The 121,896-nt window shown below is 41.6% G+C and overlaps 1 protein-coding gene and 1 non-coding gene across 2 annotated transcripts; one reads left to right on the forward strand and one right to left on the reverse strand.

The window, feature by feature from the left end:
• Positions 1–9,291: 9,291 nt before the first annotated feature.
• LOC139155031 (small nucleolar RNA SNORA76) lies at positions 9,292–9,406 on the reverse strand. The gene has a single exon (XR_011557018.1). It is a non-coding gene; the product is annotated as a small nucleolar RNA SNORA76 (small nucleolar RNA).
• Positions 9,407–18,128: 8,722 nt separating this feature from the next.
• SLC9A3 (solute carrier family 9 member A3) lies at positions 18,129–121,640 on the forward strand. The gene is made up of 16 exons (XM_070729514.1): positions 18,129–18,383; positions 58,729–59,031; positions 68,684–68,844; positions 71,244–71,322; positions 78,016–78,193; positions 79,322–79,542; positions 84,638–84,840; positions 86,726–86,815; positions 88,241–88,311; positions 98,791–98,920; positions 100,103–100,218; positions 104,497–104,626; positions 114,263–114,439; positions 115,734–115,791; positions 120,246–120,353; positions 120,878–121,640. The coding sequence occupies exons 1-16, from the start codon at positions 18,197–18,199 to the stop codon at positions 121,123–121,125; spliced, it is 2,460 nt and encodes an 819-aa protein (XP_070585615.1). The 5' UTR covers positions 18,129–18,196; the 3' UTR covers positions 121,126–121,640.
• The last annotated feature ends 256 nt before the right edge of the window (positions 121,641–121,896 follow it).

Raw genomic sequence — 121,896 nt, forward strand, 5'->3', positions numbered from 1 at the left:
GATTTCCCCTGTCTTCCCAGTCCTGAAATCGCCTTGCAAGGAAAGGAGGCAACGACGTCCCTGGCATTTCCCCGATTCTCCCAGAGATCTGTGTTTTGACGCGCCTTTTTTGTAAATAGGTACCACGTCAGCTCGTTTCCAATCGTCTGGTAGTAACTGAATTTAAACATGCCTGGGATAAACATATATCCATCCTAAGATAAAACACAGGAAATAGTATAAGGGCAGACTAGATGGACCATGAGGTCTTTTTCTGCCGTCAGTCTTCTATGTTTCTATGTTTCCTATGATCCAGGATTTTTGAAAGATGTGGTACAGAAGTTCAATGATGACATCAGCTAGCCCCTTTAGGACTCTGGGGTGCAGTCCCTCTGGTCCTGGTGATTTGTACTCATTGAGTTCCAATAGGTGGTCTCTTACTGTATTTTTATTAAAGTAGTGTTTTGTTCCTGGTTTGATTTCTGCAGCTGTAATACAAATTCATTGTTTTGTTGTGTCTTTGTGCGTGAAAGTGTTGCGAAAAAGTGTTGAGCAGTTCTGCTTTCTCTTTATTGTCAATTACTTCTGTGCCATCTCCTCTTTTTAGTGGACCGACTGCTTCCTTGATTTTTTTTATGCATTGGAAGAAGCTGTTTTTATTGTCTTGGACTTTTGTTGCTAGGCTTAGTTTGTACTGGGCTTTTGCTGACCTGATTTTTTATTTGCAGATTCTGGCTGTTTGTTGGTAATCTGCCTTGGTTATGTGCCCTTCTTTCCATTTTTTGTATCTGTCTTTTTTTTCATTCAGTTTGTTTGTTAGGTCTTTGTGTAGCCAAGCTGGTTTTGTTTTGGATTTTGTGTGTTTCTTTTTCATCGGGATATCATTGTTTTGGGCTTTTGTGATCTTGGTTTTTAAGATTTCCCAAGCTTCTTGCACAATTTTGCCTTTCAGGGCTATTGTCCAAGGAATCACTCTCAAGTTTTCTCTGAGTTTATTGAAGTCTGCTTTTTTAAAATCTGGGATTTTGGTGTTGTTGGTTCCAGTTGGTTGTGTTGCTATTATATTGAATTTGAGGATGTTGTGGTCACTTTCACCAGCATTCCATCTGTTTCGACCCCTACTATCACTTCTTCTCTGTTTGTGAGAATTAGGTTCAGTGTGGCTGGCCCTCTAGTTCCCTCCTGTACTTTTTGGACTATGAAGTTGTCTGCAAGGCATGTCAAAAATTTGTTTGATTTTTTGCTTGGTGCGGAATTATTTTTCCAATTTATGTCCGGATAATTAAAGTCTCCCATTATTACTGTGTTGTTTTTCTTGCATATGTGTGTCAGTTGAAAAGGCTGTCCATTGTTTTGGTTTGGTTTGGTGGTTTGTAGTACACACCAATTGTTGTGTTGCATAAGCTTTCTAGAGGGTTTTCTTCTTTTGTAGCTTGTATCTCAGTGACATTGTACAGTGCAACTCCACCGCCTTTTTTGTGTGATCTGTTTTTTAAAAAAAGTTTGTATCCTTTAATCTGTATATTCCAGTTGTGTGTATCATCCCACCAGGTTTTGGTGATTCCAACTATGTCGTATTTGCCTTCGTGGATTAGAATTTTTAGTTCACCCTGTTTGTTCCCTAGGCTTTGTGCATTGAGTTCTTTGTGCCTGTTTTTGGGACGGCCCTTAGTGTCTTCTGGTTGGGTGTGTCTCCCTTCCCTTCCTTTTTTAGTTCGTTGTTGACCTTGCTTGCTGAGGGGCCCTGATTGGTGTTAGGTTCTGGAATATGGTTGCCCACCCCCACACAGTGTTAGTTTAAAGCCCTTCTGACGAGTTGGGCTAGATGGTTTCCAAGGACATTCTTCCCAGTCTTAGTGAGGTTTAACCTGCCCCTAGCTAGAAGCCCATCCTAGAGAAAGTGTAGTCCATGATCAAAAAATCCAAAGTTTCTTTGGCAACACCAACCTTTTAGCCAGTGGTTCAACTGCAGAATTTTTCATTCTCTCATTGGGTGTCATTCCTCTTGTAGATAGTATGGATGAAAAAACTACTTGTGCACCCATGTCTTTGGCTTTGTTGCCCAGTTGGTCGTAGTCCCTCATTGTTGCTTTTACGTCTTTTCCTGTGTCATTTGTTCCCACATGGAATATTATTAGAGGGTAGTAGTCTGTGGATTTTATTATCTTGGTTATTTTTTCTGTTATGTTGGATATTTTGGCTCCAGGGAGGCAGCATACCTCCCTGGATTGATTGTACAGCCTGCAAATGGAAGGTTAAGTCCCCCTGTGAATTGAGTCCCCAATGACAAGCACTCTCCTTTTTTTCTTTTGGTTGGGAGTGTTTGAGGTTTTCTATTTTGTCATGGTGGTAGTTGGTGGTGTTGTTTTGTTGGGGGTTCTAGTTAGTGCTTCATCATCAGCTGACTGTTTGTTTTCTTCTATTGGGTGTCCATGGTAGTGGTTGCTTGTAGTTAATGGAATTGATTGTGGGTGAGTTGCTTTTGTTGTAGATTTTGTGTTTGTTTTATACTTTTTTCTATGGGCGACATGTGTCCAACTGTTTTTGTCTTCTGGGGGAGTGTTTTGTGTGAAGGTGGCATGGTCATTTCTGTATACTGGTTGTGGTTGTTCTTTTTGTGTGCTTTGAGGTTTATTGTTGTTGTTGTTAAGTTTAACGGTGTTCAGTTTCTGTTCTAGGTTTTCTATTTTTTCTTCCAGTAGAGAGATCAGTTTACATTTTGTCCATTTGAAGTTTTGGAGGTCAATGGGTAGAAGAGTGTACATTGAGAATGATTTGCAGATCACAATGACATCTGTTACTTGTTCTTCCATGTGTGCGGTTGGTCTGGTTCAAGTTGTGTGTGTGTGTATATGTGTGTGTTTTGTTTTTTTGTGTTTGTTGTTGTTTGTGTGTCAGTGAAAAAGAGTGTTGCAATATTCAATGTCCACTTGGTATTAGAGATTTCAAAGTCTCTTGGTGTTGGAATAATCAAATGTCCATGGGGAATTGCAGTAGTCAGAAGACTCTTTGGTGTTGGAGTATTCTAATGTCCCCTACGGGTTGCAGTGCTGAGAAAATCTCTTTGGTGTTGGGTGTTCAAGTGTAGTTGCAGTAATGAAAGTGTCCACTTGGAGTTTGCAAGAGTCCAGTTGGAGGTCTTGTGGGTTCTATGTTCCTTTGTTTCCCTTGGAGCCATGTGGTCTGGTTCACTTTAATGGCACGGTCCAGTGGGTTTCAGTGGGGTTTGGCAGAGTCTCTTGCTGAGGCCTGGAACAAGGCTGCAGCAAAGGCTCTTGACCGGATTGTGCCATTGCGACCTCTCCATGGCGCTAGACCCCGTAGAGCTCCATGGTTCAACGAGGAGCTCTGGGAGTTGAAACGCCAGAAGAGACGTCTAGAGAAGCGATGGAGGAAGAGTAAGTACGAATCCGATCGAACACTTGTAAGAGCTCATATTAAGACTTACAAAGTGGCGCTCAAGGTGGCAAGATGCGCGTATCATGCCGCCTTGATTGCATCAGCGGAATCCTGCCTGGCCACTCTCTTTAGGCTGACTCACTCCCTTCTTAACCAGGTGGGAGTTGGGGAGCCCTTACAGAGTAGTGCCGAGGATTTAAACACGTTTTTCGCTGATAAAATCACTCGGATCTGGGAGGACCTTGACTCCAATTGGATAACAGAGTCGACTGACAATGAGTCAGTCGAGGTGACTGGGGCCCATACTTGTCCATCTGTCTGGGAAGAGTTTGATCTTATGACACCTGATGAAGTGGACAAAGCCATTGGAGCTGTGAGTTCCGCCACCTGCTTATTGGATCTGTGTCCCTCCTGGCTGGTCTTGGCCAGTAGAGAGGTGACACGGAGCTGGGTCCAGGAGATTGTCAATGCTTCTTTGGGGAGGGAGTACTTTCCAGCTCCCTACAAGGAAGCACTTGTGCACCCCCTCCTCAAGAAGCCTTCCCTGGACCCAGCCATTCTTAACAACTATCAGCTAGTCTCCAACCTTCCCTTTATGAGGAAGGTTGTTGAGAAGGTGGTGGCGCTCCAGCTCCAGCGGTCCTTGGAAGAAGCCAATTATCTAGGCCCTCAGCAGTCAGGATTTAGGCCCAGCTAAGGCACAGAAACTGCTTTGGTCGTGTTGATGGATGATCTCTGGCAGGGCGGGACAGGGGTTTATCCTCTGTCCTGGTGCTTCTCAACCTCTCAGCAGCTTTCTATACCATTGATCATGGTATCCTTCTGCGTCGGCTGGAAGGGTTGGGAGTGAGAGGCACTGTTCTCCAGTGGTTCTCCTCCTACCTCTCCGGTCGGTCGCAGTCAATGTTAGTGGGGCGTCAGAGGTCGCCCTCTAGGTCTCTCCCTTGTGGGGTGCCTCAGGGGTCGGTCCTCTACCCCTGCTATTTAATATCTACATGAAACCGCTGGGCGAGATCATCCAAGAGCATGGGGTGAGGTATCATCAATATGTGGATGATACCCAGTTGTACATGCCCATCCCATGTCCAGTCAACGAAGCAGTGGATGTGATGTGCCGGTGCCTGGAGGCTGTTGGGGTCTGGATGGGTGTCAAAAGACTCAAACTCAACCCTGATAAGATGGAGTGGCTGTGGGTTTTGCCTCCCAGGGACAATTCCATCTGTCCATCCATCACCCTGGGGGGGGGGAATTACTGAACCCCTCAGAGAGGGTCCGCAACTTGGGCATCCTCCTTGATCCACAGCTCACATTAGAGAAGCATCTTTCGGCTGTGGTGAGGGGATCGTTTGCCCAGGTTCGCCTGGTGCACCAGTGCATCCTATTTGGACCAGGAGTCACTGCTCACAGTCACTCATGCTCTCATCACCTCAAGGCTCGACTACTGTAACGCTCTCTACATGGGGTACCTTTGAAAAATATTCGGAAACTTCAGATCGTGCAGAATGCAGCTGCGAGAGCAATCATTGGCTTCCCTAAGTATGCCCATGTTATACCAACACTCCGCAGTCTGCATTGGTTTCCGATCAGTTTCCAGTCACAATTCAAAGTGTTGGTTATGACCTATAAAGCCTTTCATGGCATCGGACCAGAATATCTCCGGGACCGCCTTTTGCCGCACGAATCCCAGCGACTGGTTAGGTCCCACAGAGTGGGCCTTCTCTGGGTCCCATCGATTAAACAATGTCATTTGGCGGGACCCAGGGGAAGAGCCTTCTCTTTGGCGGCCTGGACCCTCTGGAACCAGCTCCCTCCAGGGATCAGAATTGTTCCCACCCTCCTCGCGTTTCATAAGCTCCTTAAAACCCACCTTTGTTGTCAGGCATGGGGGAACTGAGATATTCCTTTCACCCCAGGCCTATACAATTTATGCATGGTATATTTGTGTGTATGTTTGATTTTTAATAAGGGTTTTTTATTTATTTTAATATTAGATTCATCATATGCTGTTTTATTATTGTATTGTTGTTAGCTGCCCCGAGTCTACAGAGAGGGGCGGCATACAAATCTAATAAATAAATAAATAAATAATAAATAAATAAAATCGGGACACTGAGGGGGTCACTGAGGGCTCTGGAGGCTCGGGGGAATCCTCCTGGCATCTGGCGCTCCAGGGCAGAGTCAGCTGGGTGTTGGAGTTTTGAGGAGGTTGTTGCGGGCTCTGAAGGCTCGGGGGAATCCTCCTGTCTGGCGCTCCGGGGCAGAGTCAGCTGGGCATCGAAACTTCGAGGAGGTCGTTAAGGGCTGCAGAGGCTCGGGCGAATCCTCATGGCGTCTGGAGCTCCTGGGCAGAGTCAGCTGGGCATCAGGGCTCCTAGGTGGTCACAGAGAGCTCTGGAGGCTCGGGGGAATCCTCCTGGTGTCAGCCACTCCCGGGCCGGATCAGCTGGGTGTTGCGGCTTGGGGATGTTTGCTGGAGGGCTCCAAAGGGTTGGGGGGGGGGAATCCGCCTTGCGTTGGGAGCTCCAGGGAGGAATCATCTGGGGATCGGGGGGTTTCCCTCTTCCCTAATTTTTCTCAGTCACTTGAATTCCTCCACTGTCTCTTGGACAGCTCCCTCCTTCCCTTCCCACCGTGATCATCTCTATTCTCTCCACTTGCCCACTGCCTCTCCCAATGCTTCAGAGAGTTTCAAAGTGTCCCTCGACTGGGGTTGGGGTATCTGTCCTTTTTCCTCTGCTTTCTCCTTAATTTTTTCCGGTTTACTCACGGCAGTTGGTTTCTTTATTCAGCATTGTCCCGTCAGCCTCTGCTGCTGGCGGCAAGTATAATGGTGGTTGCAGTCACCACATGGAATCTATTTGGCTCATTCTCGTTTCCAGCCGCAGCCATACTTTAATTTCCTCGTGGAGTTTATCTATTGTTTTATCTCAATTTGTCTTAGCTTTTCTGTTGCTTCTCCTACCTCTACCTTTGGGATTTTTTCACTTTTTCCCTATCTTGATCTCCCATGATGTGGTTAGGTGTCTGCCCCCATTGCCATCTTGGAAGTATTTGGATAGTTTGTCCATCATTGTTGAAGAGGACCTTGACATCTTTATGTCAAGACTTGTGCATGAATTGGATTAAAGTGAAGGAAAAGTGTGCATAGTCAGCATCACTCTCTCTTCCCAGATTCCATCTTGCACCAATAGCAGAACAAGAGTCAAGACAGGGCTGGGTGCAGTGGTTTTGTGTCTTGTGCTGTTAGCTTACCACATCAGGTTACAGGCCCGGCTACAGCATGGAAACTGCTTTGGTCGCGTTGATGGATGATCTCTGGTGGGCCGGGACAGGGGTTTATCCTCTGTCGTGGTGCTCCTTGACCTCTCAGCGGCTTTTAATACCATCAACCATGGTATCCATCTGTGCCGGCTGGAGGGGTTGGGAGTGGGAGGCACTGTTCTTCAGTGGTTCTCCTCCTACCTCTCCGGTCGGTCACAGTCGGTGTTAGTGGGGGGTCAGAGGTCGACCCCGAGGTCTCTCCCTTGTGGGGTGCCTCAGGGGTCGGTCCTCTCCTCCCTGCTATTTAATACATGAAACCACTGGATGAGATCATCCAAGGGCATGGGGTGAGGTATCATCAGTCAAATATGTTCTTCCCTATTTCATTTCCCATCAACATAGTTATTCAGAAAAATCATTATTCCATGTGGCAAGAAAGGTGGTAGTGTGATGTCTTTCTCTTTAGCAATGAAAGTAATTTGACTTGATTTACATAGGATTTTTACTGCAAGAACTTTGCATTTCATTAGTTCTTAAAACTTTGTTGCTATATTGTATTTTGGTACATATCTCTGGTCTCTTTTTTAAGTGATGGAGCAGTTTTCCTTTATTACCTATAAACTCTTTACTGTTGGGATTATAATCTATTTCTTCTATGGTTTCTTTGTTACAGAATATTTACTCTCTGTTCTTCAGAAGGAATGTCCTGCAATTTGCTCTGAATGTTCAGCCATAATAGAGGTTTGTATTTTATTAAAATGGTAACAACAATAAATTAAAGACTCCAAAAATTATGTCTATTGTATATTCTTTACAATGACCCCAAAAATAGATATGAAAGAAACATGGAAGCTGGATGACATGAATGTTAAAGCCTTCTTGGAAATGTTTGAAAAAAATATTTTCAATTTACAAGATCTAAATGAAAATTAGATAAAAGGTTTGTGAAATTAATAAGTATTAAATAAACATAAAGATGACACCCAGATATAGGTAACAGCAGCCAAATCAGACCTGCAGTTGGATGGGCTAACATCTAATTTGTTTTAACAGATTTGAAAGAGAAGGAGCTTTGATTGAGTATTGGAGGTTCATTTTATTAAAAATATGTAATCATAACAGATGACAGAATGGATGAATAACAAAATAACAGAGTTAGAAAGGACCTTGATTCATGTAACCAGAAGGTGAGATAGTACATGCGTAACCACTCTACACAAATGGCAGGTGCATGAGCCCATCCCTTCTACAAATGGAGCTGTGCCCCTGCGCACTTGGCATCCTGCAGGTGGAATTATGGCCCCTCCTCCTTCCTTCAAGCCAGTCCACAAAGCTGAAAATATTGGGGAACTCTGACCTACACAGAACTCCAAAGCTAATAGAAAGTTATATCACCTTAACAAGACGCTAATAGCAACATTCCCAGACTTCAAATCATGTTCTAGGTGCCTTGAGACAAAAAGAAGATCTAACAGGTAATTACCACTTTAAAGTAGGCCTTCAATAATCCTCAATATTTGTTTGTTTGTTTGTTTGTTTGTTTGTTTGTTTGTCGCCCCTCTCCGAAGACTCGGGGCGGCTAACAACAGTAAAGAAAACAATGTAACAAATCTAGTATTAAAAAATAATCTAAAAACCCCGATTTAAGAGACCAATCATACAAATAAGCATACCATGTATAAATTCTATAAGCCTAGGGGGGAGGGAAAAAATTTCAATTCCCCCATGCCTGATGACAGAGGTGGGTTTTAAGGAGCTTGCGATTGTCCCAATCTGAATAAGAAGAAAAAAATAGTTTTCAGCACATTTTTTTGTTTCCACTGTTATCTGCTGTGAGGACCAGCTCTTTTTAAAAATCAAACTGCATTAGGAACTCAATACCTTCCTCACTAAAATGCCAGAAGGAGCATGAATTTATGGTTTGTTGAAAATTAATTGCTCTCAGTTCCATGTTAGTAATTTGATCCTAACTAATCAATTTTACAGTGAATAAAATTAGCAAAGTACAGTAGTGAACCCTCGAGTTTCGCGTCCTCAAGCATCGCGAAAGGGCTATTTCGCGAGTTTTCAACCCGGAAGTAAACTCCACCATCTGCGCATGTGTGCCTTTTTTTCTATGGCCACGCATGCGTAGATGGTGGAGTTCCCCAGCTGGGAAGCTGGGCGGCTTCCCTGGGTCTTCCCCCTCTTGCCCCGTAAGACCCCAGCGGCGGCGCGAGCAACGGCGTGGGCGGGCGGGCGGCACGCGCGGGGACACCCCAGCTCCGCTGCCCAGCTGGGGAGCAGAGCTGGGGTTTCCCCAAGCGCGCGCGCGTTGCTGGGGCCGCTCCCCAGCTGGGGAGCGGATCTGGGGTTTCCCCAAGCGCGCGCGCGTTGCTGGGGCCGCTCCCCAGCTGGGGAGCGGAGCCGGGGTTTCCCCAAGCGCGCGCGCGTTGCTGGGGCCGCTCCCCAGCTGGGGAGCGGAGCCGGGGTTTCTCCAAGCGCGCGCGCGTTGCTGGGGCCGCTCCCCAGCTGGGGAGCGGAGCCAGGGTTTCTCCAAGCGCGCGCGCGTTGCTGGGGCCGCTCCCCAGCTGGGGAGCGGAGCCGGGGTTTCTCCAAGCGCGCGCGCGTTGCTGGGGCCGCTCCCCAGCTGGGGAGCGAAGCCGGGGTTTCTCCAAGCGCGCGCGCGTTGCTGGGGCCGCTCCCCAGCTGGGAAGCGGCCCCAGCAACGCGCGCGCGCTTGGGGAAACCCCAGATCCGCTCCCCAGCTGGGGAGCGGAGCTGGGGTTTCCCCAAGCGTGCGCGCGTTGCTGGGGCCGCTCCCCAGCTGGGGAGCGGATCTGGGGTTTCCCCAAGCGCGAGCAACGGGGTGGGCGGCTTCCCAGGCGCGAGCAACGGGGTGGGCGGGCGAAGGGCGGGCGGCGGTGGAAGTAAAAACACCATCTGCGCATGCGCAGATGGTGTTTTTACTTCCGCACCGCTACTTCGCGAAAAATCGATCATCGCTTGGGGTCCTGGAACGGAACCCTCGCGATGATCGAGGGTTCACTGTATATCAAAGTTATATGACCTTAACAAGATGCTAATAGCAACATTCTCAGACTTCAAATCATGTTCTAGGTGCCTTGAGACAAAAAACAGGTCTAACAGGTAACTACCACCCTAAGGTAGGCCTTCGATAATCTTCAATATAATTTGTCCCAGTATGAATAAGAAGAAAGAAATAGTTATCTGCATATTTTTTGTTTCCACTGTTAGTTGCTGTATTAAGTTGCATTAAGAACTCAACAGCTTCCTCACTGAAATGCCAGTAGTATAAATTTATTGTTTATTGGAAGTAAATTGCTCTTGGTTCCATGTTAGTCATTTGGACCCAACTAATACATTTTACAGTGAATAAAGTTATGAGTCTAAGGAGAGGGACGGCATAGAAATCTAATAAATAGATAGATGATAGATAGATAGATAGATAGATAGATAGATAGATAGATAGATAGATAGATAGATAGATAAGAATTGCTTCCTCCAGAAGCAGGTGGCTGGCTTCCAAATATTCTAAAAAATAATCTTTATTAAGTATATACTTTAAAAAGCACAACAAAAACAAGACATAACAAAGGTACATATAATTCTTAATATCACGATTATATGTTTCATATTGAAACAGGAAAAAAGAAGGGACAGGATTTTTTTTTTAATGTAGTGAAAAGTTGTAATAAAGAAGGAAAGAATTTATGCAAAGGAAAGAGGGAGAAGGAGAGAGTACCAGCTATTTAGCTGGCAATTCAGTAATATACGACCTCTGATTTAAATAAGTTGCCCTTCGTTTTTCTTTGCTCGTAGTGAGGTATTAATTAATTTTAATAAATATAAGTGCTTATCTAATGGGTATATACTTTTCTAATTGATTGATATTTTGGGGGTTTGTTCATAGTGTTTGTTGAGTGTCTACAGGTTATATAGATCAATGTCTTACGTACGTTATACAAAAATATTATTTTCATTTAATGATTTAGTTATCTGTACGTGTTGTTGTTGTTGAACAGTCTTCTTTTTAAATGATATTTAGATATCTTTTTTGGCTTAACCAATGGTACTATTTCTCCCAGGCCTTGTAGAAGTCTGACTCATCCCTGTTTTGCAGTTTCATTGTTAGTATTAATAGTATTATAAACGCTATGGAATCTTATTCAGGTAGTATAGAGGCCAGATTATCTTTCATGTTAATTTGTCAAGAATTGCTGCACAGCAGGTTTGTTAACATTACCCTCACAATACATACAGTAAACAAACCCCTAGGAAAAGAATATGGAAAGAGATAAGAGGTAGCCTTAGGTGCTATGCAGATGATTTTTTTAACAATAAAAAGAAAAAGAAGCTTGCTTCAGAAAATAAGAAATATCTGTCCTTTATATAATCTTCCATTCAAATTTCATCAACAATTAGAAAAGGATTCAAGGCTGATGGTCAATTTTGATTTCTCATGCTCTACTTCAGATAGCATTTACAATTTTATACTGGATAAGAAATATAAGAAATATATTCTCCATTTCTTAGCAATATATTTGCAAAGTATTTTTTACAATTATTTCTTTTTTCCCTTTTTAAAAATGTTATTCATGTGGTTTTCAGGAACAACTCATGCAAGAATCCATCCTATGCTCAAAATAATACCAATTGGCAATGCTCAGGGAATGGGAGATTGCAAAGAAAAATTGAATTGAGTATTTATCTATTTATTTCTTGTAGAATAAAATAGAATAGAATTTTATCGGCCAAGTGTGATTGGACACATAAGGAATTTGTCGTGGTGCATATGCTCTCAGGGTACATAAAAGAAAAGACCCATTTGTCAAGAATCATGAGATACAACACTTAATCATTGTCATAGGAGTCAAATAAGCAATGAAGAAACAATAAATATTAATAAAAATCTTAGGATACAAGCAACAAGTTACAGTCATAAGAGATGGGTGATAGGAATGTTGAGAAAAAACTAGTAGTAATAGTAGTGCAGACTTAGTAAATAGTTTGACAGTGTTGAGGGAATTATTTGTTTAGTAGAGTGATGGCGTTCGGGAAAAAATGTTCTTGTGTCTAGTTGTCTTGGTATGCAGTGCTTTGTAGCGATGCTTTGAGGGTAGGAGTTGAAACAGTTTATGTCCAGGATGCAAGGAGTACCGTAAGTAAATATTTTCACAGCCCTCTTTTTGACTCGCCTATATCCCGTCTTCATAAAATAGCTTAAATTGTATCATAGAAAATATTAAAATCAACTTTAATCACTTTTTTCTTTTTAAAATGATTTTTGCATAATGCTTTGAAGTTGGAATTGATGTTTAAATCATCAAATCCAAGCAACAATTCAGATTAAAGGATTCTCAAAAGATGGGTGCCTGACTTTGATTTAAAATATTCAGTGACCTCTTTCTGCAATTTATATCATTTTTTGTTTTTAATTGTTCAGTTGAAACCTGCCTTTTTGCAACTTAAGACTATAATTATAGGACAGCAAAGCATGTCTTCTTCTTGAATAACCTTACATAAGCTAGTTTATGATTAATACATTGAAATAGTGTGATATTCAATTTGTGCAAATTGTTCAGTGATATCAGGTTGCTTTTAAAGTAAATTGTGAGATTGATTCAAACGCAGTGAGGTTTTACCAAGTTATTGTTAGATGTTGCTACCTCAATATGCACTTGACTATGTTCACATGTTTATGTACTGCTGCCTGCCACTTTTGTGATGTTTAATTGTTTTAAGAAGTATTCTTAACAAAATAGAAAAAAGGAAGATGTATTCAAATAAAAAAGTACAGTACCAAGCAGGAAATATGAGAGGTCTGTTCTATTTCATGGATTTCATTCATTCCATGAATGAAAATATTACAGAGGAAAACAACTCACAAAGCTCTGGAAACTCTGAAAAAATATTATTATAAAAGCCCAGTCTAGTACAGTACCACTGAAAAAAGAAAAATAAGGAATTCAACAATAAAACAGCATTGTTGCACAAAGAACTTTCCAATAAACTGAAAACCAGAAGGATAAGCATTAAAAAAATGAAAGGAAGGTAGATAACTAAGGCTGAATAGTAACATATAATTCAAATATGCAAAGATTATCAGGAAAACTAAGGCTCAGAATGAACTAAGTGTTGCAACAAATGATGAAAATAATTTTAAAACCTTCCTTTTAACATATAAAATTTAAGAAAAAAGTAAAAGAAATAATTGGTCCACTATTGAGAGAAGATGACAAGGAAGTGACAGGTAGCATGGAAAAAGCAGAGCTGTTTAATTCTTTCTTTGTATGTGGCTTCACATAAAAAGAAAAACTAGCCCAACCTGCCAAAAACAGAACCATAAAAGACAGACTAGGAATTCAAATTAAAACAGGCAAGAAAATGTTATCCTTTCTGTCTACTCTAGATGAGTTCAAATCACCAGGACCTGAAGGATTACAGCTTCAAAGGACCTGGTCGATGTGTTCTCGGAACCATTAGATCATATCTTTCAAAGATCATGGACCATTGGGGAACTATCAGAGGACTGGAAAAGAGGTGATGTAGTTTCCACCTTCAAAAAAGGAGGGGGAAAAAGATCCGGGAAATTACAGACCAATCCACTTGATAGCAATATCTGGAAAGATCCTGGAAAAGATAATAAAGCAACAGATCTGTGAACTCCTAGAAGCAAGCAAAGTTAAGCAAAGAAGGCAACACAAGTTTGTCAAAAAGCAGATCATACTAGACAAATCTTATTTTATTCTTTGACAAGATTACTAAATCAGTGGATCAACAAAATGTTGTTGACATAGTATACGAAATGTAAGATCATTCAACAAAGCAGACCCCCACCTTCTTCTTGGTAAGCTAAAAAAATATGGGATACACACAGTGAAGGGCTACCAAAATTTTTACTACCACACTGTGGGTGTGGCTTATGTAGGATGCCCTGCATTTTCTTTCAACGTCTTTCAATGTAAATTGGGTGCTTTGGGGTGGAGCTCCATTTTTGTTACCCCCACTGTGTTTCCAACCCCCATCCGGGCAGCAGCCCAACCCTGGATACACAGCATTACCATCAGATGGTTTTGTAATTGCTTGACAAACAGCACTCAATGTGTAGTCCTTAATGGAACTACATCTACATGGAGGAAAGTAAGCCGTGGGGTACTACTAGATTCTGTCTTTAGCCCAATACTCTTCAATAGCTTCATAAATGATTTAGATGAAATAATAGAAGGGGAATCTAGATAACATAAAGCTGGCAATAATAGCCAAAATCACAGATAATGGGCTCAAGATCCAGAATGATCTCAACATACTTGAACCTTGGGCCCTATCTAATAAAATGAAATTTAGCACAGAAAAAACTAAGTTAAGAAAAAACTTAGGCAAGAAAAAACCCACTAGAAAAATATATGGAAAGAGATAAGAGGTAGCCTTAGGTCTTATGCAGATGACTTTTTTTAACAATAAAAAGAAAAAGAAGCCATCAAATCTAAGACCATCACTTTCCCCTATTTGGAGAGCGTTGCAGTTTAGTCTACCCATACAAATCTTTCACAATCCATACAAAATAAGTCTGTCTTTCTTACAGCAAGGAACACATACAGCAGGGGTGCCCAAACCCTGGGCCATAGTCCACTACTCGGTCTTGCCTTTCAGAATCAGACTGTGGAAGTGGTGGATGCATGCATACATGCAGATGTGTGTGTGTGTGTGTGTGTGTGTGCATGCACGTGCAAATGGCAGTTGCATGTGCCTGCCACTTACGGAAATGTAGCTGCCTATGCACACACACTTGCCCACTGCTCATGCGGAACCATCCCCTCTTCTCCCCTCCTCCTGCTAGACCAAAAAACTGAAAAGTTTGGGGAATTCTGACCTACAGAGAACTCCAAAGCTAATAGAAAGTTATCTGACCTTAACATGCTAATAGCAACATTCCCAAACTTCAAATCATTTTCTAGGTGCCTTGAGGCAATAAAACAGGTCTAACAGATTATCACTCTAAGTTAGGCCTTCAATAATATGGGTTTGAGCCAGTGTTCCCTCTAAATTTTTTTTTGGGGGGGGGGGCGGAAAAGTATAGTGTCTGAGCGGCAGTCCCTTTGGGACTGGGCGGCACAGAAATAATAAATAAGTAAATAAACAAACAAACAAACAAAAACCCACCCTGTTTTGCCTCAGAGAATTTCAAAATAAAATACTGTACTGTGTGTCTATAATAGTGAGCTCATAATAGGACAACTCTATCAATATCAAAATGCCACTTAAATAGTTGAGCTAGTTTCAAACTAGATTTTGATTTTCTTTCTCTCTTCCTTACTCCCATTCTTTTTCTTTCTCTTTTTCTTCCTCTCTTTTTTCTATCTGTTTCTCTCTCTTCCTCTCTCTCTCCTTCCCTCTCACTCTTTCTCTCTCGGCTTCTGGGCAGGTTTGGAAAACTCTGAGTTGATGATGATTTTTAAGTGAGCGATTGCTCACTGCTCAGCTTAGAGGGAACTATGGTTTGAGCTATAATTTTATAGTAGCTATGGACCATCTCACATTCTATACCTCTGGAAGGCAGATTAAAGTCCCCAGAGCATACATCTGGGGGAGCCCAGTACCAATCCAGCCATAAGTAGCTTTCAGTAAGGAAACTTACTAGGCAGCAGGGAAGCAGGTATAATAGCCACAACAATCCCAACTAATTTTTACAACCTGATATTACTATTAGGATCTTACCAGCAATTATCTGTAGGGCAATGCCTCTGAAAACTATCACAATGTGCTATGGGTGACTAGTCATCCCATAAATCTTGTCCTGTAAGCACAGCTGGTTCTACACTCAAATTCAACAGGGCATACAGTATTTCTGAATATCTGTCCTCTGTGCCCAGCACAGTAATAATACTGTATATACTAAATTGACCTCCCACAGACACACACCTACTATTAGATTTGGATGAAGGATCCCTTATTGCAGGCTAACTTACATTTTAGAGCATCAACCCCGAATGACTGGATACCTGGGAAGAACAGAAAGGAATGACATACAGGGCCTCCAAATATGTGTACTAAGTGAACTATCTTATTGTGCTGCCAAAGAACCAGCATTGTTGGTAACAAGATTTGAACAAGAGCAACTGGGAATGGCCCAAGATAAATCTAAGATGACTGTGGACCTATAAGGAAAGAAGAATCTTGAGAGGTGTGATTTATACTTGTTCTTCGCTAATGGATTGTTTTTGTTGACTGTTTTTGTGTTTCATTTTTTTGACTATTTCATAAAGTTGACTAATTTTGTGTTTCATCCCTTTTATTGGTCATTTATATTAAAAAGTACAATAGGGCTTTTTGTATTACATGAAGCTTTCATTATATGCTACCTGGTTCGTTATTTTTTTCAAAATCCTGCTTGTACTTTGCAATTAGCTTTTTATATTCAATTCATTCTTGTCATTTCTGGCAAATGTATTTATTATTTATTTATTTGATTTTATCTCACCTTTATTAGTCTATAAATAACTCAGGGCAGCAAACATACATAATACTCAGTGAAGGGCTGCACTTACCTTTCCCTACCAGATCAGTCCCGGAGGCTGGCAAGTGTGTGCACGTGAGCGGTGGTGAGCGTGCACACCCCTGTGTGAGATTTCAGCAAAAATTGCCAATTGTGTGAGAGTCCTTGCATGAGATTTTGGCAATTTTCGCTGATTTCTTTGCTTCCATTCATGCACAGAAGCAAAACCTGTGTGGGGGTGCATGGGGGGTGCACGGGGACACAGCAGGCATGAGCAGATGCACACGCATTACCATTTCCACTACCAGATCGGCAATCCCAGGCATATTGGGGGAAGCCCAATACGGATAATACTCCTTTCTCCTATTTTTCTTCACAGCAAAAACCATGTGAGAAGAAAAAGCCCCCCCCCAGCTGACTTTTATGCCATTCAATAATTAGAAATCACTATTTGATATGTCATGTGTTGATGCTATGATGATGCCGGTTTGATAACTCTGCCCTAAAGTAACCCTATAGCTTTCATGATGCAATGCTGAATATGAGGGAATGGACTGCTGTACCCCCATGACTTTGGAAGTTGCAGAAATGCATTTAAGTCAATGGTATGCCAGTACAGCAGTGCATTTGTCAAGAATCCTCCTACATCATGCCTAAACCATGGAGGATGGTAGTTGGTAATTTTTATGTGGGAGGTGCTCATTCCTGATCTATTTAGTATTGTAATGGTCCAACAATGAATGTTTTTAAATGGCCATTGATTCTATTGCTGCCAAAAGGAAACAGCCCAAATAGCCAGGATAAGCAATAGCCTCAAGCAGTAATAGGAATAAGGCAATTATTCCTTAAGATGATTTGCCACATACTGATTACATAGTGTGTGGGGGGAAGGGACTTTCAATGGAGAAAGAGGTTTGGCTTATTGAAGAGAATTCCTGTTTTGCATTCATGTTCTCAATAAATGGTTACAAGACCCTAGAGAAGGCTAGTTTTGAAAGAAGGGAATGTTAGATAAAGCTAAAACTTTATATTTACAGCTACAACTGAATGTTTAAAATTTTTTAACTTCAACTGCAAACAACCCTATTTTCCCCAATATTTGTTTTATGTTTAAACATTCATCTGATAATTTCATGAACTAATTGTATTCAGTTGCCTGGTTTACAGTAACTTCAAAGTATTTGTTACTATTTCAAGCCTGCAAGGCATTCATTATGTCCCAAAAATGTATCTATGAGTCTGTTTTCCCTCAAGCTTTTTCTCCCTTATCACCTAATAAATAAGTGGTTGTTTGAACTCCAACGCAAATCTGAATTGCTTCTGCAGGAGGTTATTAGTCTTGATAATGGGCTCAGGTAGGCTGTTTTTCCAGTTAGAAACATTGAGCTCTTTACAACTCCTACTTATAAAGAAAGGCATCTATGTTTAAGGGATCAAGTCCATTGGGTTTTTTTTATATCTACAGACCATTGGAATTGTTTTTCTCTGATAAAAGAAAAATTCTTGTATTGAACCAATGTTCTTTCTTGTTATGTCTTATGTTCTTTAAATCAGTGATTTTGTTGCTGCTCTAAATACTGGCTTTTTTCAAGTCAGATGGTTTGTAGTTGTGTTTCTCATAACAGACACAAAATACCAGAGAGAAGTTTAACTATTCAGATATCTGCAAGCTTTCTCACATTCACATTGCTGTAACTCCTTGAGGTTTGTCATTGATGTTCCACTTTTTCAAATGGAAAAATTCTAGTCAGAGTTGATCACAATAGATTTATCAAGAAACCTCTGCCCCAAGGCAATGGTAACCAAGGCGAATGTATAAAGGCAGCTGCAACTATGGTATGGCTGACCCCTGTTGGTTGTACACAGCTGTGCAAGCATATGTAATACTGTTGATATCTAATAGCAGCAGCAGCAGCAGCCTTTCACCCTTGGAAATTTATCTGATCCAGCCTCTCATCTAGTTTTCCATGTCTAGGGATTCACTTCAGCCAATGAAGTGAGCAAGCAATCTTTGCAGATATTCAGTAATTTGAAAACCTATTATTTAAAGACTTTGCCATCATGGGCGCAGTGCAAGTTTGGGGGGGTTTCTTGGTTTTTTTCCTTTTTCCTGTTGCAGCACAAATGGAAGACACCACTCCAAAAAATACAAATGAAGCTTACCAAATTGTCACTTTCAAATGGCATCATGTCCAGGATCCTTTTATTATTGCTGTCTGGATTCTTGTGGCCAGTCTGGCCAAAATTTGTAAGTATGAAATTCTTCATATAATCTTCTTTGTACACCCTTTTACCTACACAGATTAGTTTTTTATACTGGTTTTAGCTAATGCTTTATTTTTAATTACTTTAACTGTTTGTATTGAATTGGGTATTTTATCAGTTATTTATTTTAACTCAAAATATAGTTCTGCTTGTTGCTCAAATATTTATTTTAGGCATTAAACCTAGGATTGGTTTCAGATTATATTTTCCCACTATATTTATTCTCTGCTATTTTCTTCTATCTCTATACAAATGACATTCTTTTTCTGAACTATTACGGAGAAAAAGATTGATTAGCTGCATAATTTTCTTTGAACAGCATTAGGAACCATCTGATGGCATCTTCTATGCTTACAGCTTGTACTTTCCATGCTATACTGTACAGACCCTAGAAACAAAGATAACTATATTGAATAATCAATGCTTGGAATTATTAGGATTGTGAGATCAAATCATATCTTATCTAAATTGGAGAATATTGTGAAATGCAAATTTGTATTTTTCTATATATGGAATTATAGAAAATTGCAATTATTTAAAACCATTTTTTCTACTATATACAGCATCTGTTCTAGTACTGAAGGAGCTTAAAATTAAAGACTTACCTCAAAATAAAATTTGGAAAAGGATGATTTCTGATACTTTATTGAGGATCATTCCATTTTTTTAAAAAGGTGGAATTATGATAGATCATCTGATTTATAGGCATCACAACGTATGTAGAGGTGGAGGATATTTTTTGCTTACATTAATAATACAATTGAATTAGAAAGAAGAACAAAGTTCTAGCTTTTCAAGTCTACTTTGTGTATTAAAATTTAAGGAATGAAAAAGCACAAAAAGAGGGGGAAATCTAAGGATTCTGAGATTGCAGATTAATTTTAAATCTCAGTGTTTAATCCACTCTCTTTATTTCAGCTGAGTAAAACATTTATTATTGGTATCCTGAAAGATTTGGGAATCAGCAAACGGTTTCTTTTCCTTGATCAATCTTGTCTGTTGCTTTAATATATGGAAAAAAGGAAAGGCATGAAGCAGAAAAAAGCACAAGTATTTAAATATCTCTTTCCCCCTCTCCCTCTGCCTCTCCTTCTCCTTCCCTCCCTCCTTCCTTCCTTTCCTCAAAAGAATGGGTAGTGAGAATGGATAACAACATATCATGATCTAAGAATCATCACTAATCAGAATAGGTATTATTTAACTATGGCTACAGACAGCATTCTATGTCCAATAGACCAAATGCACCCTTAACTACATTTTTGTGGGCATTAAAACTTCTCACCATAGCAAAAAAGTAGCAAAAAACCCCCTTATCAGTATTTGTCAATTTGATTTCTTCTTTTGTTTGTGAACTTTCCCTGTCATGTATGTAGATGTATTATAGCCTAATAAAAAGGGGGAGAGAAAGAAAACATAGAGTATGGACTGTTACTTTTAAAAGGGCTTCCAGCCTCTAGACTCTACCCTTACCGAGCATAGTTTATTTTATTATACTCAACAAACAGATCATATGAATTTAAAATCACAAACTATCCCATATTTCAAGAAATAAAGAAAGTTATCGCATTAGTCATTAATCTTCTCTGATCCTGCAGAGCACTGTGCAATATTTGACTACCTTGATATATAAGAATCTGGATCATGCCATGACAGAAAGTCCATGAAAGCTATGTTTGAAATAAAAGGATTCCCAGATGCCTATAGTGTAAATATAATTGAATATAATTATTGCCGTATACATTTCTGATATGTGCGAAAAAAGTTATTTAGCAAATTTCAATGGGGTTTTTTTTAGCTATAAGGCAAGCAATTCTCCTATTTCCCCTATGGTTTGTTTTATGTTTAAACATCCATCTGACAATTTAAGTGTACCAATTTTATTCTATAATTTAGACTTACTGCAACTTTTTGCTTTTATTTTAACTTGCATTAAAACCCAAATATTTATCTATCAATTTGTTTCCTCTCAAGAATCTGAATTGATTATTCCAAAGAAGAAAGGAGCCAGGATTGGCAAACAATGTTCTGAGTTTGAAAATTGAATATTTGGAGAGGATAAAAATTGCTCTCTGTGGTTTGAGTTATAACACAACTTTTCTAGGAGGCCCTGGCAGCCAAGTACACATGAGCTAAATAAAGCTCTTAGGCTGGGCATTGTAGGGCATCTTGTGGGCATATATACCCCACAGAAATGCTTTTATCACAGAGCAGGTAAAATGCACTTCATAATCCCTACAAGTGAACCCCATTTCTTTAGATTGCAATAATATACCAGAATAATAATGCATATCATAGAATGTGCTCATCTGAAATACTACAAAAGGAAGCAAAGAGCATACCATAGATAGTTATGTCTACCATAAAATAGCTAAACAACGCTGTGTATCGATAAATCCATATAAGAGCCTATAGCACAACATTTAACTCAGTACTGTATTCTGGGAACTGATAAAAACTGGTTCTTTTGAACCAGGGGTGAGTTCTAATTACCTTTCCCACCAGTTTGCCTCACAACGGAAGTGCAGGTTTTGCCTAGTTTCTATATAGTGATATTTTAACTTGTAACCTGTCCTTGTTATTATCTTGCAATTTGACTATTAGCCCTTCCTATTTTTGTCCTGTCAAGGGGTTCTTTGTCAGAACAATGAAAAAAACCCAGAAATTACTCAGATATTACTATATAACAATAATACATTAAAAGAATATTCCCAGTTAATGATCTTTGCAAATGGAAAGAAAAGGAAACAGGAAAACTCATCTTAACTGCTGACATTTGAAAACAACCAAGTAGGAAATTGTCTTGTGCAAATCCAAGTAAAATCATAATTGAAGAGAAAATTTAATCTGTGAATGGAAAACTTTCAAATGACTTGTGATTGCATATAATATATGCCTTTAGTGACAGGTGCAAATTGGACAAATCTGTGCAACTCACAAGTAGGGCCAGAATTTCCTGAGGTTTTTATGGTTGATAAAAAAATATTTTGTTTTACAATATTAAAGTTATTTTATAGTACATATGATAATATGAGTTTCTCATTCCAGCCCTTTGTAATTTTTCTACAAAAAAGGCAAGAAAACCAAATCCCGGTTTTTTGCAACTGTGGTTAGAAAGGAGCTCAACAACTTCACAAAAAGGCAGAGACCCCCACAAGGCTCTAGTACCTACTTTAAGGAATCTCATGCTCAGTGCAATATGTAAAAAGCTATAAAACCAAGACAAATGCTTATTCAATTCCATTTAAATATTCTACTACAAGTGCCTATCAGTTCTTGAAGTGCTCATAAGCTATGTGTTAACCATTACCATTTTCCCTAATGTTTAACTAAAATCTGCTGCATTCAGTCCATGCATACCCCATTTTTGCAGCTTAAAGCTAACTGCAAATAGACAAGTCCATCACAACCAGACTGATACAGAATGGAAAAGCAAAGTTTATCTCAAGATGTTCAGCAAATGTATGGATAGAAAGAATACCCCCCCCCCCAAACCAATCCTTTACGATTCCAATGACAGAATCTCCAAAGTCACCAGATATGCTCAAGCTCGCTAATTTTTTTTCTATAAAGTTTCAATTATTTTGTCCATTATGATATATCACAATACGCCAATTCTCAGAACTCCATGGTTCTGGGAATGGGTATATTTTTAATAATGAGAGCATGATCAAAAACCAGGTTTTTGCTTCAGAAGATTTCATATGTCTAACATAGGTAAAGTGACTAGATTTTTGCATTGGTAAAGACACCATTGATTTGGGGGGGAGGGGGTGCTTGATTAAAATTTTGGTCAATATGGAGCAAAAAAATTCTCTTTATTTTTTTCTCTCTCTCTTCCTCTCTCCCTTATTCCTCTCTTTCTTTCTCTTTATCTCTTCATTCCTCTCTTTTCTCTCTCTTTCTCTCTCTCTTTCTCTCTCTTCCTTCTGCCTTCTCGCTTTCTTTCTTTCTTTCTCCCTCCTTTCCTACCTCTCGCTCTCTTTCTCTTTCTCTCTTCCTCTGTCCCTTTCTATTTCTCTCTCTCTCTCCCTCTCTATTTGAGGGCAGTTTAAACACTCCATCCTGTTCCAATGTTACCTCCCTTAGCTTTCTGATCGAGGGATTAAATGCCTAACAGACAGACCAGCCCCTGCAGATTCGGCTGCCCTACGTGGATCCCACTCCAGATGGGGTAAACTGGAACAACCACGGCTTCCACACGGCTGGTATCCTGGGCTGGTGTCGAAGGGTGAGAGTGTACAGGGTGAGCAGCCATTGGGCACATCCAGGAGCGGCGCCCATTTCCCGACGGGGCTGCTGTAGGTGTGGTCATGCTCGCTCACCACGCTGCCACCTCCCCTGTTGCAGCTCTCAGGGAGTGAGAAGGGTTCAGGCCTGAGGTGAGCCTACAGAGGCAGCAGGGCTGGGCAGCTATGGCAGGCATGGGGCAGCAGGGCAGGCAGCGAAGGGGCAGGCAGCAGTTGGCACTGGCCGGCTGGCTATGCTGGTATGGAGGTTAGGCAGCTGGGACACCCGCCACCGGGATCCTAAGCTCACCTGCTGCCTCCGAAGCCGAATAGTGAAAGTTCAGCACCTCCCTGGAAGTTGGCTCCAAACTTTGCCAGGCTTCGGGACTGGGGTGGGGGAATCTCTAACATTCCAAAATCGGGACATTTTTAAACCGCCACGGGACACAGTACAAATCATTGAAAAGTGGGACTGTCCCGCCAAAGTCAGGATGTCTGGTCACTTTAAACATAGGTTTAGTGGTGGGGGGGAGAAAAACACTAGGCTATTCAATATTCTACCACTGCTTTCTTTTTTTATCATATTTTTATTGTTTTTCTTTAAGACAAACAATACAGAGAACATTTAACATTTAAAGGAGCTACCATTGCTCCGCTAATCATAAAAGTCTAACTAATACAAAAAGAAGTGTAACTATGATCAGATCAGTACAGAAATACAGTAATACCCCGGTTATTGCGTCCCCGACCATTGCGAACAGGGTAATTTGCGATTTTTCAACCCGGAAGTCAAAACACCATCTGCGCATGTGTGCCCTTTTTTTTCTATGGGCACGCATGCGTAGATGGCGCCCGGCAGATCAGCTGCTGGGCGGCTTCCCTGGGTCTTCCCCCTCTTGCTGGCGGGAGGGCGAGCAGCGGGCATCAGCAAGGAGTTTCCCCACCGCCCACGCAAACTCCTCGCTGCCGCCCGCCCTTCGCCCGCCCACGCCGTTCATTCTCGCCGCTTTCGAGCTGAGTCCTGAAGCGAATTCGCTCCGGGACTCAGCTCGAAAGCGGCGACAGCCAGCGCGGAGAAGCCGTTCGCCGGCGCTGGCTGTCGGCGCTTTTGAGCTGAGTCCCGGAGCGAATTCGCTCCGGGACTCAGCTCGAAAGCGCCGACAGCCAGCGCGGAGAAGCCGTTCGCCGGCGCTGGCTGTCGGCGCTTTTGAGCTGAGTCCCGGAGCGAATTCGCTCCGGGACTCAGCTCCAAAGCGCCGACAGCCAGCGCGGCGCGGCTGTTTTAAAATGTCGCCGCCGGCATGGGGGGCTTGCCAGCACCCCCCGGACCCCCAACCTGGGTTTGTGGGGCTGCTAGGAAGCCCCCCATGCCGGCGGCGACATTTTAAAACAGCCGCGCCGCCCCCAATCTTCGGCTCCTCGCTAGCGCTGCGGGAGTAAAAACACCATCTGCACATGCGCAGATGGTGTTTTTACTTCCGCAGTGCTACTTCGCGAAAACCCGCTCATTGTGGGGGGTCCTGGAACGGAACCCTCGCAACGAGCGGGGGATCACTGTACAGTTTATAATGTTCTGCTTTCTTATAAATTCTACATCTATATTTCCATTATTATTATTATTATTATTATTATTATTATTATTATTATTATTATTATTATTATTATTATTATTATTATTTGGATATGTATGCCGCACCTCTCCGCAGACTCAGGGAGGCTAACAACAGAATAAAAACAGCATGTAAATCCAATACAAAACAGTTAAAAAAAAACCTTAATTCTAAAACTAAACATACATACAAACAATCATACCATGCATAAATTGTAAAGGCTTAGGGGGAAAGAATATCTCAATTCCCGCATGCCTGATGGCAGAGGTGGGTTTTTAGGAGCTTGCAAAAGGCGAGGAGGGTGGGGGCAATTCTAATCTCCGGGGGGAGTAGGTTCCAGAGGGTCGGGGCCACCACAGAGAAGGCTCTTCCCCTGGGCCCCGCCAAATGACATTGTTTTGTTGACGGGACCCGGAGAAGGCCCACTCTGTGGGACCTAACCGGTCGCTGGGATTCGCGCGGCAGAAGGCGGTCTCGTAGATACCCTGGTCCGGTGCCATGAAGGGCTTTATAGGTGATGACCAACACTTTGAATTGTGACCGGAAATTGACCAGCAACCAATGCAGACTGCGGAGTGTTGGTGTTACATGGGCCTTTCTGGGAAAGCCAATGATTGCTCTCGCAGCTGCATTCTGCACAAATTTATATTATAATTCATATAATTAAAATCAATTCTAATATCTATAGATTTTTGTCAATATATTACTAAAATATCATTTTAATAATGTAATTAAACTAATTAAAATCAATTAATTAAACTAATAAAAAACTTACACTTAAAATTTCTTTAAATACTACAATACTATATAATTATTCAATTTAAAATCTACTTCTTTATATCTATTTTAACAATATAATGAAATAATTAAAATCACTTATTCAATCTAAAAACCTTATCCTTTAAATTTCTTAACATACTACTATTGTATATTTAATTTAATAAGTTCAAATGTTTTAGAATTTATGTATTTATTTATTTATAAATACTTCTTCATCTTTTGGTATTTCCTTTTCTTTCCATTTTTGCGCAAATGTAATTCTTGCCGCTACTAAAATATGAATTATTAAATAATACTATATATTTCTTTTTTATATTTAGTATCACAAATGCGTAGTAGGAAGAATTCTGGAGTCTTTTTAATCTTCTTGTTCGTTATTTCCTTTAACCATTTTTCTACTTTATTCCAATAGATCTTAGCTTCAGGGCAAGTCCACCATGTATGAAAGTATGTACCAATTTCTTTTTTACATTTCCAACAAACAGGAGAAATATTAGGGAACATCTTTGAAATCCTATATGGTGGAAGATGCCATTTGTAAAACATCTTAATTTGATTTTCTTTAAAGGAAATTGATTTTGTTATTTTTCCAATTATATATTTATTTCTTTTTATTTATTTATTTTCCAAAATTTTTGCACCAACTGATCATATTATCTTTCAATATCCAGCCTATCGTTTTATAGTTTATTAAGTATTTATATAACTTTCCAATTAATTTCCCTTGATTTTGAATCAATAGTTTCCCAAGTATGTTATTTTCTTTAAAAAAAATAAAAGTTCTAATATCCTTTTGATATCTAGAATTGATCTGCACATAATGCCACCAATCTATATTGACACCTATCTCTTGTAGTTCTTATTTAGTTCTTAATTTTAATTGATTGTCCCATAAATCTCCATATTTCCATATCTTCCCATCTTTTAAAAGGTTTGGGTGTGAAATGGCCTCAATTGGTGAAATCCATTCTGGCATTACTAAGAAATGATTTTTCCTTATTTCATTCCAAACGTCTATCAATGCTTTTCTGATAATATTACTTTTAAAGTATGAGTGGGTTTTAAACTTTTCATACCATATAAAGGCGTGCCAGACTAACATTAAATCATGGCCTTCTAAGTTAAGTAATCTTTGATTTTCAAGAATTAACCATTCTTTTATCCATGTTAAAGCGGTGGCTTGATAATATAACTTCCAATTGGGGAGGCCAAGGCCTCCTCTTTCTTTATGATCTTCTAATGAATTTTGTTTTATTCTTGGTTTCTTACCTTGCCATATGAATTTTTTTGTAATACTATTTAATTCTTTAAAAAAAATTGGCCCAGGATTAATTGGAATGACTTGAAAAAGAAATAATACTTTAGGGAGGATATTCATTTTGATTGTGGAGATTCTTCCGACTAGGGATAACTGCAAATTATTCTATATTTCCAAATCCTTTTTAATCTGGCCTAACAGTTTTATATAATTATCGTTTTTTAAAGATATAGCTTTGGAGGTAATCCATATGCCTAAATATTTTACCTTTTTTGTAACTTTCATATTTGTTAAATTTCAAGATGTTTTATCTGTGGCTCTGTCGTTTTTTGTTAGAATCTGTGTCTATTCCTTATTAATTTTCAGACCTGCAACTTTCCCGTATTCTTCTATAAGATCTATCAACTTTAAAATTGATGTTGAAAAATCCTCTATTATGAAAACTACGTCATCTGCGAAGGCTTGGACTTTATATGTTTCTTTTTTAATCTTCAACCCTTTTATTTCCTTTTCTGCTCTAATGTTAAGGTAAATAATAGTGGTGATATTGGACACCCTTGCCTCACTCCTCTTTGTATTTTTTCTGTTTGTTCACTGTTTATAATTCTAGCTGATTGGTCAGAATATATAGAGTCTATATTATATTAAAAATTTTAGTTCCTACATTTATCATATTTAATAGTCTGGTCACTTTAAACATAGGTTTAGTGGGGGGAGAGAAACACTAGGCTATTCAATATTCTACCACTGCTTTCTTTAAGTGGTCATTTAATTCTTTCTGTTAAACTTATACATTCATACATTTTTGATAATAGGTAGATATTGACAATAGGTAGGCCCGTATAACAATATAACTCTATTTTGTTATTCTTAAAAAATTGTGAAATCCAAAATATTAGTGTAGCCACAATTGAGACATCTTGTCATTATCCAGGTAGAGGCCAAAAAGAAAGTTCATAATCTTTCTAGTTCAGATCTTATTTCATGCAAACCCCCTCCCTCATTAAAATTGCTTTCTAAACTGAAAAGAACCAGTGTAAATTCTATTGTATTCTATATTTCTAGGTTGAGCCCTTATGGCTCAGCAAATATTACATCACCTCTATAAAACCATTTACAGTGGTACCTCAAGATACGAACCCCTCGTCTTACGAACAACCCGAGATACGAACCCGGGGTTCAGAAAATTTTTGCCTCTTCTTACGAACTTTTTTCGTCTTACGAACGCCAAACCCGAACTTCCGGGTTCGGCGTTTGGGAGGCTGCTGGGAAGCCCCGCAGCCCAGCTGTCACCTTTTAAAACAGCCGGGGGGCTTCCCAGCAGCCTCCCGGAAGCCGAAGCAGGAAGTTCGGGTTTGGCGTTCGGCTTCGGGAGGCTGCTGGGAAGCCCCCCGGCTGTTTTAAAGGTGACAGCCGGGCGGCGGGGCTTCTCGGCGGCGGCGGCAGGTTCGTAAGATTGAAAACGTTCGGCAGGCCGCTTTGGTTTTTTGGCTGGGAGGGAGGGCAGGAGGTCTGGCGCTGGGGGAGGGAGTCAGGAAGGTCCTCCTGCTCCCCCCTCCCAGTGAAAACCACAAAGACGGTCTGCCGCCGGAGACCCCTTTGTATTTTTGGCTGGGGGAGGAAAGCAGGAGGCGCAGGATCGGGCCGGCGGCGGGCACGGGAAAAGGCAGCAGGTCTGGGACACCCCCCACCCCAGCACTTTGAATCCCGCCGCTTCTGCTGGATACGGGCGGTGGGCGGGGCGAGCTGCCAAAGCCCCTGGCTTTCGCGCCGCCCGTCCCACCCACCGCCCGTATTCAGCAGAAGCTGCTGGATTCAAAGTGCTGGGGTGGGGGACTGTCGGGACACCCCCCCATCCCAGCACTTTGAATCCTGCCGCTTCTGCTGGATATGGGCGGTGGGCGGGGCGAGCTGCCACAGCCCCTGGCTTCCGCGCCGCCCGTCTTCAGCAGAAGCTGCTGGATTCAAAGTGCTGGGATGGGGACTGTCGGGACACCCCCCATCTCAGCACTTTGAATCCTGCCGCTTCTGCTGGATACGGGCGGTGGGCGGGGTGAGCTGCCACAGCCCCTGGCTTCCGTGCCGCCCGTCTTCAGCAGAAGCTGCTGGATTCCCCCATCCCAGCACTTTGAATCCTGCCGCTTCTGCTGGATACGGGCGGTGGGCGGGGTGAGCTGCCACAGCCCCTGGCTTCCGCGCCGCCCGTCTTCAGCAGAAGCTGCTGGATTCAAAGTGCTGGGATGGGGACTGTCGGGACACCCCCATCCCAGCACTTTGAATCCTGCCGCTTCTGCTGGATACGGGCGGTGGGCGGGGCGAGCTGCCACAGCCCCTGGCTTCCACGCCGCCCGTCTTCAGCAGAAGCTGCTGGATTCAAAGTGCTGGGATGGGGACTGTCGGGACACCCCCCATCTCAGCACTTTGAATCCTGCCGCTTCTGCTGGATACGGGCGGTGGGCGGGGCGAGCTGCCACAGCCCCTGGCTTCCGCGCCGCCCGTCTTCAGCAGAAGCTGCTGGATTCAAAGTGCTGGGATGGGGACTGTCGGGACACCCCCCATCTCAGCACTATGAATCCTGCCGCTTCTGCTGGATACGGGCGGTGGGCGGGGCGAGCTGCCACAGCCCCTGGCTTCCGCGCCGCCCGTCCCACCCACTGCCCATATCCAGCAGAAGCGGCGGGATTCAAAGTGCTGGGGTGGGGGCCTGTCGGGACAAGCCACGCACAAAGGCCGAGGCAAGGCTTAGCAGGAGGAGAAGCCAACCAGCGAGGCGGTGGGCTGGGAGCCGCAGGCGAAAGGAGCTCGGGCATCGGAGCGCGGCGCCAGGCATTGTTCTCCGGACCCCGCCCGCTCAGCCCCACGGCGGCCCTTTCCCTCTCCAGGCTGCGGGCGGGGTCCGGAGAACAATGCCCAAGCTCCTTTCGCCTGCGGCTCCCAGCCCACCGCCTCGCTCGTTGGCTTCGCCTCCTGCTCAGCCTCGCCTCAGCCTTTGTGCACGGCTCCTCCGCCAGAGCTCTGCCGCGCGCGCCCCTTCGCAGCCCCCTCGCTCCTTGTCCCGACAGCCCCCCCCAAAGAGCCGCGCGTCTTCCCAGCCATCTCCCGAAGCCCAACGCCAAACCCAAACTTCGCTCCTGTCCTGGCTAAATCGTGTGGCAGTAAACAGGCTTTGGGGTTTTGGCTGGGGGGAGAAGTAGGACCTTCCTAACTCCCTCCCCCCCAGCCAAAACCCCAAAGCATGTTTGCTGCCACACGATTTAGCGGCGAAGTGACGTGAAGGGATGGAAAGCTGAAACCGCCCGGTTTCAGCTCCCCATTCCTCCACGTCACTTCGCCCTGAATGCTTCTTGGCCGCCTGGCAGAGCGCTCGCAGCCAGCGGGCGGCGGCGGTGGGGGGGGAAACCTCGCAGGGAAGCCGGGCAAGAGCGATCTTCTGCCGGCCATGGGCGAGCGGCGGGGAGTCGCCAATGGCCGGCAGAAGATCGCTCTTGCTGACCTGATGCCTCGCGGTGAAGCCGGACAAGAGCGATCTTCTGCCGGCCATGGGCGACTCCCCGCCGCTCGCCCATGGCGGGCAGAAGATCGCTCTTGCCCGGCTTCCCCGCGAGGCAGCAGGTCAGCATCCTGGGCGGGCGAGCGGCGGGGAAGCCGGCGGCTGTGGCAGTTGCTGCCCCCCCCCGGCTGTTTTAAAAGGTGACAGCCGGGCGGCAGCGTTTTTTGGGGGGTTTTTTTGTTGTTGTTGCACGGATTAATAGACTTTACATTGTTTCCTATGGGAAACAATGTTTCGTCTTACGAACCTTTCGTCTTACGAACCTCCTCCTTGCACCAATTAAGTTCGTATCATGAGGTATTACTGTATTATGTTTCTGGAATGGAGATAAAAAAAATATATGAAAGTTTTCTGATATAACAGTCCAGCCTTCTTATGCAGTACAGCATGGTGATTATATTTTTGTTGTTTTTATATATTTGCACTTGAGATCTTTATTTTGAACTAAGTCAAGCTACTTCGAAAAATACCATGTTAATATTACATCTCTCCAATGGCCACCTGATTAAAATTTTCTACTACGAGTGTCTCTGAGGCAGTCTCTCCCACTATTGAACAACTACTGTTAGTATTGTTCTGCTGATATTCAACTGCAATTTACTTCCTTGTTTGAGCCCATTTTTTCTTGTACAATAATATAATTAGCTTAATGGAGCACTACTTGAACACCAGTGACATTGACAAAATCACCAACAGTCAATTGCAAAAGCCATTTTTACTCAAAACAATTACATCCTGCAATAGGACCTCTAACACCATCAAGCACCCACATCTGTCTATCCCAGATCCTTGGGAAGGATTCAATTGATGGATTAAAATGCCAAATTCAATCTAAATACTGTGTGACAAACTAGTCACAGTAGCAAAATTGGAAGAATTGCAAAAGGTTACTCAAGGCAAAAAAAAAAAATTAAAACCTTGACAGAAGTAACTTAAACTGTAGAGACAAATTAGGGGAATTGGCATTACAGGAAATTAGGTTACCTATTGAAGTATTTTCATTCTGGAACCAGGCATACTCTCTTCTACCTCAGAAAGAACAATTAAGAAAATAGAAAATAACAACTATAGCCAAGAAGATTAACACGAATTGAAAATTATAAGCACAATCTTGAAATTGGAGATTGTGCTTATAATTTTCAATTCGTGCTAATCAAGCCAATCAGAAATATTTTCACAAATTCATAAATGAAGTGACTGTAGTGACTCAGTCATCAACTAACAAAGAAGAAAAAGTGCAATTCTGGGTACAGATATGGAATAATCCAAAGAAATGCAATACGAACGTAGCTTGGTTAAATGAAATGGATAAGAAAAAAGAAAGCTGAAAATGTAGAATTTGTAACAACAGCAGAATTGGTGGAGAAAAGGACAAGATCAAAAATTGATCAACAGCACATGAAGATGAAATGCATGGATTTTGGTTGAAACTCAATCTACCCTCACTTGCCAAGCAGTTTAAAAACATACTGCAAGGAGGTAAAATTGAAGAATGGCTAACATCTGGCAAAACCTACTGATAATAAAAAATCAAACCAAAGATGCAGCATTATGCAATGACAGAACAATTGCCTGCTTACAAAAAACTTTCAGATTGCTAATTGGTTTGGTAGCAGACGCAGTCCAACAGCATCTAGTTGAAAAGAAGCTCGTTCTACATAAGTAGAAAGGAAACCACAACAGAGGAACAGATCAACTTCTAATTGACAAGATTATTTTGAAAACTGCATGTTTATTGCGTAAGTGCACATTTCTCACACATGTGCACATCACTTCACGGAAATGACCCTCAGTGCATGTACAGTACTAAAAAACCTCAAGATGTTGGCACTGTAAACTTAGGGGCATGGCAGGCCCTGTTTGCTGCCGGTTCCAGTGACCCAGGCTGCCATGTTACTATGGGTTCTTACTGGGAGAAACTCTCTTCTGATTTGACCCACCACCACATGATTGGAAACAAATTTGGTAGAAACATCAGAAATTTTGTGCTAAAATTGATGGCACAGTGGAAGACACAGATGCTGGTCAATTATGATAAATTGAGAAATATTAACATCAAGAAATGAATCTTACTAGGAGAGTCATTATCATCACTACTGTTTATTGTTGTTCTGATTCCTCTGTCAACACTACTGAGCAAGACAGACTATGGCTATCAAATATAGAAAACATTTACTAATTGCATTTTACATGAATGATATATACCTGTTTGAGGTGGGGGAGTCACCTGAAATGGAATCACTGCCCAACACTGTCCAGACATACAAAATACTTTCTGAAGGGCCCAATTGAGCAAAGGGCATAACTGGCACACCAGTTGGACTTTTGCAAAGATCTTTCTGTCCTCAGCTGACATTTGTTCTTCAAGCAGAAACTGCAATTCTAGGAAGACAACCTCCACCAATGTTCCCTCTAATTTTTTTCGGTGTGGGCGGAAAAGTATAGTGTCTGAGTGGCAGTCCCTTTGGGACTGGGCGGCATAGAAGTATAAATAAATAAATAAACAAACAAACAAATAAATGAATGAATGAATGAATGAATGAACAAATAAATAAACAAATAAGAAAAAAAATCCCTTATTTTTTATTTAAAAAAATTAATAATAAAACCAAACCAAAATCTATTACTATTATTACTATCTTCTCCTATTTTTCCATCCCTGTCTCCTCCCCCCTTGTGTGTGTGTGTGTGTGTGTATGTGAACTCTTGAACCATTTCCAATAACAGGTGAGGGCTATTGGAAATGGTTCAAAAGTTCACACACACACATACACACAGGAGGCTGAGGGGTTTTTTTTCTCTGTTATTATTTGGGTGCTTTTTACCATATGCTTTAAATCAAGAGTCATTTCTCTCTTTCTCTCTCCCCCTCTTGCTCTCTCTCTCTTTTTCTGACTTTCTCTCTCCCTCTCTTTCTATCTCGCTCGGTCTGTTGCTCTCTCTCTCTTTCTTTCTCTCTGCCTCACTCTTTCTCTCTTGTTTTCTTTCTCTCTTGTTTTCTTTCTCTCTCTCTCTATTGCTTTCTTTCTCTAATACTCTTTCTATTTCTCTTGCTTTCTTTTTCTCTCTTGTTCTCTCTCTTCCTATCTTTCTCTCCCCCTTTCTCTCTCTCTCCCTTTCTCACTTACTTTCTCCCTCTCTCTTTCCATCTTGATCTGTCTGTTGCTCTCTCTCTCTCAGCGAGGGGGCTGCGAGAGCACTTTCTCCGAGCGCTTCGGGAATGCCTGCCCTGCCTCTACTGCAGCCCCCTTGCTGAAAGCTCGGGACAAAAGCGCTCCCAGCGAAGGGGCTGCGAGAGGGGCGTGGCGGGCATTCCCAAAGCATGCAGAGAAAACCCTCTTGCAGCCCCCTGGCTGGGAGCGCGGATGATGATGAGAAGAAGCCGCAGCTGCCACCGCCACGGGAAAAGTCACGCCCCAAGGCGGGAGGTGGAAAAAGCCGGAGAGGGGGCGGACCAGGCGGGCGAGGTGCAGCAGCGAGAGGTCAGGGGCGTGAGGGGGCCGGAGGCACCATGGGGAGGTGGGGGCAGCCGCAACTCCCTTTCCTTTCACCCATGTCTACTGCCAGCGCCTGCCTGCGCACACACACCCTGGGCTGGCAGGGGGATGGGGAGCGCGCGGGGCACCTCTGCACTTTCATCGCTCCCCGCCCCAACTCCAACGCCCAGCTCCTTGTGCGCCCTTGGAAGAGGGTGTGTATTGGGGGTATTTTGGGGTGCGTGCATGTGCGTGCAGCTTACAAGGAATACTGACCCCCACCTCACTCATTCCATACCATCTTTGAAGTGAGAAATGCCATGCTACCAATTCGAGATCAAAGATGGATTATCCCAAGATGTGGCTGAGCCTAACATCTACATTCACTTGACCTTGGTAGGTTTGAATCAGAGAAAGTTCTGATTCAGGGAAGCCCTCATATGTCCAAGCATTAGGACAGATCCTTGGCAGCCTCTCTTACCTGGCCTGTGGTCAAAACATGGTACTGAAACAGGGTGAAATTCATTTAACTTCTCTACTGGTTCGCAAATGTGCTCAAGGTGTTCAAGGTGCACCAACATAGCACCAAGGCTATCTCAGGGTTAAAATCCAGTGGCTGACACAGATTTAGATAACCCATTTCCTCAATAATTCTCATCAGTTGCAGATATATTGTTTATTTTCTAAGAAAAATAAAAAATAAGGTAGATATCCTTGACTAAACTTACATGAATGAAAGCATGTAACATCTAGCAACTTTATTATATTGAATTTCTTTGTTATTTTTCTTTTCCCACAAAACACAATTTAAACACTTTTTAAAAGGTTCATATCAAATTTTGTTTATCATTGGTTATATCCTCAAATTGTAAATGAAAAAGTGAATTTTAACAGAGAATAAAGTGTCCTTGACAATGTTTTTCAGTACTGTTTTATTTTCAATTGCAGTATCAGCTGACATGAGTTTATGCATACCCAAGGCAACTATTTTTAATTTTGTTCTGCTAATTCCATTTACTGTTATTGCTGGTCTCTTAACATTGGTATTGAAAAAAGACCTAATAAAACTAAATACTATTTGTAGCCTGTGGTGTTACACTTGAGAAATTTATCATGTATTCAACTAAATAAATTCAACTAAAATAATTAAGAGCATGAAATGTAATTCATTTCCAAGTTCTTCCAATAAAATGTTTCCCTTAACCACACAGAAGTGTGATCTTATGCTCAGATTTTGTGTCGGTGATGCTTATAAGCAGTGAAGGGCTATCAAAATTTTTACTACCACACTGTGGGCGTGGCTTATGCAGGACACCCTGCATTTTCTTTCCACATCTTTCAGTACAAATTGTGTGCTCTGGGGTTGAGCTCCATTTTTACTACCCCATTGCCTTCCCCCACTCCCCCCGTCCGGGCAGTAGCCCACCCCTGCTTATAAGATAAAACTTTCATTATAGAAAGATAAGAGAAGTCTACAATATCTTAGAATCTGGAAGATACCTTCGTGGTCTTCTAGTCCAATGCTGCACAAGACTGCATAAGGCAGGAGTCTTTACACCATCTCAAAATGATATCCAATCAACCAAACTCCTGATGTTCGCTAAAAGACTAAATGGGGATTGAAAATCCTATCAATGTTAATCACCGTAACTATAGAGGAGTCAGAAATGAGATACCTTTTATGAACCTGACAAGATGGCTGCAGCTTTCCCATCCTTCACCTTTTGAACAGGTACAATATTAAAAAGTTATCTTTGACCAACCAAAAAAAGTGGGGGGAAACTGAATTTAACCCTTTTCTCAAACTGCAATAATTGTAGATCTAGGGATCTGAACTTCCAGTCTTTGCAACTATTTTTTTTTATCCTAAGTGAACAAATAACTAGATTTTCTTAATGGACTTACTACCCCAATCTCAATGCCAACAGAAGCCTATTAGGGTCCTCCACTGAGCTGAGTTACAGCCCCAAAGAATCTGCTAGGATTTACAGGAACATAATTTAGTACCTTAAGATATGGTGTCCTGTTAGATCTTAGAAGCATAGTCTTTCTGCAATGTAACAACTTTTGCTGAAATAGAATTTACAATGAAGAACAATCAGTCAATTTTACCTGAACAGCTGAGTCCAGATCAGGCAAAGGAGAGGTATATAAACATCCATCTTTTGTACCATCTGAGTTTATAATTTGACTTTAGGAAGAACTTTGATTTCAGGAAGTCAAGAAATAATGTGAAATAACTGACTTGATAAATATCTCTTTATAAAAATCCCCTACTTTCTTCCCACTCCTACCCACATAAAATTATCTTTATTAATTTTGCTTTGTTTTATTGATTTTTATTCATCTTCTATGTATTTTTGTATATAAAAAAGATGTTTCACACTCACTTTTGCAATCTTTGTCTTCAGCTATAACCGTAGGTATAATAGAAGAAATATCTCGATAAAATGGTTGGTCAAATGATCCACAGTAAACCAATGTACTGTAAATAAATGCATCATATCTCAATAAATGAAAACCTATATTTCAGGATGGAGGAAATGTCTCACAAAACAGAAAAGCACTGTTAGTTTATGGACTCAAAAAGTAAGACTACTTGACTTCATCCATTGTCACAGAGAAAAATGAACACCCCTTTTAGTCTAATCTACCCTGAAAACCCCTCTTTTTTTTTTACTCCAGTCTTTTTCTTATTCATTTTTATCTCATTCTGTGGTAAACTAAAGTGTTGATTACCTTATTTTTTGGAGTATAAGATGCACCGGAATATAAGACACACTTTAGTTTTTGGGGAGGAAAATAGGAAAAAGAATCTGCTTACCAGGTATTAATCTGGCTAGCGTCCTTAGTCTGGTCAGCTTCAGCACATTATTTTATCCCCTGTTTAAGGGCTTAAAAATTTATTCTGAGAGAGTAATAGTGAAAGAGCTTGCAAGCCAGTAAGAGCTGGAAACATCAATAGCACCTGGAAAGAAACAGTTTGAGCAAGTAGAGGAGAAAAAACCTTGCAAAGACTTAGGGCTTGCAAAACATTCTTCTTTGCAGAGAGTAACAATGAAGAGCTTGCAAGCGGGTAAAAACTGGGAACATTGTTAGCACCTGGTTAGGGCTGGAAAGAAACATTTGGAACAAGTTAGGCCAATGTGGGAGAAAACCTGCAAAGACTTAGGGCTTGGAAAACATTCTTCGCAGAGAGAAACAATGAAAGAGTTTGGGTATATTGATAGCACTTGGTTAGGGCTGGAAAGAAATACCTGAAGCAAGCAAAGCAATGAAAAAACCCCTACAAAGACAGGATTTGGAATACATTCTTGGTAGAAAGGTAACAATGAAAGAGCTTGCAAGGTGGTAAGATCTGGGAACATTGTTAGCATCTGGTTAGGGCTGGAAAGAAACATTTGGAGAAAATAGAGAATGAAAAAAAATCAAAGACAGGGTTTGGAATACATTCTTGGCAGAGAATAACAGTGAAAGAGCTTGCAAGCTGGTAAAAGCTGAGAACATCATTAGCACCTGGTTAGGGCTGGAAAGAAACTTACTCAGAGCAAGTTAACGAAACAAACCCTGAAAAGACTTAGGGCTTGGAAAACATTTTTCACAGAGAGAGACAATGAAAGAGCTTGCAAAGTAAGAGCTGGGAAGATCGTTAGCAGCTAGTTAGGGCTGGAAAAAAGCTACATTCAGAGTATAAGATGCTCCCTAATTATCAGCCTCCTTTAGGGAGGGAAAAAGTGTGTCTTATACACCGAATAATATGATAAGTTCTGCTCCAGAAAAAATGCTTAGAGGTTAGAATGGTAAAAGACAAAATTTGTAGCTCAGGCTTGAACTTAAGAGTTGAGTAACCAAGCTCAGAGAGCACCAAGGATCCTACAGTGAGGGCCTGATTCACTTGGGCCATTCCAGAGTTTGTTCATGGCTTGCTGATTGATGAGACATTTCCCCAAGCATAATTAGGAAACCAATCTTAATGCAAGTGCAAGACTGATATTTTTGCTGCCTGATATACAGTACCCCTAAAAACAAAGCATATCTAGTCAAATAAATACTTGCTATTTATATTCACTATGTTAACCTTGTATAAACTATTATCTTAGTTATTCTTCAGTTGATTTTAACCAAATTTTATATGCTTTGTCTTGAAAAACTGAACAATAGAATAGTAAAAAAGTTATGCTGTTTAGAATTTCAGGTTATAACACACATCATACTAGTATGCTTTCCATTATAGGAAAATATTAAAATACACTCAATATACCTATAGAATTTAGAATTTCATTACATTTATTCTACATACTAACAGGTGACTTTAGAGGTTAACTCTATGGTTAGCCTTAAAGATCTAATGACAAATGAGAAACATTGACCTGTGATCCAAAAATGGTAGTTTCCTTTTAAAATGTTAATGTAAGTTTGTTAATTTACTCTCTTAGAGGGAACAACCTCATAAATCATTAATTTAATGAACTTATTACAATGCTATAAGAATTCCAGATTATCATTAAACCTGTGTAACAAAGAATAAAATCCTCAGAGAGGTTGAAGTCAATTAAACATTAACCAGTATTTTTTAAAAGCAATTTTTGTTTTATTAAACGAATAAAATTATCCTGATAAGAATATATATACCTTAGACTAAGACATAGACCTAAATTCAAAATTCTATTTAGTTTATTTAAGACTATTTGGGTGCAGCCACTTTCTTGCAGTTATCTTATAGTGGTAAAATTATGGGATTGTAATCAGGGAAAATATGTAAATTGCCTGGATTTCTCCATTCCAAAAAAGGATGAATGGACAGATGCAAAGACGGGGAGACATGTAAACCACATGTTTAAAGGAAGACTATGCCTCATACACAGTGCAGGGCTACCAAAATTTTTACTACCACAGTGTGGGCATGGTTTATGCAGGATGCCCTGCATTTTCTTTCAACATCTTTCAGTGCAAATTGGGTACTCTGGGGTGGAGCTCCATTTTTGCTACCCCACTGCACCCACCCCCAATCCGGGCAGCAGCCCACCCCTGCTTGTACAGCAACTGTTCAGTTATTATGGTGATGAAAATGTAACTTCAATCAGTTTTATTATATTTATAGCAAAGGATAACGGAAATAAGATCATAAGCACGGTCACATTTCATTTAGCAATTTTTCGCTTAACAATTGAGTTGCTAGTCCCAATTGTAAACATTAAACAACTACCAGCACCTTGACACAAATCAATTTCCTCTTTTACTGTGCAAAAAACCTTAAACATGACTTTTCTTTGGTGTAAGAATTAAATACCAAAACATAGATTAAATTTTGGTATTCAGTACTTGCATTAATCATCCAAATACAATTATTGTAATTATTCCTTATTACATTACTGAAAACAGAATAATAGAGCTGGAAGGCACTTGGGGAGGAGTCTTCCAGTCCAAAGGTGTTGTCTAAGGCAGGAATCCTTATTTATTTATTTATTTATTTATTTATTTATTTATTTATTCATTCATTCATTCATTCATTCATTCATTCATTCATTTAGTCCAATACACAACAATACACAATGAAGCTTATAGAGATAGAGTAGAGAAGATATATGAGATATAGGAGCGACTATAGGACAGGGGACGGAAGGCACTCTAGTGTGCTTATGTACCCTCTTACTGACCTCTTAGGAATCTGGAGAGGACAACTGTGGATAGTCTAAAGGTAAAGTGATGGGGGTTAGGGGATGGCACTACAGAGTCCAGTAATGAGTTCCACGCTTCAACAACTCGATTACTAAAGTCGTATTTTTTACAGTCAAGTTTGGAGCGGTTAATATTAAGCTTGAATCTGTTGTGTGCTCTTGTGTTGTTGTGGTTGAAGCTGAAATAATCTTTGATAGGCAGGACATTGCAGCATATGATCTTGTGGGCAATACTTAGATGATGTTTAAGGCGTCGTAGTTCTAAGCTTTCAAGACCCAAGATTGTAAGTCTAGTTTCGTAGGGAATTCTCTTTCGGGTAGAGGAGTGAAAGGCTCTTCTGGTGAAGTATCTTTGGACTTTTTCGAGGGTGTTAATGTTAGAAATGTGGTATGGGTTCCAAACAGATGAGCTGTATTCTAGGATGGGTCTGGCAAAAATTGTGTAAGCTCTGGTAAGTAGTGTGAGATTTCCAGAGCAAAAGCTACATAGGATTAGATTAACAACTCTTGAGGCCTTCTTGGCAATGTTCTTGCAGTGGGCTTTGGCATTTAGATCTTTAGTTATTAGTATTCCAAGGTCCTTGACCGGGTGGGGATTATCTGTGATAATTGGTTTATTCAGTTTGTATTTGAAGTTCTGATTCTTTTTGGTAATGTGTAGGACAGAGCATTTGCTGGTTGAGATTTGGAGTTGCCATGTGTTGGACCAGTCAGAAACTGAGTTTAGGTCTTTTTGTAGAGTAGTTGTGTTATCAGTGGTGTTGGAGTTTTACATCATTTGCAAAAAGGACACAGTTGCTTGTGATGAGATCACAAAGGTCATTGATGTAGAGAATGAAGAGTGTAGATCCCAGTACATTCCCTTGGGGGACACCGCTTTTAACAGGGATGGGTGTGGATATGGAGCTTCCTATTTTGACCACTTGTTGCCTGTTTGACAGGAAAGCAGTAATCCAGCCATGGAGGGATCCTGAGATGCCATAGGATTTGAGTTTTAGAAGTAGTTTGTCGTGGACCACTGAATCAAAAGCTTTGCAGAAGTCAATATAAATTGCATCTATAGATTTTCATTGGTCAAAAAAAAAGAGATTTTCATTGGTCAAGATGAGTTGTCCATATGTTTTTGCAGTGAAGGAGCTGTAGATTGCAGGATAGTTTTTTTCTGAATCCAAATTGTTTGTTAGAGAGCAGATTGTTAGTTTCTAGGTGGAGAATAATTGATTGGTTTATAATTAATTCCATAACTTTACATGGGACGCAGAATAGTGATATTGGTCTGTAGTTATCGACAAGAGAGGGGTCTCCTTTTTTGAAGACAGGGATGACCATAGCTTTTGATCATAGTTTAGGAAGTGTGCTGGTTCTGAAGGATTTTTTGAAGATTATGCTCAGTGGTTCTGCTATAGCAGAAGAGACATTTTTTTAGGAAATATGCACATAGACCATCTGGTCCGACTGATAGGGAAGGTTTAAGGTCACGTAATGCTTTTTCAACTCAGTCTTCAGTGAAGTCTATTTGGGTTAGGTCATTGACAGAGTTTGAGGTGCGAGTGATGAATTTGGGGGATGAGCCGTTGTTGTTGACAAAGACAGAGCCAAAGAATGAATTGAGAAGGTTAGCTTTGGATACCAAAGTAGTAAACCAAGTAGTTCCCCCTCTTGATTCAATCACTAGTATTTCAGAGACTTGGTTCTTTGCTGCAATTGAACTGGGCTTTTCTTTTTTATTTGTTTATTGGTACCATATGGAATTGTTATCTCTGCCATTTTAATGCATTTATATTTTGAAGCTCGTCAGACAACTACAAATCCATGTAGGGGTGGCACTGTTTGACATAATGTGTTTTTAACAAATTCATGTTCACTTCCAATTAATGCCTTCTGCATTTCTAGGTGCTCACAAATCCACTATTATCTTTTCTTTGATTTCCTCAGATATTGATTTCAAGCCAATTGGTCTGTAGTTTCCTGAATCTACTTTTTTCTGATAATAGGGATTGGAATCACATCAACTCTTTTCCAGTCCTCTGGCAATTCTCTCTTGCTCTCAGAGCTTTAAAGTTTTTGTTCAATGATTCTGCCAGTTCCTTCAGTACCCTGGAATGTAAACCATCTGTCCAGCGATTTGTACTTGTCAATAGCAAATAGGATATTGCAGAAGAGACGGAGTAATGACACGGACACAAGAGCTGGATTTAAACTGGGTCATTTTTATTAAAATAAATTAGCATAATTTATTCAACTAAATTAGCATAAATTAACATATCTAATTATGACCCAAACAATGGACCTGCAGGGTCAAACGATTGCTTCCGGGGCGGAAAATGACGTCACATAAACTTCCTGGGCAACATATGGGCGTAGCTCCATGCTAGTCCAGGTGAGGGACCCCTCCCTCACCTGAGACCCTGCCATGCACTTGCATGAGGGGGGTCCCGCCGGCTAACCCCTAACGGGGGACTTAAAGGTGCAGGACCCAAAGACAGGTTCCCCCCAACTGCTCAGGTCGCTTCCACCACAAGCTTGGAGAGAACCTGTCAATCATCCCCAAAGATGCCCAACGGAGAACACACAGTTGCTAAACCACCACCCAGTTTTCCGCCCCTAACCTGCCACGGAGTGGGGGTCAGATCTCTATCTTGGCCCCCCGACTCCCCCCTCTAACTGCGCCAGCTCACGCAGAGACCACTGCAGGTCCTGTAAGAAAAATGGTGTTCCTCTGTTCTGACAGAGGAAGACCAGCAGCCAGGTAAAGCCACAGCTGATCTATGGTGATGCGGGGATGGCGTCCCCCCAAGTGATCCTCGGGAGGATCTCGACCACACCACTTGCGTGGCGGGCCGCACAGTGCGAAGCCACCGCAGGCTTCGCGAGCCTGGCAGATCTAAGAAGACCCCCAGGCCCACACAGGTCCTTGCCACCGAGGTGCAAGACCCACCACCTGGGCGCTGCAATGGGATGCAGCCCTCCCAGTACCAACCGGGCGCAGCAATGGGATGCCGCCCTCCCAGCACCAACTGGGCGCAGTAATGGGATGCCGCCCTCCCAGCACACATCCGGGCGCAACAATGGGATGCCGCCCCCCGCACCAACTGGGAGCAGCAATGGGATGCCACCCTCCCAGCACCAACTGAGCGCAGCAATGGGATGCCGCCCCCTGCACCGACTGGGCGCAGCAATGGGATGCCGCCCTCCCAGCACCAAATGGCCGCAGCAATGGGATGCCGCACTCCCAGCACACCTCCGGGCGCAGCAATGGGATGGCGCCCCTGGCACCGACTGGGCGCAGCAATGGGATGCCGCCCTCCCAGCACCAACTGGGCGCAGCAATGGGATGCCGCCCTCCCAACACCACCTGGGCGCAGCAATGGGATGCCACCCTCCCAGGACCAACTGGGTGCAGCAATGGGATGCCGCCCTCCCAGCACCGCCTGGGCGCAGCAATGGGATGCAGCCCTCCCAGGACCACCTGGGCGCAGCAATGGGATGCCGCCCTCCCAGCCATAGCGGTAGAAACACCCGTCCCACCGCACACCCCTTCTCCCCAGCCAGACAACAATGGCCCAGCCGCCACGACGGCAGGGCCCCCCCCCGGCGGTACCTTGTTGCTGAGTGGTTGGCGGGCGCTCCATGACCCAAAGCAACACCGCCGGTCGCGTCCTGGCGGGGTTGAATAGAAGGGGACCAAAGGGGAACCTGGCCTAAGATCTTACCCCGGACCCTCAACCGGCCGTTCGTACCCTAAAACAAGCCGCTGACCGCCAGCGGTCGACGCCCACGAATCCTCCGTATCGAGAACGTCGTTACCGCACTAGTGGCAGCGCCGCTACGGAACGAGCGTTCCCTAATCGGCGGGATCCATACTTGGCCTGGACAAACCCTGTACACTAGAACCCACCTAACAAAGGCAATGAAATGGAAGGCACAGGATGACCTGGCAGCCTGCGATAAGGCCCTGGCCCAGCCTTCCCGCATCCTCAAAATGCGGAAATCACCATAAATCAATAAACCCACCCCCGCCTTATACAAAAGGCGAGGCCGGCCAACCTGGACCACAAAGCCCTAACTGAAAGGCCGCGCTGCCTAAACTGGACACAAAGATGGCCAGGTACACAACTGGGGCAGGCCAGCTATCGGGGTAACCCGTATCCTGCCTGAAATCCCCGAACTCTTCACCTGCCTGCTGCGAAGCCCCCCAGAGTGCCAGGCACCACTGAGAGGGCCGTAGCCCAGCAGACCACTACCCTCCACTGCCCAGGAGCCCACTCAGGCTCCAAAGGTGGTCGGGAAAAGCCTCTGGCGACGCACGTGCCCACGGGGCCAGGGTCCGAAACCCAGACAACTGACCATGGGACAAGGCGTCAGCGACCCCGTTATCCAACCCGGGGACATGCCTAGCCAAAAACAATGTGTGTAGGGACAAGGACCTGTGCACAAAATGGCGGACAAGCCGCATGACACTGTCACTCTTAGAGGACAGGGCGTTCACAACATGGACAACCGCTAGGTTGTCACACCAAAAATGCACAGTCTGGTCCCTAAACTGTTCACCCCAAAGCTCTAGGGCCACTATCAAGGGGAAGAACTCCAAAAGTCAAATCCTTAACCAATGAAGAGGCACTCCATTCCGGAGGCCAAACCGACCAGCACCACTGGTCACCGAACACTACCCCAACCACAAGACCCCGCGGCATCGGAGCAGAGCTGCAACTCAGCTTCCAAAAGAAGCTCGTGCCTCCAAAAAGACAGCCCAGTAAATTGGTCTAAAAACTCCCGCCACACGCAGAGGTCAGCCCTGACCCCTGCGCATAAGCGGGTACGATGATGGGGCAAACGGAGCCCCTTCATCGCAGCGTATAACCTCCTAGAAAAGGCCCTGTCTGGCACAATGACCCTGCAGGCAAAATTAAGTATCCCAGCTAGTTCCTGGAGCTGCCGAAGAGTGACCTTCCTGCAGCCCAGAACCGCATCGAGCTTACCTCTGATTTCAATCAACTTGACCAGGGGCAGTCTAAAAGAATGCTCCTCTGAGTCCAATTCAATACCAAGGAAGGTAATCTTGGTGGCGGGGCCTTTGGTCTCCTCAGAGGCGAAAGGCACCCCCAACTGAGCACAAAGGGCTTCGAAGTCCCGCATTAGAGCAAAGCACTGCTCCGAACGCGCAGGCCCCGCCACCAAGAAATCATCCAGGCAGTGAACGACCGAGCCCAGACCAACTGCGCCTCCTGAGCACCCACTAGAAAGAAGGTGCTAAAGCTCTTCAAAAGAGAGCATGAGACAGAGCAACCCATGGGTAAAGCCCTGTCCACATAAAAAACCACCTTCGAAATGGAAGCCCAACAGCTCGAAGCCGTCTGGGTGTATGGAGAGGAGCCGGGATGCTGACTTAATGTCGCATTTATCCGCAAGGGCTCCAACCCCACACTTCCTTACCATGGCCACGGCCACATCAAAGGATGCGTGCCGGACTGAACAAAGTCCGTCAGGAACGAAATCATTCACTGACTCCCCTTTAGGAAAAGACAAGTGGTGAATCAACCTAATTCACCACTCGCCTTTTTGGGGACCACCCCTAATGGGGACACCCCAAAATCCGGGAAGGGCGGCTCCGGGAAGGGCCCCAGGACCCTCCCCTCGGCCACCTCCTTCGCTACTTTGGACCGAATAATGTCTTCGTGTCCCACAACCGACCTGAGGTTGTTGGACATGAAGGCTTGCCTAACCCCCATGTAAGGGATCCTGAATCCCTTTGAGAAACCTAGCAAGAGAGCAGCCGCTCTCGAGCGAGGGTGGTAGTCCCTCAACCAACCCTAAAGTGTTTTAAATTAATTGGGCTGGGCCCCTCTTCCCCCAGTAGGTGGGGGTTGTTCCCTGGACCCCCTCCCCTCCTAACCGTCCCCTTTTAGGGGCAGGGGCACACCGAAGCATCATGGGAACTCCCGCCTACCCACACGCATGGCTGTACTTACAAAAGGGGCGAAAACAAGCCCCTTTGCAGCAAACCCATGACATGCGGCGAACGGGTCCCACACCATGGTGGCCCCCATACCTAATACCCCTGGCCCCGATGGGTAAGCCGTCAAAAGGGGCGGAGGCACTATGGCCTGTGTTGGTGGGGTCCAACCCCCTGCCCCCGACACACCAGGCCCTAGCAGAAAAGCTGCCCCAGGGGCCCGTGCCCCCGCAGTAGGAGCCGGTGGGGGGCCAAACCTGGTTACAGGTGCCCCCCCGAAAAAACCCCAAGAAACTGGGACCGGGTGGCACCAGCCCCATTCCACCCAGCAGGACCCCTGGGGGGCCCCTACCTGGTTAGCCCCGGCCGAGAGCCTCATCACTCTCCTAGGCACAGCTACCGGCTGGGCTACCAAAATATTTAAATAATTAATGTTTGACTATAAGATATATATATAAATATATTAATTAATTTTAACCATAATGATCAGTATTATCAGCCTTATTATTATTATTATTATTATTATTATTATTATTATTTGTTTTACACCATGGTTCTTGTTTTACACATTAATGAAACCGGGGCCGCCCAGGCCCCAAAAGAGGGCAGCAAATGGCCTCTGCCCAAACAGGCAGCGCAGCAGCAGGAAGCTGCCGCCAAGGGCCTAACTGCCCTCCGTACAGGGGCCACGAGCCCGGGGGGGCGCACACGCGAGCCCTCCACCCGATGCCCCACGTTCCCGAGGGGGCGACCAGAACGATCCCCCCCGGACGAAATAGAGGGGGCAACAGCCGAAAACGGCACAAGGCCCAGCCTTTCCGCCGGACCCGAAGCCCCCAGCCCGTTCCACGAGCCTCCGATGAGGCTCTCCTTAATTTCTTAATTTTATTATTGGGGGGGGCTCACGCCGGACCAACTTGTTTGGAGCAGGGAGCGCAGCTATCGCAAAACCAGCTTCGGGAGGGACGCACAGGGCCATCCGCCTCAGACCATTCAGTGCGCGCCCGGCCGCCGCGAGAAAAGGGGAGACAGCTGATGCAGGGGCACACCGCAGGCCACGGACGGGCCGAAGAGGGTCCTTCCCCAGCTGCTCGCAATGAGCAGCAATCGCCTCAAGCCTCGGACGAGGCTTCCAAAGTGACAGCCGCTCCCCGCGGCCGCCGAAAAAGGCTCCAAGAGCAGACAGCCAAGTGTCTGCTCTTCTGACGTGGTCCGGGCGAACAGGCTGAGCCCGGGCCTGCACACCCTTTTATAGGGCTGGCAAGCCCCGCCCGGACACGTCAGCAATCAGGCCACCCTGGCCTGATTCTCGGCCGAAGTCTCGCAATCTCACGAGACTTCAGCCGAGATCCAAGATGGCGACTGCCATGTGTCCGTGCCGTCCCGACCCTCCTGCAAAAGGCACCGGCTGGTAAGTCTGCCGGTGCTATTCTTTTACTAATTTCTTACCTATTTTGCCTTGTATTCCTATGTAAGCTGTGATCTAGTTTGTGAAATAACTTAGGGTACTGAAGTTCAAGTAAATGATTTTCTAGGTTCTTCCCAGGTATTGATGCCATATTGATTCATCTATATATTGTGCATCCATTAAAAAAAACCCTATAAACTTTTTTCCAGTCCTCTGATAGTTTTTCAGTGCTTCAGGGTTTTTGGAAGATATAATTGAGAAATTCTAAAGTCATGTCTACCAGCTCCTTCAGAATCCTGGTTCTGCTTATTTGAACTTATCTAGAGTTCATAGGTGTTGTTTTGCTATTTTCTTGCCTATTTTGACTAGTATTCCTAATCTAATTAGGAATCCTAATTCCTAATCTTTTAAAATGCTGCTTTTTATAATTTTTTCCCCTTTTGTGAAAAGACAGATGCAAGAATGAATTAAATATGAGAAAGTTCTACTTTCTCCCTGCTGCTTGCTATCTCTCCCATTAGTAAACTCATTGTTTCTTTGATATTTTTTCCATATTGAAAGAAACTTTCTTATTATTTTTGTCAAGTGTTAATTCATTGTAAATTTTACCTTACCTGTCTTCAGCTTTGCAGATGAGTATTTTTTGGTATTCTGCTTTAGTGATTTGTCTTTTTTCCAGTTTTTGGGTGTCTTTTTTGCCTTTCATTTATCAGATAGTTTATTTTTATTTATTTATTTATATTATTTGACTTCTTTGCCGCCCAATCCTGAAGGACTCAGGCAGCTTACAACAATATAGAAAATACAAATTACAATAATAAAGAAGTCAAACATAAATATTAAAATGATAAACTCCAGTTATACAACCGATAACTCAAACAATCCAATCAGCACACATACATATCATTAAAATGCAATTCAGCCATGACAGATGTAATGTTCATGGCCTTCAGGCCTGCCGGCAGCCAGATCTTTGTGGCCTTTAATTTTTTTAAAAAAATTTAATTTAAAACAAAACAGACCTATAAAATCACACAAACATAAAAGGAAAATACACATATCTGGGATGGTTTACATCCCGATTTTCATCAGAAGTACATATGGAGTTGTATATGTTTTTACATCAAATTGAAAACATTTTAGTCTATGTTCACTGTAAATACTGTACATCTTATGAAAGAAAAAAGAAAAGAAACATTTTGGGCTCAGTTGCAATTAGGTGATTCTGCCAGACCTGCTTCTGGTCTCCTTTCATTGGCTAGCCAGCCAGGGCCATCAGCCTCTACTATGTACTCTGCCAACATCCAAATTATGCACTGTACAGCAGTGCATGGCTGGCTTTCAGCAGGTACCTCGGCATGCCCAGCCCAAGCATAAGTCTCTTCTACCAGCTCAGTTCACATCTGTTCCCCCTTCCCAGGCACAAGGAGCAGAGGATTCAGGTGAGGAGTCCAGTGATAGCAGCCAGGAGCCATAGTTAGATGCAGGTGACTTCAATGAGATCACGCTTTCAGAAGATGAGGGACTGATATCCGAGCAATCAACTATGGTTGGGTTATTCCATCTGGCTCTATTCAAATCCTTGTTGTTCAAGGCTAGGAATGCTGCTGAACTGCCAAAACCGAAGCCTGGGGCAACTGAGACTACTGTTTTCAGCACCAATCTTCTCTTTGCTGAGCGAATTCAGGAGTTGGAGGTCATTCCAACACCTCAGCTATTCATTGACAATGTGCAGCACCAGTTTACCATGCCAACCTCCAGTCCGATGCCTTCTATAGTATCTCCAACAAGAAGTTCTTCAATCTGACTGGCAACACTCCTCATCCCTTCCACAGTGGACATTCCTGTGGCAGCCATTCAATCACCTAATTCCATTCCTGATGACTCGGAGGAGCTTCTAAAGCCAGAAGATAGACGTTTGAACAGATGCTTCTGAAATCACACAATTGTGCTGCCTGGGCTGTGAAAGTCTCTTCCTCAGCATCTTTTTTCTCATGCTCTTCATTGATCTGGTTCCACCAAATCTAGGAACAGGTCCCTCCATCTGAGTTGCAGACCCATCAGGATCTGAATAAGATCATCGCAGCAGCCCAGTTCACCACAGATGCCACCTTGAGAGCTGTCAGATTTTCCTCCAAAGCCATAGCTGCAGTCACAGTCGGCCGCAGAATCAATTAGCTGAAGAACTGGACTACTGGCACATGACAAAAGGGGCGTCTGGCCACTCAATCAATTAAGGTGTCCATGCTTTTTGGGGAGGTGTTAGATCCTATTCTGATAGAATTAAAGGATCGTAGAAAGGTTCTCCCTTCCTTTGCTAAGAAAGCAGCATACTGTCAGGCTCCCTATGCTAAATGGCCCTTTCAGCAGCCTGGCCTGGGGTTTGCAGTTTACCTATGGTGATAGGTCCACCCGGAGAAAGCCATTCAAGGGCCCCTTCAAGGGGGCTACATTGAAGTCCAATCGCCACTCCAAATGAAGCCTCTCCAGCTATTCCTATGCAAAGGGTAGGCAAAGTTGGCTCTTCTATGACTTATGGACAGAAATCCTGAGTTAGCATGATTGGCTCAGGAATTCTGGGAGTTGAAGTCCGCATGTCATAGAAGAGCCAACTTTGTCTATCCTTGCTACAGGCAGCAGGTTGTTACACTTTGCTGACCAATGGGATAGGATTATGCAAGATCTTTGGGTTCGCAACACAGTTCACTTTGGTTTACAGTAAGAGTCTCTCTTGTTACCCCCCCACCTTTTCTGTAGATTGTCCAGTCTCTAGGGACCTTTCTAAAAGGGTGTTGCTGGAGGGAGCATTTCAAACCCTGTTAGCATTTAGGGCAATTGAAAAGGTTCCTCGAGATCAGAGGGGCTTACGGTTTTATTCAGTTTTTTTCTTGGTTTTGAAGTCTTTGGAGGGCTGGCGGCCCATATTGGACCTCAAGCATTTAAACTTGTTCATTAAATATCACAGGTTCAAAATGAATTCTCTGCAAACTATTTTATGGGGGGATTACTTAGTATCTACACATTCCTATCTGGGAGTTGGACAGGCAATACCTTTGCTTCTGTTTTGCCGGTAAACGTTATCAATACTTATCAGCCTTTCCTCAGCTCCATGCACCTTTACTAAGGTTCTGGTGGCCTTGGAGGCTCATTTAAGTTCATGCAACATTAGGCTCATTAACCCATTCCTCTCCTAATATTTCTTCCCTGACACTTGTTCCCTTCATCTCTGTAATGTCTGAAAGAAGGATTAACCCATCTGATATCTGTTTCTCCTTCACTTGAGTCTGAACTCATAGGAACGTCCTGTGGTTGGTCTCCCCCTTCTTCCTCTGCCTGTAAATCAGGACCTGCCACTAATTCATAAACACTATCCAAATCAGAATCTGCAAAATCCTCAAACTGAACAGGAGTATACACAACACCATTCCTCTCCTCACGGCCCCTCCCCTCCCTCCGGGGATAATTAGGGTTGAGTTTGTCAGGAAAATGAACATGAAAGTCAAGAAGCAATTCAGGAGCATGAAAGTCCTGAGGATCCATCCAGACAGTGTTATCAGGCCTGCCCCCTGACCATTCCACCAGGTATTGGAAATGGTCAGCCAACGAGAGTCTCGGATACCAGTAATGTCCAGGTGGCATAGTGGAACTCGAAGTTCGGACACAGGGCAAGGAGGAGCAGGAACAGCAGGAGCAGGAACTGGGGGGCAAAGTGGAGAGTCAAGTGACACTGGAAGCAGTAGTGAGCGATGAAAAATGGGATGCACACGCATGGAAGGAGGTAAGGTCAAATGGTATGAGACTGGATTGATGACCGTTTCAATGGGAAAGGGGCCAATGAAACATTGATCCAGCTTGCGGTGAGGTTCAGAAGAGAGGTATTTGGTAGAAAGCCAAACTTGATTACCAATTGTGAATGGGGGAGTATCTTTGTGGGAACGGTCCACGTTGATCAATGCTTTCTTGAGTGAGGGGTCATTCCCGCAGTCTCTGAAGGAGCCTGTGGTGTGGCCCCTCCTCAAGAAACTGTCTCTGGATCCAGCCGAGTTGAAGAACTATAGGCCAGTCTCCAACCTGCCCTATTTGGGCAAGGTGGTTGAGAAGGTTATGGCACACCAGCTCCGATGGTCCTTGGAAGAAGTTGATTATCTAGATTACTTCAAGTCTTGTTTCAGGACTAGTCACACCACAGAAACTGCTTTGGTTGCACTGGTGGATGATCTCTGGAGGGCCCGGGATAGGGGACATTCCACTATCCTGGTGCTCCTCAACCTTTCAGCGGCCTTCGATACAATTGACCATGGTATTCTTCTGAGACAACTGGAGGGATTGGGAGGCACTGTTTTACGGTGGTTCTCCTCCTATCTCTCTGGTCGTTCGCAGTCAGTGTGAGTGGGGGGGACAGAGGTCCACCCATCGGCCTCTCCTTTGCGGGGTGCCACAGGGGTCTGTCCTCTCCCTCCCTTCTATTCAATATCTACTTGAAGCCACTGAGTGAGATCATCCAAGGACATGGGGTGAGGTATCATCAGTACGCTGATGATACCCAGCTATACATCTCCACCCCATGCCAATTCAGTGAAGTGGTGGATGTGATGTGCCAGTGCCTGGAAGCTGTGAGGATCTGGATGGGGGGTAACAGGCTTAGACTCAACCCAGACAAGACCGAGTGGCTGTGGGTTTTCCCTCCAAAAGGACTTTTTGATCTGTCTATCCATTGCTCGGGGGGAGATATTGTCCCCCTCAGATAGGGTCTGCAACTTGGGTGTCCTCCTGGACCCATGGCTGAGTTTTGACCATCACATTTCAGCTGTGGCCAGGGGGACCTTTGCACAGGTTCACCTGGTACACCAGTTACGGCCCTACTTGGACCAGGAGGCTTTCGGCATAGTCACTCAGGCCCTCGTCATCTTGATTATTGCAATGCACTCTACATGGTGCTACTCTTGAAAAGTGTTCGGAGACTGCAAATAGTCCATAATGCAGTCGCAAGAGCTGTCACGGGTGTACCTTGGTACACCCATATAACACCTTTGCCCTGTGAGCTGCACGGGCTTGCTATTAGTCTCCGGGCACAATTTAAGGTGTTGATTATTACCTATAAAGCCCTACATGGCTCAGGGCCAGATTATTTACGGGACCGTCTCCTGCCGCATACCTCCCAGAGACCAATAATAGCTCACAGAGTTGGCCTCCTCCATGTCCCATCAACTAAACAATGTACTGTAGGTTGGCAGGACCACAGGGGAGGGCCTTCTCTGTGGCTGCCCCAGTTCTTTGGAACTAACTACCCCCCGATATCCATACTGCTCCCACCCTACTGGCCTTTCGCAAGGCCACACAGACCTGGTTTCGTGGGCAAATTTTATTTTATGAATGGTATGCATGCATAAGATTTGAATGGTTTTACATAAATGGGTTTTATTGGGGTTAGTTTTTTAGAGTTTATATTCAACTTTTTTATTGCTGTGTCTTTTTGTATTGTTATTATGCAGCATAGAAGTCAAACAAATAAACAAATAAATTAAAAAAGAATATTCATATTCCATATAATGTTTGTTAATTATCCTGTCTGTGGACCTTTATTGTTTTATTGTTCAATGGACAAAATGGTTAAACAGCAAAAATTGGTAAATTGCTAATATTTTATTTTGTCTTCCACCCAGTGTCACTTGTTGATAGAAAAAAATGACCAATCTTTGTCCTAAACATGCTTGCAACAAGACTCCATATCATCTTCCAAATTGTTTGCACCGGGCAGTCTCTAAATACAGATATCCATTGTTCTCAAAGATCTGATGACATGAAGAATTAATCTTTAACCTATTGAGAAACACTTTGTTCTTTGAATGATTGCTTGTATAAGTTTCTGGGTTAGCATTCTTAAAAGATTAAGGATGGTAAGGTATGCCGACTTTGCCGCCTTTCCTGCTAAGGAGTCTTCAATGAGACTGCTGAAAAGAAATTTTCTTTAGATCCTGTCTTGGGTATTCAGTTCTTTGCAGAAGTTAAAGAGCCTGGACACAAATTGCTTATGTATATGCTTAGATGCCACAATTCTAGGATCAAATTATTTTGATACCTTTTGCCTCACTAGATAAGATCATCAGTGCAACACTGGCATCTAGTGGCCATAAAGGTTATTCAAAGAATTGGGATAGTTGCAAGGAATTACACCCATTTTCATATAGATATTTCCTTATTATGTTGTTTTATTTCTGGGAAGACAATTTTTCTAGGTGGTCAGGAACTTCTTACTTCAGCCTGGAATGCATTTCTTTTTTAAAAAAAAATAATATTTATTAAATATTTTAATTAAAACAGACAAACAAAATTTGACTAACATACATATAAACATATAATGCATATCATAAGCACACATTTTATCTTTTGTACATATTTCATATTAGTTAAGTGTATTTACAATAATTTATTCTTACTCTATTGCATAACTATTTTTCTCTGTGTTTAGACTAATTCATAACATAAAAGATCTATTGTCAACCATATTATTGATTTTTATAGTTGAACGATCTGTCATTGAGTCATTTTATCTGGTTTGCAGATTTGTTAAGCTATATAATTTGGTTTTGTAAGTTTGGAAAAATATATTTATTGTCTTCCATGTATGCAGCTCCAAAAGTAATATATATTATTTAATGTTCTATCGATATGTGGTATACTATACCTATATTTACATTTCCTATGTGTAGAAGGTGTGTTTAATTTTGAGTTTCCTTTAGTTTTGCATGTATTTTTTCCTGCTTTAACCAGTTGTACCATTTTCCCCATGTATTTTTAAAATATCAGATCCATCTATTTTCTTGTAATTCTAGTGTCATTTTAGTCATTTCTGCATATTCCATAACTTTAATTATAAAGGCTAGGGTTGTGGGGACTGTTTCCTTTTTCCAATTTTGTGCGTATAGACTCTTTGAATTAGATTTAAGACCTAAGACCTATGAAGACCAAAAGAACATCACACCTGGACTGATTGATTGCTGATGATTAAATAATGTTTAAGATCTGATTTTACACCAACAAAAAATCAATATATACAATTACACAATTTTTATCTTATATTGTATATATTTATATATATTTTTTAGTGTTTTACTGTTTTAAAATTGCTATTAATTGCTATTTTAAATTGTTATTAATTTAATCGATTTTTAACACTATTGGGGGTTCTAAATTAATGGATGATTGGGATAAATATACCTGTGGATATGAGTGGAATAACTGGTATGATTGGGTTGGTGGGGGTGGGTGGGGTTATGGTATGGATGAGACGATTGATAATAGTATGAATGATAGATTTGGCCCACCTAACGCTCGGGAGACAGGAGAGGAAGGGGCACCGATCTCTGGGGTGGCAGAGGGTCGGAATATTCCAGTGTTGCTGGGGAGAGGCAGATATGGCGGGGGCCACAGAGTTAGCCGTTCCAGGGGAACGAGGGATCGTTGCTTAATAACGGTCCCTTGTTCTGGCTCTGTGAGCCCAATCTTGGGTACTGGTGATGAGTGTAACTCTGGCCCTGGGCTCAGGTTGCTGCTGCTTAATGCCAGGTCGGTGGTAAATAAAGCTCTCCTCATCCGGGATTTGATCCTGGATGAGGAGGCCGACCTGGCATGTATCACTGAAACCTGGCTGGGCCCAGAGGGAGGTGTTCCTCTCTCTGAAATTTGCCCAGCCGGGTTTCAGATATGGCATCAACCTCGATACCATCGACCATGGTATCCTTCTGCACCGGCTGGAGGGGTTGGGGGTGGGAGGCACTGTTCTCCAGTGGTTCTCCTCCTACCTCTCTGGCCGGTCGCAGTCGGTGTTAGTGGGGGGTCAGAGGTCGGCTCCGAGGTCTCTCCCTTGTGGGGTGCCTCAGGGGTCGGTCCTCTCCCCCCTGCTATTTAATATCTACATGAAACCGCTGGGTGAGATCATCCAAGGACATGGGGTGAGGTATCATCAATACGCTGATGATACCCAGCTTTACATCTCCACCCCATGTCCAGTTAACGAAGCAGTGGAAGTAATGTGCCGGTGCCTGGAGGCTGTTGGGGCCTGGATGGGTGTCAACAGACTCAAACTCAACCCGGATAAGACGGAGTGGCTGTGGGTTTTGCCTCCCAAGGACAATCCCATCTGTCCGTCCATTACCCTGGGGGGGAAATTATTGACCCCCTCAGAGAGAGTCCGCAACTTGGGCATCCTCCTCGATCCACAGCTCACATTAGAGAACCATCTTTCAGCTGTGGTGAGGGGGGCGTTTGCCCAGGTTCGCCTGGTGCACCAGTTGTGGCCCTATCTGGACCGGGACTCATTGCTCACAGTCACTCATGCCCTTATCACCTCGAGGTTCGACTACTGTAATGCTCTCTACATGGGGCTACCTTTGAAAAGTGTTCGGAAACTTCAGATCGTGCAGAATGCAGCTGCGAGAGCAGTCATGGGCTTACCTTTCAATGTGTAAGTGTGGAGCTGGGTAAAATAACTGATTCAGTGACTTTCTCAGAGGTGTTACCGGTTTGTGGCCAAGAGGATAAAACAATGTGTATCAGAGAGTTTAATGTGTGGTTAAGGCAGTGGTGTAATGCTGAAGGTTTTGGCTATGTAAGTCATGATGTCAGTAGGTGGTCTAATAGGGAGTTGTTTAAGAGGGATGGTTTGCATCCATCATACAGAGGTACCCAGGTGCTCGGTGAGGAATTCAGAACTTTTTTGGACAGGCATTTAAACTAGGTAAAGGGGACAGAGATGTAACTGATGTGGGTGATTTCTGTCCCCGACCAATGAGGATAAAGCAGTTTTTGGAAGCTTATGAAAAGGGAGCTGCAAATGAAATAGATGTAGTTGTTGATGATAAGGGGCAAACTAATAATGAAAATAATGTTCTTCGGGTAATGTGCACGAATGCTCGAAGCTTGAGCAACAAGCTCTGTGAATTAATGGCCATAATATATAGAGATAATTTGGACCTGGTTGCCATAACTGAGACATGGTTTAAGGATTCTAATGAATGGGAAATATCCATACCAGGATATACACTGTATAGGAAGGATAGAATAGAGAGAAGGGGAGGTGGAGTAGCCATTTATATTAAAGAAAGTCTAAAAACAACACTAATTCACAAAATAAAGAAGGTTCTGTCATTAGAATTGGGGTGATCTATAGGCCTCCAGGGCAATCCGAGGAATATGACAACAAGATGGTGGATGAAATTACCCAAATGGCAGTAAAGGGAGATATTGTGGTTATGGGTGATTTCAACATGCCTGATGTTGACTGGAATATCCCCAGTGCCCTTACATGCAAAAGTAAGAATATAGTAGAGGCCTTTACAGGAGCAGCTCTGGCACAGCTGGTTAAGACACCAACTAGAGGGGAGAATATTCTAGATTTAGTTTTTACGAATGGGAATTGGGTTTCAGATGTCAAGGTGGGAGAAAATTTAGGATGCAGTGACCATCTATGTTTGTGGTTTGATGTAAAAACTAATTGTGAGCAATCCTATAATGCAACCAAAGTATTGGATTTCAGAAAAACAAATTTTAATGCAATGGGGGAATATTTAGAAAATGAATTAAAGGGGAGGGATAAAATGGCAGGAGCGAGCACCCAGTGGACTGTATTAAAAAAGGCCATCTTAAAAGCCACTGGACTGTATGTAAGACAAATAACTAAAGGTAAAAGGAAGAAGAAACCGCTATGGTTTAGCAATGATGTAAGGGCTATAGTCAATGAAAAAAAGGCTGCCTATAGGAGGTATAAAGAGTCTGGAAGTATAGCTGATAGGGAAGTGTATAAAATGAGACAGAAGGAGGCGAAACAGATAATATATGCTGCTAAAGCCTCAAAAGAGGAAGAAATTGCCAAATCTGTAAAGAAGGGGGATAAAACCTTCTTCAGATATATTAGTGATAAGAAGAAGAAAAACTGCGGCATCATGAAACTTAGTACCGGGAATAATACATGCATTAATGGGAATAAGGAGATCGCTGACCATTTCAATAGCTACTTCTGTTCAGTTTTCTCAAAAGACACCGTACAAAATAATACTATAGAGGGATATAGCATTGCTTCCAGCTGTACGGATTCAGCTCCAGTGATCTTAGAAGCCGATGTCTTAGAAGAACTTGAACGATTAAAGATAAATAAGGCAATGGGTCCAGATGGCATCCACCCCAGAGTTCTTAAAGAACTCAGATCTGTCATTACTACCCCCCTGACTGATTTGTTTAACCAATCCTTGTTAACAGGAGAAGTTCCTGAGGATTGGAGAATGGCCAGTGTTGTGCCTATTCACAAGAAGGGCAGTAGAGAAGAAGCTGGTAACTACAGGCCAGTTAGCTTGACATCAGTGGTAGTTAAAATGATGGAGACTCTACTCAAAAAGAGGATAAATCAGCACCTAAAAAACAATAACTTATTGGACCCAAATCAGCATGGCTTTACTGAAGGCAAATCATGTCAGACTAATCTAATTGATTTCTTTGACTATGTCACAAAGGTGTTGGATGAAGGTGGTGCCGTGGATATTGCCTACCTGGACTTCAGCAAAGCCTTTGATATGGTTCCACATAAAGAGCTGATAGATAAATTAGTAAAGATTGGACTTAATCCCTGGATAGTTCAATGGATTTGCAGCTGGCTGAAGCATAGACATCAGAGAGTTATTGTTAATGGCGAGTATTCTGAGCAGAGTCAGGTTACAAGCGGTGTGCCACAAGGGTCTGTTCTGGGTCCTATTCTTTTTAATATGTTTGTGAGTGACATAGGGGAAGGTTTGGTAGGGAAAGTTTGCCTATTTGCCGATGACTCTAAAGTGTGCAATAGGGTTGATATTCCTGGAGGGGTCTGTAATATGGTAAATGATTTAGCTTTACTAGATAAATGGTCAAAGCAATGGAAACTGCAGTTTAATGTTTCCAAATGTAAAATAATGCACTTGGGGAAAAGGAATCCTCAATCTGAGTATTGTATTGGCAGTTCTGTGTTAGCAAATACTTCAAAAGAAAAGGATTTAGGGGTAATGATTTCTGACAGTCTCAAAATGGGTGAACAGTGCAGTCAGGCGGTAGGGAAAGCAAGTAGGATGCTTGGCTGCATAGCTAGAGGTATAACAAGCAGGAAGAGGGAGATTATGATCCCGCTATATAGAATGCTGGTGAGACCACATTTGGAATACTGTGTTCAGTTCTGGAGACCTCACCTACAAAAAGATATTGACAAAATTGAACGGGTCCAAAGACGGGCTACAAGAATGGTGGAAGGTCTTAAGCATAAAACGTATCAGGAAAGACTTAATGAACTCAATCTGTATAGTCTGGAGGACAGAAGGAAAAGGGGGGACATGATCGAAACATTTAAATATATTAAAGGGTTAAATAAGGTTCAGGAGGGAAGTGTTTTTAATAGGAAAGTGAACACAAGAACAAGGGGACACAATCTGAAGTTAGTTGGGGGAAAGATCAAAAGCAACATGAGAAAATATTATTTTACTGAAAGAGTAGTAGATCCTTGGAACAAACTTCCAGCAGACGTGGTAGATAAATCCACAGTAACTGAATTTAAACATGCCTGGGATAAACATATATCCATCCTAAGATAAAATACAGAAAATAGTATAAGGACAGACTAGATGGACCATGAGGTCTTTTTCTGCCGTCAGACTTCTATGTTTCTATGTTTCTACCTAGCTATGCCCATGTTTCACCATCACTCCGCAGTCTGCATTGGTTGCCGATCAATTTCCGGTCACAATTCAAAGTGTTGGTTATGACCTTTAAAGCCCTTCATGGCACTGGACCAGAATATCTCCGAGACCGCCTCCTGCCGCACGAATCCCAGTGACCGATTAGGTCCCACAGAGTGGGCCTTCTCTGGGTCCCGTCAACTAAACAATGTCGGTTGGCGGGCCCCAGGGGAAGAGCCTTCTCTGTGGCGGCACCAACTCTCTGGAACCAACTCCCCCCAGAGATTAGAACTGCCCCTACTCTTCCTGCCTTCCGTAAACTCCTTAAAACTCACCTTTGCCGTCAGGCATGGGGGAATTGAAACACCTCCCCCGGGCATGTTCAATTTATACATGGTATGCTTGTGTGTGTGTCTGTTAGTATATGGGGTTCTTTTTAATCTTTAAATATTTTAAAGTTATTTGGATTATTTATGATTTGTTCTATCTTGTGAGCCGCCCCGAGTCTTCAGAGAGGGGCGGCATACAAATCTAAATAATAAATAAATAAATAAATAAATAAATAAATAAATAAATAAATAAATAAATAAATAAATAAATTTGCTCTGTTCAGATGGATACTACTTTAAACATATTATAAATTGCGCATGTAAATTATTTTCTTGTTGTTTACTAAAGCAATTTAATCTCTTTTTTCAGTTTTCCATCTGTCCCATAGAGTTACCACTGTGGTTCCAGAAAGTGTTCTACTCATTGTCCTTGGCATCATCTTGGGTGGCATTGTATATGCAGCTGATAATATAGCCTCATTCACCCTTACACCAACAGTTTTTTTCTTCTACCTGTTGCCACCCATTGTGTTAGATGCGGGATACTTCATGCCAAATCGACTATTCTTTGGCAACTTAGGGACCATTCTTCTTTATGCTGTCATTGGGACCATCTGGAATGCTGCTACAACAGGCTTCTCCCTTTATGGAGTCTATCTTAGTGGAATAATGGGTAAGACTGAATTTTCAGACACATTGTTATTTCATTATTAGCAATTCAAAGTAATTTGCACCTTTCAATAAAGGAGGGGGAATGCCACACAAAGAAATACTAGTTTGTATTTGAATTCTAAATGTTTAAATGTGATATAAACACCACAATACTTCCTTAAGCATGCTATATCTGTGGCACCAACCATAAATGGAAGGGGTGGTATATAAATCCAATAAATTAAATAAATAAATCTTGATTATTCCTTTATTAGGTTTTGTTTACAGTTAGCTTTGTTTGCATTGGTAGTTCCTTGGTTGGGATATAGTTTATTTCTTGATTGTGATCTGATGTTAATATTGGTATTAAATCTGGTCTCTGCCTATTTGGATGATTTGTGGAAAAGAGATATTTTGGTCTTTTTGTTCCTCTTTTAACCTGTTGATTGACTCTTTTGAATGGTATGTAGATGCTGTTTATCTGTATCTGACAAATCAGCCATCCACAGGAACATATATATAAACAGAAATGATTCAGCCATGTATACATGTAATTGATAGCTACTATAAGATGAGCACAATTTTTTTCAGTTAGATCTTTCATTATCTTTTTTGCTTAATGGCTGGAATTAATTATCCTATGTTCATGAATGGAGTTCATGAATGGATCATTTCTTATAAATCCATGAAGCTAATCTCATAAACCTTAAATTTATCAAAACTAGCTATGATATTCAGTATCTGAAGGAATAAACAAATCAAAAAATCAGGAAACCAATTCACAGTCAAATAACAGTGATGGCTCATAAGGATTCTATTACATTGATAATTAAGGATAGCACTCTCAAATCAACACTACTTAGGTTACCTTCAACAGGATATTGAAATCCAATCCAGTCCAGAAGAAAGAAAAGATGGCGCCGACAAAGGCTGCCTCGGTGAAATGCTCTCAAACAGTTTCTTCATTTTCTACTATTCCCTGCAATTCTCAATGGATTTCCTACTCAAGAGACCATCTGCTAAGAATTAAGGAACATTTCTTTAAGGAGCAGCTATCTGCAACTTCACCCCCAGCCTCTTTACAAACATGGAGGAGATCTTAGCACAGGAGGAAGCCATTTCCCGGCAATCATGGATCACCAAAAACAAACGCAGATGACAGAGTCGAGGAAGTAAAAGGGCAGGAATTTTAAATAGACTAAGGAACAAGGGAATTAAAAAAAACCTGCTCCCTTTCATCTTTCTTACCAATTTACGTTCACTTGCCAACAAGATGGATGAAATACTGCTTTTAAATAGGTGCAATTCTGATTTTTACAACGCATTTGCCCTGAAACCTGGCTAAATGAGGAAATTGATGATAATAGTATGCATATACCAGGCTTCCAGATTTTCTGCGCAGATTGGAATGTAGAATTATCAGGGGGGGAAATGTAGAATTATCAGGGGGGGGAAAGGGAGGAGGCTTATGTGTGTGTGTGTGTGTGTGTGTGTGTGTGTGTGTGTGTGTGCTTGGAAACTTCAGCCTGATGATGGTGAATGTGATTTCACCGAAACATCGCATAAACATGCAAAATATTACACATTTTACAACAGCACGAAGCTTGGAAACTTCAGCCTGATGATGGTGAATGAGATTTCACCGAAACGTCGCATAAACATGCAAAATATTACACAGGGCAAAACCCGAACTCAGAACAATCTACATATATATACAGTGAACCCTCGAGTTTCGCGTCCTCAAGTATCGCGAAAGGGCTATTTCGCGAGTTCTCAACCCGGAAGTAAACTCCACCATCTGCGCATGCGTGCCCTTCCACGCATGCGTAGATGGTGGAGTTTCCCCGCCGGGCAGAGGCTTCCCTGGGTCTTCCCCCTTCCCCCAGAGGCTTCCCTGGGACACCCCAGCTCTGCTCCCCAGCTGGGAAGCGGCCCCAGCAACAGCGTGGGCGGGCGGGCGGTGCCCGCGCGCTTGGGGACATCCCAGCTCCACTCCCCAGCTGGGAAGCGGATCTAGGGAGTCCCCACCGCGCGCGCGTTGCTGGGGAAAGCGCGCGCGCTTGGGGACATCCCAGCTCCGCTCCCCAGCTGGGAAGCGGATCTAGGGAGTCCCCACCGCGCGCGCGTTGCTGGGGAAAGCGCGCACGCTTGGGGACATCCCAGCTCCGCTCCCCAGCTGGGAAGCGGATCTAGGGAGTCCCCACCACGCGCGCGTTGCTGGGGAAAGCGCGCGCGCTTGGGGACATCCCAGCTCCGCTCCCCAGCTGGGAAGCGGATCTAGGGAGTCCCCACCGCGCGCGCGTTGCTGGGGAAAGCGCGCGCGCTTGGGGACATCCCAGCTCCGCTCCCCAGCTGGGAAGCGGATCTAGGGAGTCCCCACCGCGCGCGCGTTGCTGGGGAAAGCGCGTGCGCTTGGGGACATCCCAGCTCCGCTCCCCAGCTGGGAAGCGGAGCTAGGGAGTCCCCACCGCGCGCGCGTTGCTGGGGAAAGCGCACGCGCTTGGGGACATCCCAGCTCCGCTCCCCAGCTGGGAAGCGGATCTAGGGAGTCCCCACCCCCGCGCGCGTTGCTGGGGAAAGCGCGCGCGCTTGGGGACATCCCAGCTCCGCTCCCCAGCTGGGAAGCGGATCTAGGGAGTCCCCACCACGCGCGTGTTGCTGGGGAAAGCGCGCGCGCTTGGGGACATCCCAGCTCCGCTCCCCAGCTGGGAAGCGGAGCTAGGGAGTCCCCAAGCGCGCGCGCACTCCAGGCGCGAGCAACGGGGTGGGCGGGCGAAGGGCGGGCGGCAGTGGAAGCAAAAACACCATCTGCGCACGCGCAGATGGTGTTTTTACTTCCGCACCGCTACTTCGCTAAAAATCGATCATCGCGTGGGGTCCTGGAACGGAACCCTCGCGATGATCGAGGGTTCACTGTATATATATATATATATATATATATATATATATATATATATATATATATATATATATATATATATATGTTTTTCTTAAGTCGGATCACCCTGGTATATTTAAGGAACGTCACAGCTCCTTTTTGCCTCTAGGCCCAACCCAGGACCACTACAAGGCAGTTAATATATTTATAGCCGACAACTATATTCTGTATGTGTTAAAATGTTTTCAGCTGGAATTTTAAAATTAAGGGAGACTAGGATGGTCCCATTTCGGCCTTTTAAAATTTTAAAATTCCAGCTGAAAACATTTTAACATATATATATATATATATATATATATGTCACATGTTTAAGCTGAATTTGAAAATTAAGGGAGACTAGGATAGATCTATTTCGGCCTTATTTTGGCCTCATCAGCTAGCCATACCCACTGGGACTTGAACCTGCAACCTTTGCCTTGTAAGGTAGAGAATTTTCCTCTAGGCTACAGTATCCAATCCCTTCAGCTCTGTACCAGGGAAGGGTTACATTTTGTGCCGAATCACCCTGGTATATTGAAGGAACATCACAAGTCCTTTTTTGCCTCTCGGCCCAACCTAGGGCCATTTCCAAGGCAGTTAATTTTATTGATAGCCGACAATTCTATCTGTATGTGTCACATGTTTAAGCTGAATTTGAAAATTAAGGGGGACTAGGATAGATCTATTTCGGCCTTATTTTGGCCTCATCAGCTAGCCATACCCACTGGGACTTGAACCTACAACATATATATATATATATATGTTTTCGTAGATTTTCACGGGTACAGGTATGACGGTCTTGGTATATTCGGGTTTCTTCCCGTGTAGGATTTGGAAATTTCTGGCGACATTTCGATGAGGTCCCACTCATCATCTTCAGGCTGGTGTTTCTGTCCTTGTCTAAGGTGAACACTGCGAGACCTAAGCTGCCTTCCTTCTATAAATACTGGTGGCTGGGTGTGGTTTGATGGCTCAGCAATTGCCTGCTGTGTAGAAACTTCCTGATGAGTCAGTGGGGTAACATCTGGGGTCGTTGATGTAGCTGAAGTATGCTGATTAGTTAATGGTTCTTGATTAGGCGTGATATCCTGAGTAGTTGGAGCTTGCAGGCTACTTGATTGTTTTGCAATATGTGTTCTGAGTCTAGTTTCTGTTTTTATGGCTGGGTTACGTTTGAGGGCTGGTTTCCAGATGTCTGGTAGGCGGGAGGTATCATCCCGCTTGTTCATATATTGGGGATGTTTTTCTATCTCGATGGCTTCCATTATTATTCTTTTGCTGTAGTGTTCTGTTTTGGAAATTAATTTAGTACAGTGATCCCTCGATTTGCGCGTTCTCGATTAGCGCGAAACGCTGCAACGCGGTTTTTCAAAAAATATTAATTAAAAAATAAGTCTGTGTTTTTTTTGCTATACCACGGTTTTTCCCACCCGATGACGTCATACGTCATCACCAAGAGTCACTTCTCTGTCTCTTTCTCTTTCTTTCCTGTCACTATGCTTCAATCATTTTCTCATTTCTCTTTTTTCTCCCCTTTTTTCTATCATTTCTCTCTCTCTTTCTTCCTCTCTCACACTCTCTTCCTCCCTTCTCTCTCCCCCCCTCCACTTGCCCACGAGAAGAAAAAAAGCAACCTCTGCCGGGCAGCTCCCCTTGTGCCCCCGCTTTGTGCCTGCCTCTTTTGGGGATTTTTTTTTCTTTTCTTTTTTGCGCTGGCGGCGGGAGCTGTTGGGGAGGGCTCTGCCGGGAAGGCCTCTCAGCTGCAGAGCCGAATGGGGGCGGAGGCAACAGCGGAGCCCGGCGCTGGGGCCATGCGAGGCTGTTCATCCAGGGGGGCATGGACTGGCAAGTCGCCCTCCTTTCTCTCTCTTTCTCAAGATCGCTTGCCGCTTGCCTATTGCAGCGAAGGAGGCGAAGCAAGGCTCCAAGCTGCAAAGCGGCAAGCGGCAAGCGATCTTGGGGATTCCCCTTTGCCTGGGCGGCGGGAAGACCAAGGGAAGGTTCCTTCAGCCGCCCAACACCTGATCCGCTCCGCAGCGCGGCAGCAGCGAGGAGCCGAAGATGGGGTTTCCCCTTTGCCTTTACCCCATCTTCGGCTCCTCGCTGCTTCCGCGCTGCGGAGCAGATCAGCTGTTGGGCGGCTGAAGGAACTTTCCCTTGGTCTTCCCCGCCGCCCACACGCAAACTCCACCATCTGCGCATGTGCGGCCATGAAAAAAATGGCGCACATGCGCAGATGGTGGTTTTTACTTCCGCATCCAGTATAACGCGGAAATCGGTTAGCGCGGGAGGTCTTGGAACGTAACCCCCGCGCTAACCGAGAGATCACTGTACTGTCAAAATCAATTCCATGTCCTGTAGTTTTGAAGTGTTGGAAAAGGGAGGAGGTTTTTTCTTTTTTCTTTAATGCATTCTTATGTTCTGCAACACGTGCATTTACTCTCCTGTTAGTTTGTCCAATATATGTGGCTGGGCAGATTTTACACGGTATTTGATAAACTCCCTGGTTTTCTAGCTGGATATTGTCTTTCGGGTTTCTTAGGATGTTGGCTATTTTCTTATCTGTACCAAAGGCTGTCCTGATGTTGTGTTTGCGGAGAATTTTACTGATTTTATCTGTGGTGCCTTTGATGTAAGGGAGGAGGGCGATGCCATTGTCCTGTTCTGTGTCTTGGTTCTTGGGGGGTGTCTCTTTTTGGATTAAGTTGTTGATTGCCTCTCTATGGAATCCATTGGAAATTAATACATTTGTGAGACTGTGTAATTCAGGTTCCAGAACCAAACGCCTAGCCAACAAAGACCACAGCTGGTCTCAAGACATCACCATTATACAAAAATTCTGTGATAAAAACCTGGAGTCTTTAATTATTAATTGCAAACCCTTTTATTCTCCCTGTGAGATTCATTCTTTCTTAATATCTGTGATTTACATCCCTCCACAAGCATCTGTAAAAAAGGCACTAAGAACCCTAGCTGATCAGATTATGGAGGCTGAAGCCAAATATCCTGATTCACTGGCCATTATTTTGGGAGACAAAATAAGGCAAACTTAAGTGATGAGCTACCAAAATACTTTCAACATATAAATTGTCCCACCAGAGGCAATAATATCTTAGACCATTGCTACACAACAGTAAAAAATGCTTACCAGGCATTTCCAAGAGTAGCTGTGGGCCACTCTGATCATTGCATGATTCATCTTGTGTCTGCCTACAAACAAAGATTTAAAGCCACAAAACCAACAATTAAATCAGTGAGGACTTGGACTGAGGAAGCAAAGTTAAAGCTACAGGCTTGCTTTGACTGCACAGACTGGAATATTTTTAAAGACACCTCTGCAGACCTAGATGAATTCACAGATACTGTAACATCATATGTCAGCTTCTGTGAAGACCTATGTATACCAACCAGGAACTTGCAAATATACAGTAACAATAAACCTTGGTTCACAGCCAAACTCAAGCAGTTACATCATTCCAAAGAGAAAGCCTACAGAAAAGGTAATAGAATGCTGTATGATCAGGCCAGAAATATATTACCAAGGGAGATCAGAGAGGCAAAAAGGAACTACTCTGAAAAGCTAAAGAATCAATTCTCAACAAATGAACCAGCAAACATGTGGAAAACTCTCAAAAACATCACTGGTTGCAGCAAACCACCTTCCCAAGCTGAAGGAGATCAGCAATTGGCAGATGACCTGAATGTGTTCTACTGCAGGTTTGAAAAGAAACCACAACCACTTATCTGCACAACCTCCATCCCAGACACACCAATAACAGCCAAATCTTCTACAACTGAACCCATCCCATTGGGTTTACAACCCCTAGTGATCACAGAAAAGGAAGTGAAAGATCTATTTCACACACAGAAGCCTGGAAAAGCACCAGGCCCAGACAAGATAACTCCTTCTTGCTTAAAAGTCTGTGCTGACCAATTGGCCCCCATCTTCACCCAAATCTTCAACAAATCACTAGAGTTGTGCTATGTTCCTTCCTGCTTCAAATGCTCTACTATCATCCTAGTGCCGAAGAAGTCCTCCCATCAAGGAACTGAATGACTACAGACCAGTTGCTCTAACATCTGTAGTTATGAAGACCTCTGAAAGGCTAGTGATGTTCCACTTGAAAACCATCACGGATCCACTGTTAGACTCCCTGCAATTTGCATACCGAGCAAATGAGTCAACAGATGATGCTGTTAATATGGCTCTACACTACATCCTTCAACATCTTGAATCTCCAATGACCTACGCTAGGGTCCTCTTTGTAGACTTCAGTTCAGCATTCAATACCATCATACCAGACATTCTCTTAACCAAACTAAATCAGCTAGCGGTACCTGAACACACTTGTAAGTGGATCACAAGCTTCCTAACAGACTAGAAGCAGCAGGTGAAGCTACATAAAATCACATCAGATACATGTACAATTAGCACAGGTGCCCACCAAGGCTGTATACTCTCACCACTTCTCTTCTCTCTATACACTAATGACTTCATCTCAAATGATCCATCTGTTAAACTACTAAAGTTTACTGCAGATGATACAACAGTGATCGGACTCATTTGAGACAATGATGAATCCGCATACAGATGGGAGGTTGAACAACTATCCTTGTGGTGTGACCAGAACAATCTAGAACTGAACACACTCAAAACTGTAGAAATGGTGGTAGACTTTGGGAGAAACCCTTCCACCCTTCCACCTCTCACAATACTAGACAACACAGTATCAACAGTAGAGACCTTCAAATTTCTAGATTCTATCATATCTCAAGACCTAAAATGGTCACCTAACATCAAAAGCATCATCAAAAAAGGCACAATAAAGAATGTTCTTTCTGCGCCAGCTCAGGAAGCTCAAACTGCCCAAGGAGCTGCTGATACAGAGGAATCATTGAGTCTGTCATCTGCACCTCTATAACTGTCTGGTTTGGTGCTGCAACCCAACAAGACAGGCACAGACTTCAGAGGATAGTCAGAACTACAGAAAAACCAATTGCTGCCAACCTGCCTTCCATTGAGGACCCGTATACTGCATGAGTCAAAAAGAGGGCAGGGAAAATATTTACTGACCCCCTCGCATCCTGGAAACAAACTGTTTCAACTCCTACCATCAAAACGTCAATACAGAGCACTGCACACCAAGACAACTAGACACAAGAACAGTTTTTTCCCAAACGCCATCACTCTACTAAACAAATAATTCCCTCAATGCTGTCAGACTTTTTACTAAGTCTGCACTTCTATTTCTACTAGTTTTTCTCATCATTCCTATCATCCTTTTCCTCCCATTTAGGACTGTATGACTGTAACTTGTTGCTTGTATCCTAAGATTTTTATCAATATTGATTGTTTCTTCATTGCTTATTTGACCCCTATGACAATCATTAAGTGTTGTACCATATGATTCTTGACAAATGTATCTTTTTCTTTTATGTACGCTGAGAGCATATGCACCAAGACAAATTCCTTGTGTGTCTAATCATACTTGGCCAATTAAAAATTCTGTTCTATTCTATTCTATGTGTCATAACCATTAACTGCAGTGGTGGGTTTCTGCTGGTAGCAAACTGGTAGCAGCAGCGGTGGAAGGCTCTGGTTGGATGTCATCACAGACGTTCTGTGCATGCACGCTCCCATTTCCAAAACGGTAGCAAAGATAAGTGAAACCCACCACTGATTAACTGTGCTGGTTAGGGATACCTGAAGTGGGAGTTCAACACATCTTATGGTCAAAGTCTAACACATATGATAAAATAATGTTATTTTTGTTATAGAAATATGATCAGAATCACAGTAAAAGAGATTTTACATTTCCAGGCGTTTACTACTTGACAGTGCAATAGCTGCAGATGCTGGACTGGATAAAAAATGGATTTATTTATTGTGTCAGGGAATATAAGAAAGAAACTTTAGTTTATAAGAAAATTATTATCTTTACATTTAAAAGACATTGCATCAGGTATTTTATCATGAAAGGTGTGCTAAAAAGTGTTTAAAGAAAAATCAGATTAGGTACATGCAAGATTTGCCTTGCTTCTTCTGAAGTTTCACTAAGTGCTTATTTGCCCTTGTTGCTAGAATTTAGCTTTTCTAAGCCCTGTATGTGTTGACTCTTTTTAAAAATATTTTAGGGATGAAAAGAAAGAAAAAGTTCTACATTAAATTATATGCAAAATACTTTAATTTAGAACATTTTTACTTGTGGTTTTCAACAGTGTTTCCATTTCTTATTCAATATGGTAATTGAGTTTTTGTTAATATGTCTGATAATATACTTCAGTAGTTAAATGTACTAAAGGACTATGTTTCCATTAATATTGGAAAAAATTAATATTAGCTTATTTATTTCTTCAAGATTATCATGAGGAATCTAAATTTTTTTAAATTAAATTTTATATGCTGCCCATTTTACTATCAAGTGACTCTGGATGTCTTACAACAACATTGCGAAAGAAGAATATACAACTTTATATTAGCATTAAAGTTAAAACATTAAAATCAACAACAAACTGGATAAAATGGGGCCAATGCATAAATGGAGTGGAAGAAGATTGGAGGATTAATTCACTAGTGCAGCTAATTACTTAGAAAATAGCTACTTTCCCTTCATTAGAAATACATGTAGTCAAACAATGTTTGGATTGTTTCTTTGGGAACACTTTAATTTGGATTTCTAATTTCTTAAGGCCTAATGGAAATTTCCAATCTGGCTCAGTAATTCTGTGTTTTTTATGATCTACATTTTTCTTTTAGGTGAACTTCACAGTGGATTGCTAGATTTTCTCTTGTTTGGCAGTTTAATAGCTGCTGTGGATCCTGTTGCTGTGATCGCTGTATTTGAAGAAGTTCATGTCAATGATGTTCTCTTCATAATTGTTTTTGGAGAATCACTGCTCAATGATGCTGTAACTGTGGTAAGACTCTTTTTAAAAACATGTGGTTGCTGAAATTCTGATTGATCAAAAATATATTGAGAAATTTATGTTTAAGAAATTTATTTTTTAAAACATTATAAGTAATAATGTTAAAACTTCAGCAGAAAGATAGTATCAAGATAATAAGAAATAATAGCACTGTTTTACTAGTGAGTAATGAGGCCGCACTTGGAGTATCTGAATCAGTCCTGGTTGCCAAGATAGAAAAAAGATGCTGGGGCCAGTAATGGGCTGCTGCCCCCATGGGGAGGGGGGACACGCAGTATAGGTAGTAAGTTTATGCACTATTTATTGAATACTAAATAGTTTTTTTGTTGTCCTTCCTTCTCTAGTACCTTAGTGTGACCTTTCATTACTTTTAAAATAGGAAATAATTAAATAGCATGTTTTTACTTATAAACACATTAATCATTTTAATCATTATCTAGAACTGAACTTCTATAGCAATGAAATAAAAATTGAGCTACTTGCCTAATCTGTTATCATACTGAACCTTGTAGGTTCAGTGCAAAGCCTTAAAATGTTACTGGGCTCCTCAACAAATAATGCTTTCTATCATTTGTCCTTTTTGTGGCTATTCAAATAATGTGACTTAATCAACTGAAAAAGAGTCCAAGCACCTATTTGAAAACTTATCTTAGCTCGTAAGCCACTCCTACCCAGTCACATGACCTTTAAGCCACCCCCGGTCTTAATTGTCAAGCCACTCCCACCTGGTCACATGGACGACAAGCCACTCCTACCCAGTCACATGATGGACAAGCCACACCTACAAAATAAGCCACACCCCACAGTGTGGCAGTAAAAAATTTGGCAGCTCATTACTGGCTGAGACCCTAGAAAAAATGCAAAGAAGAGCAAAGAAAAAAGGAAAGAGAAAAAGATCAAGGTCTAGAAACTAAATTCTACAATGAATAATTAAGGGAACTAGGGAACTATTTCCTTTAATGGAGAGAAAAACTAGGGTGATATGATAGCAGTTATCAAGAGAAGGGACCAACCTATTCTCCAATGCACTTGAGGGCAGGACAATAGGTAGTAGGTGGGAGATCAGTAAAAAGAGATTTAACCTAGAACAAAGGAGAAGTTTCCTGACAGCAAGAATAATTAATCAGTGAAACTGGCTTGCGTCCAGAAATTGTGGATGCTCAATCAGCAGTCACAGCCAATGAGCAGGCATTTGTCTATAATGATATAGGATCATGATGGTGAACCTATGGCATGGGTGCCACAGGTGGCACACGGAGCCATATCTGTTGGCACACTAGACGTTGTCCTAGTTCAGATCCAGTGTGTAATCAGCTGACTTTTGGCTCATATGGAGGCCCACAGAGGCTCTGGGAGGGCATTTTTAGCCTTTAAGGGGCCTCCACAGGGACAGGGGAAGGCATTTTTGCTCTCCCCAAGGTCCAAGAAGGCCTCTGAAGCCTGGGAAGGGTGAAAAATGGACCTACTGGGCCCACCAGAAGTCAGGAAATAGGGGAGCATGGGTGTGTATGGGGAGATATGAAATATGGATGTGGGCACACACACGCATGCGATAGTGAGCACATGACTATTTTGGCACCCAAGCCAAAAAAGGTTCGCTGTCACTGATATAGGATCTCCAGCTTGTGCAGGAGTTGAATTAGAAGACCTTTTAAGTTTCGCTCCAAAATTATTATTTCATTGCAAAATAATCAATTAATTTATTAGACTGATTGGGAAACGTTTTTAGCCTGCACATCATTTTTTAAAATAATTAAATTTTCCACATGCCCAAAAAGGGAACCATTACATAAGGCCAAATGAAATCCATGTCTTGGTTTCCACAGATCTTTGTGAATATTTTTAATATGCAATATTAGGATATTAGATATTTTAAGGGTTTTTTTAGATCCTTAAAACAATTTATTTTGCCTCATAATTTTCTAACACCTCCTCCCTCACAACCAAAATATTAAGTCATCATACTTTTTTTACTTTATTTTGGATACACTAAAATATCCTTGTTTTACTGTATTCCTTATAAAGTATTTAGCTTTTTGATATAATTTTAATACAGCTGATATTTGTTAAGATATTAATATGGAAGCCAGTTTGGTAGAGCATTAAGACATCTGGCTAAAAATTGGGAGAGTATGAATTCTAGTCCCACCTTAGGCATAAAGCCACTTTCTTTCAACCCTAGAAAGGAAGCAATGGCAAATTCCTTATGAAAAAGAAAATTGCAGGAACTTATTTGGGCAGTCTTGAGAATGACATCCAACTGAACAGAGGGGCAAAAACCTTTTAGCATAAGCATTTCATCAATGTTTGTTTTTTATATGAATATTCTAATTTATTTTAATTTTGTCTCATTACTTATTCATGAAATCACAATTTTATTTCCCTTTTAGGTGCTGTATAATGTGTTTGAGTCTTTTGTTTCAATAGGACCTGAATATGTGACCGGTGTAGAATGCATAAAAGGCATAGGTTGGTAGCTATTTATGATGGTAGATGATAGAGAGACAGAGAGAGAGAGGCTATTTCACACACACACACACACACACACACACACACACACACACACACAAGCACCTACACACATATATGTATATGTTCCCATATCTTGTAAATAATATATATTGGAAAGCAGAAATTAATATTTAAACAATCATAACTTTGCAGCCAAGAAAAGAATTTTTGACCTTTGCAGCATCTTTCAGTTATATATTCACCGCTATAGTGAGTTAATACATGTTATCCTGTTCTGGACCTTCTTCCTCCCTCTTATTTTTCTTCCTTGTAGATTGGAGACTGAAAAGGAAGGGGTAATAGGACAATAAGAAGGCACATAATTAATATATACATTGAAAGGAATGTGCTAATGCTGGCTGTTTCCCTAACATGCTTGGGGCTAGGAGGCATGAGTACACTTTGCAAATCAACAGTTTATTGCCATTTAGAATATAGAATAATAGGATTAGAGTTAAAGAATCTTGGAGATCTTCTAGTCCAAGCCTCTGCCCAATACCATTCCAGACTTTATTTCAGCTTGATAGTTTGATTTCTTTTGAACAATTTATTAAAACATACTATTTTGTAAAATAGAAAAATATGGAATAGATTGCATCGCAATCAAATGGATTCATAGCTGGCTGACCAACTGCATTCAATCTGTTGTCTTATTGGAAATATATCTACATGGAGGCAATGTTGGGGGGTGGGCGGAAAAGTATAGTGTCTGAGTGGCAGTCCCCTTGGGACTGGGTGGCATAGAAGTATAAATAAATAAATAAATAAATAAATAAATAAATCCCTTCTTTTTTATTTAAAGAAATTAATAATAAAAGAAAACCAAAATCTATTACTATTAAAACTAAAACAACCAGCAAAACCAAAAACATAACTATTAATAAAAACAGGTGAGGGCTGGTTTTTTTTTTCTCTGTTATTACAGTGGTACCTTAAGATACGAACCCCTCGTCTTACGAACAACTCGTGATACGAACCCGGGGTTCAGAAAAATTTTGCCTCTTCTTACGAACTTTTTTCGAGTTACGAACCTGCGTTCGGAGACTGCTGGGAAGCCCCGCGGCGGTTTTAAAAGGTAACAGCCAGGCGGCGGGGCTTCCCAGAAGCCTCCCGAACGCCGAGGCAAAATTTTGCTGAACCCCAGGTTCGGTTCGGGAGGTTGCTGGGAAGCCCCCCAGGCAGACTGCGACCTTTTAAAACACCCGCGCCGCTTCGCAGCTGTCTCCCGGAGCCGAACAGCAAAGCCTGAAGCTGAACAGCAAAGCCGAACTTCTGCATTCGGCTCCAGGAGACACATGGGAAGCGGCGCGGGTGTTTTAAAAGGTCGCAGCTGGCCTGGGGGGCTTGCCAGCAACCCCCGCACCCCGAACCCGGGTGTGGGGGGGTGCTGGCAAGCCCCCCCAGGCCGGCTGCGACCTTTTAAAACACCCACGCTCTTCCCTCACCCCCGCCCCCGCAAGGCATCGCAGCGACAAGCGGGTTTTTCCGACGCGGGTCTTATGCGCCCGAGCCGGGTTTCCCCCCACATCCGGGCCCACGCACCTGTTCCAGCGGGCTATTTTCCGCCGGTAGTAACGCAGCGCCTCCTGCCCGTTGAGCAGCTTCTCGGCCGGTCTCTCGGGGGTGCTGTAGAGCGGGTGCGCGAATAGCCTCCTCAGCTTGGAGTGGGGGGGCCTGGCTGCTCAGGTTGGCGGGCGGACGAGTCCGGAGCTTTGTCTCCCCAACCCGGATTGAATATGGGTTGGGGAGACAAGGGATTTTTAGATCTTTTATTTCACCCGGTCAATCACGAGATGCAAACAAACGCCCAACGTGTCCGAAAGCCAGAGACTTTGGCTAGAGGTCTCTCCGACGAGCTCCGGTTCTCGTCGGAGAGACCGCTTGCCAAAGTCTCTGGCTTTCGGACACGTTGGGCGTTTGTTTGCATCTCGTGATTGACCGGGTGAAATAAAAGATCTAAAAATCCGGGTTGGGGAGACAAGGGGTTTTTAGATCTTTTATTTCACCCGGTCAATCACGTGATGCAAACAAACGCCCAACGCGTCCATCCTTCCAGAGGCGGCACGGTCTGCCTACTCGGGAGAGGCCACCGGGCAAAGATGCAGCCGGTCGCCTCTCGGCCACAAGCGGGGCGCTGCCTGCTGCTTCCCTTGCCTCGGCTTCCCCCACCTGCTCCTGCGGCGGCAGCGGGGCAGAGGCCCTGCCGGGACTCGCCCGGGCTCTCGCGGCCAAACAGGCGCGTGGCTTGCCTTCCTTTCCCACCCACGGCCCGGCATCGCCCGTGCGCCGCTGCCTTCGCGCCCGGCCTGCTTCTCGCCCAGCCGCCGGCACTGACCATGCTGGGGACCCGGCGCGACCGGCTGCTCATTCTGCTGCTTCTCGGGGCGCTGCTCAGCGCCGATTTCTACTTCCACCTCTGGCCCCAAATGAGGCGGCGCCTCGGTCCGGCCACGGAGACGGCTGAGCCCCGCTGCTCCTGCCCCGCCGAAGAAGCCGCCGTCGCCGCCGGTCCAAAGCTCCGGACTCGGCCACCCGCCAACCTGAGCAGCCAGGCCCCCCCACTCCAAGCTGAGGAGGCTATTCGCGCACCCGCTCTACAGCACCCCCGAGAGGCCGGCCGAGAAGCTGCTCAACGGACAGGAGGCGCTGCGTTACTGCCGGCGGAAAATAGCCCGCTGGAATAGGTGCGTGGGCCCAGACGTGGGGGGAAACGCGGCTCGGGCGCATAAGACCCGCGTTGGAAAAACCTGCTTGTCGCTGCGATGCCTTGCGGGGGCGGGGGTGAGGGAAGAGCGTGGGTGTTTTAAAAGGTCGCAGCCGGCCTGGGGGGCTTGCCAGCACCCCCCCGCACCCCGAACCCGGGTGCGGGGGGGTGCTGGCAAGCCCCCCAGGCCGGCTGCGACCTTTTAAAACAGCCGGAAAGCCGTTTTTTTTGGGGGGGGGGTTTGGTTGCACGGATTAATTGACTTTACATTGTTTCCTATGGGAAACAATGTTTCGTCTTACGAACCTTTCGTCTTACGAACCTCCTCCTTGCACCAATTAAGTTCGTATCATGAGGTATTACTGTATTTAAGTTCTTTTACCATATGCTTTAAATCAAGTCACTTTTCTCTCTGTTTCTCTCTCTTTCCTGTCATTCTCTGCCTCGATCATTTTCTAATTTCTCTTTTTTTCTCCCCTTTTTTCTATCATTTCTCTCTCTCTCTTCCTTCCACTCTTCTCTCTCTCTCTTGCTTTCTCTCTCTCTCTCTCTTGCTTTCTTCCTCTCTCTCACTCTCTTCCTCTCTCCTCTCTCTCTTTCTTGCTCTCTCTCACTCTCTCTCTTGTTCTCTTTCTCTCTCTGGTTTTCTTTCTCTCTCTCTTTCTCTTGCTTTCTCTCTCACACACACTCTCTCTTTTTTTCCTTTCTCTCTCTCTTGCTTTCTCTTTCTCTCACTCTTTCTCTCTTGTTTTCTTTCTCTCTCTCTTGCTATCTCTTTCTTCCCCCTCTTTCTCTCTCTGTTTCTCATTTTCTCTCTATCTTGCTCTGTCTATTGCTCTCTCTCGCTCTCTTGTTCTCTTTCTTTCTTCCTTTCTTCTCTGCAGAGGCTGGCGAAGGTTTTTCTTAGTTTGAATGTTCCGGGCAGGCTGGCAGGAGGATGGGGAGCATGCGTGCACGCACGCCCGACATTCAAACTAACCTTCGCCGGCCTCCTCTGTGAGAAGAACGCCTGCCCTGCCTCTCCTGCAGCCCCTTTGCTGACAGCCGGGATGAAAGCGTTCTCGGCGAAGGGACTTCAAGAGGGGTGGGGCAGGCATTTCCAAAACGTTCGGAGTGGCTAGTGGCCGGATCAGGAGGACGAGAAGCCACAGCCGCTGCAGCCACCACTGTGGGAGGAGGCGCACCTCAAGGCGGGAGGCAGAGGAGGAGAAAGAGGGGCAGATCGGGCAGACGGGTGGATGGGGAGCAGCGGCAAGAAGCCAGGGGGGCAAGGGGGCTGGAGGTGCTGGGGGGCGGAGGCAGTCGCAGCTCCTTGCGCAGCCTTGGAAAAGGGTGCACAGGGGGTGTTTTGGGGTGCACAGGCACGCGGGTGTGCACCCTAGAGGGTACAGTGCATGGAGGGAAGTAGGCAGTGGGGTATCTCAAGTTTTTCTCTTAGACCTGGGACTCTTCAACATCTTCATAAAGAGTTTAGATGAAGGGATAGAGGGAGAATTCATCAAATTTGAGATGACACCAAGCTGGTAGGAACAGCCAATACTTTAGAAGATCAGTTCAAGATCCAGAAGGATCTTGACAAACTTGAACATTGGTTTCTATCCAACAAAATGTACTTCAATGGTGAGAAAAGTAAAGTTTTATGCTTAGGTAAGAAAAACTAAATGCATAAATACAGAATAGGTGGTACCTGCCTCAAAGTAGTGAGTGTGAGAGGGATCTATGAGTCTTAATGGACAATCACTATGTTGCAGCTTCCAAAAAGCCAACACAGTCCTGATCTTCATTACCAGAGGAATAGCATCAAGATTATGAGAAGTGTTAGTGCCATTTTATAATACCTTAGTAAGACCACATTGGAATACTGCATCCAGTTTTTATCACCATGACACAAAAAGATGTTAAGACTCTAGAACCGTGATGACAAACCTATGGCATGTGTGCCACAGTTGGCATACAGAGCCCTCTTTGAGGGCACACGGGCTGTTGCCAAGCTCAGTTCCACTTCATGTGCATGCATACCTCCCACCAGCCAGCTGATTTTTGAGATGTGCTTGGGAGATTGCAAGGAGGCCTGCTAGACCCAAAATGAAGTGTGCACTGCATTAAGGGTGCTGACACGCGTGAATGCAGTTGCACGCATGTGCATGCACTTTCAGTACATAACAAGAAAAAGATTAGCTATCTGTACTCTAAAAAGAATGCAGAGAAGAGCAACAAAAATGATCAGGACACTGAGAGCTAAAATATATGACACTATATTTAGAAGCCTAAATATAGGTTACTACACAGCCCCTTAGATTCTGGTGGCTATCATGTCAACCCTTATGCTTCTTTTCATTATATATAGCCAATTCCTGCATTTGATTGCAGGAACTGGGTATATACAGTGATCCCTCTATTATCGCGAGGGTTCCGTTCCAAGACCCCTCGCGATAATCGATTTTTCGCGATGTAGGGTTGCGGAAGTAAAAACACCATCTGCGCATGCGTGCCCTTTTTTTCTATGGCCGTGCATGCATAGATGGTGGAGTTTGCGTTCCCCGCCACCCACGCAAAGGGGAAATCCCGATTCGGCTCCTCGCTGCTGCTGCGCTACCGAGCAGATCAGCTGCTGGGCGGCCGAAGGAACCTTCCCTGGGTCTTCCCCCTCTTGCTGGCGGGCGGGCGAGCGGCGGGCATCAGCGAGGAGCCGGGGTTTCCCCTTTGCGTGGGCGGCCGGGAAGACCCAGGGAAGGTTCCTTCGGCCGCCCAGCAGCTGATCTGCTTGGTAGCGCAGCAGCAGCGAGGAGCCGAATCGGGGTTTCCCCTTTGCGTGCGGGGAAACCCCAATTCGGCTCCTCGCTGCTGCTGCGCTACCGAGCAGATCAGCTGCTGGGCGGCTGAAGGAACCTTCCCTGAGTCTTCCCGGCCGCCCACGCAAAGGGGAAACCCCGGCTCCTCGCTGATGCCCCCGCTCGCCCGCCCGCCGCCCGCCAGCAAGAGGGGGAGAGATAGAGAAAGAGAGAGAAGGAAAGAAAGAGATGAGAGAGGGAGGAAGAGAGTGTGAGAGAGGAAGAAGCAAGATAGAGAAAGAGAGAGAGAAGGAAAGATGAGAAAGGAAGGAAGAGAGTGACGTCATCAGGTGGAAAAATCGCGATATAGCGTTTCGCGAAGATCGAGATCGCGAAACTCGAGGGATCACTGTATAATGAAAAGAAATATAAGAATTAACATGATAGCCACCAGAATCTAAGGGGCTGCGTAGTAGTGAGCACAACTCATGAAATAGTTTGATTTCCGAAGTTGTGAGTTCTTGATCATTGGAGACTTTTAAATCTTTTTTTAAAGCTAAAATACAAAAATTCCAAAAAATTAAACTACCAAACAAACAAACCACATAGCAAACAAGATGTTTAAAAAGAGAATTGGAAAGAAAGCCTTCACATCTTTGTACATACAGTATTATCTCCCAGTTGAATACTGATTGATACATTACTACAATATTAATTTCCTCTACCTTGCAAAACAGACCCAAAAGATTTTTAAACTACGAAAGATTTTTTAAATTACAAAATCTGTTTGCAAATTGCTAACCTGTCATCTATATAATATATTAATGACAAAACAATTAACAGGAAGGATATTAATGATAAAAAGACAGTTTCAAAATGCTTTGTTAATAAACTGTTGTTGTCATCGGGTCATAGGAAATTTTCCATGACATCTTATCATCCCAAATCATCCCAAAAGTTAATAGTAATTTGTCCTCAATCAAATATCCATGTTTTAAAAAGGTTTTTAAGAAGATATTGGCCAACCATTTTTCTGAAATGGTATAGATCTCCTACTTGAGCAAGGGTTGAACTAGAAGACATCCAAAGTCCCTCCCAATTCAATTATTCTATTCTATTCTATTCTATTCTATTCTATTCTAAATAAAGTTATATTTTTATGTGCTTTTATTGCAGTATCTTTCTTTGTGGTGAGCCTTGGAGGTGCTTTTATTGGCATTGTGTTTGCATTTCTGCTCTCGCTTGTCACTCGTTTCACAAAGCATGTCAGAATAATTGAGCCTGGATTTGTATTTGTCCTTTCTTATCTCTCCTACTTGACAGCTGAGATGCTCTCATTATCTGCCATCCTTGCGTAAGTTTCTATTATTATTTTTACTAGAGGAAATTGTCATTTAATTTACAATTTCTCACTAACTTAAAAAAGTAAACTATATTTAAAAGTTTAAAATGTATGTATTCATATTGAGAATCAGTTTCCGCAGCTGATTACATTGTGCATATAAAAAGATTTAGCTAAAGAAAATACACACAAAAATTCATATTTGTGAGTACATAATGTGAGTCTATATGGATTCTTCTGTGAGTTCAAGACTATCTAGCTGGCCTGCATATGCAGTCCAGGTGTGGAATCCAGCTATAGAGTATGCAAATCAGGGGCATTGATGTGTAAATTAATTATAAATTGATAGTTTAGTAATAAATCCAATGGTAGGAAGAAGCAGGATAGCAAGTAGAGAATTTACACGGTCATTTAAACAGTTAGGAAGTTTCCTTTTGGCTTTTCATAGTTTCTAAAATTATGGATAATTTGCTTTCTACTTACAAACTGCTCAAAATACAATATCATATATCTGCTGATTCTTTTTACATAAAACTACATACTGTATAATTAAATAACATTTCAAAACACCAGAATATTACAAAGATGCACGAGAGGAATTTTCTTATGTCTTATGGCTATACAGATGGTTCTTGACTTATTGTCATAATGGAGCCCAAAGTCATAGGTTGTTGTAGATGTTAAGAGCTCCCACTTAACAACCATAATTCCAGTTTAACATTGTGGTAATTTAGCAAATGCACAGATCACAAAGTAGAGCATGGGATGCCTCAGGATGTCGGAGAGGCTGAGTACAAACCCATACCTATATTGCAACATCTCCCCAGGTCACATATAGTCTGGGCCAGGCATCCCAAAGTCTCTACTGCCCTCAGGCAGTTTCCTGTCCTGCTGGGTCTTACAAACTTGGACCTCCTCCCTGACCTCTCATGCTTTTTTTCTACTTTTCTCAAAAGAGCAACCAGACAGTGTTATATGAAGTCTTTCTACACTCATAGCTGTGTTGACGGCTAACACATTATTCAGCAGATACATTTATTTACTTATTTGTGTATACTTTGTATTAGTTTAACAAAAAATACAATTTAGAAAAAAGGATCACAGGGTTACACAACTAAGATGTTCAATCTATTTTTCCAGGATAACATTCTGTGGTATCTGCTGTCAGAAATATGTCAAAGCAAATATTTCAGATCAATCTTCTACCACTGTGAGGTACTCCATGAAAATGTTAGCTAGTGGTGCAGAAACAATTATTTTTATGTTTCTGGGAATTTCTGCTGTTGATCCTAAAATCTGGACTTGGAACACAGCTTTCATATGCCTGACACTGATTTTCATCTCTGTCTATAGAATCATTGGTAAGAGCCTTAACCTTTGTTACTATTAATTAATAGAAATATTACTGTATTCTTAATATGAGTCAGACAAGAAGACTGGGTTCTGTCCCCAGAACATTTGTTGCTCTGGCAGGACATAGGGTATTTCTATTGTAACTTCTTGTTCTGTATTCAAATGTATGGTATTCTGCCTTTAAAACACTAATGTGTTTTGTATTTAGCTAGCTTATAGCTAGAAGTTTGGCCCCACCAGCCAAAACAAGTGCAGCATATTCCCTTCACAAGGAAGTGTTCAGGGATTATGGCACACTTCCTCTTTCCTGTCTTATCATGTCCTATTATAAACATTGATAAGAAAGAAAAAGGAAGTGAGGGTATTCCAGCCTCCAACTTCCATGCAGAAAAGCCACTTACAGATGAAACTAAAAAAACCCAAGAATATCATGCAAACATTCATTTATTTCAGTAATGCAACTTAAAAAGTGAAACATAATATATGAGAGAGAAGCATTACATGTAAAGCAAGATAGTTCAAGTCATGATTTATCACAATTTCTATGTTTCTGGGAGGCAGGTATGGTGGGTAATATCGGGTAGGCCACTTTCAAGGACTAGAACTTGCTGCTTGAAAGTGATCCCTTGTTCCGGCCCCATGAAGTCAGCCCGGGGTACTAGTGACAAACAAAATCTGAACCCGGGCTCAGGCTGCTGCTGCTCAATGCTAGGTCAGATGTAAATAAAGCTCCCCTCATCCAGGATTTACTCCTGGGTGAGGATGCCAACCTAGTATGTGTGCCTGAGACCTGGCCAGGCCCAGAGGGAGGGGTTCCTCTATCTGAAATGTGCCAAGCCAGGTTTCAGGTGTGGCACCAGCCACAACCCCAGGGAAGGGGGAGAGGAGTGGCTATTATAGCCAAGAAGATCATCAGCCTACACAGACTCACTGCCTCTGAGATAATGGGTTGTGAGTCAATCTTTGTGAAGTCGGATCTAGGGGTTCACATGGGCTTGTTGCTCACATACCTTCCTCCTAGCTGTGTGTCAACAGCCCTGCCCTTGAGGAGTTCCCCAGTCTCATTGTCTTGGGGGACTTAAATCTACCATCGCTTGGTGAATCCTCTAGGTTGGCACCGGAGTTCATGGCCTCCATGGCAACCATGGACCTGAAGCAAGTAATTCAGGGTCCAGCCCACAAGGGGGGGCACACTCCCAACATGGTATTCCTCTCAGAGCAGTTGAGTAATGATCTGAAATTAAGGGACTTAGATACATTGCCTTTGTCATGATCACATCATTTTCTGCTATGGCTTGATTTTAAGGCTCCAATCCAACCCCACAGGGAGGCGGAACTGATTAGGTGGTTCCGCCTCAGGCACCTGATGGACCCAGAGGGATTTCAGAGGGTGCTTGGGATTTTACCAGATTTGCTTGTACACAATTTGGCAGAGTCCCTTGCTGTTGCCTGGGAAACTGCAGCAGCGGGAGCTCTAGACTGAATTGCACCTTTGCAACCTCTCTGTGGCAGTAGACCCTGGAGATCTCCTTGGTTCAGTGATGAAATGCCAGAAGAGATGTCTAGAAAAGCATTGGAGGAAAAGAAAGCTGTATTTGACCAAACACTTGTAAAAGCTCATATGGAGACTTACAAAGTGGTGCTCAGGGCAACAAGGTGTGTATATCATGTTGCGTTGACTGCATCTGTGGAAACCCACCCAGCCTCCCTATTTAAGGTGACTTGCTCCCTCCTTAATTGGGGTGGGGGGGGGTGAACCCTTGCAGGGTAGTGCTGAAGATTTTAATAAGTTTTTCGCAGATAAAATTGCACAGATCTGGACAGATCTTGACTACAACTGGAATGCAGTGTAAATGACAACAAGTCAGTGAGGTGACAGGGGTTTATCTTAGTCCTGTTGTGTTGTGTGCGAGGATTTTGACCTGGCAATGCCTGATGAAGTGGACAAGGCCATGGTAACTGTGAGCTCCTCCACCTGCTTGTTGGACCTGTGTCCCTCTTGGCTGGTTTTGGCCAACAGGCAGGTGACACGGGGATGGGTCCAGGAGATTGCCAACATTTCTTTGAGGGAGGAGTCCTTTCCGGCTCCCTACAAGAAGGCAATTGTGCGCCCCCTCCACAAAAAGCTTTCCCTGCATCGAGCTGTATTTAACAACTATCATCCTGTCTCCAAACTTCTCTTCATTGGGAAGGTTGTTGAGAAGGTGGTGTTGCTCCAGCTTCAATAGTCCTTGGATGACGCCGATTATCTGGGCCCTCAACAGTCAGGATTCAGGCCTAGCTACAGCATGGAAACTGCTTTGGTTGTGCTGATGAATGATCTCTGGTGGGCTTGGGATAGAGGTTTAACCTCTATCCTGGTGCTTCTTGACCTCTCAGCAGCTTTCAATACCATTGACCATTATATCCTTCCATGCCAGCTGGAGGGGTTGGAAGTAGGGGACAGTTTTATAGTGGTTCACCTCCTACCTCTCTGGTCAGTCACAGTCAGTGGGGTCAGAGGTTGACTCCTATGTCCCTCCCTTGTGAGGTTCCTCAGGGGTCGGTTCTCTCCCCCCTGCTGTTTCATATCTACATGAAACCACTGGGTGAGATCATATGAGAACACAGGGTGAGTTACCATCAGTATGCTGATGACACTCAGCTATACATTTCTACCCCACACCCATTCAGTGAAGAAGTGGAAGTAATGTGCCAGTGCCTGAAGGCTATTAGGGTTTGGATGGGTGTTAACAGGCTCAGACTCAACCTCGACAAGATGGAGTGGCTGTGGGTTCTTCCTCCCAAGGACACTTCCATCTGTCCATCCATTACTCAGGGGGGGAACTTTTGACCCCTTTGGAGAGGGTCTGCAACTTGGGTGTTCTCCTTGATCAACAGCTGACTTTGGAACATCATATTTCAGCTGTGGCAAGGGGGGTGTTTGCTCAGGTTCGCCTGGTACACCAGTTGCAGCCCTATTTGGACAGGGAGTCTTTACTCACTTCACTCATGCTCTTATCACCTTGAGGTTTCAACTACTGCAACGCTCTCTAAATGGGCCTACCTTTGAAGAGTGTTCAGAACTACAAATCATGCAAAACTCAGCCCTGCGAGTGATCATAGGCCTTCCCAGGAATGCCCATTTTTCTTCAGTGCTCCATGGACTGCATTGGCTGCCAATAGGCTTCCGGGCACAATTCAAAGTGTTGGTTATGACCTATAAAGCCCTACATAGCACTGGACCAGATTACCTGCGGGACTGCCTCTTGCCGCATTAGTCCCAGCGACTGGTCCCACAGAGTCGGCCTTCTCCAGGTCCCATCAACTAGACAATGTTGCTTGATGGGGCCTAGGGGAAGAGCCTTCTCTGTGGGGGCTCCAGCCCTCTGGAATCAGCTCCTCCCCCAAATTCTCACTGCCCCTACCCTCCTCGCCTTTCGCAAGAGTCTCAAGAGTCATCTATGCCACGAGTCTTGGGGCCATTTAGTTCCTATCCCCTGGCCGATAAATGTAATATAGGTTTGTTGTGTGAATTGTGATGATTGATTTTAACACCATTGGAGTTTTAGATTAACTAGTTTTAAAATTAATTGGATTAGGTTGTTTGCCTTGTTTTTGTATATGTTGTAAGCTGCCCCGAGTCCGCGGAGATGGGCAGCATGTAAATCCAACAAACAAACAAACAAACAAACAAACAAATAAATGTCATGATTATGGGGTACAGCTCATGAAAACCCCAAATCCACCATCTTAGAAAAATATTACAATTCAATCAATAAAACAAGGATTATACATAGAACAATATCGGACTTCTGAAAAGCTTAATCATGCATATGAACTCAGTACTTGGTTTGAAGCAATTACTGCCTCAATGTGGTGTGGCATGGAAGCTATCAGTCTGTGGCACTATTGAGGTGCTATGCTTCAATAGTGTCCTTCAGCTATTCTGCATCGTTCGGTCTCAAGTATCTCATCTTTCTCTTGGCAATGCCAGTTCAGGCGAGCTTGTTGGCTAATCAAGCACAATAATCTCATGGTCATTGAACTAGGTTTTGGTGCTTTTGGCAATGTAGGCAGGTTCCAAATCCTGCTGGAAAAGTCAGCATCCCTATAAAGCTTGGCTGCAGAAGGAAGCGTGAAGTGTTCCAAAATCTCATGGTAGACGGCGGCCCTGGACTTAATGAAGCACAGTGGACCAACACCAACAAATAACATGGCTCCCCAAATCAACACAGATTGTGAAAACATCACACTGGACTTCAAGCATCTTGCAGTGTGGGCCTCTCCATTCTTCATCCATACTCTGGATCCTTGGTTTTCAAATGAGATGCAAAAGTTTCCACAGTCTGTGTTGATTTGGGGAGCCATGTCATCTGTCCAGGGTTTTCATGAGCTGTACCTCATAATCATCACAATCATGGCTTGAACTATCATGCTTTGTATGTAATGAGTCTCTCTCATATATTATGCTTCACCTTTTAAGTTGCATTACTGAAATAAATGAACTTTTGTACGATACTCTGATTTTTCAAGTTTCATCTGTATAGTACTCCAATCTCATCTGGAGATATTGCAGATGGGAAATATATCCTTTCCCACTTTTAGGCAATTTAGGCTCTATAGGGTGTAGATATAATTATATATTTTAGCTTATATATGTGTCCAAGCGCCTATTCATATAATCATATGCCTTTTTAAATTTTTTAGTCTAGTTTTATCTGAACTTGCAGCATTTAGAAAAGATTAGCTAATGAAATACTATCTTCTTCATTGAATGATAAGAAAGGTTAATTGCTTAGAAAGCTTTCTATTGAATTATTGAATTGCAGTTTAGTGAGCCCAGAAAAGAATGTGTTCTATTCCCCAAAACTATTTTCTTCTCCAAAAATTAATCTTTTTTAGTTTCTATTTTCTAATTATTTCTATTATTTAATCTGTAATTTCTATATGTATTATTGATATATTTTTATACTTATGTATGTAACTTTTTAAACTTAATTCTTCTTATCTATTAAAATCTTTCCCTCCCCCATCCCCGTTCTTCAATTCTTCATCATATCTATCCTAATTCCCAATGAAATGAGTGTTATTCTGATATCTTTGGTACATTTGTTTAAACAGGTGTAATTATACAGACTTGGATTCTAAATCGCTATCGAATGGCACAGCTGGGAATAATAGACCAGGTAGTAATGTCATATGGTGGTCTCCGTGGTGCTGTTGCCTTTGCCTTAGTCGTACTTTTGGATGAAAACAAAGTGCAAGATAAAAATCTGTTTGTCAGCACAACTATCATAGTTGTGTTCTTTACTGTAATGATCCAGGTATTCAATTTAATTTTTCCTAAAATAAAAATCCTTATCACAGAGGGTAAAAGGTTGTACAGATAATCCTTGAGTTATAACAGTTCATTTAGTGAAGTTCAAAGTTAAAACAGGATTGAAAAAAGTGACTTAGAACCATTTTTCAAATTGACAACTGTTGCAGCATTCCCAGAGTCACATGATCAAAATTCAGACATGGGACAACTGACTCATATTTATAACAGCTGCACTTTCTTGGGGTCATGTGATTACTTTTTGCAACTTTCTGACAAGCAAAGCCAATGGCGAAGCCAGATTCTTTTTTAATGACTATGTTATTAACAACTTAACTGATTCACTTAACCGTTGCACTTAACAACTGTGGCAAGAAAGGCTGTAAAATGGGACAAAACTCATTTAAAAACTGTGTTGCCTAGCAACAGAAATGTTATCTCAATTGTGCTCAGAGTTTGAGGACTACATGTACATATTCATTGCATGTTATGTCCTTTTATAGTCTTTAACCTAATGTAAGTGAAATATGCCTTTGAAGGCTCTTTTCTGCCTCAGGAATAAAATATATGTGTGTTCTATTTCAAGAAGTGTGTGTGTGTGTGTGTGTGTGTGTGTGTGTGTGTGTAATAAGCCCAAACGGGCTTTTGGGCGCATACACTAAAATAAGCCCTCTAACGAAAATAAGGCCTTTGAAACATCTGCCGGCTGAAATCAGCAAGCCAGATTCGGTGAGCTGAATGCACCACTGCCATCCAGAAGGAAGAGAAGAAGTGGCAGCGGTGCATCGGGCTCACTGAATCTGATCTGTTGAGCTCAGCCAGTGGCAGCAGTGGCTCTGACCTGATCCTGGCTGGCAAGAACCAGCCACACTGATCCTGCTTCATGGCTGTGCAGACAGAGCCTCCACCAGCCACTGCTCAGAGTTCCAGTGTCATTCAACATTATTGTAGCAATTCTGTGATGTTTATTTGCAAATATGTTATATATTCTTTTAAAAAAATGAAATGTGTTTTGCCAACAAGGAAATACAGTGGTACCTTTACTTAAGAACGCCTCTACTTAACTTTTTTAGATAAGAACCGGGTGTTCAAGATTTTTTTGCTTCTGCTTAAGAACCATTTTCTACTTAAGAACCCCAGCCGGGAAAAATCTCCCAAGCAATATGAGAGTTGCACGAAGGCCTGGCCAGTTTCCTGCCATTTTCTTTTTAATCACGGCCATCTTGGGCTTTTCCAGGGCTGCCAGAGGAGCCTTTTGGTGGCGCTTAAGGAGGCTTTGGCAGTCCAGAGAGAATGAAGCATTTTCCTTTCTCTGGGTGCTTGGACAGGGAATAAACCTCTGCCAGCACCCAGAGAAAAGAAATGCTCCCTTCAGTTTGGGCAGCTGAGGAGTCACCACAGTGAAGGCACCAGTTAAAAAGTGAGCGAGCGAGAGGAGAGGGGAGCCCTTCAGCATAGGAAGGAAGAGGTAGCAGGTAGCAGCAGCAGCAGCCAGTGTATGGGAGGCAGTGTATGGGAGGCAGCCTCACACTGGGTGTATTGGAGATGTGTGCTCCTCCTCACTGCCTCAGAGTCCTTCTTTTTTTAAAAAAAAGTCTTAAAGTTTTGGATTTTTTTTATTTACCTCACCTCACCTTTTTCCTTCGGCAGCGACTGTCCTCCTGCTCTTCTTCCTCCTCCTCCTCCCACCCAAATTCCAAGCTTTTATTTCTTTCCTAATGGGTTTGCACACATTATTTGCTTTTACATTGATTCCTATGGGAAAAATCAGTATCTTATGTGATAAATAAAGAAATGCAATATGCATGTTTCATTCCTTTTTAAAAAATTCTTTAAATGTGTAGTGTTTCTTTTAATTAAAACTAAAGTAATTTTTTCATTTTCCTTCAAAGGGTTTAACAATCAAGCCTTTAGTTAAATGGTTGAAGGTGAAAAAAAGTGAACAAAGAGAACCCAAACTGAATGAGAAGCTCCATAGCAGGGTAAGTTAATTTATGTTCAAAGAAATATAGTTTAAGGAACTAGAATTTGCTGCAAGCTACTTTTAAATAATAATGTACTACATTGTGACAGAGTCACTATAGGGAAGATGGGTAGCATAACATTTAATAAATAAAATAAACTGTGTATCTTCCAATTTCATATTCGTGTTTAAAATGTAGAGAAATTCCTATGATTATTGTTCCTTTGCAATATGAAAGAAAATAATGCTAAGGGAAATAATAATAAATCAACATGCTGCGCTTACAGAAAGAAAAATCCCTGCCTCAAATATGTCAAATTAGATAATATAGCTATTTTGAGGGCACCCCCTCAACTGCAATAAATTAGTATATATTTCTCTCCATATTCTTGTGGGAAGGAAATGAGTAATAACAGGTTTGCTCATTCACCTAATGTAAACATAAAACACCCTTTTTAGCAGAAGGCAAACAAATGAGACTCTTACCTTTTTAGAATGATAGAAAAATTGGCAATTTCTTGGTTATCAGAATAATTTCATTTCATGTTACATTATTTCAAATAGAAACATAGAAAAATAGAAGATTGACGGCAGAAAAAGACCTCATGGTCCATCTAGTCTGCCCTTATACTATTTCTTGTATTTTATCTTAGGGCGGATATATGTTTATCCCAGGCATGTTTAAATTCAGTTACTGAGGATTTGCCAACCACGTCTGCTGGAAGTTTGTTCCAAAGATCTACTACTCTTTCAATAAAATATTTTCTCATGTTGCTTTTGATCTTTCCCCCAACTAACCTCAGATTGTGTCCGCTTGTACTTGTGTTAACTTTCCTATTAAAAACACTTCCCTCCTGAATCCTATTTAACCCTTTAACATATTTAAATGTTTCGATCATGTCCCCCCTTTTCCTTCTGTCTTCCAGACTATACAAAATACATCATAATAGTATTTTTACTGGATATACCACAACAGGTGAAACAATCTTCTTTCTCACAAAACCACTGACAATAACAGTGCCTAGACCTTCCACACTGAAACATCTAATGGTCTGGACAATAGCAATAGCACAGACATATTCTGCTCCAAATTGCTTTGCAGCACTCTCTGTGGAATTTACAATGTCAGCATATTGCCTCCAACAATATAGGTTTTCATTTTACTGACTTCAGAAGGATGGAAGACTGAGTCAATCTTGAGCCAATCAGGATCAAACTCCTGGCTGTGAGGAGAGTTAGCCTTCAAAACTGCTGTGTCACCACAACTCAATAGCTTGATATAGTTTTTTAAAACTGAAAATTTGGTCTAGATAGTGAGATATTGAAGCAAAATATTCCGGTTAGTCTGAAGGTAATTGGTGTCTTCATGGCTCTATCAGCACTTAAACTGTTTTTCATTATTTTCTTTTATTATATAATGAAGTTATATATTTTTATTTTGCAGACCTTTGATCACATTCTTTCAGCTATTGAAGATATATCTGGACAAATAGGACACAACTATTTGAGAGACAAGTAAGTTGATTTGGAAGGCAATGAAAGAAATGACTATGCAAGATTTACTCAATAGTAAGTTAGGATATTGAAGTATGGATCCTTAATACTTAAAAGTATTCAGAATGAAATATACTGGATAACAACTCTTTTTACTGTTATTAGAGATACAGGTAGTCCTTGTATGGCAACTGAGAAGTTTTATCTGTAAGCAATGTGGTCATAAAGCAAGATGTAATTTACAGAACAGGAATCAATTCTCATGATATCTGGGGAAAACCAAAAGGATTGTGAGAATGTGACATACTGTATAACGTGGAGAAGAATGGGACGTTTGGTTTGGAGAATAACCTGAGGTGGCAAACATCAGCAGGATATAACACAGCCTGTGGAGTGTAGAATTACAGAGACAACTGGGCTTTGTGCAATGATGCTGGCATGACTGCCCGCGTTGTGGATCTTGAGGCCTAAATATCTAAATAGCAGCAGTGGTGCTAAAGCTGAAATAGAGACCTGAAGGTTGTGGCAATTGGCTGGCTAAGACTGCTCCACCCCCAGCTTCTACTTCAGTCCTAACCCCGATACTGCTATCAAACAAGTGTCTCTGTTTAGGATGCCGAAAAGGGAATAGATTGGAGAGAAATAAGTGGGTGGATGGAGTTGCAGCATCACAGCAGGCTGCTAAATGATCATATCTTGATCATGTGACTGCAGCGGCATTGAAATGGCTATAATTGTGGAGATGGGTTTTTATTCCATTTTTCAGTATTGTTTGTAATTTTACTCACTGAATGAATAGTTATATGTTGAGGGCTATTTGTAATTGAACTTACTTCATCTTGAAAAACCAAGCAACTGTGATGACCCGGGGCATGGCATGAAAGCAACACAACTACATAATAGGTCTAACTGCCCTTTATTGCTCCAACTGTGCCCTCAAACATTCCCACATTCACTACAAGTTCTGGAGCAAAGCTCCACATGCACCTTCAGAAGCCTGTGGCTGCAAGTAGTCCAGAAAGCCAGGTTAACAAAACAGCAACCAGAGCCACCAGTCCAATAAGCCAGGTTAGCTAAACAGTAACCAGATCAAGTTCAGCGAAGCAGGCAAATTGGCAAGCCCCACAAGAAACAATATAGCAATCTTCAGGCTTTGGCAAGGGCACACCACTGTTCCCTCTAAGCTGCGCAGCCGTGTGGCCACACAACCATCAGGAAACTGTCGTGCAGCATTTTTCAAAGCCGCACAGTTGGGAATCTTGGGATGTGAACCCTTGCTCGCTTGCTCACTTCTCTGGTAAGCTCACTCGCTCGCTTCTCACTGCCGAAGAGGAAATTTGGCCCTGTGTGAATACCATCCTGGACAAGATGGCGATGCCCATTCTGCCCTTCTTCCCCGGAGTGACAGATTCCCTCCTTCAGCTGGCTTCACTGAGTTGGGGCGGAAAGGGTGTCAGCAAGCAGGGGCAGGACGATGGCTGCTGTTGCTGCCAATAGGAAGGAGCCAGTCAGCCAAAAGTGAGTGCACTGGCTGCACTTACTCTCAGTGATAATCAGGGCAACTCCTGCCCTTTCAGTTTAATATTAACAACACTACCACAGAGAGAAAAGGAGGGAGAGGAAGGAAAGAAGAGAGAGAGAGAGGGAAAGAAAGAGAGGGGGAGAGAAAGGGAGGGAGGAAGAAAGAGAAAGGGGGAAAAGAGAGAGGAAGGAAGATAGAAAGAAAGAAAGTGGGAGGGGAGAGAGAAATAGAAAGGGTGGAAGGGAGGAAGAGAAAAAGAGAGGGAGAGGGAAGAAAAAAGGGAGAGAGGGAAAAGAGACGAAGGAAGAGAGAGAGAAAGAGAAAAAAGAAAGAGGAAGGAAGGGAGAGAGAAAGAAAGAGGGAGGGAGAGAGAGAGAAAGAGAGAGGAGGGAAGGAAGAAAGAGAGAAGGAGACAAAATCAAAATCTAGTTTGAAACTAGCTCAGCTATTTAAGTGGCATTTTGATACTTAGCAGAGTTGTTATCTGATTATCTGCTATCCAGACTTTTTGTGGAGGATTTACAAGGCTGTGTATTTAATCAAAAGCAAATCAGTCATGTTTAATGTTTCTATGCAGGATAATGACAAATTCCCTTCTAATTTTACTGTAAATGTATTGTACAAATGTCATATTTTCAGTTTTTTTAAAAATTCAGCAACTTACAGTATTTCTGTACAAATGTTTAAAGGTATGGCTTTTTCTAATTGGATATTGTATTTTTTAAGTCTCATTGGAGGCAATTTTGATTGCTGCTAAATGATGTTGCTTTGTTTACAAAAAACAAAAACAAAATAAAAATAAAAACAACCTCCTTAAGATACAAGTCGGCTGAAAGTCCTAGAGAGACTGAAAGTAGATAATTCATTAACTATCAAGGCATGTCAAACCGATTTGTGTTTGCTGAAGTGGAGCACGTGGATACTAGATGTAGAATTTGTTTATGGTTATTCTCAGTTTCTGGAAGTACTATCTACAAGGTAAGAAAATGTTCCTCTAAAGGAACATCCTCTCTTGTGGCTTGTACAGATATTTCAAAATGTGAAACTTTTTCTGACTGCCTTGGAAGGGACCTTGGAGGTCTTCTATCCAACCCCCTACTTAGGCAGGAAACCCTACACTACTTCAGACAAATGGGTATCCAACATCTTCTTAAAAACTTCCAGTGTTGGAGCATTCACAACTTCTGGTGGCAGGCTATTCCACGCATTCATTCATTGTTCTAACTGTCAGCAATTTTCTCCTTAGTTCTAAGCTGCTTCTCTCCTTGATTAGTTTCCACCCATTGCTTCTTGTCCTACCCTCAGGTGCTCTGGAGAATAACTTGATTCCCCCTTCTTTGTGGCAGCCTATGAGATATTGGAACATTGCTGTCATGTCACCCCTAGTCCTACATTTCATTAAACTAGACATACCTAGTTCCTGCAACCGTTCTTCATATGCTTTAGCCTCCAGTCCCCTGATCCTCTTTGTTGCTCTTCTCTGCACTTTTTCTAGTGTCTCTCAACATCCTTTTTGCACCATGGTGACCAAAACCGAATGCAATATTCCAAGAGTGGCCCTACACTTGGAATACTGCATAGTATCATAGTGAGATGCCACAGATTTCACTTCCTGGCTCAAAACAGTAGGAAACCCCCCCCCCCCGCCATCAATTATGGTTGGAAAATGAGAGAAACTGTCACAAAAAGATATATTGAGATACTTGTTTTTGTAATAAATGTTGCGCTTAATCAGATTTATGGATATTGCTTTTGGGCAGTAAAGATAGTTTTCTGAATAAAATTGTAGATAAGGTGTCTCAGACAGTTCTTACAACAGAGCTCTTATAAAATTGAACATTAAGTTATATGCTAATTTACATTTCCAAACTTTGAACTGGAGGAAACTGGAGCCCCCAGGCCGGCTGCGACCTTTTAAAACAGCCGCGCCGCTTCCCAGCTGTCTCCCGAAGCCGAACGCGGAAGTTTGGCTTTGGCGTTCGGCTTCAGGAGACAGCTGGGAAGCAGCGCGGCTGTTTTAAAAGGTCGCAGCCGGCCTGGGGGGCTTCCCAGCACCCCCCGAACCCCGGGTTCGGGGGGGGTGCTGGGAAGCCCCCCAGGCCGGCTGTCACCTTTTAAAACAGCCGCGCGGCTTCCCAGCAGTCGCCGAAAGCCGTTTTTTTGCGGGGGTTTTTTGGTTGCACGGATTAATTGACTTTACATTGTTTCCTATGGGAAACAATGTTTCGTCTTACGAACCTTTCGTCATACGAACCTCCTCCTTGCACCAATTAATTTTGTATCATGAGGTATTACTGTACTAGCTAGAAGCAAATACAGTACAGTGATACCTTGTCTTATGAAGCCCTCTTCATACAAGCTTTTCTTGATACAAACCCGGTGTTTAAGATATTTTTGCCTCTTCTTCTGAACTATTTTCACCTTACGATCCCGAGCTGCCGCCGCTGGGATGCCCCAAACCACTGGTATTTCCCTGAGCCTCCCCTCACTGGGAATCCCCGCCTCTGGACTTCTGTTGCCAGCCGAAGCACCTGTTCTTGAATTGCTGGGATTTCCCTGAGGCTCCCCTCGCTGAGATTCCTTCATTTTTGCTGGCGCTGCTTTGAATCCCAGCAACAAACTCCCCCCTTCCAAACTACATGGCCAAGTCCCTTTTCCCTCTTTCTCTTGGCTTCGGAAGCACTATAATAGCACGATTTAAGGCAAGCAAAGGGGATATCTTGGCAGCGGAAAAAACATATCCAGGAGGTCGGGGGCAGTCGTTTGGATGCCGGTGAGGGAGGAAGAGAAAGAAAGGAGGAGGGGGAGGAAGAGGAGAAGGAAGAGGAGGAAGAGAAGGGGAGGAGGAGGCGAAGGAAAAGGAGGAAAAGAATCACGTAACCAACCCCTCCACCCCCTCCTAAAGCCCCTTCCTTCCTTCCCCAAGCTGTGCCAGCACTGCCCTATGGCACTCCAGAAGACACAGCCAGGGAAGAGCAATCGCCTTCCCAGTCCTACACACCAGCAAACAAGTGAGTGACCTGGAAGGGGGGCAGTGGAGGGACAGGAAGAGGGGGAAAGTTGTTTGGATGCCGGTGGAGGAAGAGAAAGAAAGGGGGAGGACGAGGGGGAGGAAGAGGAGGAAAGGAAGAGCAGAAGGAGGAGGAAGAAAGGAGGACAAGGAGGAGGAGAAAAGAAGGGGGAGGAAAAGGAGAATGAGGCAGCAGGGTTGTTAAGGAGGGCAGAAGCCAAAACGGGGCTGTCAAGGAGGGATGATATCTCTCCCAGCGACCCAGAGAAAAGAAGCCCTCCCTTCTATCTGGGCAGCCTGGAATCAGGAGTGGGGGAAATGAGCACAGTGGGGTGGAGAGAAATGGGAGGTAAAGACTTATGGAGCTCAAGAGAGGAGAAAGGTGTGGGGGAAATGAGCAGAGTGGGGTGGACAGAAACGGGAGGCAAAGACTCATGGAGCTCAAGAAAGAAGAAAGTTGTGGGGGAAATGAGCACAGTGGGGGGTGAGAAATGGGAGGCAAAAACTCATGGAGCTCAAGAGAGGAGAAAGGTGTGGGGGAAATGAGTAGAGTGGGATGGACAGAAACAGGAGGCAAAGACTCGTGGAGCTCAAGAGAGGCTATTTTCGCCTTCCTTTGTTGGGACTGCCACTCTTGCCACCTCTCACTGTCCCTCCCCCCACTCTGTTCGCCTTGGCTTCGTCCGCCCACTACTTTTTTTTAAAAAAGCCTTAATGTTTTGCCTAATGGGCTTGCACACATTATTTGCTTTTACATCGATTCCTATGGGAAACATTGCTTCATCTTATGAACTTTTCTTCTTATGAACCTCGTCATGGAACAAATTAAATGTGTAAGATGAGGTACCACTGTATATCTTTTAAATCTATTATCTCCACTCATAAATTAGTTTGGTTAACAAATAAGATCTAAACAAGCTTAATGTGGTTTCTTCCCTTTGGCAAGAGTAGTGGAAATTTGAGGAGGGATGGTTATTAAATATGGATTGACTATGAAATGATGATGATGATGAAATGATGATAAAAGATATATTTAGGTATTGTTTATTTTAATTTTTATTTTAATTTTTTTTATTGTACAAAGATTAAAAAGCAGACACATATTATATCATTTTACAGTATAATTATTGTTTGTCAAGATGTTGTACTTACATTCTAAGATATAATTTATAGGACTGCCAATACTTCCCCCTCCCTCCCAATTGAACTGTTAATCACACAGTTCTTCTTTTTATAATTTCATTATACAGCCTATGGCATCACCGGTTACTAAATATTTGTTCCACAATTCAATTGATCTAATGTCAGATTGATTTGATCTTAATTTTATATATTGGATTAATTCTGAGAACATCCAATTTATTTACTACTATTATTTCTTTTTATATCAACCCAATCGTAGAATCTCTTCAAAATTTCATAATATTTTGATTCTTCTTTATCTTTGAGTTTTTGGGTTAATCTATCCATTTCTGCACAGTCATAGATTTTTTAAATTATTTCTCTTCCTGATGGTGTTTCTTCTTTTTTCCAGTTTTGAGCTATTGTGATTCTGATTGCTGTGACAATATGTTGTATTAAATAGTAGTAGTCTTTTTTAAGTTTCTGATTTATTATGCCTAAAAGAAAAGTTTCTGGTTTTAGTATCAATTTAATTGTAGTGATTTTAAAAATCCACATTTTAACCTTTTTCCATATTTCTTTTATTTTGGGGCATGTCCACAATAGGTGGGAAAATGTTCCATTTCTATTTCTACACCTCCAGCAATTTGGTTTCAAATTTGAATACATTTTCGCTAATCTGGCTGGTGCTAGGTGCCATCTGTAGAACATTTTTTGCCTATTTTCTTTATATGAAACAGATTTTGTTATTTTGTAATTTTTCCATATTGATTCCCATTGCTCTAAATATGTTATGATCTACATTTTTAGCCCAGCTAATCATGTTTCTTTTAACTATTTCTGTTTCCATTTTATAATCAATTAAAAAGCTATATAGTCTAGTTATAAAAAAAATTTCTTGGCCTAATATCAGTTTATCTAATGTACTATCCTTTTCCTGAATTCTGTTATTCTTTTTATCTTTTTGCCATTTTACCTGGATTTGTGTATATGGCCACCAATCAATAATAATATTTTGCTTTTCCAATTGTTGTCTCGTTTTGATATTACCTCTCTCGTCTAATATATGATTATAGTTCATTATTTTTTTGATCTGAAGAATGTTTGGAGGTGTAAGTGCTTCCATGCTGGAATACCATCTTGGTATTTTAATATAATGCTCTCTCTTAATCTTTGTCCATGTCGCCATTAAAGAATCTCTAATTATATGATTTTTAAAGTATATTGGAACTTTATTTTTCTCATTCCATAGAAATCCATGCCACCCTTGTAGAATATCATGTCCCTCTAAAGCTAATAATCTTTGATTTTTAACCTCTATCCAATCTTTTATCCAAAGCAGTATTGTAGTTTGGTAGTAACTTTCAAAATCTGGGAGTCCGAATCCATCTTGTTTAGTTTTATCATGCAACCATTTAAGCTTTATTCTCGGTTTCTTCCCTTCTCATACAAATTTGGAAATTGTACTGTTTAATTTTATGAAAAAGGTTTATTTTATTTTACTGGGATCTTTTGGAATAAATAAATTTTGGTAAGATCATCATTTTGATTGTGGAAATTCTCCCTGTGAGTGAAATATGTAATTTGTTCCATCTAATCAATTGTTCTTCTATCTTTTTTATTAGTGTATCATAATTATCTTTTTTAATTGTGCTACATCTTTTGGTCAGTGTTATTCCTAAAGATTTTACTTTGTTTACAATTTGAATCCCTAAATGTTTTTCCAGTTCCTGATCTTGTTCTGGTTTCATGTTTTTAGTTATAATTTTAGTTATCTGTTTATTAATAAATATTTAGGCATTGTTTAATATTAGGATGTATTAATTCATAAAACTGGATTAGAATTATAAAACTATATAGAATTACATAGGTAAAATTAATGGAAGATACATTTGATAAATAAGGGGTTTATGATATGTACTGTATAATTATGACTTTGCATTATGAATTTGAAATATACTTGGAAATGTAGAAGATTGATGAAAGTTAATAATAGTAAATGCTAAGTGCCTGAAAATTAATTGAGCCTGGAAATATTGAATGAAATTATAGAAAAGTAAATATGGAAATTCCGTGACCAGGTTCTTAAGTAGAAAAGTTTGTAAATAGAGGCAATTTTTCCCATAGGAATCAACGTAAAAGCAAATAATGTGTGCAAATATATGGGAGGCAGCCTCACGGCGGGTGTATTGGAGGCATGTGCTCCTCCTTGCTGTCTCAGAGTCCCTCTTTCCTTCTTCCAGGTCTCTCTCATTTCTGTGTACTTCTCTCCCCCCTTCTCTCTCTCATTTGTTTCTCCTCCATTTTTGCTCTCATTTCTCTCACCTTCATTTGTTTTTCTCTCTCTTTCCTCTCCCTTTTTCTTTCTCTCATCGTAATCCAGAAGCAAGATCTGCAGGACCTAGAGGGAGGTGTGGGAAGAGGCAGGCTCTCTTCCAATGGGGGGTGCTGCTGTGGTGGCAGCGACAGAGCCCAGCAGGCAAAGGAGAAGGAGGAGGAAGAAAGGTGACCTCACAGAGGAGAGCCGAGGAGCAGCAATCCACGCTTTTGTAAGCTTTCTCTGCTGGATGGTCAATCGCCATCCAGCAGGGAAAGATTGACCATCCAGCAGGGAAAGCTTACAAAAGTGCGGATCGCTCCGCCTCGGCTCCCCTCTGTGAGGTCACCTTTCTTCCTCCTCTTCCTCCTCCCTTCTGCTGGGGGGCGATTGATTGGCGCCGAGAGGAGGGTGCTGATCTAGAAGCTGGAGAGGGCCGGCAGAAATGGGGAACTTGTGCGCGCACGACATTTGCCGAAGAAAAGCCTTCACGGCTGCCCCCCAACTCCCCACCATCTACCTACCACGGACGGTTATGGATCTGCACTGGAATTGGAAAGTGCTGTGTGGAGGTCTCAAACTTCCTCCGCTATAGTGCACAGCACAGCTTAAGGGGAACATTGGTCCTTGCTCTTCTCCTGAGCTCTCCCTGTCTGCAGGCCTTACTAATTCAGAAAAGCCTTGCCTAGACTGACTCTGCCCTTCCCCAGTTTCTTCCAAGGTCAACAGAGTTGGCTTCTCCATCTTTGTCAGTTCTTGTTTCACCTCATCGTCCCCAGCAGATTCAGAGACATGACTGCAGGATTAAAGGAGGCAGTTGTGTGCCCCCTCCTCAAGAGGTCTTCCCTGGATCTGGCTATTTTAAATAACTATTGTCCAGTCTCCAATCTTCCTTTTCTAGGGAAGGTTGTTGAGAAGATTGTGTCACTCCAGTTTCTATGGTCTCTTGGATGAAACCAGTTAGTTTGACTATCAACAGTTTGGTTTTAGGCCCAGCTACAACTCTGAAACTGCTTTGGTCACACTGACGAATGATCTCTGGCAGGCCCAGTATAGGAGTTATTCCTCTATCCTGGTGCTTCTTGACTTCTCAGTTGCTTTTGATACCATCAACCATGTTATCCTTCTGCACCGACTGGAGAGGCTGGGGTGGTTCTCCTCCTACCTTTTTGATCGGTTGCAGTTGGTGTTGGCAGTGGTCAGAGGTTGGCTCCTAGGTCCCTCCTCTATTGGGTTCCTCAGGGGTCAGTCCTCTCCCCCTACTGTTTAATATCTACATGAAACCACTGTGTGAGATCATCCAATGACATGGAGTAAGTTACCATCAGTACCCTGATGACACTCAGCTGTACATCTCCACCTTGTGTCTACTCAGTCAGTGATGTGCCAGTGTTTGGAGTCTGTTAGGGTTTGGATGGGTGTTAACAGGCTCAGCCTCAACCCCAACAAGACAGAGTGACTGTGGCTTCTGCCTCCCAAAGACACTTCTATCTGTCCATCCATCACTCTGGGGGGGAGCTTTTGACCTTCTCAGAGAGGGTCCACAACTTGGGCATCCTCCTTGATCCACAGCTGAGCTTAGAACACCATATCTCAGCTGTGGTGAGGGGGACATTTGCTCAGTTGCAGCTCTATCTGGACAGGGAATCTCTTCTCACAGTCCCTCAGGCCCTTATCACCTCGAGGTTCACTTGCTGCAATGCTCTCTACATGGGGCTACATTTGAAGAATGTTGAGAGACCACTGGTGATGCAAATTGCAGCTGTGTGAGCTGTCATCAGCCTCCCAAGATATGCTCATGTCTCTCCAGCACTCAGTGAGCTGAATTAGCTGCCAATTGGTCTCCAAACGCAATTCAAAGTGTTGGTTATGACTGATAAAGCCCAAATGGCATTGGATCAGATTACTTACAGGACCATCTTCTGCCTCTTGTATTCCAGTGGTTGGTTAGGGCCCACAGAGTTGGCCTTCTCCAGATCCCATCAGCCAATGTCGTCAGGTGGGGCCTAGGGGAAGAGCTTTCTCTGTGGTGGCTCTGGCTCTCTGGAATCAACTCCACCCAGAGATCCACACTTCCCCCACCCTCCTGGCCTTCTGCAAGGTACTAAAATCCATCTTTGCCAAAGGTTTTGGGGCCATTTAGTTTTAACATCTAGCTCTGGACGATGACTGAATGTTTATAATTGGATGAATGTAGAAGACTAGTTTTAAGAATTGGTCTTTTAGGGTATATTTTAAGTTAGATTTCTTAGATATTTTTTGTATTTTCTTCTGTTGTGAATGTATGGAGAAGGGTGGCATGGAAATCAATCAAACAAACAAACAAAATTAAACTAGCCCTTGGATGGCAAATACTAACACCGAACGCATAGCCAGTTTCTTCCATTTTTAGTCTCCCAATTCTGTATTGATAGCAAAGTTTCTCTTTTCCAATGTTGTGTCAAATTAATTCTTGTTGTTGCTGAAATAAAATATTCAGGATATCCTTTTAATATATGACAATTGCATGTTATCTCTTTGTATCCTTAGATGGACCAATTTTGACAGACAGGTCCTCAGCAAAGTACTTATGAGAAGATCTGCCCAGAAAACCAGAGATCATATTCTTAAAGTTTTCCGTGAGCTCAACATGAGGGATGCCATTAGTTATGTGTCTGAGGTAATTTTATAATTACCAAAATACTACTTCCTTTTTTCCTCCCAACCCTTTGAACAGGGGTGAAATTCACTTACCTTACCTTCCGGCTCACAAATGTTCCTCAAAACCTGTGTAGATCTCAATTTCTGAATACATTCAGATGTATTTGGGTTTGGGTTTGGCACCAGCTACAACTCCAAAACAGAAGGATGAGGTTACTGTCGTCCAAGAAGTCTGAATGGCACTCTTTCAGGCAACTCTTTCAGAGTTTCAACCATATGTGAGATGTGGTTGAAACTGGGCATAGAGAGCAATTCAGGTAATTGTTTTTGACTGACCTCTCTGCTGCAAAACTTTCCCAAAAAAGATTTCTTAAATTTATTTCAAAATCTTCCTTTATTCTTTTATAAAAATTTAAATAGGAAGTACTCTTTCAAATTAATCAATTCCATTAACTTTCCTAAATTTCTAGTCCATATTTTTCTGTTTTCCAGAGTCATTTTAATCCTTAAACCTATACAGAACTACTTTCATCCAAGGTAAAAGGCTTTCAATAGATTCTTAAAATCTAGAAAACCAATAACAAGTTGTTTCCTAACATAGTTAAACAGAAAATAGAGTGTTACTTTGAAGGTGCCAAGCTGCAGCTTGGACAAGATGATTTACCTCCCAGCTCCTATTATTCCCAAAGCTGCTGAAGACCACTGTTTTAGAATCTCTTCACAGGAAGATTTTATATGGAGCAAACTTGTGGATCAGCAAAGGAGCCAATCTATTCACCAGTTCCTCTTTTTGCTATGGTCATCTTCAGTTTGCCATTGTTGTCTCTGGAAGTCCCAAACTTGGGACAGGTTGATGTGTTGGCATGCTAATGTAGAGTGACATGCATTCACATCATCATTCTAAAAAAATTCCCATTATGTCAAATGCCTAGGTCAAATGCGGTGAAATGACAATTAATGAAAAGGGGTTTAAATCCTTTTTATGTTTTCTTCAATTGCAACCCAAATCGTAATAAATAGATTATGATGGTTGTAGAGCATATAATGGCAAAGGAGTTTCTTTAAACAAATATATAGAAACAATGTATATAAACTACTGCGTTTTTGTAATTTAGGTACATGTTAATATACTAAAAACCAACTCAAGTTCGTGTGTGTGTGTGTGTGTGTATATACACATGTTTTTTTTTTAATTGAACAGGGAGAGCAAAGCGGTTCATTGTCATTCATTCGCTCTCCAAGTATTGAACACACTGCCAATGTGGACTTCAGCATTATCAACCAAATGAAGAGAGAGACTTCTGTCACCCAACTGCTGTAGGTGGAGTAAATATTTAAGGCCTGGTTTTATAAATACATTTTAAATATCATGTCAGAGGAAGGAACATGCACTGCAGTTAACCTGCTGTTCTCTTCGGGTCTATTTGACTATACATCCTTGTTTTTAATACAATGGATTTCTTGCATCTGACTAGTTGTCTGGGTATCATGTACTAAATTTTCTGTGTACTTCATTTCATTATTCAGCAGAGTGCATATTGTAAAGTCACATATCACATCACATATGATCACATATCACACCATCCATATAATCAATATATCATTGATGTGATATATTGATTGCACAGATGAGCATTGAGAACAGATTTGAACAGGGTCTGTTTCAGGCCCCATCACATACATACAGATACAGCCTGTTATTGTGATGCAAGTGGAATATGAAGAAGAACATGATACCCAAACAACTAGTCATATGCAAGAAATCCATTCTAAAACAAGGATGTAATTTGGAACTTGCAGCCTCCCTAATCTATATATTAAAGCGAACATAATTGCAAACAGCCCGTGTTACCTTTTTCTGAATAAATAAATAATAATTTTTGATTTCATTTTTCATTTGTTTATGATCAAGCATGATAACATACAGTTTACTAATGCAATAGGTATTTAAAAAACCCACAGTAGATAAAATCAACATTTTATTAGGTCGGGTCAAATAGATCCGAACAGTACAAGTGCCTAGTAAATGTGAACAGAACAGCAGGGTTTTAAAGATCATTTGATTTTAATAGAAGAAATTTAACTATTTTTTAAAAATCACTTATTTCAATGTGCTCAATTACTGTGGATTTACCAACCACGTCTGCTGGACGTTTCTTCCAAGCATCTACTACTCTATCAGTAAAATAATATTTTGTCACATTGCTTCTGATCTTTCCCCCAACTAACCTCATTGTGCCCCCTTGTTCTTGTGTTCATTTTCCCATTAAAAACACTTCCCTCCTGAACCTTATTTAATCATTTAACATATTTAAATGTTTTGATCATGTCCCCTCCTTTCCCTTCTGTCTGCCAGACTATACAGATTGTGTTCATTAAGTCTTTCCTGATATGTTTTATGCTTAAGACCTTCCACCATTTTTGCAGCCCATCTTTTGACCAGTTCAATTTTATCAATATCTTTTTTTAGGTGAGGTCTCCAGAACTGAACACAGTATTCCAAATGTGGTCTCACTAGCGCTCTATTCAGCAGAATCAAAATCTTCCTCTTCCTGCTTGTTATACCTCTAGCTATGCAGCCAAGCATTCTACTCGCTTTACCTACCACCTGACCGCACTATTCACCCATTTCGAGACTGTCAGAAATCACCACCTCTAAATCCTTCTCTTCCAAAGTTTTTGCTAACACAAAACTGCCAATACAATACTCAGATTGAGGATTCCTTTTCCCCAAGTGCATTACAGTGATCCCCCGATCATTGCGAGGGTTCCATTCCAGGACCCCTAGCAATGATCGGGTTTTCGCGAAGTAGCGCTGCGGAAGTAAAAACACCATCTGCGCATGCGCAGATGGTGTTTTTACTTCCGCAGCAGCGAGGAGCCGAAGATTGGGGTTTCCCCACCGCCCACGCAAACTCCTCGCTGCCGCTCGCCCGCCCTTCGCCCGCCCACGCCGTTCGCTCGCGCCGCTTCCCAGCTGAGTCCTGAAGCCAATTCGCTTCAGGACTCAGCTGGGAAGCGGCGAGAATGAACGGCGTGGGCGGGCGAAGGGCGGGTGGGCGCGCGGGCAGGCAGGCGGCGGACAAGCCATTCGCTCGCGCCACTCGCTCGCGCCGCTTCCCAGCTGAGTCCTGAAGCCAATTAGCTTCAGGACTCAGCTGGGAAGCGGCGAGAATGAACGGCGTGGGCGGGCGAAGGGCGGGCGGGCGGCAGCGAGGAGTTTGCGTGGGCGGTGGGGAAACTCCTCGCTGATGCCCGCCGCTCGCCCTCCCGCCAGCAAGAGGGGGAAGACCTAGGGAAGCCGCCCAGCAGCTGATCTTCCCGGCGCCATCTACGCATGCGTGCCCATAGAAAAAAGGGCGCGCATGCGCAGATGGTGTTTTTACTTCCAGGTTGCAAAATCGCCATATAGCCATTTCGCAATGATCGGGGTCGCAATACCCGGGGGATCACTGTATTTTACATTTGGAAACATTAAACTGCGGTTTCCATTGTTTTGACCACTTATCTAATAAAGCTAAATCATTTGCCATATTACAGACGCATCTAGGGATATCAACCCTATTGCATACTTTAGAATCATCGGCAAGTAGGCAAATCTTCCCTACCAAACCTTCCCCTATGCCACTCACAAATATATTAAAAAGAATAGGACCCAGAACAGATCCTTGTAGCACACTGTTTGTAACCAGTCTCTGCTCAGAATACTCACCATAAACAACAACCCTTTGATATCTACGCTTCAGCCAGCTGCAAATCCATTGAACTATCCAGGGATTAAGTTGAATCTTCACTAATTTATCTATCAGCTCTTTATGTGGAACTGTATCAAAGGCTTTGCTGAAGTCTACGGCACCACCTTCATACAACACCTTTGTGACTTAGTCAAAGAAATCAGTGAGATTATTCTGACATGATTTGCCCTCAGTAAAGCCATGCTGGTTTAGGTCCGATAAGCTACTGGTTTTTAGGTGCTGATTTATCCTTTTTTTGAGTAGAGTCTCCAACATTTTAACTACAATTAATGTCATGCTAACTGGCCTGTAGTTACCAGCTTCTTCTCTACTGCCCTTCTTGTGGATAGGCACAACACTGGCCATTCTCCTATCATCAGTAAATCTCCTGTTAAAAGGGATTGGCTAAACGAATCGGGGGTAGCAATCACAGATCTGAGTTCTTTAAGAACTCTGGGGTGGATGCCATCTGGACCCATTGCCTTATTTATCTTTAATTGTTCAAGTTATTCTAAGATATCGGCCTTTGGAATCACTGGAGCTGAATCTCTACAGCTGGAAGCAATGCTATATCCATCCATAGTATTATATTGTAAGCGGTCTTCTGAGAAAACTGAACAGAAATAGCTATTCAAATGGTCAGCGACCTCCTTATTCCCATCAATGTATGTATTATCCCCAGTACTAAGCTTTGTGATTCTGCAGTTTTTCTTCTTCCTATCACTAATATATCTGAAGAAGGTTTTATCCTCGTTCTTTACATATTTGGCAATTTTTTCCTCTTTTGAGGCTTTAGCAGCACATATTATCTGTTTCACCTCCTTCTGTCTCATTTTATATACCTCTCTGTCAGCTATGCTTCCACACTCTTCATACCCGCTATAGGCAGACTTTTTTTCATTGATTATAGCCCTTATGTTATTACTAAACCATAGCGGTTTCTTCTTCCTTTTACCTTTAGTTATTTACCTTACATACAGTCCAGTGGCTTTTAAGATGGCCTTTTTAAATACAATTCACTAGACGCTCACTCCTGCCATTTTTATTCCTCCCTTTAATTTGTTAAATATTCCCCCATTTCATTGAATTTGTTTTTTCTGAAATCCAATATTTTGGTTGTCAGTTTTTACATCAAACCACAAACATAGGTGGTCACTGCAACCTAAGTTTTCTCCCACCTTAACCTCTGAAACCCAATTCCCATTCATAAAAACTAAATCTAGAATATTCTCCCCTCTAGTCGTTGTCTTAACCAGCTGTGCCAGAGCTGCTCCTGTAAGGGCCTCTACTATACAGTAGAATATTTTACTTTTGCATGTAAGGGCACTATGGATATTCCAGTCAATGCCATAACCATAATATCTCCCTTTACTGATATTTGGGTAATTTCATCCATCATCTTGTTGTCATAATCCTCAGATTGCCCTGGAGGCCTATAAATCACCCCAATTCTAATGACAGAACCCTCTTTAGTTTGAATGCAAAGCCAGAGAGTCTCCAGCTCTTTATATGTATTTTGAGTTAGTGTTGCTTTTAGACTTTCCTTAATATAAATGGCTACTACACCTCCCCTTCTCTCTACTCTATCCTTCCTATACAATGTACTGTATATCCTGTATGGATATTTCCCATTCATTGGAGACTTTCAAAGAAAACAAATCAAGGGACCTTGTTTTTCTGTTATGATTTTCTGTTATGAAGCTACTTTCTTATAGGGATTTTAAAACATTTTTATAAAAACCATGATGTAGAGTTTATTCTTGATTTGTAAAAATGTTTGTTTGTTTTACGATTGTTGGTTTGTTTTATTTGTTAAATCCTGTATAACAAAGCAATTGTTAAATGTTTGTTTTTACTTTAGGAGAGAAACTGCCAGTTCTGTCTGCCTTGATATGCAAGCATTAGAACAGAGAAGGAAAAGTATTCGAGATTCAGAGGATATGTTTACCCATCATACTTTACAACTGTATCTGTATAAGCCCAGGCAAGAGGTAAGAAATTACAGTTAAAGAAATTTCAGTAGATCCAGTATTTTCAAGGACACTTATAGCCCAAAAGGGTTTTGAAAAGGGAAGGGGATTTTTTTTTTTCCAATTCTGTGGGCTGGGTGGCAAGGGAGGGAGAGGGGATAGTTTTGTGTGCTGGCATGTCACTTGTGCAAATAAAGTTTTATGCACTTCTCTGCCACTTATGTGGTGTACTTCCCAATGAGCCTGGCCCAATACTGAACTGCAGACCAGATTTGGGGACCCCCGCCATAAAGAATCCAAATTATACCTAATAAGTAAACTAATTGGATTACTGGAAGAAAAAAAGGAAAGAGCCTAGAGGCAAATCTAGCCATCCTGAGATTCAGTCAACAAAATGAGGAACTTCTAGAAGTTCAAACTACTCACAGTAAGGAACAAACCACTACCATATTTTTGGAGTATAAGATGCACCGGAATATAAGGCGCACCTTAGTTTATGGGGAGGAAAGTAGGGAAAAGAATCTGCTTACCAGGTATACATCTTTCTAATGTCCTTAGTCTAGTCAGCTTCAGCACATTATTTTATCTCCTGGTTTTAAAAAAAAACCTTTATTTGGAGAAAGTAGCAATGAAAGAGCTTGTAAGCCAGTAAAAGCTGGGAACATCATTAGCACCTGGAAAGAAACATTTGGAGCAAGAATGGAAGTAATGGAAAAAACCCTGCAAAGACTTAAGGCTTGGAAAATATTCTTCACAGAGAGTAACAGTGAAAGAGCTTGCAAGTGGGTAAGAGCTGGGAACATCATTAGCACCTGGTTAGTACTGGAAAGAAACTTATTCGGAGCAAGTTAGACCAATGGAAAAAGACTTAGGGTTTGGAAAACATTCTTCAGAAAGAGTAACAATGAAAGAGCTTGGGAACATTGTTAGCACCTGGTTAGGGCTGGAAAGAAACATTTGGAGCAAGTAAAGCAATGAAAAACCCCTACAAAGACAGGATTTGGAAAACATTCTTGGCAGAAAGTAACAATGAAAGAGCTTGCAAGTCTGTAAGAGCTGGGAACATCGTTAGCACCTAGTTAGGGCTGGAAAGAAAATTATTCAGAGCAAGTAGAGCAATGAAAAAAACCTGCAAAGACTTGGGCTTGGAAAATGTTCTTCGCAGAGAGAGACAATGAAAGAGCCTGCAAGGTAAGAGATGGAAAGATCATTAGCAACTAGTTAGAACTGGGGAGAAAAAAGCTACATCCAGAGTATAAGATGCACCCAAATTATCAGCCTCTTTTAGGGAGGAAAAAGGTTCGTCTTATACTCTGAAAAATATGGTACTAGGCAGGGGTGGGCAGCAGGCAGGACGGGGTGGAATGCAGTTCCACTGGCGGAAATGAAGCTGTGTGCCCAGCTCCAGCTCACTATCACCCCTCCCATCTTCCTCTTTTTCCTCGGTAAGAGGCAGGGAGACCAGCACTGGTTGGAGTTGCAGGGGGCCCATTTCCTCCCCCCTCTTTTCTCAACAGCTGGTCAGCACCCATTCACCTAGCTATCCAGCCTGAGGTAGGGGTGACCCAGGAAGGAGAACGTGGGAAATGCAAAGCCCAGCAAGCGACACTGGTGAAGTTGTAAGTTGAGGATTTAACAGTTCACTTCAACGATGGTGATCATTCAAGCCACTCCTACCTGGTCATATGACCATCAAGCCACACCCACAAAATAAGCCACACCCACAGTGTTGCAGTAAAAATTTTGGCTGCCCATTACTGGTACTAGGTAAAATGAACTCACGGAGATAAACCAATAGCAACATGTTATTCAGAGGACAAAAACATTGAGAAGATATTCCTGCTATCTAAGCCAATCCAGTCCAGTCCCACTGAAGCTGAGCAATTAATTTTACATCCTCCACTGGAAGAAAACATACAGACAACAGGAGAAGGTACTTCAAGATGTGTTTGTGATAGATGACTCATTTCTCAAAGGATCAGAATTAATAATTTGTAGATCAGACAATCTATCAGGGGAAGTATATTGTCTCTCAGGTGCAAAGATCAAAGATAAGATGGAGAAGCTTTCCAAAATAATCGTCCAGTTATTATTTATGTTAGGACAATTAATACAACTAAGAGCCTGAAAATAATTTTAAAGGACTATGAGCAGCTACAATGATATAAAAAGTCTATACAGCCCAGTTAAAAATCCAGATTTTTGAGATATAAATAAATCAGACCAAGATAAATCACCTCAGAATTTTTCCACCTTTAATATAACATATAAGCTGTATAATTCAATTAAAAAATAAATGGAAAATATAAAAATAAAAACTTTCAATAACATGGTTGCATAAATATGCACACTCTCTTATAAGTAGGAATGTGGGTATGTTCAGAATTAACCAATCACATTCAAACTGATGTTAAACAGTAATCAGTGCAAATTGGCCATAATTAAAGTGACTCTGATCAAGCCCATATAAAGTCCAGCTATTCTAGATGGCCTGAGTAGAAGAGGAAGGCCAAAGAAAATATGGTACCAATCATATCAGAAAGATAGGAAAAACATCAATCTTAAATGGAAGGATGCAAAGATTGTAGCTGTGGACTGAAAATTGTGGAATACGCTTGTAGCCTAATGTGCTTAATTGCCATTACTTAATCTTGGCGGAATGGAACCATTATTGAAATGTAGTGCTATAAACATATGAACTGTTGAAACAGACCAAACAAAAGAGAGAGAGAGAGTTGAATTGTATGCAAGGAATCTCTACACCTTTACAGAAATATACAATACCTAAGGATGAAAATGTTTCATAGAGGAAAATATGCACTAAGAACATCATTCAATAGTTTCATAAATGATCTAACAAACATATATTCCCACATCCATAATTCCATGCGCCCCCACCCCCTGCATGAGTGCATGACACCCACCTGCTTCTGGCACCTGTTTTTTGCTCTCCCCAGGTTTCAGAGCTTTTCTAGGAACCTGGGGAGAGAGAAAATGAAGAAGTTGGAAAATGGGCCATTTCTGGCCTCCAGAGGGCCTCCAAGGGAGGGGGAAGGCGGTTTTTGCCCTCCCAAGGCCCCTAGAAAGGCCCTGAAGCCTGGGGGAGCAAAGAAAAAGAAAAAGAACTTCTGGTTAAACTGGAAGTTGGCAAATAGAAGGTTTTCAACCTCCGGAGGACCTCCAGGAGGTGATGAAGGCCGTTTCACACACACCCCCCAGGCTCCTAGGAAAGCTCTGGAGCTTGGAGAGAGTGAAAAACGGGCTTTCTCCACCCCCTCCGGAGGCTGGAAATTGGCGGTTTCCTGAATGGTAAAGTGCTACATTCTGGCAGCGATTTTCAGGATGCATGTGCAGCTGCACACCTCTGATGTGTCCACGCATGCCCCTGCATGAGATTTTGCTTCTGCACATGTCCAGCAAGCAAAGTCTTGTGTGAAGACGCTCACGCAAGTGAGATTTTGGCGATTTTTGCCGATTTTTTGCTTCTGCACAAATGCAGACGTAGTGAGCATCTTCACACAAGATTTTGCTTGCTGCGCATGCACAGAAGCCAAATCTTGCACTGACAGGCACATGTGCCCCCACAATGGGCATGTGTTGCGAATTGGTAGTGCGGAAGATGGCAGGCCTTCCCTGATGCAGATCACAAGAAGTGATAGGGTCACAAGAAGTGATAGTACCATTTTATACTGCACTAGTGAGGCCACATTTGAATACCACATCCAAAGACATGAAAATCCAAAGAAAGACTCGAGGCTCGGCGCAGAGAAGACCAATAAATGATTGTTAATGGGACATTGACCAGTGAGATCAGCACCAGTTACAAGTGGTGTACCACAAGCCTTAATCCTAATAGCTGTTTTGTTCAGTGTGTTTGTAAATGATACAATTGAAGGATTACTAGGTAAGATTTGTCTTTTTGATGATGGCACAAAGGTGTGTAATAGAGTTGACATTACTGGAAGTATTCATAACAATGAAAGGGATTTGGCATTGCTGGAAAATTGGTGGGAAATGTGAATACTGCATTTTAATGTTTCTAAATGTAACATCATGCATGCAGGAAAAAGAGTGTTCTGGAGGGTACAGTATTGGAGATACAGTGTTAGACAGAATAACAGAAGAAAAGGATTTAGGTGTGCTCATAACAGATGACTGCAAAATAAGTAAACAGTATGGCCAGAGGGATCTCCAGCAGGAAAAAAGGAGGTCCAAATCATGCTATATTGTTGTGGGTGGCTCACAGCCAGCTCCTCTGGCCACTGATTTTGACTCAAAGGAGCCAGGTTTGTTAGATCAAAGAAGACCTGTCTGGCTTAACGAGGAGTCAGACAGTGAAGGGGAAGGAGAAGGGGATGTGGAAGATACCGGAGAGGCAGAGAGGCCTGCAGAGCCTGTAGGACCTCCAGTCAGAGCCTCATCTGGGTCAGATTAGGAGGGGGTGATGGATGACCCCATTCTCAATGTCAGGGTGCATAGAATGCTGGGACGCTAGGAGCAGCTGTGCAGACGCAGACGGAGATTATAAGGCACAGCTGTCAGCAATCAAGAAAGCTGCAGCAGGGTTAAAAAGGGAAGGGCTTGAAGAAGGCGGTGTGGGAAATTATTGTTCAAATTTGAGAGAGAGAGACATTGATGCTACATGGTTTAGTTTTTCCTTTGGACAATTTTGGAATTCTGAAACTCAAGCCAAGTGAGTAATTGGGTGAAGTAAGCCAGAGAGACTTTTGTTGCTGGCTTGAGTCATTAAACCTGACCCTTGGACTCATAAACCAGCATTCCTTTTGCAGTTGCTGTGGCTTTTATCCAGTTTTGTACATAAAGAAACCTTTGCCTTTTGCAAGCTTCTCTCTCTCTCTCTCTCTCTCTCTCTCTCTCTGTCTCTCTCTCTCTCTCTGTGTGTGTTTGTATTTTGCCTTGTTGGGTGGCCAGCCAGCCAGGCAGAACATATATAGAGCTTTAGTTAGATCTCATTTGGCATACTGCCTCCTGGAGACCTCACTTTAAAAAAGATATTGATAAGATTAAATGAGTCCGAAGACAGGCAATAAAAATTGTGCAAGGACTGAGGGACAAAACATATCAGGAGAAATTGGAAAACTGAATGTATACAATACAGAGGACGGAGTGGAAAGAGGTAATGATTGAAACCTTTAAATATATTAAGGATGTGAATAAGGTTCAAGAAGCAGTATTTTCAATATTAAGCAAAACTTCCAGAACACAGGAATAACCTCAAACTGACAGGAGGAAACTTCAAAAGGAATGTTAGGAAGGATTTCATAGAAAGAATAGTGGAAAGTTGGAGCCAACTTCCAGTCGAGGTACAGTGATCCCCCGATTATCGCGAGGGTTCCGTTCCAAGACCCCTTGCGATAATCGTAAACTCGCGATGTAGCGGCACGGAAGTAAAAACACCATCTGTGCATGCGCGTCCTGTTTTCCATGGCCGCACATGCGCAGATGGTGGAGTTTGCGTGTGGGCGGCGGGGAAGACCCCTTCGGCCGCCCAACAGCTGATCTGCTCCACAGCGCGGCAGCAGCGAGGAGCCGAAGATGGGGTTTCCCCGTTGCCCAGGCAATGGGGAAACCCCAAGATCCCAAGATCGCTTGCTGCTTGCCTGTTCGCCCGCCCGCCCGGCTCCTCGCTGCTGCGGCGCTGCAAGCCATCGCTGGAGAGCAAGAGGGGGAGAGATAGAGAAAGAGAGAGAAGGAAAGAAAGAGATGAGAGAGGGAGGAAGAGAGTGTGAGAGAGGAAGAAGCAAGATAGAGAAAGAGAGAGAGAAAGAAAGATGAGAAAGGAAGGGAGTGACGTCATCGGGTGGAAAAATCGCGATATAGCGATTCGCAATGATCGGGATCGCGAAACTCGGGGGATCACTGTAATCGGAAAATCTTTAAATATCATAAATACACATCAATCACTCAACAAAAATGTAAAAATAAAAAATAAAAGAATAAAAATAACAAATAAATAAATAAATAAGCAATCAATAAGAGGTCTTATTAAAATTAATTAAATTAACCTGAAAAATAATAATTTATAATATTTTATATACCAAGGAATGCAGGAAAGAATTGGTATTCCTCCACCAAATCTATACCCTCTAGCCATATCAAATATTTTTTGTCATACTGTAATATGATGATACATATGCATGGCTTTTCATTTCTTGTCTTCAAGACTTCAATGCATTGTATTTTTAAAAAAATAAAATTTTATTCATTATAAACTTTAAAAAGAAAAAAAACAGACAACTGAAACATTATAAAACACAAACCAAAAACAAGTCATACATACACACAGGTTATTTTACAGTACATATATCAACTAATATTTTAGACTTATTTACTGTTTTTACCTATTTCTATTATCATAATCAATACATTTCTAAGGATCTTAATTGTAACAGCGTATTATTTTATTTTCTTCTGTCAAGCCCCCATACAATAAATTCTAAGTTTTATAATATTCCGAATCTTATTTCTCTTTCAATTCAATTGTCAATTTATCTAGTTGTGCACAATCCAAAATCTTTTTAATTATAACATTTTTGGTTGGTACCCCTCATTTCCAGTATTGTGCCAGGATGATTCTTACTGCTGTGAGAATATGTAATATAATGTAATGGTACTGTTTTTCTGTTTTTAACTAGTATTCCGAGGAAGAATGCTTCTGCTTTCTTTTTAATTTTTTTCTTTAGTTATTTCTTCTAGCCATCTTCGTATTTTATATCATAATTTTTTTATCACTGAACAGGTCCACAACATATGGTAGTAGTCCCATTTTTATAGCCACCATTCCAATATTTTGGGGTCAAATTAAAGTACATTTTGGGGGTCAATGCCATCTTTACAGTGAAGGGCTACCAAAATTTTTACTACCACACTGTGGGGGTGTCTTATGCAGGATGCCCTGCATTTTCTTTCAACATCTTTCAGTGCAAATTGGGTGCTCTGGGATAGAGCTCCATTTTTGCTACCCCACTTTGTCCCCCCTCCCCATCCAGGCAGTAGCCCACCCCTGCATCTATAGTACATTTTGTAAATGTTCTTCTTATAAGTGGTTGATTTTGTTAGGTTGTAGTTTTTGTTCCAGATTCTGTCCCATTGATCTAATTCTATATTATATCCAAATTTTTTTGCCCAACCAATCATATTTCCCTTTACAATTTCTCCTTCCATTTTATAGTTTATTATTTTGTTATTGTTTTTTTCTCTCGTAATAATAATAATAATAATAATAATAATAATAATAATAGGACTCTGGCATGAGCCAGTGAAAGTGGTCCCACGTGCCAAAGAAATTGACAAAATCTCCATCTGTCAATTGCAGACGGCCGCTTTACTGGGATCAGCACACATAATATGGCACTATATCACGCAGTCCTAGGTGCTTGGGAAGCGCTCGACTGGTGATGAAATACGAAATCCAGCATAGTAATCCCGTATGCTGTGTTGTATTGCCAATAATAATAATAAAATTCTGTCTAATTCTGATTTTTCTTTTGCAATTCCAAATTTCTTTTTGTTATCTTTTAGCCCTGATTTAATTTGACAGTAAGGCCATCAATCTCTTTTGATTCCTTGTATTAATTCCAGCATTTATTTTATTTCTCTTTTTCCATCAAAAATGTCTGAATATTTAATCATTTTATGCAAATCTGTTGTTGTCGGGTATGTTATTGCTTCCATTCCAAAGAACCAGGTCAGAATCTCTCTGTAATGATGACCATAGTTCCCTCTAAGCTGAGCAGTGAGCAATCGCTCACTTAAAAATCATAATCAACTCAGAGTTTTCCAAACCTGCCCAGAAGCCGAGAGGGAAAGAGTGAGAGGGAAGGGGAGAGAGGAAGAGAGGAAGAGAGAGAAACAGATAGAAAAAAGAGAGGAAGGAAAAGAGAAAGAAAAAGAATGGGAGTAAGGAAGAGAGAAAGAAAATCAAAATCTAGTTTGAAACTAGCTCAACTATTTAAGTGGCATTTTGATACTGATAGAGTTGCCCTATTATGAGCTCACTGTTATAGACACACAGTACAGTATTTTATTTTGAAATTCTCTGAGGCAAAACAGGGTGGGTTTTTTATTTGTTTGTTTGTTTGTTTGTTTATTTATTTATTTATTTATTATTTCTGTGCCGCCCAGTCCCAAAGGGACTGCCGCTCAGACACTATACTTTTCCGCCCCCCCCCAAAAAAAAATTAGAGGGAACACTGATGATGACTTTTAATTTTTGTCCAAATATTGTGTAGTGAATCTCTAATTTTGTGGTTTAGAAAATATGTGTTTTATGTTTATTGTCCCAGGAATGATGTGATAGCTCTACTGAAATAGATAAAATATATTAGAATTCTTTATTGGTCAAGTATGATTGGACACATAATAAATTTGTCTTAGGTGTATATGCTCTCAGTGTACATGAGGAAAATAACAAAATAAAATAACAAAATATAAAATAAAAGAGTTGTTAATTACTTGCCATGCACAATTTAAAATGTTGGGAGTTGTTTAAAGCTCTATAAGCTTAAACCATTTTAATTGAAAATGAAACTTTGACATGTTAAAAAATAAAAAACTTTATGGAAAAAAATTATTAAGAGATATTTAACTGAAGGTGTGCTGTGTCAAAGGCAGTGGTGTGTTGCTAAACATTTAAGACGTGGCTCTGGTCTGGTCTGCTGGCTCCATTGCCACCATCAGACCTCATCACTGATCTGTGGCGATTCACCATGGCCAACCCACAACAGCCAACTCAGCACGGGCAACTGCCTGTGGGACAAATCAGCACAGCTTTCTCACTATGGAACAAGAATTACACTACTATAAAAAAATGGTAGAATAAAATCACTAAAGAAAGGATGCAAAAAGCAGGATAAAATAAATGTGAATGTAAAAATGTGAAAATTAAAATAATTGTTATTTATTTAAAATAATTAAATTGAATTATTAACTTGTCCTACAGTGAGTTATCACATAGCAAGTTGGCCATGGCAATTTATTCTGTAGCAAATTGGCTCTAGAAGTTGGCCTTGGTGAGTTGGCCATTCGACTCACCACTAGCCACAGAAGAGCTGATTTGCACAGTAATCATCAAGGTCCATCTTTACTATCAACCAGCTCACAGTATTTCAGAAAATTAAATAATTAACTCTCACAAGCTATTCCAGAAACTTCCAACACACCATTGGTTAAATGCTCTTTTTCTCAAACACAGGAGAGGCCCTTTTCCTATATTGTTCACAGGCTTTGATTTGAGTTGTAATTGGCTCCCACTGATTAGGATTAGGAATCAGTGATTAGGAATGATTCCTAATCAGTGATTAGGAATGATTTAGTATGGATTGTTTTAGATTTTTCCTTGAGCTCTCATCAAAGCAAATACTGTAGGTATAAATCAAATACTGTACATAAATAATAGAATTTTCCAGATACAATGTTTGAATTATATTTCTTTTTATTTGTTTGTTTGTTTATGGAGCAGTATATACTAAATGTGTACTAACAATCATGATTTTTACACTTTACAAAAATAATATTTTTGATGGGAATCAATTAATTATAAATGGAACAATATAAAATAGATATACAATAGATATAGCTAGATATATTTACTGAATATAGATATATATATTTCTATTTTTTTTCTCTTTGCTGTAGCAAAACCTTCTGTACAGCCGTCATAAAATTACTCTGAATGAAGATGAGAAGCAAAATAAAGAAATTTTTCACAGAACTATGAGAAAACGATTAGAATCCTTCAAGAGCACAAAACTAGGTTTGAACCACCATAAGAAACTAAACAAAATTCACAAGAAAGACCGTAGCCAAAAAGGGGTAAGACCAAACATTTGAGATTGTCTAAGCAAAACTTAAATACAAAAGGAAATCAAACAAAGGCATCAACTTTATTTATTTGTTTAGCATGCTTACTGTATATCCTCCTTTCACCATCACCATATTTTTGAGACCTATCTTTTAAAATATTCATTGTTTGATTGGTTTGGCAATCTGTAATGGATTCCTCTTTAAATCCAGATTCATTGTTACTATCTTCAAGTTTATTTGTAATATACAGCACTACACTACCTCTTCTCTTTCTGCCTGTCCTTCTGAAACAAGGTGTACCCATCCACTATGTTTCAGTAATCTCTATTATGTCATACTTGCCTTGCTTCCTCATATCAAGTTAATTCTATTTGTTTGCCAAACTTTTTGAAATAGGTGAAAACATTTATGATAGGTCAAGAGGAAACTCCAGCAATTCTGAGGCTCAATCTATAAAATCAGAACCTCCCACCTAAGGGGAAAAAATTATATCCAAACTGAACACAATAAGGAACAAACAACTATGGGAACAAATGAAACTTTAGTTATGTTGTCTCCCTGGAGCCAAAATGAAAGATGTGATTGAGAACCTTACTAAAATTAAATTTTAGCCTTACTAAAAGTTAACGGATTACTATTCTTTTTTTCTCTTTCTTATTTGAACAAATGACATGACAACTTAAAAACAATATCAACAGACTGAGCAGCTCAGCAAGAAAATTAAGGAGTTAGGACCATGGCTGGTATTTTCATCTGTACTTCCACTAAAAGGTCAACAACCAATGAGGGAACAAAGAATTTTAGAAATAAACCACTGGCCTAAGAAATGGTACCACCAAGATAATCCTAGATTGCAATCCTAGATTACCTACATGAAGAGGTTCTGGCAAGTGATGGGCTGCATTTCACAAGAACCAGAAAGAATGTATTCAGAAAATGACTGGATCCGTTTATCCAAATAACTTTAAAGTAAAACTAGAAAAGGGATCTTGGAATCCATTGGACCACTTAAAATATGAGCCAGCAGGATGCTGTGGCCACCAAAAAAGCCAAAGCAATCATAGGATGCATTAATAGAAGGATAGCATTAAGATCGCATGAAGTGTTAATATCATTTTGTAATTCCTGGGTAAGATCACACTTGGAATATTGCATCAAGTATTAAGTAAATACTTTTAATTATAAAATAAAATATAAACTTTGAATCACATGTTAGGTCTGCAAAAACATATCACATATTAAATTGTATATATTCTGTGCAAAATGGAATATGTATTTTTATGGTCATTTCTTGTTTTTTCAGAGACATAGTAATGTTGTACCAGATGGAAACCTACCTACATATGATATAAAAGAGAAAGGTAAATGCATTTTTTAAAACAATGAAAAGTTAAATGTCCTTTAAAAAGATATTGAGTAAATATTGAGTGGCATAACTAGTTGCCTAGAATCTCTGAATTTCAGCTGTCCGACATCATAGTGATGTCAGGGGATGGGGACAAACTTGGAGGGAAAAAGAGTAAAAGTGGATACCTCGGAATGTGCACAGGAGATTCACAAACAGATGACTGGATTGGAAGAAAAACTGGAGAGTGGAGAAAGACTAGAAGCAAGCCATGAAGGAGAGTCACAGAAAGAAACTGAAAAGAAGAAGAGTGAAGAAGTAAAAGAAATAGAAGAAGCAGAAACAAAAGAAGAGAGAATTAAAACCAGATCTCAAAGAGCTGCAGAGGCTAATAAATAAAAGAACAGGAAGAAGTAGGGAGTAATGCAAATAGAAACAAAATTAATTTCACTAAACATAAAAGGATTCAACAATGCTCACAAAAGAACAATAATATTTTTGAAATTATTTAAACAAAAAGCAGAAATAATCTGTATACAAGAAACGCATATAAAGCAAACTCACAAGAAATATTTAGAATACCCAAAACTAGGAGAGGAATATGTGTCATTGAGTAAAAAGAAGAAGAAAGGAGTAGCAAGCTATGTAAGGAAGGAAATAAAATCCAGGGAAATAACAACAGAACCCAATGGAAGATACCTAATAATAGGAGAAATAGAAGGAGAAAAAAATCTTAATATATACACACATATAAAAACCAAATCAAAATAAAAAACAATTTTATTAAAAAAATACATGACAAATTGTTACAAATAAATTATAAGAATGTATGCATAATAAGGGATTACAATGGAGTAATAGACCCTAAAATAGATTATACAACAGGAGAGGGGAAGGCAAAATAAAAAGAAATAAGTTACCCATTACATTCAATAAAATGATGGAAGAAATGGATTTAGTGGACATATGGAGATTATATCACCTCAGAATTAAGCAATGTACATTCTATTCTATCTCCCACAACTTGTTTTCTAGAATAGACATGGCCTGGATTAACAAACAATTACATTAAAAAATCAAATCAATAGAAATAGATTCCAACATTTGGGCAGATAACAACCCATTTACGATAATATGGGAAAGTAACAGAAGAAAAACAAAGAGATGGACACTAAGTACAAAATTATTACAAGACAAAGACTATTACAAAGGAAATTGAATGATTTATGGAGGAAAACAAGAAGCAGTCAACAACAACCCAAAACTTATGAGACATGCTTAAAGCATACATTAGAGGATAACAATAGCATATACAACAAAGAGAAGAGGGAGGAATATAATAAAAATTAAGAGAGATTAAACAATTAGAACATGCACTGCAACAGGATCCAAATGACAAAACATATAAGGCATTGATGGAAGCTAGACACAAAATAAACTTAATAGAACAACAAGAATATATCAGGGATATTGAACAAACTAAATAAACTTTCTTTGAAACAGCCAATAAACCCTATCAGGTGGCTAGCATACAAAATAAAAAAACAAGGAAGTGAAAGAATAATATATCAATTGCACAATAAAGCAGGAAGGCTACAGCATTCTGAGGAAAATAAGGCAATAGTAGAAGACTATTACAGGGAACTTTATAAACAAAAGCCAATAGAAGAGAAATAATGAAATGTTTAAATGAAATAAATATGCCACAAATAGAAGAAATGGACAAAGAAATGCTAAATACAAAATGCTTTGAAAAAACTAAATCATAATAAATCTCATGGCCCAGATGGATTTCCAGGAGAATACTACAAAAAGATAAACAATACATTCAAAAACGTATTACTGAAATTGTTCAATGACAAATTGTTGGAAGCCAAAATCCCTGATACATAGAGAGAATCATACATCACCACAACCATGAAAAACCATGAAAAAAAGGTGCTGAGAGGAGTCAAATTCAAAATTACAGGCCTAGTTCATTGTCGAACGCAGATTACAAAATTTGCATGGCAATATTGGCAGAAAGACTAAAAAAAGTATTAAACAAAATTATTAATTTGGACTAAAATGGATTTTTACCCTCGTGACAAATTAAAGCCAATACAAGGACCATTTTGGATATTTTAGAATATTATGAAAGGCAGATAGCTCTTGTCTTTCTGGATACACAGAAAGCATTCAACAATGTAAATTGGCAGTATTTATTAGGATTAATCAAAAAATTAAAATTCAGCGATAAATTTGAAAAGATAATAGAAAACATTTGCACCTCCCAGTCAGCCAGTCATGATAAATGGAGACATGACACAACCATTAGCAATAACCAAAGGGGTACATTAGGGATGCCCTGTGCCACCTCTGCCTTTTATACTTACATTGAAACATTATTAATTAAAATACGTAACAACAACAAAATTAAGGGCACAGAAATAAGAGATGAGGAATATAAACTTAAGCATATGCAGATGACATGGTATTTTTTCTAGAAAAACCAACATAGTCAGGACAAGAATTAATCAAAGAAATTGAGAAATAAGGAGTGCCAACAGGATTAAAAATCAACAAATAAAAGAACAAACTGATAACGAAAAATGTGACATCAGTGCAAAAAGCAGAACTGGAAAGATTACTGAATTTACAAATAGTCAAAAAGATTAAATACTTGGGTTTAGTAATAACAAATAAATGTTCTTCAATTAAGAAAAATAACTATGATAAATCATTATAACAAACAAATGCATGATTTTGAGAAATGGAAATATTTACAACTTTTCTTATTAGGCCGGATCGTAGTAATAAAAATGAGCACGTTACTTAAATTCTTATATTTCAAATAGCTCCCATTAAATTAGACACCAAATTTTTCAGCAAATTGGATAGAACAGTTACAAAATTTATATAGCAGAGTAAGAAACCAAATATCAAATTGTCTAGTTTACAGGATAGTAAAAGCAGATGTGGCCTAGGGCTCCAAGATTGGAGATTGTATTTTAAAGCTGCCTCCCTCAATTGTATAAAAGATTGGATAAAGCTATCCAATAAACGGGTATTAACCTTAGAGGGTTATGAGTTACAAATGGCATGGCATACATATCTCTGGAGGGATGGCTCAAAATCACACACTTACTTTAACCAGCACCTAATTAGGAGATCATTGATAGAAACATGGCAGGGAATCAAAAAGAAATATTATATAAAAATTGATGGTTATCCATAATGGAGGCTATTATATGCCCTAATTTGATAGACCCCACAAAAAGTATAAAATACAGTGATATATTGGACCCCTCCGGAGAGTTAAAAAGCAGAGAATAATTAGATTGAAAAAATATAAAAATTGACACACAAATTAAATCAAGTTATAAAAAAGACAAAGAAGGAACAGGCATTGATAGAAACATACACCCATTGGATAAAATTATCTTAGGACTGGAAGAAAAAATAATATATAAAATATACAAATATATATTAGAAACAGATAAAATAGAAAAAAACAGTCAAAGAACCAATGATAGTCTGGGTTGAGAACCTAGGACACAATATTCATATGGCTGACTGGGAGAAGACCTGGAACATCAATTGTAAAATTACAAAATCTGTGGCTTTTAAATAAAATTACCGTACTATAAAATATTCTATAGATGGTATTTGGCTCCCTCCAGATTAGCAAATATTTACCCAAATCTGAACCTGACATGCAATCAAGAAATAGGCACTTTTTTCATTTGTGGTGGATGTGCCCTAAGGCAAAAGGATTTTGGAAAAAAATCCATAAGTGGCTATTGGAGATAACCAAAACAGATATAGAATTTAGCCCAGAATGTGTGCTCCTAGGAACGAAAAAAATATCCCCCCAAAATACAATATTGAGTTACCCATATAATCACGGCTGCACAATTATCCTATGCACAATTCTGGAAAAACAAGGAGATTCCGCCAGAAAATAACACCATAGAAAAAATTTATAGATGTGCAGAAATGGAAAGCATGACTATGGAGACCAAGGGAAATAGCAATTCAGAGGATCATGAAATTTAGAATTATTGGTATGATTGGATTGGTAACAAAGATAAAGATATGAATAAAATGTGAAAGCATGTTTTAAAAGGAATATATATACACATAATGTAATATATGTATCTATAAAGAGGTGATATACAAAATGTAACAAACATAAGAAATTGGGCATAGAACTGTATTAAATTATTGAAATGTCATTTTTTTTAAAATGGAAAAATTAATAAACTTTTTTTTTTAAAGGAACATATTAATTGAGGAATTTTAATTATGTGCATTATGTACAGAAATCAGAGCTGAAATTATTTTACTTTCTGGGAAATTGTTATATTTGAATGTATGTTACATTCAATACAGGGTTTTTAAAATTAAATATCAATTTACTTTTATAAGAGCAAACTGTCTCAGAACCTAATTGTTTCAGTTATATAAATAATAATTATTTTATTCTAGAAAATGAGTTTTCTGAACCAGAGGAAAATGATTATGGCTTTTCACAGATAGGTGGAGCAGTAAACTTCCTGGACTATGTCAACACAGATAATTTCACAGATACAAATGGTAAGGAAAATAGTATATACCATAATAATATTGTGTAGCCTTGTGGTTGTCTTGTTTTACATAGATATATAAAAAGAAAAAATATATTTTAGAGAAATATGGAACAAAAGATACATGCACCATTTGTCAGCATTGTGGGGAAATTGCCATTATTCAAACTATAATGTTAAAATGGCATAAATACACATCACAGAATAAAATGTATTTTATTCACACGTTCAAAGGATGCTGTTTCCTTTTTGAGACAAACAATGGGAAAGAAAATATTTTTTAAATTCCTTACATGACATTCAGAACGATTCTATTGCTCACTTTCAACCACTATGTTGTCCTATAGTCCAGGCAGTAAGGCTTTTGTGAAACTTGCTTTGTTAAAATAGTTTTAGGGGTTTTTAAAATTGCAATTGCTATTTCAATCAAGTTCCCTGTTCAGTTCCAATTTTGCAATAGTCTAATACAGTGTGAAAGTTACCGTGTTCCTGTTTACTTAATTATTGACTTTTCCTTCTGTGGACTTTTTATAGGCATTGATAATCCAGCATTTTCACCTGATATTGAGCAAAATGCCATCATGAATTTTACACCTTGGCTATCCAGTGATGAGATGGTGGTACCTTCCCAAAGAGCCAGAGTACAAATACCTTATTCTCCAAACAGCTTTCAAAGACTTGTTCCCTTTCGACTCAGCAATAGATCCACAGATTCTTTTTTGCAACTAGATGGTGCTGAAGAACAACCTAGAATTTTTCTCCCAGAATCAACTCACTTATAATTTAAGCATACCTTAAATTTTGAGGTATAAAAATTTTCAGTCACCCAGACCTTTTGTGCTCTAACAAATAGCCAATTTTCTCTTGTTCAGAATATCTTTGGTGTCTTTATTTTCTTTTTGGTGAAAATTCTGCTTTAAAATCGGTTAAATATATTCTAGAATATTAAAGTAGGACATTAAATTTGTGGATTATTAATACTAAACTGCTCGCTTGAGAGCTGCAGAATGAAGTAAACAACATGAGATGTGGGCAAAAGTGACTGGCATTGTTACAGTTAATCCCGGGATTACAACAGTTACAGTTACAATTGGGATAGAATTTATATCATTAACTAACATTGTTATAAAGAAAGTTCAGTGTCATGGGATTGCTTAGTGTCAAATTATTGCTTAACAACTTGGTTGAGTTGGGTGGTTATAAAAATTGAATGAATGATCATAGTTATTATTTGTTAGCAATTATACTTATATGATTTTTACTTTGATTGGCAAGCTATAAATAACTAATGATTAATTCATTTGCTGCTAGTTCTTTGTACAAATTCCTTTGGAAAACATTATATTTATGATACAGTGAACTGAAGTGTTTTAAACTTTTTCTGATTTTGTATTCTCCGATACAATATAACTGTCAAGTAATAAATATGAACAAAATTGGCCTGTGCCGTTCTTATTACTTAAATATTAATGAACTTGAATCCAATTTTGTATAGTATTTTCATTACTTGTATGTCACAGCTATTTCATTTTTCATAACACACAAACAATATA

Source organism: Erythrolamprus reginae, chromosome Z (assembly GCF_031021105.1).
Source record: "Erythrolamprus reginae isolate rEryReg1 chromosome Z, rEryReg1.hap1, whole genome shotgun sequence".
In the NCBI taxonomy this organism is placed as follows: domain Eukaryota; kingdom Metazoa; phylum Chordata; class Lepidosauria; order Squamata; family Dipsadidae; genus Erythrolamprus; species Erythrolamprus reginae.

What these genes read in the sequence shown, in the direction of transcription:
- SLC9A3 (XM_070729514.1), top strand. Translation starts at nt 18,197, where the DNA reads ATGGGCGCAGTGCAAGTTTGGGGGGGTTTCTTGGTTTTTTTCCTTTTT. An exon ending in GGCCAGTCTGGCCAAAATTT is followed by an intron (nt 18,384 to 58,728) that starts GTAAGTATGAAA and finishes CTCTTTTTTCAG; the next exon opens with TTTTCCATCTGTCCCATAGA. An exon ending in ATGAGAAGCTCCATAGCAGG is followed by an intron (nt 86,816 to 88,240) that starts GTAAGTTAATTT and finishes TTTATTTTGCAG; the next exon opens with ACCTTTGATCACATTCTTTC.